A 144,179-nucleotide genomic window follows, 5' to 3' on the forward strand; every position below is an offset into this window, starting at 1 on the left:
CGATGAAAGGGTAGCCTCCCTCTGCCTTCAGGTGGGGGTACGGGTCTTGACTGTTGTTTGTGCTTATGCACCAAACAGCAGTTCAGAGTACCCACCTTTTTTTGGAGTCCTTGGAGGGGGTGTTGGAGAGCACTCCTTCCGGGGACTCCCTTGTTCTGCTGGGGGACTTCAATGCTCACATGGGCAATGACAGCGAGACCTGGAGGGGCGTGATTGGGAGGAACGGCCCCCCTGATCTGAATCCGAGTGGTGTTTTGTTGCTGGACGTCTGTGCTTGTCATGGACTGTCCATAATGAACACCTTGTTCAGACATAAGAGTGCCCACATGTGCACTTGGCACCAGGACACTCTAGGCCGCAGTTCAATGATCGACTTTGTAGTCGTATCGTCGGCCACATGTTCGGGACACTTGGGTGAAGAGAGGGGCAGAGCTGTCAACTGATCAACTGATGGATGAGGTCTGCCCAGAGTTCATTAAGGCTCTGGATGCTATAGGGCTGTCTTGGCTGACATGCCTCTGCAGCATTCGTGTGGACTTTCGGGGACAGTTCCCCTAGACTGGCAGACTGGGGCGTTGGTCCCTCTCTTCAAAAAGGGGGACCGGAGGTTGTGCTCAAACTACAGGGGGATCACACTCCTCAGCCTCCCCGGTAAGGTCTATTCAGGGGTGCTGGAGATGAGGGTCCGTCGGATAGTCGAACCTCAGATTGAGGAGGAGCAGTGTGGTTTTTGTCCCGGTCGTGGAACAGTGGACCAGCTCTACACCCTCTTCAGGGTCTTTGAGGGGGTATGAGAGTTTGCTCAACTAGTCTACATGTGCTTTGTGGACTTGGAGAAGGCATTCGACCGTGTCCCCTGGGGACTCCTGTGGGGGGTACTCCGGGAGTATGGAGTGCCGGACCCACTTGTATGAGCATTTCAGTCCCTGTACGACCGGTGTCAGAGCTTGGTCCGCATTGCCGGCAGTAAATCAGAATCGTTTCCAGTGCGGGTTGGACTCCACCAAGGCTGCCCTTTGTCACAGATTCTGTTAATAACTTTTATGGGCAGAATTTCTAGGTGCAGCCAAGGTGTTTAGGGGATCCGGTTTGGTGACCTCAGGATTGGGTCGCTGATCTTTGCGGATGATGTGGTTCTGTTGGCTTCATCGGGCCGTGATCTTCAGCTCTCACTGGAGCGATTCACAGCCGAGTGTGAAGCTGTTGGGATGAGAATCAACACCTCCAAGTCCAAGATCATGGTCCTCAGCCGGAAAAGGGTGGAGTGCTCTCTCCGGGTCTGCAATTGGGTCCTGTCCCAAGTGGAGGAGTTCACGCATCTGAAAAATCAGTAATAAACTCCCTGTGAACAGGTTTATAACACGTACTACGATAAGTATTAGAAGAATCCTTACCAATCTGTGTATTTTACTGGTTTTCTTAAAGAGGAAAAATAAAGTTCTGTTCTTGCTAATCTCCATCTTCCTGAGCCGCTGATTACTGCATTAAATTCTTTTTTTCCTCAAAAGGTGTGACATGTTATTGGGAGACCATAAATAGACTGAACTAGTAGCATGCAAGATGTAAAAGTCTGTTACAGTATGATATATTTAATAGCAGATATAGTTTATAGCAGTATTAGCTCATCCTCCTGATTTCAGTTCTTCATGTTTCATTTTGAGGATATTACTCACGAGTGTGTTTGGCCTCTGAAGGTTTAGTACTGAATCCTCTGCTGTACACAGCTTTACTGAACTCTTATAACTCAGAGAGGACATTCAGTCCTCTGGGGATTTCTCAGCAAACTTTCAGTCCGTGGAACATTTAGTTCACCACAACCACAGATCCATGAATCAGTGTTCAAACACCTGCCGTCCGCTGACAGACAGAGGCCGTCCAGATTCACGTGCATTCCTCACGACCCTCACTCTACCTTTAGTTTTTTTGTTTGTTTTTCTTTTTTTTCCCTCTTTTTTCTGTCTGTTCCCACAGTGCAGACCAGCGCTGATGTGAAGAACAGCTGGGAGGGAGGGGTAAAAGCTGCAATGCAACGTGGCATTTTCCATCCCGTCTGGAAGTTTAGCTGATGATGAGGAGAAAAGAAGGAGGAGGTGTTGTTATTACATGAGACTCCGTCCTTCCGTCTCCCTCATCATTTGTACTCTACAGTTTCACCACTCGTTCTTTTATTTTCCCTCTCTCCTCTCACACCCTGTTCCCTCTCCCTACCTCAGCCTCTCACTGTAAACGTGGCAGCTCTCTGTTTGACTTAAGATTTTTGCAAAGAGCTGCAAATATGTAATTATGCTTTTTTGCTGCTAAATTATCCATCTGCATTTATGCATGTTTAAGCTTGTTCAGACTATAATATTGCTGCACAGTGAAATGGCCACAAGCTTATAGAGCAAGTGCAGAAAACATTAAGTGCCATTACAAGCACCTCTGTGCCACGTCACGGAGTTTAAAAAGAAAAGAATTTGTTGAAAAGGAAAACCATATGAAGCCCTGCTCATATGTACAGTACAGCTGCTAGAGATTTTTAGTGTTTTAACGTATAGATCCACATGATAAGTAGCAGATGGCAGCTCTGATACCGCTCCATCTATATAACTCAACGAGTGGGGATAGTTTGACTTCTGGAGATAATGACTTCTTGGATAATGAACTGGTTTATTGGGTTTGACCAGAAATGATCTGTTTGACAACGCAGGCTTGAAGGTTGTCAGGTGAGGACATTTTTGTGAGCCACATGATGCTCTGCTTGTGACAAATTATGTTATTATAGTCCCAACCGTGTATTCTTGAACATAAGCAAGTACGTAAAACTTTATTTATATAGTACATTTCAAACAAATGGACATAAACACATCAGCTGTGTTAGAAATAAAAAAATGTTCTGACGGCTCTCTCCATAACCCTGGCCACTGTGTCCACTGCAGTATGTATAACATTCAATATGCTACTGATGATTTAACATTCAGTGGCCAAAAACATGGCAGCGATTGATATGACTTCTTTTTAAAGCCACGGCAGCCCTATTACTGTGTTGTAGCCTACATTTCAACTTAGCATGATAGCCTAATTGTTTTTCTTAACAACTTACATTTTTAGAGTATTAATTTCTGAAGTCCTGTTTTTCCAAAAGAAAAAGAAATTATTCATGGTTAAAAAGTCTGAGTATTATTATTTTGCTCACCAGTCAAATGGCTTAAAAAATCACAATACTGAGCTGTGAATGTTAGCGTTGGCTAACGCTAGCGGGCATTAGTGTGTTCTGCCATCCATAGTTGCAGGGTCACAGAGTGTGATGTTCTAGTTTTACTTATATACCACCGACTATAGGTTCTGTACATTACTTTTGTAAGATGTAATGTGTTTGTAAAGCAACATCTAGTGAATAAAGTTTAAAACAAAATGTCTGACGCATGATATGGTGGACCAGATTACTCGAACACAGCCATTTTTGGACCTTTGTGAAGAAGCAAGGGATGTAAACGATGGCCAAATAATGCATATATTTGAATATATTCTGATATGTAAATTTGTATCATTAACTGTCATTTCAGCGCTTACTCTCATCCCCTGGTCTTCACACCTAATGCTCATTCCCTTCTAATTAGCCACACAGGTTGTTAATTGCCTCTTAGCTCTCTTTTTAGCTGATTTGTCTGCACTGACTGAAAATTCTGAAAGGAGGTCCTCAGAGTAATCTGTGTTATTTTAAATCTAAAGTTTCCTGGTGTTATTTGCCGATCTGTGTGGAATGACAGAGGTCCTTTTGAGAAAAATTGGCCAAAGACAAAACTTTGACACCAGTGAGGACGTACCCGCCAGGATGTTAATGTAGAACATAAAATAAACTGACTAAAATATTTTGCTTGGGTGTGTATGTGTAGGGAGTTTAGGACCATGAAAATTAATTTGAGGGTGTAAAGAGAACACTGACTTCCTCAAATCAGATTTCCAAGGAATTTAGATACTTTTCTGTGTAAGAAATCTAAGCAGAAATGTATTTATAATTTTAGACAAAGATTACCATGTAGAAAATTCAGAAAAATTATCAGGTTATTCTGATTAGATTTACAATTAAGCAGAAAATAAGTTAATAAATTTAATTTACACCAGTTTAATAATAATTAAACTAAATTTATTTAATTATGCGTCTTGTTTAAAACAAACACAAGTTTCAATGAGGCTGAAGTGAGTCAAAAACTATTTGAAACTAACAACAAACATAGAAGCTGCTTCTATTTCCTCTAGAAAGTCACATTGGCTCTTAGAGCAATTGTTCCTGAATGCCAACAGACAGGAGACCTTTTCATTTTAATAGATGTTTTGCCTTTGGTCACTCTGCCTCCTTTTTCTTGTCCTCCTCCTGCTCCTGCAGAAGAAAACACACACCCACATGAAATTATAGGTCTTTCTTATAGGGGTGTTTTTTGCTCCATAGGCACATACTTTAAGGTGTAAATAGCATGTTTTTTGCATCTCATATTGCTTCAAGTGAAATATAGAAATTGTATTAGAAATAGAAACTTCACAGCAACCTCAAGAATGAAGCTGCAAAACATAAACTTTTACTGGCAGTTTTTAACCTCTAAAGAAGTAGCAGGAGTCTTTTAGACTACTTTTAGACAAACTCTGAGACTGAAACTGTATTTTATTATCTTAAAAATTGAGTAAATCTAACCATAATTTTTTGTTCTTCATCTGGATGAATGCGTACGATGCAACAGAACGATGGAGGTCTGTGATTTAATCTTTCCTCAAAACAGTCTGGCCATGCTGTCATGCAAACACAAAGAAACCTGATGGAGGGTTTGAGGCTGTAATTACACCATCACAGTGGACAGCAGATGAGCTCACTCCTCGGACTACACTCCAGGTTTGTAAGGATTTGTAAAGGACACGCTGTCACCCACATAATGAATCCAAACTCAGGCCCAGTGGACACAAACAAAGTTGTCCAAAGAGAAAAATATCGAGACAGGTTTGTAGAAGTGATGACAAAACATATTTAAGATAAATGCGGGTGCACTTTATCCACAAAATGCAATTAGATGACAGAAACCTGTGGTTACTAACTGGTGACCATATGGCTTAAAGTCTTTATAGGTCAACTGAAAATGTGCTGAGAGTAAATAAAAAGTCAAATAAGAACATCACAATGTGGGATTTCTTATTTTTCTCACAATAAATGAGGCAGCTAGTTTCACGTTAAACAATGATTAGGTAGAAACATTCAGATCTTCTGAGAAAAATAATTCAATGCAACCAAAAGTAACTTTAAAAATGTTACTTAACACATGTGAGTATAAGTTTTTAATTAATTTTAAATTAAAGTACTCAATGCCAAGAAAGTTTCCAAACTGGTCCATTCCCAGTAGTTCTTGGCCTTGCTAGAGAACTGGTGATCCTAGCTGTGGATATTGTCCTATTGTGGATATAGTGGATATCTCCTGAATCTGGCCACTATAATGTCCACTGAGGCAGCATTCTGAAAACTCAGGGGAAGATGTGTCCATCTTAGTTTATGTAAGCTTCCTAGTGGCAGGGTGCCCTCAGAAAGTTCCCTCAGCGGGTTAACGTAGTTACTGTCCTGTCTACATGTTTGTGGACTTGGAGATGGTTAATGAGAGGGTTCTGTGGAGTGTGCTCTGGGGCTTTTTATTGTCTTCCTTCTGTAACTTTGTTAAGTTTCTCTTTGGGAGGAGGTTGTAATGAAGGTAATGTTCAGCTACTAGAAGCTTCCACCACTGTTGCTTTTCCCTAAATAATAGTCATCTCTATGGCTGTCTATGAAACCACCTACTACATTGTGTGCATACTAAGTAGTACGCCGTATGCTGGCACATACTCCGTACTACATTTTTTGTAGCTTAGAAGCAGTTCATTTTTCAGTTCAAGCGACATTTTTAGCTACTTTCAAGTTTAAAAACGCTGAAGTAAATATAAATACAGCTGTTTTTAAGAATGAGCATCTGTATGATAACATTGTTAAAGAGTAACCAGTCAATTAAAAAACAATCATAAGAAATTATTATTATTTTTTTTTATAGCAAGTGTATCCCAGTTTTGCATTATTTGGCTTTTCATTTACATTTCAGGATCCCAGGGAGGCTCACTTTCAAAACCATATAAAACAATATATCCTAAGTCAAAAACAAAATAAAATAGCTACTTAGTAGACCATACCTAGTGTATCTGATCAATTTTCATCTGTGTAGTTCTGTGGAGTAGTTCACGTCTGTCCTGGTAACAGATTTTCTCTGAGCTATTTTATTAATGAAACATGTCTGAGAAACACAGTTTTTAGTTTTATTAATGGACAGGATTCAGCCAGAATGTATCATTTGCAGTAGGAAGCTATATAATAAAAGCATAAAGTAAAGCATGATTTCAGCACCGGGGTCATGGCTTCTTGGTAGTTGCATTAAGAAATTTTTCATGGAGAATAGGTTGGGAACCACTGAGTTATGGGATACTGTAAGCAACGTAGACTGGTTTGATGCATAGTGGAGAATTTTTCCAAATTAGGACACCATCTGGGTACTTTTAATACTGTGTAACACAATTTGTCAACATCAGTACCTCCCTAAAGTATAGTATGGGGTTTTAAAAACACTTTGTTAGCCTGCAGCTTGTTTATGTCCAGCGCCTAATGACTGCATCTTCTTCTTCTGTTGGCTCCAGGGCCGGGGTGCCCAAGTCCGGTCCTTGAGAGCTACTATCAACTACTGCAACTTTTAGAATCATTCTTTCTCCAGCACACCTCAATCAAATGGCTGAATTGCCTCGTCCACATGTTATTCAGCTCTGTAGAGACCTAGTAATGAGCCATACATTTGATTCAGGTGTGTTGGAGAAGGTATAAATCTAAAAGTTGCAGGATAGTAGCTCCCAAGGACTGGACTTGGGCACCCCTGCACTATGGTTACTCATGTCTTTTCTAGTGGTGCAAAACAATATTGCAGAAAATTACTGCCCATGTTTAAGGTATTTTGGAATGTGTAATAGTTTTGTAATATCACTTTTCTGATCGTTTCAGGTAGTACAAAGCAAAAGGAGAAAATTAAATGTGTAAAGTGCAGTTGTGGAGAAAGTCCAAACTAAAATCATACCACATTCTCCAAACAATCTCCACTTTTGATGTGTAAAAACAGCTTTGGTGTAAAGACACTCAAAGTAAAGTCAACACAAAACATACATGGAAAAGATAAGTTACTTTTATTATGGGTTGGAGGCTGAAACCCTGGGTGCTGAATCAACACAGCAGATGTCAGCAGCTGCAGACAGTTTGGTGACGTGTAAAACAGAGCTAAACCCTAGCTTGGACACGATGTACTGAAATAGGACACACACACACACACACACCGTTTTTTTTATTTTCTTTTACTAAATCTGGCTCTCATTTTGCCATTTTGGCATCACAGACTCTCTCTGCATGGACACATCAGAGGCTGGGGCTCGAGGCAGTCCAATGAAAAGTCACTTTATCAACACATAAAAACACAAAATTAGTTTTTATGATGAATGTGGATTGACACAGGGCAGGATTTATATTTGTGCATTGTTTCATTTCCTGAACACACATTACCTTCCTGCCAGGCACGATGTAATTTCAAACTAACCCTGTTTTTAAAACAAAATCTCTAAATTAGAAAATTATCTTAAATTTAGCTAAACTTATTATTAATCTAAAGGGACGAAGCAAAAGAAAATAACATTTTAAAATGTAAAATAACATTTTCTACATGATCACATAAGATCTCAAAACCAAATGCTCCAAAGAAAGCTGAAAAAACAAAAAACAAAAAAAAAACAGTGGCCATAACCACTAAAAAACAACATCCTACCAGTGAAAAACAAATCAAATGCATCCTATCTTTTCATCTACCTCTGCTCCACTACATTTTTATAGGTCATGCACAACACTCCAGCTTAAAGCATAAACATGGTTCATAAAGAAATTAGAAAGTTCAGCGGGAACACTGTAAACAAGGCAAATAAGTGATCACCTGCAGCATGGAAATGTACAGAATAAACACTGCAGTTGCATCCCTTGGATTCACAAACACATTGAATTAAATACTTGTCATAGATTTAATTCACAAACATGATTTTTATTGCTGTTGTTGCTTTTGTCAGCCTTGTTGCATAATCAAAGAGTTCAAATGAACAAGCAGGTCCTCAGGAAACTTGCAATTTATTCAATTTTAAATGCTGCTGATTTCTCTCTTGTCCTAAAATATCCAGTCTGGTTAAACCCACAGCAAGCATTTTTTTTTTCTATTGTAAATGCAGCTTTAGAAAGAAAAGGCAAGTACATGGGAGTCTTGGTTTTTGATAGAAAATTATTTGAGTTTTAGGTTAAGGAACTAGTCTGATACGTTCATGTGTTTTAAGCCCTGTTTACACGGCATTTCTATGTGAAACCCCAAATTTTTCCCTTTGCGTATTTGAAAAAAGTTGGATTTACACAACAGTGGAGTGAAAACTACCTCCATGCAGACTGAAAATGCAAATAGGACTGGAAACGATGCAGTGTGCATGCCAGGCCTGTAACAGGTGATAAACATTGCAACAACACACCCAGCACATGCACAACATCCTCATCAGACCTAAAGACATAACAACAAAACAGTCCGTGACAGACAAGGCATGAAGCATTAAGAGTCAGAAGAATTTTCTCAAATTGACAGAAATCTTGCTGTTGACTCTGTTGTACAAAAGAAAAAGACAACCCAGGGTTCGTCTCTATTTTACAAACAAGGAAACAGCCTAGTATCATCATTTGATGGCCGACCTCAAGGCTGATCCAGATAAATCCAGGACCTACGTTTGAACAAATTCACCCTGGCGCCACACGGCTGACTTTTTATTTACATCTCTATAACCCTTCATAAAGTATTGTAAAGTATGGGAAACTCAGACACACCTAAAATGATTTGTGCCTCCATGTTAAAAGTGTTTGCAGACTGCACTGTCTAGCCTGCTCTCAGCTCATTGGTCAGTCAATGAAACCCCTCGCTGGTTGGCTGTAGTGCCATGCAACAGTGAGAAAACTTTAACATTTTTCTGTTTTCTTGTGTCGCGTCGCTAGCCCCCATGTGTATGTCTACGTGAACGAGCACAACATTTTCTTCACTTGGCTGGAGGACAGCAGCACAAGTTCCATAGGAAATGAATGGAGAAAGAGTGACATCGCCTTCCTTGTGTTGAGCCCATTATTTATGAAGTCTGGAACAGAACTCTGGCTTAAATGGGCCAGACTTATCAAGATATGCCTGACTTTCCCTTAATCTAGCTTCATGGAATACCCCTCTGTTTTATTCTATAATAGAACCTCATATCTCAGGTCCTTTTCTTCTTTCTTTGAAACGAGGAATGAGATGTCTTTCAGTAATCCTTCTTTTTACCAGCCTTGCTGCCTCATACATGGGTGTTCAACAAGAACTGTTAATATCTGTCTGATTTTATTTCAGCAGCTCGAGCGATGTTGCTAAATGCCAACAGGCTGCTAAATGTCACAATATTTAAGTCCTGTGTTGACAGAGGTGAGATGAACTTTAACTTCCATGAAAATAGAATCACATTCGCACCACTGAGCACAGTCAGAGTTCTTGACACAGTCTTCATTATTCACAACTGAGCAACATCCCCCCCAAAGCAAAAGCTGACATTATTGTCTCCTCAGATGACATATTAGTGTAATTAACCATTACAGAAGTGCTGTAATGGCTTGGCTACTGTAACACTGGGTGCATATTACAAGCATCTTCATTGTTGATATGCATAATTTTGCAGATTACAACCAGAAACAAGGTCATGTTAAAAGAAGGAATTCCAGATAACTCATGTCACATTCTGGTCTGTGTTCCTGTCCTTGTAACATGGAGGGTTATCTGATCTAGATTAGGCGTGCACTTTCAAATATGGAACGCTTGCTTTTGACTGAACCGATACCATAACATGCCGACCCAGAAAGAATACTTGACAAGACCTTGGAGGCGGGAAAAAGTTTTCATTGCTCAGACAATAGAAGCAAAAAGATAAAAGTCCTCACGGGAGTTCAAAAAAAGCAAACAGCGGCCCTGGGGGGGGTTCCACAAACACATTTCAGCTGCATCTACTTGAGGTTAATTCAAGCAAGGCTTACATAGCCTGGCTATGTGGGAGGTCCCGAGGAATAAGAAGCCCTGACTGGTGGATGGTGGAAAAGAGAGCAAGCCGAGAGCTGTAATTTTCTCAGGAACTGAACAAAGAATGCTGATGGAGATCAGTGACGTGTGGTGGGGTTCATGGCTGGTGAGGCACTGAATCCTCTGGAGTCAGATTTACATTGTAAGAACCGAAAAGAGCATCTTATGTCACTATTCATCCAAGAGCATGCAACTATGCCCTCTAAATAAGGTATTAATTATTTTTAATGAATACGTGTTCTGTTTCATTTAATTTCATGTTCAGTACGTGTATAGTTGCGTTTCTTTAGTTACATTGGCACTGACAGATTTACTCATTATTCAAGACCAAGTAGGACATGATAAGTGTTTTTTTGTTGTTGTTTTTTTGTTTTTGTATTTTGCTTGTTTTTTTTACTTTTATAATTATAATCTGGATCTGAGAAATGCAAGACAATCTTTCTTTTCTGACATCACTGCTAAGAACAATAATAATACTCGTGCCTTGATCGTTACTGGCCATTAATGAACCTCCCCTTTCTTGGGCCAGACTGCTGAGGAAGAGAGTTGGGCTAAATCTGAAGAGCTGAAACTGATGCATTTGAAGCAGCAGACGAATGTTGTCTATATTTTTAGGCTAAAAGTGTGTGGGCACTGAAACACATTACAACCATATAAATCTTTTTCAACACATTCACAAACTTGAACTTCTCAGGCAGATTTTTTTATAGGACAAAACTTGATTTACAAATACAAACTGATATTATATGCAAACATTCATTTACAGCTGCAAAATCTTTATATCTGAGGGACATGAGGGGTGTCCAACCCATACCCCGGGTTACAACAGGAAGATGAATTTCCACCAAACAGTGAAGAAATATACGACAGAAACTCGCAGGCAGACGTGAAGCCGCAGGGTCAACTGAATATTTGCTCTCGTCAGTCAAACAGCACATTTGCCTGTCTGACTGCAGCTTTCTGATGATGGGTATGTTGTTTTTGGCGTGTTAGACAGGATGTGATAGTACTTCATGTAACACATTCCACTTCGCCCCAACCCATGGGACACAAACATACAGAATTTTTTATATTATTTTACTAGTCAGCTGAGGACAGAATGTTTTTCTGTGTATGCATGTTAACATCCATGCATATTGTTTGTCTATGCATGTTTTCTTTTTTTAATATTAAGATTTTTTTTAAGAATGATTCTGCGTAAATAGGTCAGGAGTGAAGCTGTTCGCCTCCAACCTGTTTTATTTTCTGAATAGACACTCTGTTCCCTCAGACAAGACAAGAGACCAAAACAACACGATAAGTGGAAACCTTGAGCTAAAACTACCTCAGCCCCCTTCTGAAGACCATGAGATACAGGAAGCCCCAAAAGCTGCCAGCGAGGCTCAGCCCCTGCATGTTATCATATTCTATCAGGGTTACACTCCTTCCCAGCCTCCCTATCCCCCCTCCTGGACTTCACTGCCCAGATGAAGGTGTTGGTGACTACTGCAACCAAACTGACCCCATGCCCCAGTCCCATCTTTTCCCCCTGAAACATCCCACCTAAACCTCCCCAAAGAACGCTGATACACTTGTCACAGCCCCAGTGCCCCCCTCTTCACCCCCAAGCAGAACAAAATTCGTCATTTGTCTCCACAGCCTGATAACAGCACGGCACATCACAGTCCTAACTGATATGTGCTGGGTCCAGGCTGCAACTATATAGGGACTCGTGGCTCTCTCCAGGATAAACTGATATGCAATAGAGATGTGACGTTCCTGAACGAATCGATCCTTTTGAACGGCTCTTTTAAATGAATGATGCGAACCGAGGTACAGCTGTGCGCCATTTATTTGTGAGCCATTCCTTTTATTTACAAATTTTCCACAATGCCTTCACATTTGTGACATCATAGAGGTCTGATGTCCAACACGCTCTATTCATTTAAATCTTGTATAGTAGATTTTCTATAGGTACATATTTTGATGGTTTGTCATTCTTATATATTGTGAAATTTTGTAAGATACTGTGAGAATGAGCCAGTCTATTGAATGGCTCTTTGAAAGGAACGGCTCCTCAACATCCGGCTCCCTTGAAAGAGCCATAAATCACATTTCTAATATGCAAGTATTTTCTTTTATCTCTTTTTTTTATCCCTGTTTGATTTAGGTAACAAAAAGGGAAAAAAAAGGCTGAAACAAAATTCACCCAATAAATTCTATAAACTTATCAAATCTTGTCTTTATTCCTCATCAGCCTCAGCCTGCCTGTAACAAAAACTGGAGCTAGCTTTACTAAATGTCAGATCTTTGGCTGGAAAAACATTCTTAATCGATTTATTTTATTACAAAACACAAACTTGATTTCTTGTTTTTCTTGTTTTAACAGGAAGAAAGGTCTCATATGAAAGGTGGAGGAGTAGCTGTTTTGTTTAATGACTCCCTCCAATGCAAGCTCATGTCTTATAAAAACTTTGCTTCATTCGAATATGTGATTCTCCAGATGAATTCCCTCTCATTCGGTGTTCCTAGACATATACAGGTCACCTAAATACTATTATTACTATTAATATTATTTATTTATATATTTAAATGGGACAATGCATATTAATGGAGATAAAAATATAAATATGCCAAAATTAGCCAGTGGCTACTTTCCATCGTCCCTGGCAGATCAAGGAAATATAAAAGCAGTTTACAAAAATAATGACAAAACTTATCCAACACAATCCAACACTTGAGACATAAAACATAAGTAAAAGAACAGTCATTGGTGGTCATATGTCTGGTTCCTCTTCAGCTAACATTTGAGTTTTGTTTAAAATAATTTGAATGTGGTACAGTCTCTAATATCAGCTGGGATGCTGTTCCTAACGGATACACCTGTTGACTGAACGCTGTGCGTCTATAAGGTCGCTGCTAATAGAGGCTCTGGTTACTTTACCACTGATACTGGAGTTAAACCTGGTAAATACATTCAATGATGATGCAAAACCTTTTAAATCAAACATGCCAGTTAAATTTTTTTTTTAATTCTCAAAATGTAGAATATTGTATTTTTTGATGATTTTGCTGAACTGCTGTCAATAATCTGTGTTGACTTTGACTGTGTAGTTATTTTTGGTAATGTAAAAACATTCATGCTGATAACCCCCAGGACCAAAGAATCTGTTGTGTCTTTCATAACTATGGTCTAACTCAGCATGTGAAAGAAAAAGTGCACAACCGAAGACAATGGTACATTGGGGAAAATACTCCTGGCCTTCAGTTGACGAGCCTGTGGATCATTTCAGGTAAAATTACAAGTATACCAAGGAGAGCGCCACAGAAAATGTCACACTGGTAAGAACTGAAAAACCAGAGTGTTGAAAAGCTGAACGCAGGTGGCGGAAAACAAAGTTGCTACGAGATTTATAAGGAGAGACTGAGTAATTATAATCTGGATCTGAGAAATGCAAGACAATCTTTCTTTTCTAAAATCACTGCTAAGAACAATAATAATACTCGTGCCTTGATCGTTACTGTTGACAGGCTAACTAATCCTCCAATGTCAATAACCCAAGAATATCTGTCCAACCAGGAATGTTATGAGTTTGCTTCTTACTTTACTAACAAAATTCAGAAAATCAGGCAGTCAGTCAGTGCTTTCATGCCAGTGGTAGGACATAAACCCCATGACACACCCATGAGCAGCTACAGGCCATTAACGAACCTCCCCTTTCTTGGGCCAGACTGCTGAGGAAGAGAGTTGGGCTGAAGAGCTGAAACTGATGCATTTGAAGCAGCAGACAAATGTTGTCTATATTTTTAGGCTAAAAGTGTGTGGGCACTGAAACATATTACCCAGATTTGATCATTTATCATGCTGGCAGCAGCCTTCTCTCTGTTTGTAGAAGCAGGGATTTGCTCCCATTTAAACACCATCTCATGAATGTTTGTAAAACAAAATTAGTAGCATTTAATGGTAAACATATCTGACAGCTCAGCCAATTTATTTCCTGAAATAAATATTCAGTTGAAATTTCCTGCACAACTGAACAGCCTTAAGCAGCTTCACAGTAAATCTGAACATCTTTAAATAAAAGTATGTATCTATCCCCGCTTTCATTCCTTCATATCCTACTGGCTACTTTATTCAGGGAGAGAAGCAACCTCTGCCTTGGTCTGCTGGGAATTTAAATCTAGGCTGGAAGTGCCATTTCCATGCATGTGTGAAGATTATCACTGCTGCTGTTACTAGGAATACAGAATATCTGTGCCTCAATTCGGTGAAAGCCTGCCCTACCCAGCCTGTGATTGGCTCGTATTCTTCCCCTCACCTTGACCTTGATCTAGTTTGTCATGCCTAAATCTAACCAACTTGAACTCATGAAGGCAATGATTACTGGCCAGTCAGTCTCTTTCTCTAAGCTGCGGAGTAGAAAACACAAAACAGTCCCCAGTTTATCCCTGCCAAAGCTAAATAAAACTCACTAATATGTCTGTTCTAGATTTGGGCTCAAATAATTTTTACTTTATTAATTCTAACTGAGTAATTAAGATCTGCATTTTACCCATCTATAGGTTTACTAGAGCGTAGTGGGCTGCCATGTTTCAGCACATAGGGAGCATTTGGGGGGTTATGGGCCTTGTTTATAGGATCACAATGTTTGACTTTATTTTTGGCACACCAGGGACTTAAAACCAGGTTTTCCAGACCCAAACCCACCTCAGTAACTACCAGGCTAAATTATGCTGTAAATGTAATCCTAAAGATTCATAATGCAAGTTTGACCACATAGTTTAATCATCCGTGGAACCATGTTAAATCATATTTCCTTTTTACATGAAATTATTAACATGCTGTTGTTAAAGTATACAATATCACTTGATTATCTCTCCTTGGGATATTATGGTGACGGCTGCTGATTTGAAGGGCCCAGGGCCCCAGACTTCCCAAACTCTAGAATAGTCTCTGGATATGGGTCAATTTCATGTTGTGTCTTTGCCACCTACAGGGCATTACACAGTACTGGTTGAAACATTATTGCTGGTTTGTGTGCTGTTGCATAAATATTTTCATCGTTAGACTAAAACACACCAAAGAGTAGAATGACACTGCATTTCGTCATAAATGTTTTCACAGCATTGCTTTACAACTTTTGGAGTATAGACATTCAAAACCTTGACCGTCGAGCACCTCTAGCTCCTGCCCCAGAAGAGAATTTAAAAACTATCACTGAACAGAGACAGTGTCTGTGTGTGTGGGAAGGTAATATGAGGAACCCTGTTACAACCTTGTTATCTGTGGAGTTTGTGCTCCAGACAATGAGTGGCTGTGTTCACCTCAGTGGTTGGCTTAGACTGAGGCCAGCATGGTCTTCTTCACCCTCCGTAATGTCTGCAAAAAAGCTTCACTATGCTTCTAAACTGGCTGGGAAGCATACGTTGTCCAAGATAAATTGTTTGTGGACAGTTCATGATCTATGAAAATCACACGTCTACGTTTGGATAAATTATACTTCTAGACTGTCTAAGCTAAACTCAAAGGCTACTATCATTTCTAATATTGATTAGCTTTGCAGTTTCTGCTGTCTAATAATGGCTAAATATGGTTGTATTTCAATTATGTGAGTTTTAAAACTCGGGTCTTGGGATGCTAAGAATGATAAATTAAATACAAAATATTTTTAGTGTTTCTAATACTGAACACATCCATTTTAAAAGGGCAGAAAATAAAGTTTTCACACATCCTATCATGCAAATTTCAGACCGCTGCAACAAAAACTCTCAAAACTTGTGATGTTATGCCTAACATATTCATGACATCATTGTGTAGCATTTGGTCTCGTCCTTTAGTGTAAACCTATACTTAACAAGAAGAGGAACGATGCTGTCCTACTCCGGGGTGTGTTCTACTTTGGTGCAAATAAAGGCTCTAAAAACATAAAATGACTCTAATTTCCAGGCTCTGAAATCATTACATACTTAAAAAGATGGCTGAGAGCATTAATGTATGAACTGTCCCACAACAGATCTGAGTTCAAACCCTATCTGACCAACACAAGTTAGGTGTTAAGCTACTTATTTTCTCCTCCGCTTATCCGGGGTCAGGTCACGGGGGCAGCTGCCTAAGCCGGGAGACCAGACTTCCCTCTCTCCAGCTTCTCCTTCAGCTTATCCGGGGTTGGGGGGGATCCCAAGGCTTTCCCAGGCCAGTCATGGGTCTTCCCCAGGATCTCGGCTTGGTGGGATGTGTGCAGAACACCACACCAGGGGGGTGTCTAGGAGGAATCCTAACCAGATGCCTATGAGGCCAGATCAGTCTCAATAAGAATGAACTCACGCCAGGTGTTTCACAAATGCACACGCTCTGGTTTGTATTCGTATTTCAGAATCGGAAATGCACACAATCTGTTTCACAAATGCACACGCTGTGGTTCACAAATATAATTTTGAGGCACACTTGTAAGATTATACGAATTGCTGAACGTGCATTTACGAATTCTCTGCGGTGGATTTTGAGACTCCCCTGACGCCGCAGTGTAACGAATGTCACCATTGGTTGACTAATCTGTCAATCAAATTTCCGAGTGTGATTGACAGATTCATCGGTCAATCAGGTGTGTTTGCATTCAGCCAATCATACTGCTACTTACATTTTCTCCACACTTTTAGACCTGTCGCAGAGCTAATACTGCTATTTGAGCATGGTAGTTAAAGTCCAACTAGCGGGCAGACATGGAGGAGACGCAACAATCACAACCTGTAAGTAACACATTTATCTTACATTCCCTCGTTGTAGATCATGTAATGTTATCGAATTAACTGATTGACTGATGAATCTGTCAATCACACTCGGAAATTTGATTGACAGATTAGTCAACCAATGGTGAGATTCGTTACACTGCGGCGTCAGGGGAGTCTCAAAATCCACCGCAGAGAATTCGTAAATGCACGTTCAGCAATTCGTATAATCTTACAAGTGTGCCTCAAAATTATATTTGTGAACCAGAGCGTGTGCATTTGTGAAACAGATTGTGTGCATTTCCGATTCTGAAATACGAATGCAAACCAGAGCGTGTGCATTTCCGATTCTGAAATACGAATACAAACCAGAGCGTGTGCATTTGTGAAACACCTGGCGTGAGTTCATTCTTATTGAGACTGATCTGGCCTCATAGATGCCTGAGCCATCTCATCTTCATCGCAATGGATGAGGCGATGATGTAGATAAATTCATGTAACTGTCATTTAAAAAAAATTTGTGATAACTTTTTCACACAAGTTTCCTAGAGCAAATGTTTTGCTTGTGGAATCATAATGGACAAAAATCTGCTGTTGGTCTTAGTCTTGATTGGAAAAGGTGCAAAAAGAATTGCGAAGTTAGTCAGGTAAATGTGAAAATCTATTGTGAGGGTTCATGTTTTTAAAGTAAATGCAGCCCATCACGTTCCTCTGGCTGCTTTGTGATATTCTCCTCTCCAACCCCAGCAGCTCTCCATCACAGCACTCCGACTACCTGTTGGTGATAAGAAACTGAACTGTTGCAGGACTTTGGCTGGACCAATGTCTGCTGCACCACCATATGCTTTACCGGTGAGGAGAGATGAATCTGCCTGCAATAAGGAGGCTTTAATATCTTTCAATCTGTTATTCTTTGACTTAATACATACATGAAAACAGTCACACACTCAGGAAATACTTTCACCATATGTTGCTCATTGTAACCTGGCCGAGAAACTCAAAACACCTGTTTTTCAGGGCGAGCCCTGGTGCGATGGACTTCAGCCGAATCTGAGCTAAAAAAGGAGGCATAACTGGAGAAAACCAGGCAGGATGATACCAGTCTGGATACTTCAAACACTGAACGTAGGAAGCTTCCCTTTGTTCCCAAATGGTCCACATATCCAAACATGTGTTGCCTCCTGACAAAATTAACAGTAGAAATTTCTGATTCTTTTTTTTTTTCATCTAATCTATTGTGTTTCTTGGAATAATGAGGATAAAATGATGTACTTTTCTACTGAAAGTGAAAGATCTTGATCAAACAGCCCCTCCTAGTGGTTAAAGTGTTTAAATAAAATTAAATCGGCACATTTTCACCTTGCAGGGGGAAGGTCATGCCGATATTCACATGCAGTTCATCAGCACATAGTGACAGCTAACTGTTTAGTTACAAGACTACACATAGACTGATATTTGGTTACAACACAGTCTTTTACACCAGAATGGTTTCTAGACAGTATCAGACATGTATTTTCTTTTCTTTCTAAGCAGTGAAGAGCACAAAGTGTTTTTGTGTAGACTGTAGGGGCCAGAGAGCATCGCTGTGGTGACATTTCTACATCAGTGGCGTAGTTTGAAGGATATTTGTTACAGCTTTTACCTGTGGATTTCTGCATTTGTTTCTATATTAATTTACTGTTTGTAAGACAAGCATTCCTGAAATTTCTCTGAATATGTAGTAGACACTGGTTACATTGGCTCAACCATAATTTCTTCACACGCTACCCGGAGTCTGGGGAGGATTCATTCCTCCATCAGACCTGTTGCCACTGACTTTCAGTCCAGTTTCTGCATCACCTGGCATACCTCAACCTCTTCTCCCTGCTTCCTTTCTTTTAAAAGGCCTTCTTCACAGCCACCATGAAGACCATTTCTAATGAGGCTTCAGCCAGTAGATGGATCAGCTGAAGGTTGATGCACGTGTCCTGTATCGCTGTGGATATGCTGGTTTAAGAAGGACAAAATGATAAAACCCTAATTAAACTGGATTAAGGGGCTATTTCTCTTCTGCAACGCTTGCATCAAATCCAAAGAACTTCTGCTGAGGTTAAATCATTTTAGTGAAAATACTGAAGAGGAAATGTAATTAAATGTTTTAATTGCAAGTGGGACAAAACATTTTTTATTAGGATTACTTATAAATGCTAATATCTAAATTTGTAAAATGATCTTCCAGTTTTCCTACTGCCACATTCTGTGGTCCATCAGAAGGGCAACATACCGTTAAATAACAGTCAAATATTTGTACTGAATGAGGCCAAACAAAGCAGCAATAAAAGGCTAAAGTGTGAGGCAGAATTGATTTTATTTCCTGTGTGCAGACAACATACCAATACTGATGGTTAATCTGACAAACCCTGGAAAATGTGGTCATCTTTTTACCTCAAAAATAACCAAAATAGAATGTAACACAACAATAAAAACATGATTATCCATTAGAAAATCTGAATAAACACCATAAGAGTGACATGTAGCATTTTGTAGTGTAAACCATAATGAAGAGAAGTCCAGCAGATGGTCCCCTTAGAGCAGATCTACACACTCACTTTGCTCAATAACAGTGAGTCAAGGTTCAGACACATCCAGTAGTTTTCCTGTGTTTAAGAAGAATCCTGGGAATGTGCTTAAATTGAGCTAAAGGAATTTTAACAGGCTTTCTTTTAACTTTAAGGTATTTTACCCCCAAATCAGTAACAAGCATCTTTTTATCCACTTCCAACCTCGAGCCGCTTGTCCTGTGGGTTCTGATTCAGCTTCAGTTCATATTTAAGAACATAAAGCAACCAAACCTGCCTCATCCCCCACCTGTTACGTATCCAAGACATCAGATTAAAACCTGAAGTCTTCTCTCCGATTAAACAAGTATGGAAATCACCAGCGTGGACAGATCATCATTAGAACATGAAGGTGGAGAAATTTAAAAGGCCAGCCAAGTATTTAGGAGGAAGATGTGGTATTTTGTGTGTGTGTGTGTTTTATGGAAAACAATCATGATTGTTTTTCATGATTAAAGATCTGCATCCAAGGGGTGTTTTTTTGTGTGTTTGAGCTGGATGAGACTGGCACCGACAGGGACTCCTTAGGGAAGGTGATTAACTCGAGTTCAGGAACAAATCTTCATTTCTACCAGCAGCAAGGACTTCCTAAAAGAAAACACAATCATACACACAATTATGGAAAATGCCAGCAAGGTGATTTCATTTTGTGAGCAGATCGGTAAGTACAGACCTACAGGCCTAAACACATCCTAAAAGCTGGGGCAGAAAAGCTTTTGCCTCTTTGTAATGTTGCTAGTAAACACGTAAACAACCTCTGGGCACTGAGAATACCAAGACGTTGAGTTTTTTAAGAGTTGTAGTTGTTAATTTCTCCCATTTGTTTTTAAGGTGTGACAGTCTGGTGTTGCACGGATACAACCCCATCCCATCACAGAACCTGGTTTTTAGCCTTTTTACCAATCAGTATGGATTCCCTTTTTGGCTTTTTGCTCTATTTCTTCCTATAAACATCTGGAATACTGATTAATTAGACCACAGTCCACATGTGTACTGTGTGATGGTCCATCTCAGATGCCTCCGAGTCGAGAAACCTTAATGCCACCTCTAAACAAGGTGAAAATGCAACTTCTTTTTTGCACATTAAACTTTAAAACAGCAACACTCTTGTTCATGTGGTTCTGTCGGCTGTGGATGAATAACAGTTCTTGATGTATTGCTGCCTGCAGGATCGGAGATCATGGTGTCCAGTTCAGAGGGAGAAATATGCACATCCTTCCCAACACTTCTTTGAGGATCATTACTTGTAAACTGTTCAATGATTTTCTCATGTATCTGCATTAAAACAACAGTCCTCTGCCCATCTTTGCTTCTCAAAGGCGCTCATGGACACTTCTTTTGTGCCAAATTATGATTATAATCACCTGTTGAATTCACCTCTTTACAATAGCATCATATTTTCTCCCAGATTTCCCTCATCCCAACCTTTTTTTTTTTTTTTTTTTTGGAATGTGTATCTAAAATGAATATTTATTATAAATAACATAAATATCTTAGGCTTATACTAATGTCAAAGAAATAAACTTCCAACTTTTTCTGACTTGAGTTGTATCAAACTCACTGCCCCTAATTTTACCGTTCCCAGTTTCTAAAAGTCAAAGTCGATAAAAGTAATAAACCACAGGATCATAAACGGGAAATTATGAGTTCAACTAGCAAGAAAAAGGACTTTAACACTTCTAACAGAAGCATGTCACCTGTTGTGCATGGAGCTGATTCATTCACTTGGTTCCATTGTATTTGACCTCTTTTCCACACTTTTTTAGCGTCTCCATGAGGACATCCACATCTTTGTCTGACTCGATCCAAACCAGTTTCTTTGGCAGGTCGATCTCAAACTTTACATCTGAGAGCAGAGAAAAAACAGAGGTCCATGGTTTGAGTCCAGAAATCAGCCACACTGTCAGACATGCCAGCGTCTTGAATGACTACACCTGGACAGTTTAAAAACAATCAGTTCTTTGTTTCTGGATCTATTTAGACAAATCGTCTTCCCTTTGTAATATGGGATCTAATTGTTAAAGAGGATCTAAAAATAATGTTTTTAAGGCTACTTTTCCTAATTATAAATATCTTGTAATGTTACAGTCCAGAGTGTGGGACTGGGTAGAGACAGAAAAATAAAAATAAAACTTGGCTACTGAACATTTAAATGATTAACCAAATTAAAAGCAAGGACAGAAAGCACAACAGTGTCAGGTGACTCGCAGACTGACTCGACACCTAGAGCTAAGAAGTCACGAGTTGCGAGCCGCTTTATGATCATTTAAAATCCTCTTCTGCTTCGACTGGACACTCTGAGGCAAGACAAAAGACCCATTAATGAAAGAAATCTTCCAGTGTGAATAATGTACGCTGTCTATGACACTTTTCTTTAGAAATACGCTCAAATTTTGTATAATCAGAATATTCTAAAAAGATTTCTAAAAAATTTTTAAACAGACATCTGAGCGCCTTACTTGTGCTTAGATATGAACTCACATGGCTGAATTAACCAAAGAATGATGGCTAAAGCATCAGATTGATAGGCTGTGTCTAGTTTTAATTAGAAGAGTCCCAAGTTAATGTTGCATCTGTCATTTATTTTTGCTGACAAGATAAGGAAAATATTCACCTGTGCTTATTAGTGTGGCTCTAATACAATATATAATATATATACAATATATATATAACCCAAACTTGACAATAATTAAAACAGTTTCATCATCTAGTATCACAAAATATTTTAAATGCTACAAATTAATTACTTAAGCTCTTCCAAATGTCTGTTTCAACCATTCATAATTTTGAAGTTTCTAGGTTATAAAACTATGGAGCTGCTTTCAGGACGTGGGGATAGCAGAAACCTAAATCAGGAAGGTCTGCATGTACTGGTGTGGAAGCGGCCAGTAAAAATCTTCATGCAAGACATCTTACAAGCTTTGAGCTGAACTAGGACCATCTGTAGTGGTTTCAACTTGTGCCACTTCTAACCCAGACTTTAATCTGGAACAGGACAGAAGTGGCTGGTGTCGGTGTGTTAAATAAGAAGACACGATGAAGATGTGTCAGCTCACCTCCCAGCTTGTTGAGAACTCTGGTGACAGCTCCTGAGCATCCCTCACACGTCATGGCCACCTCAAACTCGTGCTTCTGTTAGAGACAGATGCCATTTGTTTGACTATAATTCAAAATCTAAAATCTAATTCCTCATCAGTGGCGTTTAACTATTTTCAGAGCATGTAGGTGCAGCTTAAAGTGAGATCAGTCTTGATTAGGACGTTGGGAAGTGATACAGGATTGTATTCCACCATTGATCCTACATATTCATCAACTGAACTGAGCTAGCCACATCGGCTAACTTCACGAGCTGCTGGATTTACACTCCTTAATCAAATCAACTGACCAAATAAAATTGCTGACCAAAGTGGCATATTCTTATCCTGTGGCATCAGTGACTCTAAAATAAGCAAGTCAGAATGACTTTAAAATCTAGCTTCCATGCTACAGTGAAAGTAAAAGTAGCTACGCAATAAAGATAAATCTTATAACAAATAAAAGAAAAAAAAAAACATTGAAACAACTTACGGTCATGTTTGCACTAACGTGTCGCAACCTGGTGATCGGAGCAGCTGTGCACTTTTGAGGACTTTGAATGTTATGCAAGTTCTACAAAATGCCTCCTGAAAATCAAGCTACCTGCCTAGTTAATGCTAGCCGACCGCTGCTAAGCTACAATCATTAGAGACACAACAGGACTTCCGGTTTTCAGAGTAAAACCCAATCCCTCTGTGCGCATATAAACCTATTTTATGCCCCAAAGTTGTTTAAATGTGTAAAATATAAAATTCTATTAATACATAAATTAGAAAAAATATAATAATAAAACTGATGACATACATAAGAAAAAAGTAAACCGTGCTACGTTCCGCTTTCTTGAGTTAACATTACATTGGCCAAATTTTACATCCATAAGTGCAAAGTTATCAAAACAAAACCATGCATCTCTTTCATAAAAGAAGTAAAGCTTTATATTTGTACTTTATCTTCCTCCAACAATAGAAAAGAAGAAGAAGAACAAAAAAACATTGTCTCCATGCTCCAAATTCAGTGTCTTTTTATAATTTGTATGCTCAACGATTTAGTTGTGTCGTTCTGTGCACATTGTTCTCAATCGTCTATAATGTGAATTCATTATAATAGACATGTATACAAAATAAACAAATAAAAAGTATATTTTAGTAATTATTAGTTTAATGAAGACACGAGATAGAAGCAAAAGGGCAAACATTTATTTATTTATTCTGTTTCTTGTAGTGTAATCCCTGAAAAAGGTCTCGAAATTGGTTTCTTTGATTTGAATTATTTCAATCCTCTAAAGACGACTTGAAAAGTACTCGCGGTTCATTGACCGTCCCGGTGAGCAAACCAAGTGCTTCCAATTCCTTTTTTCTCCCTTCTTTTGCCCCTCAAAATGAAAGCCTCGCCAACAGTGACATCGAGTGCTTTTCTAAGAACTTGACAATTTAAAGAACACGTCTTTCTTTCAGCACACTTCATTACTATAAAATGCAATAAAACAAAATGGTTGATGTTTATTACGTTTTTAAAATATATATTTTCCATATTTTTTATGAGCTGTGCTTCCGTTTCCTGAACAAGTTTTCTTTCTTTAAATTATTTATTTATTTTACATATTAATGTGATACAGCTGGGTCTTAAAAAATGCATTTAAGTCTGTAACTGTTTTAACATGCTAAGGTTTAATCTGTCTCCATGACAACAGAACGTCGAACGGCACGACCACGTCCCCGGCACGGTCACGTGACCACACCGCTGGGCCGTGACACCGCTGAGAGCAGCAGAGCGGAGTCTTGTTTTGCTCTCAATCTGTGCCGCGCCGCCGCGCTGTATTCAACTTGATATGACAGCGATACGAAAATAAGAGGTCTGCGGCGAGGTCAGCCAGAAAGCCAGCCTCTGACAAAAGGACAGGACAGCAGAGGACGTTGACCACACGGTATTTCCAAGGTAGGCTTGCGCTTTTGTTATGGGCCGAGCTCGTTGGGTGTTTATGAACACAAAGATGGCATCGGAACCTGCTGCTGCTAACGTTGGCTAACCCAGTTTTACGGCACATAACCTTAGCTTCGATGGCTTTAACAACTTAGTCATGCCCATTTTAGATATTTCTCTGTCTTCCTCTTAACATGCTTATTAGGATATCTAATCTAAAGCTGGCAGTTTTTAGCTCAGGACACGCGCCCCTCTTTGCGGCTTCCTCTGAGACTTCACAGCTCTGTTTTAGCAGCTTAATTTTTAGACCAATAACATCAGTCACAGGCAGGGAAATTGCGTGGTTTGTTGCTCAAAAACACCAGTGATAGTTGTCTGTTTCATGTCATTTGAGACGACCGAGACATTGGCACGTCTCCTGGCCAAAGATTACCGGTTGTTTTTATTAATGCGATTACCGCGTTGATCTGATCGGTCTGTAGTGTGTGTGTGTGTGTGTGTGTGTGTGTGTGTGTGTGTGTGTGTGTGTGTGCGTCTGATGCTGTCATGAAAGGTCGACAGGTCTCATTGAAACATACGTTAATAAAATAACAAAACCAACACGTAGTTTACAGTTAATTTACTCTGACCGCGCCCTGGTTTAACAGGCACTTTGCTGATCATCAGCAAACATCAGAGGCTGTATCCTCCTTTATATATTGACGTTTACATATTTTAATGTAAAGGTGAGTGTTTACACTAAAGAGTAAATGAAACCCCTTTGGCTGCTAAGGATCAAACCGAAAGTATAGACTATTGTCTGAAGTGTCTCTTTTGATCTGTGGCATTTGACAAGCAAATAAGCCACAGGAAATAACTCACATGACTTGTAAATAACTATTGTACTTGTCGGGCAAAATGCAGGTAATATGCAGGTTTCAGCCTCTCAAATGTCATAATAGTTGTATTTTTATCTTACAAGTTGATGGCAAATTAGTAGATCATAAGAAAAGAGGTGTAACTCCTTTTTAATGTCTCTAAAATTTTATTTGTGGGCTTTTTCACTTTTCTGCATATATGCTGGGAATAGATTTTTTTTACTGTATTGAATATGTATGTCAATGTTAGGAAGATGCTTTTGAATTTCTGATAGCAGGAAGTGCACACTGATAAGGTTCAGTCCTGCCATGACACGTCCAGAAAATAGCTGAGTGGCTCATAATTTTGACACTTGGGCTGACTCACAGGAACGCTGTTGTTTTTGTGCCAGCCACAGATCATCCAAGCTCTCAGGAGAAATCAAGTTTCACTCCTTTTTGAGACACGAGAATCAGGGTAGTTTTCCGTCAGATGACCTCATTTCGTTTTACATGTCAAAGAAGAAATAGTTGAGAGAGTTGAGGTAGGCATCTTTAAAACAGAGCATGTTTGCAGGGGGTCTTGTTTAGTTAGAAGTCTATGTTGTAATCGCTCTTGATCTCATTAGCTGATAGTGGTGCTGTAACCGGGAAACACTCAGGTTTGGTTCCTTAAAGCGACTTTGTTGTCCCAACTTCTTTATTGTCACATCGCCATTGCAGTAAATTGGCAGGTGGAAGAAAAATACCTCAAATAAATGTGTGAGAACACAGCAGATTATAAACAACTACCAGCCATTAGGCTGCTCTTACATAACACTGTGGCTTAGTGGCCTGCGGAGCCTTCCTGAAAGACCATCTGACATCGGCTGCAGGAAAAGAAAGAGCAGAATGTGCACTAAAGGATCTTTAGCTAAGCGTTTTTCAGTGTTGCATTTTTGTTTGCTTAAGCAGTATTGCTTTTCTCCCAACCGCAGCCTGATTATAATGGATCAGAGGGAGCTTACGATGATAATCATTGCTAGTTAAGATAAGGATTCCTTGAACTGGCGTTAAGCCATTTGTGAAGTTTCACACCTCCAAGAAAAGATAGAAGTTAGTTTTCACAAATTTGGTAAAGTGGTATTAGAATGAAGCTGAGTGAACGTTTGACTTTGATGCAGTAAATGATGATTACTAAAGGAAATGTGCTGTTTTTTTTATTATTATTTCAGCATTTTATCTGTAAAATGATGAGAAATGCTGAGAAATGACTTCATGATCTCCAGAAGTCAGTAAATTTCTTCCAATGTGGTTTGAGCTGTTTTGCTGACTAGGTGTTTGTACACTTAGCTTGTGATCTCAAATTAGCTGAAACAAACAAATTGTATAATACCTTTCATTTTCTGAACCGCTTAGTCCATTAAGGGTCGTGGGTAAGCTGGAGCCTATCCCAGCATTAACAGGTGAGAGGCAGGGTACACCCTGGACAGGTGACCTGTTTCATTTCATACCAATGCAAAGAAATTGTGTGAGCACAACCTGGTAAAACATCCTGACTTTTTTTCTACTTTATGCTGCACATTAGGAGCAAACTTTAGTCCAGATTGAAGGTGCTGATGCTCAGAAGGGTTTGAGGTGTCATTTGAAGTTCAAGCAGCTTTAATCTCCATTATATGGAACATGCTGTGCCCCATCAATCAGCTGTAGTTCAATAGTTTTTCTTCTCTTTTAAGATCCTGACACCCTAAAAGTTCGTATTCAGTCAGTCAGCATGCTTTCATAAAGACATTTGAACTCATAACAAGTTCATCACCTGTTTACGAAGTCACTGATAAGTAGGCTGAGGCTGGTCTCATTGTCCTGGAACAGACTCACAGTGAGACGTGAATGATTTGAGAAGGCTCTGTACCTCGTCTGCTTATCACAGAGTTGTGAACTTTTAGTTAAAAAGTCAAGAATGAAGCACATGATGTCAATACTCAAGTTCAGTTTACATCATGAGTGATGTGGTTCAGATCAGTAAATCGTTTCACTAAACTCAACATTTTAGCCTCTCAGCAGATACTACACAAGTACAAAGCATTTATCTTTTTTTTCTTTTGTTATAAGATGGTTAATTGTTATTATTTCCATGTTTTCCAGTGAGGATGATGAATTTTATACTTTCATGTCTGGTTACAGTCGTACAATTCGTGGTCTCATTTGCCTCCTGACGCCACATCTCACATGGACCTGCTTTTGTCTTTTCCCAGTTAGAAGCTGTCAATGCCGGACTCCTTGACTTCCCTGCATCAGGATCTGTAAGGCTGGGAGAGGCGACGCCCAGCCACCCACCAAAACCACCCGATCCGCCATGATGACATCCAGCGACGTGGACGTCAGAGCTGATGGTATGAAGATCAGGGGGGGGTGTTTTTGTTGATGTGGACATGAGGTGTGGATACAGGTCAAAATGAACTTGGTACATAGTCACAGAAGGATTACATGTAATCCTACTTGGCAGGTAGACACTGAATCATCAAAGCAGCTTTCATTTCATTTGCATATCGCTTCGACGACCCAGTGAGTGTCTTCCCTGGCAGGAGGTCACAGCAGTGAATGAAACAATCATCACTTTCAAATGAAATTATCTGTGATTTTAGCAGGTTTTAGTTTTATATTGCAGAACTGCTCTTGTTTTTCTTTTTAAATGATGCATTTCAATTATAAACCATCTCTTTAGAGGCATAATGAAGTATAAATACACTAAATGATCTTTAAACCTTAATGTCAATATTTATTTTGTAATATTTGTGTGTATCAGGGTCACAGTTTTGTAGCACATCTTATTACCTTTGAAAATGTCCCTCAGTTTAATTTTGTTTTCACACTCTGCCTGTACATTTGTCTTGATGATGTTAGTTCAAGTACCCGGTTATTAGTCAGAGATTAGTTAACATGTTAGCGTATACTTTTTGTCAACATGACAAACAGTTAAAGCAAATAATTTCAGTGAACTCTTTATTGCTTTCAGCTGCTTTACAGAAAAGAATCATCTCTATTAAATTGAAGTCTGGTGACTTTGGGAGTCATGAGATTTTTCTTTTCCTTTTTTTGTTTTTATGGGCCCAGTGCACAGTAGATATCAAACAAATGAGCCAATAAAGCTCAGCTCAGTTCAAACCAGCATCAGTGTCTGTGGTTGTTTATCAGCCTAAAAACCTTCACAGTTCAGGAGATAACAGTGAGCATTTAGCAGCTAAAGAACCACATATTTTTATCTTATTCTGTATTCTATTTGATTATTTTATACATTTATTTTCTGTATTTGGAAAATTTTCTATTTTCAAATAATAATAATAATTAAAAAACAAAGAAACATTTTGCTCAGGCAGAAATTGGTGCTTATTTGCATTTTCATCAGATATGCAGCAACATTAAAATCAGCATCCATCCACCTGATGAACACATCTTTTCTTTGGACTTGTTTTCCGCAGCTTGATAAGTGATGATTTTTAATGTTGCTCCATGTCAGCTGAAAATGTAAACAGGCATCTGTTTGCTTCATATGTATGATGTTGATTTTTCTTTCCCGCTAGTCTGTTATTGGAGGAAAAAGAACCGAAGCTGGGCTAAATCAGAGAGCTGCACTGTAAAATGTCTGCGTCAAGTTTTACCAGGTTATAGATCAACTCTGCTTCAGTTTAGCTGAGCTACACTGAGCTGTGTGTGTTGGTTTTACACCGCGTCAAACATACGTGTTATCATGCAGAAAAGGTCTTTCTTTTCATTACATTCCTCCTTGTTTCAGGTTCTTTGTTCTCTGACCAAAATCCATCAGAAATGGACGCTCTGTGTCCGTCTCCTCCGGGACCATCCCGACCCCAGCGAAACTACGAGAGGATTGGAGAAAGGACAGGAACCTCGTGAGTCTCATAAAACCTATTGAAGTGTTTGTGAAGATGTTAGACTGTAAAATAAAGAGGTTTGTTAATCGTGCAGTTCTTTGTTGTCTCGTCCAGGTTTTGCCAGACTCTGATCCACCTGTTGAAAGGGAACATCGGAACCGGCCTGCTGGGGCTGCCGTTGGCTGTTAAGAATGCAGGGCTGGTGGTAAGCATCAGGAGTAGGGCTGCAAAATCCGGGAATTTTCAAAGTTGGAAACTTTCAATGGGAATTAACGGGAATATTTGGGGATTAAGCAGAAATGTGCTAAATTTAAGGTTTTTTTCACTTAACAGAGAACTTTAATATAGTTGAGGAAAAAAAATTGTTGCATAATCTTGGCTAAAGCAACCAGATTTATAGCAAGCACACACACAGATCTATGCTATTCAGGTGAAGTTCTGGGCAGGCTGGCAAAGTACTGAACCGATGGAATCTGGCAGTCATGCTAGCACATATCTGCAGCCACCTGGTGGAAGGGACTTTGTGGATCTGAGGCCCTTGCACCTGTAGCCTCCATCCTCTAAATCCCACCATCATTAGCTGCCTCAGAGTGCAACTGGTCACTGTTCGGTAACACACACACATAGGTTTGCAAACGGCTCACAAATGTGAGAGTGGAAAAACTGGTGGCCATTTGGGTAAACCTAAGGCTCTTTGAGCCTGACACAGAGCCATCCTCTACAAGGCTGAACGCTGTGGACTGTGACACTGAGTCGGATGTTGAAGAGGTGAACATGGAGGATGTTGATGGGGCCCAGGAAGAGGGTATTAACTGAAAGGGTTTGGCAAAAATATAGAACATGCAGAAACCAGGCTCACATTTTGATTGGGACTTTTTGGGGTCATTTTATCTTTTGATTTTGGGGGGAGGGGGAGCAATACTTTACTCAACAATCATGTTTTTGTTGTTTAGTAAAAGAACTGATTGCTCAGTACAAGAACTAAAGTTTCACAGTTCTGCTCTGAAGTAAATCTGTTGAAATGCCACGTTTGTAATTGTTTTAATTTGCTTGAATTTCTACTTATGACAAAACAAAATCTTGATATTTCTGTTTGATTTGTTGAAATTATCCCCAAATTCCAGTTAATTCCCATGAATTCCCAATAATTCCTATAATTCCTGTGGAAAGTTTCCAATTTGGAATATTTCCAAAATTCCCAAGCTTAACTTCCCATAGAAAGTTTCTGGAAATTTACCAGAAATTTTCCTCCCCTTGGCAACCCTAATCAGGAAACTTTATCATCCTGTCCTCTCAGGTCACATGACATGTCTGGATTCACACAATTAGATTCTGCCCCCGTTCCCATCAGACTTTTCCAACAGAACACAGACGCTGTAGTAAATTTGATTTGGTGTGTGTGCAGCTGTGAGCAGGGACGAACATTAAGGCCAAGCCGTGACTTCACAGAGCCTCGCAGAGAGCTGCTGCCATGGTGTGAAAATATTTACTTATTGCATTAAAGTGATAGATTGTGGTCCAAATATTGAGACATGCCGATTGCGCAACAGTGACAGAGAAAAGTTGTTTCCACTACGTTCTAAACGTAAGACCATCATGTTCGTTGGTAAGACTAACAACGCTTCCAGCTACAGGCTGAGCTGCTAGTCGGTGTCATTTTCTTCAGTAATTTATTTATTTATTTACAACAAATTTCAGTGTTTTTGTTGTTTGTAAACAGGATCCCCAGAAGCTACGTATAGCTTATAGTTAGTGGTTCACATACAAAATACAAAAAATGCTTTTAATGTGCAAACAATCAATATGCAAAGATTTTCCACCCAAAACCCCATTTACATACTTACAACACGACTGTGGCTTATAACTATTTTAAATAAGTGCTATGTACCGTTTGTACACATCCACCTTTTATACAATATTATACAAAAATTACTGATGTACAAATATCAGAAGAAATGAATCATTCAGTCAGACCAGATGAAATCTGTCCATATGTGGTTTCTTCTTATCATAAAGTAATAAAACATCTTTGCTTAAGATGTTTTATAAATATATTTATAGAGGATAGTTCTTTTATAGAGCTGCCAATCTCATTCCATATAGTAATGATTTCATTCTGGTGTTATGGTCATGAGAAGGAGACGACACCGCAATGAGCTGACAGAGTCTAGAATTTCATTTATAAACTACATCATACGTAACACACGAATTTAGAACTATGTTGCCTTCAGTGAGCTTCAGAAGCTTGAACCTGTAAAAACAGAGGATCAGAGGGAGCGTTACAGTTTGCCCACGCTATAACGCGAATAACTTCCTTCTGTAGCGTCTGCAGTTCTTAGAGAGGTTAGTGTTACACTATGACATTGCATTTATTTCAGAATTGAGACCAGTACAGTTAGGAGAGCTTCAAGTGGAAGAAAGTGCCTTAATTTAAGAAATAGATTAACATATTTTTATAAATTATTTATTAGATACCCAATGTGTTGTTTTAAATTTAAGAGTTAATCTCTTTGTATTCCTAATAATATATATAGACAAAGAAAATTTTATTCATTAACCTTCCAAAAGTATGTTTACATGAATAAAAAAAATGTCAGTTTGAATGAAACCAGACTTTAACATACATGCAAAGTAATTAATGGATGTTAATTTGACTGAAGTTCAGCCCACAATAATCCACCCAGGTAAATTATGTGTTACATTATTCCTACGTGGATTTGTTCAGTCAGACTCAAACTGGCCTTGATATTCTGCACCTTAACAGCAACAGAAGAATCAGGTACACAGCAGAAGAAGAAACCAGGAGCACAGCATGTTTGAAAGGCACAGAGCCGTGAAACTGCTCACTTCACCACTCCGCATGTTTGCCAGTTGTTTCACTCTGTGGTACAAGAGATCAACTGGAAACAGTCCAGTCCTAACAAGCTGAAAAGGGGCACATCATCCAGTTGCTGTGGCGGAGTTGGACATACTTAGCTCAATAAATCGATTCCCCTTTTGTGCTTATATCCTGGAACAAGGACAGCGGTCTGCTTTAATGGAGTTGTCAGGCTACAGCCGTCACTCAGCTTAACCATCCATCCATTGTTCTATACCTGCTTAATCCAATTTAGAGGTTGCATTGGGGCTGGAGCCTATCCAGAGAGGTAGGGTACACCCTGGATGGGTTGCCAGTCCATCTTAGTCAACACAAGTCAAATGATCACAAATGAACCTAACATGCATGTTTTTGGGCTGTGGGAGAACCCACGAATGCACATGATGAGCATGTAAACTAAATACAGAGAGGCCCCAGCCTAAGGTCGTACCAGGTTCCTCCTTGCTGTGAGGTGACGCTGCTAACCACCACTGTGGTGTCTTAAAAAAAAAAAAAAACAGTCATGTCAAGTCATCATCACAGCATCCTCTTCAGCTGTGTGAGTAATATTCTTATCAGTTCATTACACCTGACAGCAGACATGATGCTGAAGCTGTGCGGTGCATGCTGGTCTACGTTCTGTCTTGCTGGACTTTGTCTGGCTTCCTGTCTGAAGTCTGCTGGAAAATTTCTGTTTTATAACAGATTTTTATCTCCGTCCACAGCTGCTGCCATCTGTTTTAATCTACATTCAGTTCAAATTTCATTGAACTTTTTTTATTAATATTTATCCAAAAACAAACAAACAAAAAAAACTCTTTAAAGCAGATGCTCTTGAAACTAAAGGCAGCAGTTCATATCAGCAGTTTTTGAGCAATTATGTGTACAACAATGCACACAGAATAAAATTACACATGCATGTATTTGAAAAATCTAAAAGGCTGTTTAATAATATTTACGAGAGGTCAAAAGAGGGACGGCCATAACATGTGCTGCCACTTCTGCTTGCCTTCGATCACTTACATAGATTCTGTTGGTTTTGCAGTTTTTACCAAGAGTAACAAAAAACATTTTTAAATAATTTATTTTCTAAATTGACCAAAGACTTCAGGGATAAACAGAAGGATTAAGTTTTAGCTCAGTTCAGCTGTATCAACCACATGTAAGTGTTAGACGAATGCATGTATGCAGATAAACCAGCACAGACATTATGGTGACAGGAACAAATCTATTGGAGTCATATGTCAGCTGATTAACGATTTATAACAAGAATGAAGATCTGATGGTTCCTCATCAGACTGACTGACCCCCACACCCCATGTCTGTCTCTTTTTTCCAGGTTGGACCAGTCAGTCTTCTGATTATGGGCGTCATTGCAGTCCATTGCATGAGGCTGCTGGTGACATGCTCCCACCACTTCTGTGCCAAGTGAGTAAAAAATAAAAACAACAGAAAACAAACATTTCACTCCAGATTTTGGCCTCATGAGTTATAGTGAGTAAACGGGAGTTAAAGAACGGACCATTTGTCAGCTCTCTCAATCTGAAAACATCCTCACAAAGCAAAGTCTTTATTTTCCAGTTCAGCTCTTCTCTAAGTGACTGTTTGGTTTGTTTCTACGTCATGAAACTAAATAATTAAACATGCTGACATCCCCTCACCATCGCTCACTCCCAAATGTTCTGTCTGACACTTCAGCTGCCTTGGCTGCAGAGTTGTTAGGGACACTTATTACATCTCTTCAAAAATTGGCTTTCTGGGCTGTTTTAGGCTCGTTGCCCATACTTATTTTGATTTGCTCCAAATAATTATTTAGCTCATCTAAACAAGCATTAACTGCATAGTTTGTTTATGATCGGTTACAACCCAGATCCATTACCTGCATTTACCAGGCTTTGTTATACATCATGTTACCAGTTAGCTCTAGTAGCTACATGAAAAAAGTGCAAACACTGAATTGATTTGTCAGAAATTAAGCATAAGTAATCAGTCTTCAACCACTTAAAGTAAAGTTTAACTTAGCTTTTTTAGCTCTACTGCTTGGATTAGTAGGATTATGAATGTCTGGATTCTGTTTACTTGTAGATATTATATTGTAACATCTGACTTATCTCTTTCATAACCTAATTTCTAGTTCCCACCAGCCTCAGACCTTTTTTTACTTGCTTTTACAAAAAGTTGCGGCAGGTGTTCAGACATGAAGGCTGTTGGATCCTCCAGGTCCCTCCGTGTACAACCTAAACATTTGCAACAGCAGTTATATATTAAAATTAATTTACTATGTAAATGAATTTTCAGGCAGTAGGAAGACATTACACAAGGAGCTAAACTTTCACTTCTCCGTCTTGCATGGTTGTACGAGATTCTTTGTGGTAAATAATTGAAACTGTGACATCGAATAACAACATAAAATTTCATGTTATTGTGTCTGAGAGAAGCTTCTTCCCTTGACTGTATTTTTTTAAGCTCAAATCTTGTGTGTTCAGCTGTGAAGTGTGTGTGCAGTGATAAAACCCAACCTACAGCTGAATTTATGTCACTACACTCAGTTTATTTATTTATTTTTTATTGCAGGTGACTGTATTTCTACTAAATAAACACTTTTGAGCACAGCTTTTGCTGTTTGCTGTCACTTGTTTGCTCAGTTGTCTGCTGTGCCAGCCACAATGTATTTGTTGTAGCAGTCTGATGGATTACACTCTATTAGGTCTCTATTTTCTGCTCGGTAATCAGAGGCATGTTGGCAGCTTGGAGTGCCCCCACTGAGACTTCCATCAGCTCCAGCAGGCAAACCAAACAATGTAAATGGGGCCTGTAATCAACTTCCGCTATCAGAGGAAGCACTGGGCTTCAGTGGATATTGTCACCAGTCTAAGTTTAAACCATCTGATTATGCAATAAAAGCATTCTGATCACAAGCTCCAGGTATAATACTTCACTGTTTTACTGCTGTTTGGCGACTCAGGACACGAAAACGGTTGTTATCAGACTGTAATTAGTGCGCACTGCAGCTGCCTCTGCCTCTGGCAGTTAACCCGTCCGTCCACGGTGTCTCCTGCCCTTTGCCCAGTTCACATAGAGATCTCCTGCAGCCCCACCCAGCCATGCTAGAGGATTAAGCTGATCAAGAGCATGAATGAAGAGTTTCTACAACAGGCTATAGCCGGGAATAGCTTCTGTATAACACAGCCATGCATCAGTCAACAGCGAGTGGACAGTCGTGGGAAAATGCAACTCTTCCTGTTTTAAAAGTTGTGCAGTCAGTTATCACTTCCTCTAATAGATATTGAATCTTTTGGTGACAACATACATGTGAGGGAGAAAGCAAGCAGACCATCTAGTGAACCAAAGAGAGGAAGAGACATGCTGGAAAGCTCACCACCTGACCCTCTGCTCATACTGAACAGCTACTAGTAAAATCTGTATTATGTTTGAACATTGAAGTTAAAACAAAACCAACAAGACTGCATGAACTTGGCGTTGCTCCATTGTTTACTTGAATTGAACGAGCAGGCTAAAGAGGAAAGATTTCTGTTTTTGGTCCTGGCCATTCGATGAGCCAAGTTTTCTTCTTCCTCCTACTTTTATTCTTCTTGGTCAGTGGTCATTTCAGGCAATCCCACGAGCAGCTGTTGTGACTACGTGATGTCCAAGCTGTGTGAAACTTCTGTAAAGTTCAGTGTGATGGCAAACCAAACCCAAAAAAAGGTGTGACATTTTTCAGCATTCTCAGCCCAGTTGAACCAAGTCTCCTGGACAATGATGGTGTAAATGCACCCCAGACTTCTCGGGCCTCAATTAGTATGTTAAAGTTCTCGACACTACAATAAAAAACCATTGAAGGATGGCAGGAGAAAGTGTCTTCTCTCTAAAAATGACATGGTAGCTCTACTTAGGTTTGAAAGAGAGCAACTGAACAAACCTCGGGGCGTGTTTGGTCATGAAATACAGCAGCATGAGAACATTAACACACCATATCAGCAAACACTTCATACCAGCTATCACGCACGGTGGTGGAGGAGTGATGATCTGGGCTTGTTTTGCAGGGCCTGGACACCTTGCAGTCACTAAGTGGACCATCTGCAAACTATTAAATCATGGGTTGTACTTTGTTTCCCTACAGACTCCCTCTGTATTGTGGCTTCATTTTTATCTGTAGAATAAAATGTTCCGTGTTTTGTATATCTGAGGTTCTGTTGAGCTGATGCTAATACCTGCTCAGGAACAGATGTTTTTTTTTTAATTATGTTCTGATCTATAAAATTTTAGTGTTTTTTTTTTTCACATCTTCATTTTACTTTTGGATATAAAATATTTGATCAGTAGTTTCCATTTCTAGCTTTTAGCAGCTTTTTCCTAAACAACCTATATCTGCTGTAAAGTTTATTTGCTGTCATCATTGGACGATGTCCCACTCATCCATCCTGACCTCTCTGCCAAGGGGTTTCTTCTAAGATTAATGTGTGGTTTTAAATTTTTTTCAGGATGAACAGGCCATCTATGACGTACGGTGAGGTGATGCAGTATGGGATGGAAAATGTGTCGTGGCTCAGGAGACACTCTCACTGGGGAAGGTAATAGTGTTCATCAGTTCTTGCCATGTATTCATGTCCTTATAAATAGCTCTATACAGTTTTATGTAAATACTTTTACACATTAACATAGTAAAACAAACATGGATAAATTACTTTAAGAAGACATTTCATTCTAAAGATAATCTGTCTCGCTGTTTTAATGTGGAAGCTCATTTTAACAAAAATAGTTAGAATAATCTAATAAAATGAATAAATAATGAGCAGACGTTAACAGTTGTTCAAATGTTTTAATGTATTTCTTTTTAGATAAATTAAAGCTGAACATTGATTATTTAAATAATAAAATATTTGAAAGAAATGACAGACTTGATGTGACCATCTCAGCCAAATCTGAAGGTAGTTGATACGATCGATAGATCTACTTCCAGCAGCAGGTTATCTTAGACTGACACCAAGATTAAAATCAAAGAAACTGATAACCTGCCAGTGTGAAGATAAAAAAGAAAGAAACTTATCCTCATTAAATTAAAAATGTGGAACGCAGCTTTAAGGTTGTTACAGACACAGAAGAAACATACATCATTTAAAGTGGATGCAGCTCTTTTTGTTCATTTTCCACTCAGAGCATGCAGCTGAAATCTTATAGCTTCCTCTCCTCTTGGTGATTCTAAATTGGTTACCGGTAAAAATGTAAGCACACGTTATCTGTGTTGGTGTTTCCCAGTGATGGGCTGATGACATGTCCCAGGGTGTTGCCCAGTATCAGCTGGGACAGCTTCAGCTTCCCATGACCCTGAACTGTGTGAAGCAGGACTAATAAAATAATGGATTGATGGAGTTTAATGGCATTACTGCTCACATGGCATCATGTGCTATAAAACGACTGAGCCGGTTAGCCTTGATGATCTGAGTGTCTCTTAAAAGCACTTTGAACATCAGCTTTGGTGAGAAAGTTTAAATTTTGTGGATATCTTTATATATATTGAATGTAAATAATAATAATAATTCAGCTTTATTACATTCAAATATATATACACTGCTCAAAAAGATAAAGGGAGCACTTAAACAACACAATGTAACTCCAAGTCAATCACACTTGTGTGAAATCAATTTCATTCATTCAGATTAGGATGTTATTTTAGTGTTCCCTTTAATTTTTTGGGAGCAGTGTATTTTAAATTACTTATAGTTATTAATTGTTCATGATGATAATTAATGATATTCATCTAAAATTTCCCTTAATTGTTAATAAAGTTTTTTTTCCCCAGTTTAGTTCATCATATTGGCAACCCAGCCTGTCTGTGTAAAAAAAAAACTAGTTTGACCAGAAATCAACTCACAGAAGTTAAAAGCTGAGCAGGCTGCTGCTACGTGGATGGATAGAAATTTTCAGCCAGATGCAGAAGCAGCAGTAGGTCTGGAGGCCTGTGATGAAGAATCAAAGGGAGCAGAATATGTTTCTGTACAAAACTGAGCTTCTCAAGTTTTTATTGTTTTCATGTCGTACTGTTTCTATGAACACTTTTTTATCTTCCTCTTTCATTTTCCATCTTTCTCCCTCTTGTCTTTTGTGGATCTCAGATGGACAGTGAACTTGTTTCTCATTATCACCCAGTTGGGCTTCTGCTGTGTCTACTTTGTCTTCCTCAGCGACAACGTTAAGCAGGTACTAACACACACACACACACACACACATATTTACATAAGCAACTCAATCTTACAGGCTGAGTTTTGTGTCTTCTGCTGGTCACAGTGGTTTGGCCACAAGTTGAGAATGTTGCAGATTGTTTGCTCTGTCAGTGTGACACTAAGCTCATCGTGTCCTCTGACCTTTCACCTCCACTGCTCTGAAAATCAGAAAGAAATCCATCCTGTAGATAATTTGGTGAATAGATCAATAAAATTCAAATGGGACCATGTACGGCTGTCTGTTCAGTTATCTCTGGTTGTGGACTTGTGGCTTTACATCATGAAGGTTTTTTTTATGGAAGTTTCCACAGTTATGTAAGGGTGGCACTCACTCAAAGGTTTCCGATACTTCGTGAGATAGGAGTGTAAAGGTCAATAGTAGTGGTGGAATTACCAGAAAAATCTCAGCTTTACAGCATTTAGTGGAACTTTTTAACTCCGTAAGAAACCTTGTATTTTTTGCAGGATGCACAGCTGAACACTCAGTGATGTTTGTGAGGCCTGTTTTTGTTTGAGTCACAGTTTTTCTTGCATTTGCTTCTGTTTGTCGCTAAAGAAACCGCTCATGTTTGGAGGGCTCCGGAGGGCCTTCAGGGTTGAGTTTAAATAAAAATCTGATTCTGATCACCTGAATTTGATTAAAATAAGTTTCACTTCTACAGTTTTATCTACTTCCCATCTAAACATGTGATCATACGTGATTGTCGCTAAATCGCAGGAATTTTGGTTGACCCCTCATTGACCGCTGTTTCATTCTCATGGATTTTTTTTTTTTACCCTGGCCCATGTAATTGATTCTTGAAACAGACTACAGCTTATTTCCTCAGTGTGTGTTTGCCTACCCTAATGCCTTCAGTATTGAAATCATTAGCTTTTTCTTTTCTTTTTTTTTTTTGTAGTGCAACTTCTAACCACTAGATGGTAGCATCTGTCTTATTTTCTCTTTTTACTCATGTAGAGTTCAGTGCTGCTCTTTTCACACAATAGTCAAACTCTTCAGCTTCGGTTTTAAGTGTCCAGTCTGCTCTGAATGTGCAGCGTGGAAGATGGAAAAATAAAGACAGAATGAGGAATATTTTATAAGATGGATAGGAGGTAGTGGATTAACAAGGTGAAAAATGAGGCTTTTCATATATATGCATGAGGATATGTATGAAAAGCAAATATTGGATAACAGGCCTGAATAATATGGGGGGGATATTACGATTTTTCTGATCAATGTTGCGATTTGTTCTGCAATTTAATCTTTAATAGTCCAGCTTCTCTTCAGTGTACATGCAGAAATATATTTTTATATGAGATAGAAGATTATCACATGACATCTAAATATAAGCTGCTCTATTTTTTAACAAGGATGCAAAGTTAAGATATGAACGGCTTCACTTACCAACAACAAAGTGCAACCTGTGGCCAAAACACTGCAGCCTGAAGGTTACATTTCCTCTAGAACAGGCTTATACTTTGTCTTTGTATGAAAAACTAAACAGTCTGATGTAATTTATCTTATTTACACCACAGCACCTCATTTCTCTCTGCATGATTTCTGTACTGCACACAGTAGTTTCACCCCGATGCCACACACACACAGTCAAGTGTGTGCAGACAATATGGTGCTTCAACCACCTGAAAATCAGACAGAAATCCTGATTTATTTTTTTTTAACTCTCCCAGGGAGGTGAAGATGCTGAGAACTTTATGTCCACCAGAGAAGCAGCTGAACAAGCTGAATCTAGCGTAATCGTAGGAATTTCTAAGTCATATTGCAGTTTAAAATGAATCCAATATTCTTTGTAGGTTTTTTAACGCGAGCATGTTATCTGAGATCTGAACTTTAGGAACATTTAGAGAAAGACATGAAATATGTCCGCAAGTTTGAAACTTTGCTCAGGTACGGTGCGACATCTAAATTTATGCTGCTCTTTATGATTTGCTCGTTCAGCCCTACTGGAAAACTTGTACAATCTATGTTTTAACTGACTCACTGAAATGTGTGAATGTGCCCTGATTAATCGAAGGATGTGCAATCAGTACAAACATGAGCACATTTTAGCTGTTTAATGTGGAAAGAAACTGCTCCTGTGTTTGCTCACTGAGATTTTTTTTCTTTTTTATGGATTTTAGTCCTCTGCCTGAGGGGAGAAGATCAAAGGGTGGGTGGGTTGAAGATGATCATGTTTGCACGCTGCTCGGCCTTGGTGTAAGTGCTGCTGATCAATGGGAGGCCACTTTTTCACTGCGCCAGTGACAGATTATGTCAGGATGTAATGAAAGTGGTGTAGGGGAGGATCAACACTGCCTGGGGCATTTTGATCTTCTTCAGGTGTCTCAGAAGGAGCGTCCTCCTCTTCATGCGAGTTCATGCTGATGTCACTTGTGAGGATCGTGGTGCCAATGAAGTTGAATGAATCCACATCTGTGGAGACTGAGACTGTGGTCCTCTGTTTTCTGTGGTTTATTGACTCCCTGTCTTGGATCAGACATATGGATATGTCAGTCTTGTTTCCAAAGCATGACCCCTTCTACCTGGGAGTCGCAATCAAGAATGCAGCATAAACATTTCAGATAAGAGACTATTTAAAATATTAATAAAATATAAAATCACAAACAAGATATTATCTGCAGCTAAAAGATGAAAAGGTCTGTAAACTTTCCAGTGTACATACAGTGGGGGCGGCGTGGCTCAGCAAGGTAGAGCGGTCGTCTTGTAACCCAAGGGTTGCGGGTCGATCCTCGGCCAAGTCGAGTTCATGTCGAGGTGTCCTTGGGCAAGACACCGAACCCCTAATTGCTCCTGATGGGTCGTGGTTGAGCACCTTGCATTGCAGCTCCCGCCATCAGTGTGTGAATGGTAAATGTGATGTATAATGTAAAGCGCTTTGGGTATCGTTCCAGGTACAGTAAAGCACTCTATAAATACAGACCATTTACCATTAGTTTAAAACCAAAATATCACCAAATAACAAAGGATCTATTTGACCAGCAGTTTTGTGCCAGTCGACTCTTATGTCCCCCTCCGCCTGGTCCTCGCTGCACAGTAGAAAGTCACTTGATCATATGTTGTGTTAGCTCAGCGTAACACTCTTTGCAGTACACATAAGGGCAGTACAGTTCTCATACCAGGAGGTGATGCTACCAGTTAGGACACACTGCAGCTGAGGAATAGAGGGTCCTCAGAATAGTGCCTATGTTTCTGCTTCTTGCAGTCCACCTCAGGGACAGATATTTGGTCTGACATCACTGTGTTATAATGTCTTTCTGGATCAGATATGTCCGCTCGTTATTTTGAGTGATCTGTCGCATGATCACTGTGTTGGCTGTAAACTTGATGGATGGCGGCAGAGCTCTGAGAGAGCTGGCAGTCATGCGTGTGGATGTTTAACACGATGGGAATCAGGATGTTGAAGGCTAGAAGTTGTATTCCCCACGCATGCCACCTGGTCCAGTTAGTGGGCATGTTTAGGATACAGTTCAGGAGGATGGTGTTAAGTCTGAGTGTCATCATCTTCACTTTTTAAAACAGTTTGCCTCTAATGTTTTTAAAGGATTTTCAGCATGAGCAGTAAAAGATAGCTTTTCATTGAGTTATATTCCTTAATATTTGTAGGAAGTGACTAAAGACCATTTAAATAGTCAAAATAGAAGAATCAGCTGCAGTAAGGCTGGAGTGAAAGTCAGGGTCTGACTTAATTCATAGAAGGTGCTGCTTGCATCATCAGCACATAAATATTTTTAGCATGATCCCATTGACTCACTTATAAAAATCTAAAATAAGCTAGTGGCTCAGAAAGATCCTCTGTGGTTTCAATGTGAAGGTTATCTGTGTAAACTGGAGCAATATCTCATCTTTTTTCAGGTGGTAGAAGCAGCCAACGCCACCACCTTCAGCTGCCAAATAAACTTCACCAACCAGACCCAGGTCCTGGTTCCAAGCTTCGACTCCCGTCTCTATATGCTCTGCTTCCTGCCTTTCATCATCCTGCTGGTCTTCACCCCCAACCTGAAGTACCTGGCTCCCCTCTCTCTGGTGGCAAACCTGGTCATGACTGCTAGTTTGGTTCTTATCTACATCTACTCGCTCACGGTAACAACCACTTTTCTTTATCTCTCACTGATTTACTTAATCAGTACAATGACTCCCCAGCTGTCTTTGTTTACATGCATACGAAGATACCAGCAGACTTGAACCCTCATAAGACCAGAGAGCAGTGCAGTTGTATTGACTCTGTGCCAGCAGGTTTTCAGTACACACCAGGATTTGCATATCTTGGCCTCATTTTCTGCCTCTCTTGTAATATTTAAAGCATCTAAGTCACAATGTTAAGTATCAGATTTGCTGAGGGGATGAATAAGCTCAGCAGCTTCAGAGGTCCAGGTCTGTCAATCTGGATCAGAATACGTTTGGTCCCCTGTAAAATGTAAAATAGTAAATAGTAATCCTAGGGGGGAAAAAGCATATATTATATAAACACAGGAAGACATAACTGGACTAAATAATCATATTCAAACACAAAAACATAAAAATCTACTTATGTCATTGTTTAGCTCACTAATTTAACTTTTAATTTAACAGGTCTTTAGTTCAGTCATATATTGTTTACATCATCTACTCTTCTTCAGAAATATCTACCTAATTTCTTTCTTTTTATTCTTTTTTTTTTTTTTTTTTTGTTAATTTTTTTTGCCGTGCCCTGGGGAAGCATCATGGTCTGGGTGCCCTGTTGTGCCAAACAGATTTGCTTTGCCAAGGGAAGCCTAATGGATATAAAGTAGGGGTGAAACAGTACGCCAATATCACGGTTCTGTACGCACCTTGAATTTAAGGTCACGATTTGGTTTGTTTTTTGGTACAGTAAGGGAACAAATGCGAAACATAAAACTGCCCCCTCTATTTTAATGGAGAGTATCTGCACATACATATTATAAGGAGGGAGAGATGTTTCAATAGAAAAATAAAGATAATTAACTCAGACTTGTGTCCACAGTTCGATGTTTTGTATTTTTTTTTTTTTCCACGTAAAACTTTAATTGCATGTATGCTGTAAAGGATAAAGTAACAACATTAGTTGCAAGGCCACAACATGTTTGGTTAATAAAACTGTTTGAATGAGCACAAATCTTCAGATTAAGTCTAAAAGAAAGTCATTTTTTACAGCTCTAGAAAATTGAAACAATTAAATGACTTAGGAAAAAAAATGCCTTCATGCTTTTCGAAGTCATTTCATGGTTCGAGCACAGTTCGTTCAGAACGAGTTTTCAGCGAGCGCAGGCTTTCATCCACATGTGGAGAGGGCGGCGTTATAAGGAGAGCAGATCTTGACAGAGAAACACAGCTCGACACAAGACCAGCAGACTGCCTTCGTCTTATACACTTGTCTTCGTCCATTTATGTACTTCACTGGGAAGCCCAAGTTCTCCCAAGCAGGAGATTTTAACAATGGAAGACGGTCTTCAAGCTGTAGTTTCTCCTTAAAACTGTTTCTAGCCATAACTTTTGCTACATATAGCTGTAGCTATAGTGCAAGGCAGTTACTCTTCGTGTGGGAACACGCCTCTGTTATGTACCAGATGTTCTGTACCGAAAAATCTGAATACAGATACATGTACCGTCAGCCCCCTAATATAAAGACAAAGTGTTTACAATTTGAGTTTATTCAGCTTTGTTGATGTACGTCTCTTCTTCTTATTGAGCATTGTTCTTTATGCTAATGTTAGACCCGACATGAGGAAACAAGGGAGGGGGGCAGACAACCAGCTGTTGCACATCTTACAACCTCTGTAAGAAAGCAGACAATTCAAATAGTCCTTTTCCCTTTCATAATATTTTAATCTCAAGACCCTTACAATTTAAGTTTATTTAGTAATTAAAGTAAATGAAAAGTACTTAATCAGCCTCAGAGGGAAATTATAAGTGTCATATTTGCTTTCCTTACACCTAAATCAGAGGAATAAGACTTAAATTTTTTTCTGCTATTACAGAGACACTAAAAACATTTGTCAAAAATTTTCTTCTTTCTTTCAAGACCATTGTTTTTTACTGGTAAGATTTACTTGAAAATTGGATCATCCAATGGAGAAGTTCTGCTTCATTGACCTGATGTGAAAGTTTTCACTGCATATGAGGTGTCCTTTGGTTTATTCCTCATCTCTAAGACCAAAAGAGAGATTTTTTTTATTATTTTTTTTATTATTTTTTTTATTACGTATGAATCGGTAAAGTTTTGTGAACCTCGTCATTAACATTCTTATCCATTCACCTTGAACATTAACTATCCATCTCTGTGTGTGTCTCTCAGCTGATTGGACCCTGCTGTTGTTATGGATAACGGGACAACTGGTAGAGACAGAGTCTCCAGATTACCTGTTTTCCAGCTGTAGAGTATTTCATCATCCAGCCTCGGCACTTTACAGATATATAGCAGTCGTGTTTGTTGAGAAATGGCCTCACCTTGAATAGAAGCAATTTCTTGCATCAGAAACCTTACAAAGGTTTCGTACAGAGACGTAGCCTGGAGGGTGTTTGTGGCTGATGAACAATCTCAAAAACAAATTTTGGAAAAACTAGAGCATGTGAAGTACGAGCATTTTAAACAGTGCTGATTATTAGTTTGATCCCCCGCCCCTGTCTGTGTTTTAGCTTTACACCCTAATATATTATAAGATTAATGTGATACTGAACAACTCAGCTCAATTTCATACTTGATGGTTCCACATGATGATTTTAAGGTTTTGTCTCAGTCCAATGACCTTCATTTTGATGGAATAAAATCGCTTCATTCCAGGAAATTATATACAAATCTTCTTTTCTCTTTCTGCAAAATTTGAATGTTGTTTAACAGGAGTACCTTCTTTAATGTGGGATTGTCATTCACTGACTAAAAAGATCAGGTTTAATGGCTTGTGTCATCTTTCATCCTTCCAGTTGGGTTTATTCTGCAAGTAATGGCAGTTCTTCATATATTATCCTGATTATTTCACAGCTACTTACAGAAGGCCATGATTATATTAAATAATTGCTACAAGCTAAGGTAATTTACAAGCTTTGGCCAGTAAATGAGTTCAACAGGCCTGAGGTGAGGTGTCCTTTTTGCACAAGGTCTTATTTAATGTGATTGCCAATTATCCATGGAGAGGACCTCTTGACTGCAGATTTGATTTGGTTAGATATAAAACAGTTGTCTGGTATTTAGTCATAACCATTCACAGATGAGGAATCATAATGCTTTGTGTTATGATATTAAATAAGCTGTTACATCTTTCTCTTTGTTTCCTCGCAGCACATCCCGACCCCTATCAACCTGCCAAAGGTCGGCAGAGCTAAAGACTACCCTCTCTTTTTTGGGACGGCCATCTTTGCCTTTGAAGGGATCGGAGTGGTATGTGTCTGACAAACACTTTGATATCTAAAGTATTATCCACAACCTTTTTATTCTTAGGCTGGGAGGTATGCGTCTTCTGTCACACTTTGGATTAATCTAATCAGGAGAGGTTTACGTTCACACCTGGAATAATAAGCTTTCTCATCATCTGCATTATTAGATTTTATACACAAATGAGGCAGGGAAAGTTTTTTCCTGCACGCTTTTGATGAAGGTAATAAAGGAGGAAGAGGAGGTTACCTCCAAACTTGCTGAGTGAAATTTTATAGAAGCATCAATTCTAAAATTTAGTATCTACATTACAGAAACAGTATTAAAGCACAATAAAGTTTAAAAATTCCAGCTTAAAAGAAACATGCAGATTTGGACTTTTTAAATAAAAACTATTCAAATGCAGCAGAGAACAGGTGGGTCTTTAACCTGGATTTAAATAAAGTATGTTTCAGCTGAACCGAAGCTTTCTGGGAGTTTGTTCCAGACATGCGGAGCATAGAAACTGAATGCAGCTTCTCCATGTCTGGTTCTGCAATTAGTATGGGTATTGATACTTAAATGTCTCTTTGGTGTCTGCTGGTTCATGGAAAAAGGAAGCCACCACTAACCATTTTAAACAGGCACTGCAGCGGGCAGCCCTGCCCGTACAGCTTCTCTATTTGGAGGACTCATTTTTTACAGTGTCGCCAACTTAGCAGTTTGTCTCTATAATTGGCCAATTTTTTTATTCCTCTCTACTGGCACTTAAAAAAAAGAATAGTGCCAAATTTAGCAACTTTTTCTGGTGTTATTAGAGACTTTGGGACAATCCCCATGACGCTGAATTGTAGTAAAACCACAAAAGTATTTTAGCAATCCACCCTTTCATCCCCACAAAACCAGGGATTAGCCTCCATGAAACCGATCATGTCTGAAACCAGTTTCGTGGGGATGTTGAAGCCTTTCTCATAGTTTTCGCCACCATTTTCACACTTAAACTGGCTTCGGTGCCCTGTGGACATAGCCTTTGAGACTGATGTGAAAACACTTGTTTACTCATCCATCCAACCATCCATCCCCCCCCCCCCCCATCAGGGCCACAGGGAAGCTGGAGTCGATCCTACCAATTAGCAGGCGAGAGGCAGGATACACCCTGGACAGGTTCCCAGTCCATCATAGTTTTTTGGTATCCTGACAACCCTAATTCCGCAGAATTTTTGAGGTTTTATTTGCCCCAACTAGTCATAAAAAATAATCAACCAGTCTGTGATTGCTAAATACTTTTGCTAAAAGAAAAACTAGAGTTAGTTTCTCAGCTCCATTGAGCTGGTGTCGGTTAAACCTGCAGGAGAAGTAATATAAGGGAAGTGTTATAGTGCCGTCATCACTTTCCTGCAGCAGGACAGCTCCAGCTCCCACAGCACTGGCATCAACTTCCAGCTTAGGCCCCTGACCTACTAAGTCACACTTGGCTAGATTTAAAGTAGGTCAGATATACACTAGTTTCAGGACTGCCAGATCTTCTTCCCATGAGGAGGTAGAGACAATAAGGTCATCAATGTATGCATTACTGTTAGACATCCCAGAGAAAACACTGTCAACATGGTGCTGCAAAGTGACAGACACATTACACATGTCAAAAACCATGCGCGTATCCTGTAGGAACTGAATCTGGAGTTACGAACATGGATATTTCTAAAGCTTGCTCAGTAAGCGGTACCTGCTAATATCCTTTAAGCCAAACTGCTGTAGTCGCAAGCTGTCCAAAAAACCAACTCAGCTGCAGGAAATGCTTGTCAAATAGATGAGGAGCCACAGGGATTGGTGAAAAGAATGGTAAGCAGACCATCCAGCCAACAACAGACGGGGAACCGCACAGCCAGACTGATGAATAACCTGTCTGTTAATCTGAACACACACACACACACACATATATAAAAAATCATTTTTTAAAAGCCATCATACCTAGGCTTGAGGCTGTAACAATCAACTTGTTATGAAATTTGTCTCTTTCACACAGATGAAGACAAATAGATGAAGGTTTAGTTAATTAAAGCGACTGAACTTTGGCACATTTTCTACACATTGGCGCCCCCTAACAAAGGCTAACACAGCATCCATGTTGCTTCCAGTCTCTTCTCTGAGCCCTTTCAGCTACTAAAAACAAGTCCAAGGTTGACTTTTGTCTCATCTCTTGCTCTATCCCTTTCTCTCTTTCTTTCCCTCCCTTCCTCCAGTAATGTCCCCCTTGAATTTCTTTGCTCAATCAGCCACGGTCTGCATTCAAACCGGCCAGTGAGTTGATATCCAGTTACTGGTGAGTGACACTGCCATAAAGCAAAATGCAGCTGTCATGTGATGCCCCTGGCTGAAAAAAAAGTTATGCAGTTTCTTAGCTTTTGGATCTTGCAGGGCAACAACTTCTGCAGGAATGTGTAAAATGGCTGTCAGTGTGCCACTGAGTCAGTTTTAAGGTCGTAAACTTATGTAGTGTTGCCTTAGATTTTGTTTTCTAGTAAAATTGATCTAACTTAACATTTTGATGTTCAAGCCCAAATGTATTCAGCTGTTTGTGTAAAACAACACACTTTTATGGAGGCCTAAATTGATTTGAGATTACATTCAATTTCTCAAATGTATAAGGAAATAATTAAATAGGGAAGATTTTCAGTTTAGTTGTATTCGTGAATATTTGGTAGTAGGGCTGGCGATATATCAGATATACTTGATGTATCCCGTGAAGTTTTACATGCGATATATAAAATGTCTATATTGTGAACATCGAGTACAAAGCTGACACCGCAGCGTTTAAATGTCAGTTTGTTGAAAGGGAAAAAATCACAATAAAAATAAAATGTGAGCTTTCTTAAATCCTACTGGTGTCTTTTTGTGCATGATAATGTTAAATTCAGCATTTACACAGTGCTGTAGAGGAGATTTCAAAATGTCATTATGATTTTTTTTTTTTTCTTTTTCATTTTGTTTGAAGTAATTTTGTTTCTCTAATATACTCTGCAGCCTTTCATCATGCCATGCAAGGCTTTGAAAAGGCTTTCACACCTTCTTTTTCCAACCTGGGGCATCACGTTGCAGCTGTGCTTTGCTTTACAGCACCATGTCACACATCAATAACTGGATATCAACCATAGCCTGTATATGAAAGATAGACGGAGCCTCTGTGACGTCCCCCGTAAGTTTCTGAAGAGCTGAGTTGAAGCTCATTGGGCGGTTCCCACCGTCGCCATCTTGGCAGTGTCACGCGTGTCGTTGTTCCTGAAAAATTAAAAAATGGGCAAAGAGGTGGAGCTGAGAGGGGGGAAGTGAAGGTGGGGGTGAATAACTGACACCCATCAAACTCTGAGCTGTCTGTAGCCAAGAACTAACCGAGCTAACGGTAGCTAACCAGCTAACAGAGGTAGGGCGGCTAAAGCTAAAGCGCGCCGTTAGCCGGCTGCTGCACTTGTGCTGCACTCTCCCTTTTTGCCGTGGATGTTGGATACCTGTCAATCAAAAGGATACGCCCCTAATTATGCAAAATTTCAAGATTAAATAACGTCAAAATAGATGAGTTAGAAAAAATTCACCCCCCTCACAGTTGTCATGAAGGTAAACTATTAATTATTAATCCTAAAATGAATTTTTGTACCAGGCTTTAAACATGTTTTTTTTTTCTGCTGTGTAGTTGGTCTTATTAACATGGGAGTCTATGGGGATTGACTCTGTTTTGGAGCCAGACCCTAACGGATGAGGGGGAAACTGCAATTTTTTGCACTTACTCATAGACTCAACATTTTACAGGCGGAGGTTGCTGCTTGATATCAACACACTGGCCTTTTTGAATGTGGATCGTGGCTGAATAAGCAAAAGAGAGAATGTTATTGGTGGAAGAGAGGAAAAAAGAGATAAAAGTGAAAGACCAAGAGATAAGAGAAGTGTCATCATCACTTTTACTGGCTGGAGAGAGCTCAGAGAAGAGTAGGGATGCAAGTTGGATGCTGAATTAGTCATCGTTTAGGGTGATAAAATTAGAAAAAATGCCAAAGTTCAGTAGTGCTGCTTTAAGTGCTGGCCCTGATGCTGTGCAGGCTTTCCCCCCCCCCCTCTCTTATATGTAATCCAACTTTTTTTTTTTCTCTCCTCTTATCTACGCTGGGTTCTTTGCTCTGAATCTTTCTGTCCATGATTGCAGAACTGAGACCTCCAAATAAAACCGACTGCCTTTTCTGTTTTTCGCTAATGAGTGTGTCAGGTTCAGTAAATTAGCTCTTCTTCTTTTGCTGTTACTCTTGTCACTGTGGCTGTTTAGTTGTGGAGCTAACACTGTTTATGCAAATAAGTAATTAAGTGGGGTGTCCACATTCATTTATAGCTAAAAAGGGAAAGTGAAAACCAGGCTGATGCACATTTGAATAATTTTGTAATGATTAGGATTCATAAAAAAATAAAAGAACAGTATTATAAATCTGAAGAAGAGATTATGTAAGCACATTTTTGCCTTTGTGATTACATTACATTTCTGCATCTGGCCCTGGTGTCCACACCAACATTTTATTAAGTAGAGAAACTTCCCTGGTAATACAGCATCAAATAACTAACACTGAGTATGTTTTAATGCACTGTGAGCTGGGTTAAAGCTGATAACTACTGCACATTTATCAGTTTGTCCTCTCTGAGTATGGATTTTGAAATGGAGGTTGTAAATTACCTTCAGGTTTTGTTTTGAAGACACGCTGATCACAGGACCTGTGGACAGAAACAATGTCCTCATTGGTATTCATTTGATACCATCTGGTGTGATGGAGTGAACACAACACTTCTCAGTATGTTGAGCGCACACAAACAGAGCTGTGTTCTTTGCTAAAATGTTAGTGCAAATTTGGGTTTTACTTTAAAATTCAGAAGACATTGAATGAAGACATTGCAGTTGGGGAAGATGAGGCAGACTGACGGAGACTAAGATATTAATCCACGGATGCATTCTTAAATATGAATTCAAAAAGGTTTTTTTTTTTTTTTTACCTACTTTTAAAACTTTAAAAAACCCTCTTAAGAAAATATAGTTTTTTAGCTATTAGCAGTAGCTACCTTAACAATAAAAAAGTGTAGGAGGCTACTGCAAGTCTCAGAGGATGCCTCCAAGCTAACAGGCTGTGGGGCATTAAGAACAGTGTCTATGGTATTGAATAACACATGTGGGTTATGACGATTAGATTCAATGAGATTTGCCAGATATGACTCGACTTGCACAGGTGGCGTCCTATCACAGTACCACGCTGGAATTCACCAAGCAGCCCATTCCTTCACAAATGTTTGTAGAAACAATCTGCATGCCTCAGTGTTTAATTTTTATATACCTGTGGCCATGGAATCAGAATCAGAATCAGAATCAGAATCAGAAAGGTTTTTTATTGCCATATGAGTGAACAGGTTCACATCATTAGGAAAATGCTGCGGTACTTGGTGCAGACATAAAAACAATATAAGTTATAAGTTTAAGCATGCAATAAATATAAAATAAAAATTTTAAAACAAAATAAAGTCTCTACACTTTAACACAAAATTACAAAATATACAGGATGGGTATGGAATTAGAGCATAATCCAGAAAGTATGCTAAAGTGACAGTAAAGTAGCTTTGGTATGTTTGTCTCTTTTTGCATGAAGCACAGGTCCTGTGACTGAGACAGAGCGTTTATGGCCTAGAGTTCTTGTTCATGAGTCCAACAGCAGAGGGGTAGAAACTCTTCTTGTGGCGAGAGGTTCTGGTCCGGATGGACCGTAGCCTCCTGCCTGAGGGGAGTGGCTCAAAAAGTCCATGACCAGGATGAGAAGGGTCGGCTGCGATCCGGCCCGCACGGCCCAGTGTCCTGGAGGCGTACAGGTTCTGGAGAGATGGAAGAGTACAGCCGATCACCTTCTCAGCAGAGCGCACGATACGCTGTAGCCTCTGTGATTGGCTACACAGTGATTGGAACACCTGATTTCAGTTATTTGGATGGGCAAGTGAATACTTTTGACAATATAGCATAGTTGTCAGACTCTCTAGGCCTCAGTTAACATGTTAAATGTTAAAGTTTACAATGGTACAATTAGAAAAAGACTAAACAACTATGACTAAGTGATACAGGAGAAAATCGCTTCAAAAAGAACATGGCAGTGCAGCTTATGTTTTCAAAGTTACATCTAAAAAAAAAAGCCACAAGACTTCTGGATTAGTGTCCATGGACAGAACAGACCAAAGTAGAGATGTTTGGTCAAAATGCGCAGCACACATTTGAAGAAAAACAAACGCCTCATACCAACTGTGAAACACGGTGGTGGAGGGCTGATTATTTGGGTTTTTTGCTGTCATTGAGTGGACCATAAATATGAAGTTCTTATGATCACCTGGTCTTTTCATGTATCCACTGTCCTCTAAATGTCTTTAAATATTTTTTTGAAAATTTATATAAAAAAAAATAAAAAAAAAATCAAACATAGAGCTTCTTCTGACTCTTTGCTCATACCACAACTTTGTTACCTGAGAGGTCATGCAAGCTTTTGATTAATATTAATGAGGTGCGCGCTGATTGGCCGCAGGGAGGCCAGAGTTGGAAGGGGGGGGGCTGGCCCAGTGCATGCACAGTGTGTCCGACTCCAAAACATCAACAGTGATAGCAAGCGAACGTGACCGAACAGCAGCTTACGGAATGCAGCCATTTTTGTTTGAACCAGACTCCGAGCCTGGGAATGAAGATATCGAGATGGAAGAAGCACGTTTAAAACAAAATGTTTACAAAAATTTACGTGGCAGAGCACTTCACCCCGCTTATAAAAAAAACAACAACACGGGGCTCATTTGTACAATGCAGGGGGTTAAACTTTTAGGCTCGTCCCTTAGCTTTAGCTGCGTCAGCAGAAAGCATGACTTTATATCAATTATATCATTCCATGCCTAAATCATGACTTTAGGCTTGGAAGAGGGGCTGGATTATTCAAATAGCCTCCTGTGATGATGAAATCCCAGCAGCAAATTAAAATCACGCATTTACGAGAGTTTACCTTTGTTGGCGGTTCTGCTGTGAACAAAGGGCCCAGACGGAAAAATTTGACCATCTTCAAAATACAGACTTTCAGGGGATTTAACGCTTTAGTCCAACACCAATACACCTGTTTTAACTTGAAAAGTGCAATTTCCGGGTGATGACTCCTTTAAGCTAAACATAAGACCATCTGTCTGAAAGCTAAAGCTTGGTAGAAATGAGCTCGTATAACAGGGAAACGATCACAAACACTGTAGCAAATTTGCAACAGAATAGCTAAAAGAATCAAGTCAGAGATATTTATAGAAACCAGTGCTGAAAACCTGAATGAACTGAAGCAACGCTGGAAGCAAGTAGACCAAAATTCTTCTAATACCATATGAGAGACTGACAATGGCATAATGAAAATCATTATGTCAAGTTATTACTGCTAAAGGAGCTCCTACAAGCTACTGGATCACGGGATGGATTAATTAAAATGACTTGTTGCTGTTATAATGCCTTTAAATTATTTTTCTCAACTGTCTGGTTAACATTCTGTTTGTATATGTGTGTGTTTGTAGGTTCTTCCCTTGGAAAATGAAATGCAGAGGCCTCATAGTTTCACCCTGGTTCTTTTTTTGGGAATGGGCATCGTCACCTTCCTCTACATCAGCCTCGGTACCATAGGATACTTGTGCTTTGGAGAGCATATAGGTGGGAGCATTACCCTCAACCTGCCAAACTGCTGGTAAGATAACATTAAACTCTTGAGTACAAGTGCATGTTAAAACCCAATTCATTTTCATTAATTCATCTGAAAAAGCTGTAGAGAAATGAAAATCCAGGAAGCACCAACTTTGCCTTTATACTGTGTATGAACCACATTATAAAACATAAAAAACAAACACGCAAAGGAAAAAAAAACATCTTTTTGGAAGAAAAGGGAAATTAGGAATGTCTCAGCAGTGGCTCCTTGTAAGAAGAACTAGACTCTCCTCATCAAAACAAGCGTGGTACCACAAAATCATGTTGGACTATAATTAAAACATGTTTTTAAAGCTCATATATATTTTAGACTCCTGGTACTCTGCAGTGGATGATGTCGAGGAAAGATTTATCATATTCAGCTGCCTTAATTATCTGACATCAACCTTTCTAATCCAGCTGCCTTCATTGTTTTGGCTGCAGCTCTTCTTCAGAGATGCAGATCTTAAAAAAGATCATGCAACGCTAAAAATTTTGTTTTGTCCCAGAAAGGATCAAACCTTTTGAATTAGCTGGTGTTAAATCTGATGTCCAGACAGCACACACACTTGGTTGTATTAGAGCTCAGAAACACCTAAAGGAGTATGACTAATAGTATGACTAATGGGGAGTATCATCACACTCAGCTCCAGCCATGGAGGAAGTAAAAGTTCCTCTAGGTGGAAAGATTTTCAGTGCCCACAGTAACTCCTCCATCCCTCTTTTGTGCAGACTGGCTTTGATGTCTGTGTAAATGTCAAATCCAACACTTCCTCCAAACCAGAGGAGTTTTTTTTTCTTTTCAGCATAGCACAGTTAAAGGTTGAGTGAAATAACTTTTTGAGCCAACACCAAGACTGAATTTAAGATGCATTTTACACCCCTCACTTTTTATTACTGTTTAACCTTAATTTGCCATTTTGTTGGGCTTTTTATTTATTTATTTATTTATTTATTTATTTATTTATTACAAAATGACACATTACCTGTGTTTAGCTGAGACAGAAATGTGCTCACCAATGTAGGAAAATTTGTTAGAGGATCTATCTTGTCTGTGTTGTCAGCACGACTGTCTCTTTAAAAAGAGCAGAGTAGGAATTTGACTGCTTTCCCAAATGTCAGCATGTTTGCACAGAAGCGGCTCCATGACAACCTGATGGGCATGCAGTGTTCTGGTTTCATTCTCTGTTGCCCACAGAGGTGAACTTCAGATGTTTAAAATTTCCTGAGTTCCTAAAAAATGTCTGTGACATGCTTTTGGTCAAGATGCCAAACAGATACAGTATCGATTATTTTCACCTCTACTGATGTCAGACTGTTTAGAAGATATGACCCACTCACCCGCCTGTGCCCGTCTCTCCTGCAGGATGATCCAAGCTCAAACTAATACCCAGTAAACTGACTGAGAATTTTTTACCTTCTAAAACACCTTCACTTTCCTCATCTGCAGATTGACTGGACATCTCGTATTTATCTACTTTAGGCACAATCTTCTTGTGGGTCAGTCAGGTTGTTAAAACGCTATACCACAGATTAAGTAACAGCCAGATGGGAGGGTTATAAACAAAAAGTAAAAGGAAAATAATGCTCTTCTTCCTCTGTCACATTTAGTCTGGCCTTCACAGTTGTTCCAGTCGTCTGTGTTGTGTTTAGGTTTTGAAAAGGGGGGGCAGTAACTTGCAATTTGGTATAGTCTTGTTTTTTTATTTTTTTTATAGAGATGACTTAAATGAATCTTGCATGTTATCATATGATAGTATTGGTTTAGTTCAAACATTTTCTCTCCTCCAAAGAGCTTAGAAATCTGCAGAAATTATATCTAAAGTTAGGAAGATAATCTCCATTTCACAGAGCCAACTGTCTGCACGGACTGATACTTCCATCACAAGGTTGTCTCTGAAAACACTCGTGCTGTAAAGTTAGTTGCGCCGAATCCTCAGACTGCATTTGTTTGTTCGTTGCTTGTTGTTATCATCACAGCTGCAGGAGGGAGGCGTCCATTGAAATGCCTGCTGTGACTGGACTGATGGTGCTAATTAGTGGCATAGATTAGCTGTTAAATGAGGTTATAAACTCAAAAGCTGTAATTTAGAAGCATTTCTGATTGAAACTTACAGCAGGAAAAAGCCAATGTTGTTTTGTTTTCCACTGGATTATGAACTTTTCAGCTTGTTGCATTTCATAGCAGATTTTACTGATAAAAACGAGAGTCCTTGTGCTTATATCTTTGACTTTGCGTGGCACTTTTGATGCAGTCAGAGTCGCCTGCATTCCTCTCTCAAATTTCCCTGACTCCTTTAGTCTCTCACTCTGCTTACAGGACGTACCAGGCTGTGAAGCTGCTGTACAGTTTCGGTATTTTCATCACCTTCGCCCTGCAGTTCTACGTCCCCGCAGAAATCCTCATCCCGTCCGTTGTGGCCCGCGTGTCGGAGAGGTGGGAGAAGACCGTCGACCTGCTGTTCCGCACGATCCTCGTCATCTTCACATGTAAGAAGCAAAAGTTGTTCGCATCAGTTTCAGGATGTGTTTAACAGCTGGGCGAGCCACCCCATTTCAGGTGGGGAAAGACAAGTGTGTCAAACTATTTAAATTAGAATTGTCATACAGTTTTTATCCTCTTTCCATTCCTTCATCACTCTGCTGAATTAGTTTAGTTACTCTGCAGTAGAGCAGGCCGGTCTGTGATCAGCCTTCCGTATTGGACAGGACTCAGTCCCTGACCTCACTTCTCAGCTCTCATTATATATTCTGATGCAGTCTCATGCAGCAAAGTTCAGTGGAACAACTATTTTTCAGTACATAACAGCAACTGGTCTACAGCTCCTTCCTTCCTTCCTTCCTGCTTTAATGCTTTGAAGGCACTTTTGTTCCTTATTTCTTTTATTGTATTTTTCATGTGTTTCGTTTGAACAGAAAAGGGAACAGACAGCGAGCATGCCAGCTTACACTTTAAAGGAGTACCAGCGGATAAAAGGTGGTGTTTTTCTTTAATGAGTCGGAATATGATGAGAAGCTCAAACTGTAGAAGCAGACAGATTTTTAAGACCCCCCCCCCCCCCCCCCCCCCCCCCCCCCCCCCCACACACACACACACACACACACACTCATAGGTAGTGTGATTTACCAGGGAAAAGAGTCAAGAAAGGAACCGGATGCTTTAGTGTAAGGCTTTCAGTGCTGTATTGGCTGTGAAGTTCAGCTGGAGAGCTCAATGAAAGATGCCTCTCATCCCTCAATAACAAATTTTGTGCTGATTACCCAGATCAGCTAACTGAGTGAGGTAGAGGGCAGTCCTCTCAGAACTATTGAGCAACTTCAGCAAGCCCTTTGCAACTAATTAGCTCCAGGTACTCCCATAGGACCAGAGTATTTAGAACATTTCTGCTCGGGTTTCCAGCTCAGCAGCAGGGATCAGCCAAATTAATCAGAGAACGGAAACAAAGAAAGCAAATAATAATGAATAATGATGCCACTAACGCATTTTAGGGACAGAGCTGTAAAATAAACTTAAGAGGTCAGCTTCTTGCCATTTACACATATGTGGAGTAGATCTTCTAAGAGAATTCTTAGAAAATTGCATTTCTCAGTTGAGATCCAGTGAACTCAGCCACCTTCTCGGCTCTGAACTCATCTATGATGGGGTGAGGTGAGAAACTGTTCTGTGGTTGGAATTTAAATTGATTTCTGAAGTCACGGACACTGCTTCTTCCCAGCTAAACTGGAGTGAGCATTCATCGTGCTATAAGCGCACAGCTCAAAATTCACCTTTTGTAATGCTATGGGGTTACATTACTGCACATGGCATATCTGTGTAGAAACCACATGTATAGGTGTTATGTTATTCCTCCAGATGGCTTCCTTTTTCTGTCCCCATATCCAGCAACAATGGACAAACATTTCATGTTTCACCCCTAAAACTCGATCGTCAGCACCCCTGAGTTCTAACACTTATATTATCAACTATTTCTCAGGAGTGGCAGAGTGTAACTCTGTGGGGTGAATTGTGATGGATAGATTACCCTTTACGTGATCTATGGAAGTTTTCCAGACATTTACATCCTGTCCAGGAGATTTACAGTCCAGCCACAAAATGTTGTGTTTATTTAGAGACTCTATATAGTAATTCTACAATGAGTGATCCATGATAACACCATTATTTATCACATTTTCACCAAGAAAAAAGATCGCTATCACTACTATGTTGTAAACAGTGGTTGTTTTGAATGCACACTGTGGCTGATTCTGTAAAGAAACCCAAGTGGACTTTGTTAGTGGAAGCATGGGGAAAAAAGGAGAAAGAAAGAGGAGGGCTGTGCCCGGATGTCCACCCTACTCCCTAACCCCTCGTTCACTACATAGGGCTGCACTATATAGTGACTCATTCTCTTGGCGATTCGGACACGAAGCTGCCTATTTTTTCCTCGCCACAAACCACGTGACTGCCTCCGTCACCACGACAACCACAACCCACGTCAAGGTGTCATTCCAAATCCAATCCAAAGTTGTGTGCAAATATTTTTATTTTTATTCCTTATGTTGTACTTTATTCTTTTGTTTGTTTGCCTATAGGTAATTTCGCACAGCTCAATTTTTTTTGCCTCCTTGCTCCATGTTGAGCTTCTATATAGGGCGCTATGTAAGGAGTCGGGTGCACATTCAAACACAGCACAAGAGATGGTTAGAGAGCTTAGAAAAGAGACAGGATGCAAGATGGATGCTGAGTTAGCCTTTGTTAGGGGGCGTTTCACTGCGAAAATCTGCCAAAGATCATTAAGGAGGTTTTAATGTTCTAGAAAAAATAAGTAAATAAATAAAGTGGACCAAGAGTAAAGCTTTTTAACTTCAGTGTTCCTATCTGCAATGTAAATCCAACCAAATAAAAAGTCCTTGAATTTGTTGAGGTGCATTTATGACATTTTTTAAGGCACCTCTATAAATAGAGTTTTTGATGGGGTTGTGCCAGTATAAGAATCAGTACAGTAACTATTTGCAGCTCCCAGGAAACAAGGTTGTGATTGTGATGACTTCAAAGGATGGAATTACAATGTGTCCTTCAGACCTTGGACCATAGTTTCTAATAATCCAGACTGAAGTACTATTATTTTATTGGTCAAAACAGCAGCTCTGAGAATGAGCTGCCTACGGTGTTAGTCAGTTCAGTCTCTTCTCCTTTAATCTGTAAGGTGTTTATCAGATTTGAGTCTCCATGTGAGATATTGCAGTAGGCAAACACGTGTTATCTATTAAGAAAAATTGAACTGTGCCCATTTTTTGAGCCCTGAGTGCTGTACGCTTATTGAAACTGTGCCACTATGACTTCTGCAGTACTGAATGGTGCTACAAGAAGCCACAATTGTCTGTGTGTCAGGGAACATGTTTTACCATTTAAACAAAAAAAAAAGAGGTTTTTTAAAATACTTCTTTGGTCTGAAAGCATTTGTAGCTTTTCCAAGAAAAGCAGCACACCAGACTTAAAGAAGTGTCCCCTAGCAACACTTATTTGCTATTATGAGATCCTACCCTGAGCTCTCTCCTGTTTCGTTGAAGAATCGACCATGGTGCACATTCAAAAAGGCCAGTATCTTGGAATCCAGTTGCTTGTGTGGTACACAGTAAAGCAATACTCAGCTGTAAAGGTACGCAGTGTTTTTTTTAGCTTCAGGACGCTGCTGCGCAAAGATGGCTCCAGAAATGTACATAATAAATGTCAGTGTACCATCCAAACCAAACAAACACATTTTTAAGATTTGAAAGTTACACAGTCTGACTTTAAAGCTCCACAGCTAAACTTTGACAGATTTTCTCACTTTGTTGCCCCTAAGGAAGGATAATTAAACTTTTGCCTCACATCTTGTTTTAAATAATGTCCTCTTGGGTTTTCTTTGATGCATCTGCCACAGTGCATGATCAAAACAGATATTGTGTTGATTTCCAGTTAGCGTGTAATGCAGTGCCATAAAATGTTTATGTTTGTTCATGTTTGTTCTTTTTCTTTGTTCTTTTCTGCTTTAGCTGCCCTAACTCACGTTTGTTAGTACATCGATATCTATCTTTCAAAATCTAAATACATGTGATCTCAGTTGACTTTTTTTCCTTACTCCCACTCAGACACTTCCCCATCCTCTGTTCACCTCTTTCAGACAGCAGCTAGTGTTTCGCTGCTTTAACAAGTTAAGTGCAGCTGTAGTCCTACTACTGTCCTTCATAGATTCTAATACTATGTTCATATCAAGTCTGAGATTAGATGTTGGGGCAGGCAGATTGGGCTTCTGCTCTCAAGGAAACAGAAATTGAATGGAAGAAAACATTGCTCTTTGAAATGAACTTTCTGACCACATGAATTGTGTACAAGTATGTCTGTGTCTACTTGTGGCACTGTGGTGGATCATTCTCTTATATTTTATGGGGATGTGTTCATCTGTATGTTTGTATGTAAAACACAAAGCTATTGAGATTACTCTTGTATTTTAAATCCATCTATGTAAAGTCTTGTTGTGTGTTTGCAGTTTTATGAGCGGGCATGTCTGTCCATCAACAGTTTATAGTGCATATGTCTGTGATCTGGTCAAGAGTAAGAGTCGAGACTTGAAGTGTTTCTGCTATTGCAATAACAATTGATTGTCTGTGCCCCTCAGATGATGCTGGTGGGAATTTCAGAAATCACTTTTGTCCAGCTTAAATGGGCATCTGTATGAAATGTGTACTTCAAGGCATCTTTTCGATGGGATAGGTGGCAAGTCGATGGAGATTAACAGGAGTATCCTAGCAGCCATGTGTTCCTAACTCACACTCTGAGACACATTTTTTTTTCTATCTGCTCTCATCTCTGTCCCACTTCCAGGCATGAGCACAGACTTCCCTGTAATGGTCCAGTAATAGCAGCAATAGACCTCCAATTGCTATTGATTCCCATCTAGTCAGGACTGCTGATTCTTGGACTCTGTTGTTGTTTTGTGCCCCTAAAGTCAGATTGGAAGCATTCATTGTGGGGGTGAGGGAAAATGCAATCAGTATAGGACATACTTCTACTAAAATGGCATAAAGAGACTGTATGTTAATACTTGCCGGACAATTTTTCTATGATCTCTTTCTCCTCAGTCTGTAGCTGGAGATGGGCTGAATAATATATTTTCCAATAAAGGCCCAGATCAGAAGAGGTACTGGAAACAATATAATAGAAAACAAAGAGCTGGATACTGGATATAAAGTGCTTGTAAAATTGGCTGCCAAGTAGCTGAATGAAGTTTATGGCCTAAAGTATGTTGAGCTCCGTTTAGTCTTATCACATTCTGTAGCAAAATGTGATTGATGGCTTTGTTTTAGACCTTAAATGGAAGGATTGTCAATAATAAACTGAGATTGTAGCACGTAGTGCCTCATTTAAATGTGAGAGGGTACACTGTTGTTCTTGGTGCTGTTTTAAGGCAGAAAGAGGCCAAATGAGGCCTTCAAAACAGCTTACTCTGTCAGATACAAAGAACTGAACGAGTAATAGAGTTTGCAGCCAGCACTGCAGAATCGATGGCCAATCTTCAAGTAATGAGAGGATGGAAGCCCGGGTCCATGTTTCATTGGGTTTAAATGAATATACTTCAAGGCAAAACATACTCCCCCCTCAATTCTACATGCATGTTTTCAACAAAGTACTGCTGTCCTCACATAACGTAAGTGAATTTGAAATCATAAAGATACCTGCAGACAAAGAGAGTAGCATCAAATTAGATATTCCCATTAAATATTAAAAATGTATCACTATTTCTGGAATGATTTCATTATTAATCTTAATCTCAAGGAGAAACAGTTTTTCAAAGAAATCATTCACTTATATCATGTAACTGGACTGATGTACATCTAACAGTAAAACTCACAACAAACACAGCAACAGAAATATTACCTTATCTGCAAGCTGAAAATTGGTATTCTGGCTCATTCATTTTCATTGCACATATTGATACCAAACATTTTTATTTCTATCACTAATCCATAAAAACTGTTATTCAACTTTTATATAACTACACAGATACATACATTCATACTTTATTGATGCCAGAGGAAATTTGGGTACTCAGCATTATACAAGAACATTACAGAAAATCAACATGAATAATAAAAAAGTGAAAATAAAGTGGAGTGACACAATAAATAACAAATAAATATATATACAATAAATTTAAGCAAGTCAGGATGAAACTGACATCAACACGTGACAAGATAAGTGTTCTGCAGGTCTTTTTATCCTGTCCACACACTATCTGTGGTGCCCCCCTCCCTCCATCCCTCCCCAGTGTGCTATTAAACAGTCTAATGAGACAGGCCTTCCTGGGTAGGAAGGATTTCCCTACACTGTTTGTAGAGCAGCTCACTGACAGCAGCTGCTGAACGAGCTCCTCTGTGCTGTGATGGCGGCATGCAGAGGAAGTCTGACATCATCAAAGATGGTCGGCAGCTTTTCCAGTGTCTTCCTTTCTGCAACAGCCATGATAGACTTCAGCTCCAACCCCACCACAGATCCAGCACATCTGAACAGTCTTAGTGTCCCTCTTCCTGGTGCTTTTGCACCGGCAGACCACACCATAGAACAGAGCGCTGGCAACCACAGACTGGTAAAAAATTTGTAGGCGTTTTCTGCAGTGTCTAAAGGCTGCCAGCCTCCTCAGGAAATACATCCTGGTTTACCCCCTCTTGTAACGATGATCACAATTTATTGACCAGTGCAGTTTTTTGTCCAGCTGCAGACTAAGATACTTGTAGGACGACACCATCTTCACCCCTTCTATAAGGACAGGCTGTGTTGGTGGTTTCATCCTAATGAAGTCCAGTCCCATTTTCCTGGTCTTTGAGGTGTTGATCTGCAGCTGGTTCCGGAGACTCCGCAGCACAAAGTCCTCTACTAGCTTCCTGTATTCCCCCTTCTTCTCCTCTTTGATGCAGTGTCATCCGAGAACTTCTGGACATGACACAGCTCAGAGTTTTACTGAAAGTCAGCTGAGTCCGATGTGCCATCCCTTAGCCTGAAAAACTGTAGTCTGTCAGTGAGGTAGTCCGTAATCCAGCGCATGCAGTGTGTGTCGACCTGCATCCTGATCAGCGGAGTTGTGGTTGTGGCTGGAGCTGAAGTTTAAAGCTGTAAAAAGCTAACATTTAAAGCTTTCTTTAGTAGGAAACGTGGTCAAGTTAACAGCAGCATCAGTTAACCTAGTGCATGGGTGTCAAACTCCGGTCCTTGAGGGCCGGTATCCTGCAGGTTTTCATTGTTTCTCTGATCTAACACACCTGACTGTTGGAGCAAGGAAATAACTAAAACCTGCAGGATAGCGGCACTTGAGGACCAGAGTTTGACACCCCTTACCTGGTGCAACCATGTAGATATTTAACCACTACACAATAAGACAATGAGACACAGTGAGATTTAGCATGATTGGTGTCTTGTGCAACTCTGGAGGTGTTAGGTGATTTACATAAAACTCTCCATTGAATGATGAATTAAGAACGTTAAAAATGTGATTTAAATCATCTCAGCTTGTGGGGAAATCCAGAGCATTTATAATGTTACAGATAGATATTGAGGTGCTGGTTCCAGGTCTTTATATTGTGCATTTTTCATTGAATGGCATCGTAATCGAGGAACGCTAACTCTGAAGATAGATGTGAAAGTATTTCCCTTCAAGAAATATCCCCCTCTCAGTTCATCGCCACTCATTCCTCACAGCATGTCATTTATCTTCATTTCCTTTAGTAGCTGTGATTGGGGTCTGTGGAGAATTATGTAGATAGCATTTGCTACGCTGCACAGGTTTTTGCACAAGCTAATAAAGGGAGGGGGTGCATATGTGTGCCACTTTATGTCTGCTGGGCCTTTGCAATGCATGCTGTAGTTTTTTCTGTGTTGATAGGGTGGATGTGGTGCTGCAGCAAGATAAAAGACTGCCTTCCACTGGGATGCCGCTGATGCACGCTTGAATGAAAAAGGCAGTGGTTTGGGGGGGGTAGGGGGTTGGATTGCTTCTGCATGCATGAAACTCTCAAAATGTCAACTGTTGTGTGCATGTGAGCAATGTTTCCCTCTAGTTTGAATGCCTTGGGGTGGTGGCGTTGTAGTGCTGATGATGCACTTTAGTTGAGTTTAGCTTCAGTTTGATGTGTTTGCTTTAAATGGTTTTGTTGTTTTGCTAAAGACAGAAGAAGAGAAAAAAAAGAAATCTCCTGAGCAGCTCTACACAAAGAAAATCCTTTACATCTACCTCTAAATGTAAGAAAGAAATGAAAACCAGAGTATACATCTTAGAATTGATACAAAGCTGCATCTGCTTGAAACAAGAACTCTGAACAGTAACACACAGGAGGACCTCCGAGTGTTTCAGATGAGTAGCACTAACATTTACCAGAAGGAGAAAAGTTATTGCACTCAATAATAGAACAGATTTATCAGGAAATAAATCATTCTGATTTAAATGTCTCAATCTGAATTTGAAGGATGGATTTGTTTCCACTTTGTCTCATTAACTTAGAAAATGTTAAACAACAAACTCCTGCATTCAAAAAAAGCCTTAATTTCATATGTGATTAGTCAGCCTGAAGTTATTCGTTGTGGCAGTATGAGATGTGAAAACAGCTTTCGGAAGATGGAAAATGTCATGAGAAGTGGAGCACTGACTGATGTCCCCAATTTATTCTTCTCTACGAGATCTACCGCGACTCTACTTAAAAAGTCTTTTAATGGACAAAGCTGTAAAACTAACCTTGATGTTACTAGTTGCCACAACAACAAAGCCTTCTCCTCCACTGCCATTTGTTTCAGTTTGAGCTCAAATAGATAAGAAGTAGTGGAGAGGACTGCCTTGAACAAACGCTTCCCTTCTCCACTGAGCTCTGCTTTGACTTGTACTTCCACTCAAAAGGTCAGTTCATTTCAATGCACCGAGATTTCTTTTGAAGTGAGTGCTCTATTCTAATTTACTGGAGATAGGCTGAAGGGTAGAGGAGCTTACTGTGGATGTTGATGCCGTTTTGAATCGGAGAGCCCCTGAGTGGCAGCAAGGGGGGATTGCTGTATCGCTTTGCCTCAGCTCCTGATGCACCATGATGCTGTTACGTTACAGGGATTGACAAAGACTACCCAAAGGCCTTCAGTTGTCTGGAGGCCAATTTCTCACTGAAGCGCCATACAAAGTTGCATCAGGTGAAGGCTGAGCAGTAACGACAAATCGCAGATTTCTGAAACAGCCTCACAAGAACAACATTCAACACAAGCTTTTCAAGTTGGGATTGATAACGTATATCTGCCAGTTGTTGTGTGGCTGTATTAATCAGGTTTGACTACTGAGTTGGAGGGGGCTCTACAGCTTAAACATGCATACTTACCATACATTCACTGGCCACTTTATTAGGTCTTCTTTGTTAGTACCAGGTTGGACCTCCTTTCACCTTCGAAATGGCCTTAATTCTTGATGTCATAGATTTAACAAGGTTTTCAGAGATTTTGCTCCATGTTGACATGGAACTGGCATCACATAGTTAATGCAGATTCATTGGCTGCTCATCCATGATGAGAACCTGTTGGTGTAAGATAGGTTTGATGCATGCTTTCATGTTGTTTCCACTAAATTCTGACCCTATCATCAGACCGGGCAACAATTTTCCATCTTCTATTGTCTAACTTTGCTTTGGTTTGGTTTCTGAACCTAAAAATGTGGCCAGTGAGCGTATTTCCCGTTGTTTTTGTGCCCTTGTGACATCCTTAAGTGCGGCATTCATTGTCGATCTGGTCCTGTTTTGATCTTCACCACTTCCTGATTAATTTCTATCTGTGGTTTTGTTTTCATTGCAAACATTTTGTTTATCCATTTGCTACTGCCTAAGGTCACAATGATAAGATTGTTGGAAGTGGTCAAAACAACTTACTTGCTTAGATAAAATCACAACTATGAGCCGGAATAACGTGAAACACTGAGAGCTGAGTTCAGATCTCAGATAGCATGTTGACATAAATTAAAACCAACAAATATGAAGTGAAGTGCAGTTCCTGATGCACTGCAATTCAATCTAATTCATGGTGGTGCTGTTATAATTCAATTAAAACAAATACATTATATGATATATTTTAGTCAAATTTATAGTAACTGAGTAAATAATAATCCAGGATACGGAAATATTAGATTCAGTTTCGGAGTCTCAGTATGTACCATTTGAACATCTCTCACATTGTAGCTTCAGGGTTCATTTACGCCAGGATAGTCCGCTGGACGTGGTCCGATTGAGGACTCTGTTCAGTTTGGGTGCAACATTCATCGGTTGCGAGATTGCATTCACGCTGCACTTCTAAAATAAATCGGATCTTTTAAATAACGTGTTCCCCTGTCCGCCAGAGGCGGCACTGCACCCAGAATTAGAAGGAGAAAAAAAAGACACACAATAAAGAAGAAAACTCGTTCATCTATTAGTTAGCGACTCTACTCTGAGCCCCTCCCGGATCACCAAACTTCTCACTCTATCTCTAAGGGAGAGCCCGGCTACCCTGCAAAGACAACTCATTTTGGCTGCTTGTATTCGCAATCCTGTTCTTTCGGTCACTACCCACAGCTCGTGGCCATAGGTGGGGGTAGGAACGTAGATCGACTTGTAAGTCAAGAGCTTTGCCTTTTGGCTCAGCTCCTTCTTCACCACGACAGACTGATGCAGAATCCGTATCACTGCAGATACCGCACCGATCCGCCTGTTGATCTCCCGCTCTATCCTTCCCTCACTCATGAACAAGACGGAGATACTCATGCCCGACCCGGAGAAAACACTTCACCCTTTTCCGTCTGAGGACCATGGTGTCAGAGTTGGAGGTGCTGATTCTCATCCCAGCCGCTTCACACTTGACTGCGAGAGCTGGAGATCAAGGCCCGGTGGCCAAATTACTCTGATTTACTGCCGGCAATTCGGACCAAGCTCTGGTCGTGGTCATACAGGGACTGGACAGCTCGTACAAGGGGGTCTGGCACTCCATACTCCCAGAGGCCCCCCCCCACAGGACTCAGCGGGGAACACGGTTGAATGCCTACTCCAAGTTCACAAAGCACATGTAGATTGGTTGAGCAAACTCCCATGTCCTCTCCAAGACCCTGAAGAGGGTGTAGAGCTGGTCCACTGTTCTACAACCAAAACAAAAACCACACTGGTCCCCCCCTTAATCTGAGGTTTGACTATCCGATGAACCCTCCTCTCCAAAACCCCCGAATAGACCTATTCTATAGTCTATGGGGTTTCTAGTACATACCAGCTAAATATGGAGCTGCATCAGATCCTAGCGATCTGTAGTTGATCAGATTTCTGTTAAAACTTACTGAATTCTTCCACGTCTGACCGCGAGCCATTTCTCCCAGAGCCGCCTATTGTCCCATATGAGCATATGTTGTGGTTGTGTTTAACCACGATGCTGTGTGCTGAACCCACAATGCACTTTCTTCCGCTTCCTGTGTTAGTAGGCGGAACAAGCCCTCTTTTTTTAATTCAAACTTAAAATTTGTCTGTGCATTCACAATTCCCCAAATGAAGGGGACTTTCCAAGCAAACAGACGAGAATTCGAATAAAAATTATTTTAAAAAAAGCTGGAGTGAATGTGCCCTAAGTCTCAACCCACATCTTTATCCTTCAGATCAGATTGATGTTAAACAGCAAACAAATTCTTCCAGTAAGAGCACCTTATGTGTGCTTTCATTAATAACACCTTGTTACAGCAACTTGAAACGTGCCATTGTCCTCCACACATGAGTGTCGTGTTCCTGCCTGAGCAGCAGCTCTACTTCTGGCTCTGGTCATTTCATTTTCGCTTTGAAAGTGCCTCCTTTGTCTAGTCACTTTGCCACAGGCTTGAGCTGAGCAGCTTGCATGTGTTGTTCAACTGTTGATGTGAACAAGAGAGGACATGAGGATGTCGCGTGAGCCTCCTCTTTTAATTTTTTGTATTCATCCTGATGTGCTGTGGCAGAAAGGTGACGTTCCATCAGGAATGTACGTTGCGTGTTGTTGGGCTGTACTGCTGTCATATGTTTTTTTTTTACCCTTTCAGAAATGTGACATATGCAGTACACATTCACCTTTACATCTTGCGGAGCAGATTAACTTCTGCCGTTTGGCCTTTGCTTTATGTTCCTGTCTGAATTACTTTGTTCTTGGAAAGACAGAGTCAGAGATCACATGTGGGGTGACATGATGGACCTATAGAAAGTATGAAGGTTTTTTTTTTTTTTTTTTTTTTTTTTTTTGGAAAACTCTTTCCAGAATGGCACTAAAACAAAATGAGTGGAAATAAAGTAGTAAATAGATTAAGTATAAATACTTATTTATTTTAGTACTAGGAAATGTTGAAAACTTTTAATCGCAAGAAATTTTTGCAACTAAAGACTCACTCCAATGCTTATTTAAAGCATTTACCAGCATTTACCTATTTAAAATGTTATCAGTGGTCTTTAAATTGTGATTGTGAAGTTTTTGGCAAAAGTCACAAAACCTGTGCCCTTTTCCAGGACTCTGCAAAGGACCAGTAGCTCGTTAGCAGTTAGCCTCTGAGTTGTGGGTGGAGTCAGCGCTGTTCAGTGCAACATAATTAGGGCTGAGCATCTTCACTGGTCTCATGATTCGATTCAATTACAATTATCTTGACATCAGTTTGATTTGATTCCTATTCTAGTCAATCTGTAAATGAACACATTGTTGAGGTAAACATTTGTTAAAACACAAAGTTGTTTTAAACCCTTTATTCTGCTCGCGCATGCTAACCGCTAGCTTGTCAGTGTTGTTTTCTGTAGATGTTAGCCTTAAGCTAACTTATCGGTTCTCATACATTTTCATGACTAATGTTACTTGATTTCACTGAGACAATGAATATATTTCCAGTGAGATACTGAAGTATTTACTGTATGCTCACTTAGTTTTACAGTTTTCCTATGTAAAGGTTTCATGAGTTTGTGGATGTGCAACCAGACGCAACAGTTCCACCTGAAATTGTGGGGGCAGTGTTATGCATTATAGCTCACGTGATCAGCCAAGGAAGCGACGAAGAATAAGCTACAATGTATTTAATGGCCTAACAGATCACAGCTGTCAGCTGCAGTGCCTCTTTTTAGGTCTCTTTCTGAGTACGCACATTATCGTCATCTCCTCCCCCGTCGCCATGTCTGCTGCTGACACTACATCACAAGTGAACTCTGACCTCAGCTGTGCCCTCTAGTGGATGCATTGGTTAACAATGCCAACCTAAAGCATGCGTGGGAAGTATATGGCCGGTGATGTTTGACACAAATGTAGTGATTTACATACACAAAAAGAGCATAATTGTGCCTTCCAATATGGTTGAACAAAGGTTTTGCTGCAGACCCCGATTAGTGTTGGTGGAAAATTTCTTTACAATTATTCGAGTAAACATCTTAGTGCATCATGACTGTTACTGTACTGGCATTGTGCTGAGTTAATAGATTTAGTACATGTTTCATGTACCTTTTTCCTTCTCAGGAAGTATTGTATTAAACATTTAATGTATTTAATTCCACGTGCACAAAGCTGTGAGAGAAGGCCTAGCTTTGTTTTAATAAGTCACAAAAATTAAACTAACTTTTGACCTAAATATTCTGTCCAAATAAAGAATTTCACATCCCTGAAGGTATGGTATTAAATGGAATCAGTGTATTCAGATTCCAGTGAAGGTAGCCATCTTTTTTCATCTTATTGTCTACTTCACATCCTGTCACTCAGAGCCGCCATGCTGTAAATAATGTCTCATAGCCATCTTTATTATGACAGCAGCTTTTGTAAGATATCTCCCCTGATCCAACAACAATCAGCCCTAAAGGTCATTTCTGTGATATGCATCAACACAGCATCGCATCTTGAAATTTTGAATGACAACTCCTGTCCACGAAGATTCAAACCATTGGCTCGTTTATGGAGAAACAGCTGGCAGACAGGTCAGCGCCAGGATTTCTGTCTTCATCATGGACTTCCTACTTCATAAAAGACCTTCAGAAAGCCTGGATATCTTCTGCTCAATGCCACTTTAAATGGTAATGAAAACTCTGGCTGTTTGGATGCAGAATAAAAAAAAAATCAAGATTTCTGCACAGTTCTGTAACAGGACAAGAAAGTTGTTCCCACAGCCGGACAATACAGGCTGTGCTGTGGTAATTAAAGCATGTCACATTTTCAGAGGCCCTCCAAAACCAAAAGTGGTACCCAAGGACTCTTCAGCACAGACAGGTTAGAGTGACGACAAGCCAGGAAAGGACAACAGTCTCTGATCCTTTTATTAATTTATTCTCTGCCTTGTTTGGTAAAAAGATAAAGTCAAGTGTCCTCTGGGAGCATGTTTGCCTGCAGTGCTGAGCTCTTTTTGTCTTCATGGTCTTTGTAGTTTTCTCAGAGGGGCTTACAGCTTAATATGTTTGTTGTTCAAAGGAAGAACCAGTTTAGCTTTTTGTTCTTCTTTGTAGAAGAACAGGAAAGGTCTTTTGACAATGCGTCCACTTTGTTTGCACAAGCTTTCTTTATCTAAAAAGACTAGAGGCATAAATGGCTTCTCTTGGTGTGAGGAAAAAATATTTTATTGATATAAACATGAATTAATACGGTTGCGTTTTAGGGTATGCCTTAAACTCAAAGAAAAAATAAAATGTCATAGTTTTTAGATGAGGCTAAAAGATGAAGATAACAGTCAAGGTAACAGTTACATGGAAAAAATATAATAGCTGTTTCAAGTTTTCCATTGAAAACCACTTTTAAGCATCATTTTCTCATCAAAAATAAAGGGTTGTTGTCTTCGGGGCTTAAGCACAAACATTTGTGGTGTCTATAGAGGAGGAAAATGTTTTACGCTGGATTTAATTACTGACCAACCTAATGGGTGGATAAAATTAATTATTTTCCAGAGGATGGACCCTTTTTAAACTTTTTGTAGTTTGTAAGGTTTTGTTGTAACAGGCTGACAATATTCTTGTGGTTTTTAAAGTTTTTTCAGCAATGTACCCCCTGTGGAATCATTTTTCAGCTATCTACCCCTTAACCACAACAAAGCATGGTGAATGGTTTGATGGGGCTCAGTCACAAGCATAAAAGATTTCCAGGTCTTTTGATAACACGGTTGAAGGTCCCATATTATACATTAAACAATTTGATATGGGTGTCAGAGGTCCAACAACATTGTTTTCAAAGTGTGTTATCCCAAATTCAGCCTTGGTCCTTAATTTCTGCCATTCCAAAAGTAGCTTTAGTGAGCTTTAATGAGTGTGAGTGTTTTTTTTCCCTTCGTGAGGTCACAAAAGGAAAGATCTCAGACTCACTTGTTTGAGCACAAGGTTGCTAAAAAGTGGAGCAAGCAAGTGAGGGAGGAGACAGAATTTTCTCATTTTTGGGCCTCATACACAGGCTACGAAGACACACATGACTGTTAGAAAACCTTTAGAAAGTAAATTTTGCATAATATGGGACCTTTAAGGCTTCTTATATCATGTATTGTGATTAGCTGAATTCAACAAGTTTTTTCTTAAAAACCTGAAGTGGCTTATTAACAAGCGTATTTGTATGCGCTGGCTTCATGCTGCAGTTAGCTAGTTTCTCCCCACATGAGAGCCATTATACCTCAGGTGGGTTAGTTTTCATGGACATAAATCCCAGTTATCTCTTCTTCAACCATGAATCAATCCACTGTTTCACGTTTTCACTGTGATAAGAAAACAAACTTGATATGGAAGTTATGTGGGTGTTAGAATAAAATACACTTAATGCTAAATAGAAATGTTAGTTTAAAAGCTCTCATTTATAGTTTATTGAAATATTTATTAGACAATTACATTTTACATGAACTGCTGAATCTGTTTCAGCTGCCACATTTAGATGGCAGGATCAGAATCTGGTGGAAACGACATGGAAGCGTTGATCCATGTATCAACAGTTCAGGCTGCTGGTGGTGCTGTAGTGTTATGAGGGCCCCTTTAGTACTATCTGAGTATTGTTTAACACCACAGCCTACCTGAGTATTGTTGCTGACCTTGTCCATCCCTTTATGACCACAGTGTAGCATCTTCTGATGGCTGCTTGACCAAAAAACTTTTCTCCGAGTCCAAAAAGTGAAAGATAATTGACTTGGTCTCTTCAACACTAATTAGTTTTCCACTTCTCTCAAGCATAAAATCATAAATTCCTCTGTATTATAATTGATTTCAAGCCTCCCAATGATTTTTAAATGAAAATCTCAACCCCTAGACAGAGATTTAATGAGTGTTTCCTGTTCCTCGTCCTCCTTTGTTAGATTCAGGGAGGCACCTGTGAACAGTGCATTTTCAGGGTGACTCTCCCGTGTTTCTGGTGCTGTAATTGGTATTTGACTGACTCCAGCACATCCTTTCAGTGTTTGTTTCATTTTTTGGCATATTTCAGGTATCATACAATGAAATGCTCCATTTCCAGCAAATTACATGGCAGGCTAGAAAGGTCTGTTGATGACATTTTCATGTTGCACAATGCGCTGCCAAAAAAGGAAGAGGAGGCACCAGTAAAAAGAAAAACCCAAACAATGGCAGATTGTCATGCTCCAGCACCAAAATATGTGGTTTTGTTTTATTTATTTTTTTTATTTTGATCAAAGTTGCCTTTTTATGAACACTGTAATTTTTTTTCTTGACAGACAGAACTGTCTTTTATTCAGGTTCCTTCTGCATTAATCATGTGCTGGATGTCAGACAAACTAGCAAAGGAGTAATTTTGTGTGACTTCATTCCTCCTACATTTTGGGGTGGACTAAAAGCCTTTTTTTCAGCATACTTTGCAAGATGAATGGCAGAGAGACATGAGAACCTTTTCATTTCTTAAGCCGAGATTTCAGCTGCTATCTCTGTTCCGCCGCTGCCCGCTCATAGATGTGACCATTTTGTACTCATAATCTGATATGACCTTTTCCATCTTACTCTGGAAACATGATTGCTCGTGCCATGGCCTGCCTTTTTATTTTTCTAAAGATGCACATCGGTTATTTTAAAATCATAGTTTCACAACAGGCTGATATGTATTTATTCATGAAAACCAAGCTCCAGACAAGCAGCAGGCATCAATATTTATCATACTCTTCTACAGCGGTACAATTTCGTGCAATCATTTTCTGCAATTGCTGTCTTTGGTTCAGAAGGTAAACATTATTCCTGCATTTGTTGTTAACTTCACCCTCAGGGCAATGTAGTGCCTTTTTTTTTTTTAAGCTAACACACATGCATGTCATCAAGACAGACATCACTCTGTTAGTGCTTACTACTATGCTCAGGTGGTTTTTCAAGATTTAATAGCACTTTAGATGCTTTTCAGAAGAAGCATTTCCTTGTTTTTACACCATATTTGTTGACATTGTTTTTTTCATTTGGTATTTTTTACTTAAAATGACCGTAAAGGTAAAATATCCAAACACCAATCATTTATTGTGTGTCTACATATATGACTGTGTTCATCACTTGAAGTAAAATCTGGTTAGAGAACCTCTCCTCTCTTAAAATGTCAGACAATACATCTGTAATAACAGTCCTTATTATTGATTTCTATTCATTTCTTGGCTGCTCTACATTTCACCCAATACATTAACCAAAAAAATGTCATGGTTAATAGTTGAAGTACATTAGACACCATTGTTATACAGACACATGTCTTTCCACTATTTGTGTTGCAATAATACACGTAGCTTCTGGCAGTTTCATTTATTTTATCACCTTATTGTTGAAGAAAAGTTTTTTTTTCTCCATGACTTCGTTCTTCTGAAATCTGTTGTGATACTGAACCTTGGAAAGATAATTTTGTAATTTCCCTTAGGGATTAATAAAGTATCTTTCATTAAATTTTATTATTTTAATCACAGGAGCAGGATTTTTCTCACAAATGTTTAACCAAACTTTGCTCAGTTTCCGGAGTGACTAATCTCAGTCTATATCTCTTATCCTCGGGTTGACTGTGGCCCTTCACTTATCAACTCTTTCCCCTCTTCTCCTCCAGAATTGCTAACACGCCACGTATTTGTCCAAAGACTGCAAAATAATTACGAGTCTTATAAGTCATGCCTCTGAAACGATCAGTGGCATAAGATCAGGGTCGTACGTCTGTTACCTGATGATGAAATTTAAAACTGTAGAGAAGTAGAGAAGGCTGACCAACAAACAAGGAGTTTCAGAAAGATGAGTGTCTTCTGTGGGAATCTTTAACTTTGGGCTTTAAAGACCTTTCCTGAGCTCCAAACGCTTTTTTATATACATAAACACACAGCACAGTTTATAATAATGGTCAGTTTAAGTGAATCCATGAAATATGTCATTTTACTCCAATGATTTTTGTCAGGCTGGGGCAGAAATTTGGGAAATATGACCACCTGAGCTTGTACCCATCACATCATCTGCTGCTCACCACTTCTGTTGCTGCTACCAACGGCTTTCAGAACTGCTCATAAGCGTATACTACTCAGTATGTCATAGTTTGTTTTGTTAATCTCTTTTTTAATTTGTAATGTTGCCCTGAAGATATTTAGTATCTTATTGAGGCTTTCCTAGTTAAAGTTTAAATAAAATTAGTAGAAGTCGCCATCGCAGCCAGAATGGATTCCTGCAGTAGACTGTCGCCTCCTGATTAAATGAATCCTTGCATACCCTCAAAGGGAAGTCGCAATGACAACTTCTGTTACCTTGTATTTTTGTCATTTTAAACAACCATGAGCCACGATAAATTGAATTGGCAGACTTGAATTGATAACTGGGATTGTACGTCCTGTTTCCCAGGCTAGTGGTTTTGATTGCTTTCACAGCATATCCCAAGGGCTGAAGTGTTCCATTTAATTCCCTCAAAAATCCAAACCATTTTCTGCCTAATCTAGAAGAAGTTTAGTTAGCACACAGCCACCTCCTTCAACAATGTTTGTAATTACATTGCAAGAAAATGTTTGCACTTTTCTGCAGGCGATTGATATATATGCCTCCTTGCTTTGATATATAATGTTTCTTCCTCAAATTAAATTTCTTTTCATTTCGTGCCGGTGCCGCGATGACTTGCATTGGCTGGAGGGGTATATATAAATGTCTGATGTGAGAATTTAAGGCTCACTCCACAACTCATCACTTCACTCTGTAACAGAAAACTAAATCTCCTGCTTACCATTACAGAATATTTGAGATAGGTTTTAGATTTCATCTTGTAATATTTGTGAATTGTTGTTTATTAAAGACCAAACCTCGTTTTATGAATACATTATATTATGATGTTTTCTTTTTGATTTTATGAACTTGATTTATGAATATGAGCAGTTTAGCTTGGGACACACTCGTGATGCTCGGGACATTTGTACCAAACAAACCAGTCAGTTATGTTTAGTTTGTTTTGTTAACAACAGGGATTTTAAACTCAAAGGCCACTGTCCTGCAGGTTTTAGATGTTGGTGGTGGTTAGCGCCTTGTATGGCAGCTTCCGCCATAAGTGTGTGGATGTGTGTGTGAATGGGTGAGTGTAATGTATACTGTAAAGCGGTTTGGATAAAAGCGCTATATAAATACAGACCATTTACTATTTAGGTGCTGCTTTCTGTAATTATATCGATAGCTTAAATTGAGTTTTGGATGTTCTCAACCTTTTTTTCTCTTTTTTTTAAGCAACACTACATAACATTTGACCTTAGAACTGTTTCTGACTCGTTTTGATAATACAGACATTTTTTATGTCTATTCCTCAAGCTTTATTATTGTCATTGTCCTGCAGCATCCAGACGAAGGCGAAAGGCCACTTTGTTTTGCCTTACCAGCACCACGTCGCATGTCAGCAATTGAATATCATCACACTGGCCATTTTAAATACACGATAGTTGATTTAGCAAGTTAACGCAGCAAAAAAATTTCAGAGAAAGAGAGGAAAAGAAAGAGAGAAAGTGACAGCAACATCCTGAAATAGCCATTATTAGGCAGCACCAAAGTGTAAAAATCTACCAAGGAACACCTAACACCCTAAATATAATGTTCAGGTCAGTAGAGATGGCCAATCGGAGCAAAGTGTTTTTTTCATAAAAAGCATTCTTCATATTTTCAGTCTCCTGGCTACTTGATGCAAAATGATGTTTGTTTGTTTTTTCTATTTTCAGAGGTATGTTGTGACCTTATAATTACTACCTGACTCAAATGAAATGGATCCAACAGCCCATGAAGTTCTGCACAATGACTCATTAATCGGTTGTGTTGGAGCAGGGACACATTGAAAACTTGCAGGGCTGCAACACTTGTAGGACCGAACTGAGTAGCCCTGCTTTAGACTATTTCATTTCAGTATTACATCTTTATTCCTTGTCACATGGGTCAGTGCTACTGTAATGATGCTCCTTAAAGCAACATTGCAAAGCTGTTAATCCAGTGTGCCATATGAGAGACGTTTTGCCAGCTCTGCCAGCTCATCAGGATGAAGACAAACTTTGATTGCTGAGTCAACGCAGTGATGAAGTGGCAGAGAAAAGGGAGGTGAGCCAGAGGTCATGTTTGTACAGAAATGTAGGACAAAAAGGAGGTGTGAGAAAGTATTCAAATGAGGCTGCAGAGGAGGTGAATTAAATGTCAAGGTAATGATTATAAGAGATCACACTGTTTAGTTCAGTGATGTACTCTACAGAAGCTAATGTGACTGAAAAGAAAATGCTTATTAGCATATTTAAGAGTTGTCAGTAAGACTTCTTTAAAGTTTGTAGATTAGTCACTGACAAGTTGGGCTTCCCTCATGGTTCCAATGATCGTCACTGAGGATCTATGAACATGAAGCATCTTTGCTGTGTTATAAATGTTATGAATATATATATATATATATATATATATATATATATATATATATTAGGGCTGGGCGATTAATCGATAAAATCGATAAATCGAATTTTCCATTTCTGGAGATTAATTTTTTTGAAAATCGGGATTTTTTTCCATAGTTAGTTAGCAGCAGACAAAGCCCTCCCTCCACACCAGAACGGTGTTTGTCTGACAGATTTTCAGTAAAGTGACCCTTCACTCACGCCTGGGATTTAGCTGTACGTATAACTGCAGTGAGAAATGCTGCAAACCCTTGTTAAGAGACGACCTTCATCAGGGGAATTATTCCTGCAGTGGATCCTGTATGATAAGGATCCAGATGGAAAGAGATCACGGCTGCATTGTGTCGCATATTTCAATGTAAGATATGAAGTCGTTTATATGGTGGAAGAGCTATGACATTATATGCTTTATTTTTGCTAACATTCATCTATATAAACAAATGAATGTTTTAATAAGTTTATTTATGTTTTGTAAAAGAAAAGGAAAAAAAAATCGATTAAAATCGGAAATCGGATTTGGTTATAAAAAATCTGAGATTTTATTTTTAGGCCATATCGCCCAGCCCTAATATATATATATATATATAAAAATTAATATATAAAATTAATTAATTGCGTTAAAATTTTTAACATGGCATGACAAGCCCCATACATCCCACCGTCATTTCTCTGTTATGACTGTGGGACATGGACAAGCACGGTGGAAGAAATCATTCAGGTATATGGATGGATTTGAGAATAAACAGTATTAGTGGAGCAACCCATGGACGTTGCCTCCATGGAGAATGATGGTGTTTTAACACACACTTTTCTCCTGGTGAGAGGGTTCCACACCAGCACTTTCTCTGCATTCTTTTTTAAACTTGCGACACCCAGCTGCATTTTGCACCAACATGTCTGCACTGGTGACTTTCTGGTCGTCTCAGTTTGTGCAGCGACTGCTGTCGGTGACACGCTGATCGTTTTTAAGTCTCTTGTTGTGATTATCGTTCAGCCAAGAAGGAGAAAACCTTCTCTAACACAAAAGTTGACGAAAGGATGTAGCTGTAGAAAGAATTTATACTTCAGATATGCAGGGGCGGGTCTAGAAAAGTTCTGATTGGGGGCCAAGCAGGAGCACTGACCAGGAAAAGGGGGCCCAAATGAGACCTCTTTTTAGGTCTAGATTTTATTAAATATTAAACAAGCAGCCAATGATCTATTTTATCAACAGTTGTTCATGTTGGGTGATGCTGATGTAGGAATTGTATCAAATTTTAAAGAGATGATTTAGAACAACATATAGAAATACATTACATGCTGCATTTACTGACCCTTGGACATCTGACGTTTACCCAAGGGAAGGTCAGTTAACAGTAAATATTTGTAGCATCGGCTCTTTCTGTTGATACAATACAGTAAAAATGGGCAGATTCCAGGTATAGGCCTTTACAGCCTTTCTGAGTCGTTATCTCGAGAAAACGGCCTTTTCTTGAGATAATAAGAAAAACCGACTTGTTAAACTAAAACAATAAATGTAAAAATGTAAAATAAATGTAATCAAGCCAAATCTAATATAACAAGAGGATGATTTAAATTAAAAAAACTAAAGATTATTAGAAACTATTAGAAAACAAACAGGACAGACTCTAATATAAAGGCCTCTTTTTTTGCTTGTTATACTCAGTGGACTGTAAATATAAAGCATATTTCTGACTTGTTGGCCGGTCATAGAGGCTGAGTACACCAGCTGAGTGTGATGTTCAGTATCTTGCTCACTTCTACATGTAGACTGTAGAAGCCAACGACCGAATCACTGACCTTCTTTTCAGCCTTACGTCCTGAGCCACAGCTCCCCTGACAGCTGTACAGGCCTGCAGCTTCTTAATGTTACTGGAGGGGCCAACACCCCAGAGAGTTCATTTCAGCGAACAGATATGCCACCACTGCTGCATCATAGGTAGTTCCTGTCTTCTTTCATAGCTTTGATGTTATAGGCCAAACCCAGGTTGAAATTTAGAGATTTCTAAAAGGTTTGCAAAGTTCTAGATCTCCTGGAACAATTAAGACAAAGTACTCCCATCCTTGGCTGAGGAGTATTTTAGCTTTTGCTTCAATAAGGTACTGTCTGTTCTCACATTTGCTAAATGTGATCCTTTGTCTGTGGAGTTTAGGGATGCTGCTGCTGATGCTGATGGTGGTTCTGTGCTAAGCAGCGCCATCATGAGTTAACTAATATTAGCCTATGTATATCCCAACAGCTGACATAAAACAACCTTTGAGCCTGCTGGGCAAACTGAGCCCAACTCCATCTTGAAACTCCATTTGAAAATGGCGGCGGCGCACAGTAGAGCAGCGGCTTCTAGAGCTCCCGGGACTAAGGCTGTTTTTCACAACTTAGAGACCACTTTTAGCACTACTTCTGTGCAAAATCTGCGTGTGAAGTACAGCACAACCGAACTCGCACTCATCCACATGCAAACTGGGCTCTTTAGTGTTTACTGTTATTTTTATTTAAAAAATTTTGCTGTTTATATTCTATTGTATTTAGCTTATATTCTATTTATATTTAGCCTATATTTCTATTTTTCTTCATGTCTTATTTTATTTCACTTATTGCCCTCCTTCTTATGGCTCAAACCGGGACCTCAGTTCTAATTTCGTACCATAAACATGTAAATGTGAGCTGGTATGACAATAAAGTTCCTTGAATCCTTGAATCCTTGAATCTTTAATGAGCTACAGTCCACAAGGCAGAAGATCATCCAGCTCCAGGAGGGCCTGATTAAAGTCTGCTCTGGCCTCCCTGAGCTGGAGGCAGCCAGGTCCTGTAGCTCCTTCCTGGGTAGGGTTAGCTGGTGGGAAGGTGAAAAAAAAATAAGAGTTAGACAGCCTTTCGTACATTCTGGTTAACTACAGAGAAAAGAAAGCTCAGGGCCTCACTATCCATCCTTAATTCAGCCTCAGAGCACCCCAACTAATGGCTCTGGCTTTGTAGCTCTGGAGAAAATTGACTTTGTCTGGATAAAGAGCTGTCTCTCTCAGCGGATTTAAAAAGCTGTGGGCTTGGTTGAGAAACTGCCGGCTGCTGACAGTTAAAAGCTGCCAGATCCCCACTTCTTTCCTTAGCTCTTCGTGCACCCTTTATTTCCTTCTTCTGGGTGCCTTTTTTTTTTTAAACATCTCCAAATCTCTCTGTTGATGCTGACGGGCGTGAAAAAAAAAGGCCAGTCTTTCTAGTTGAATAACATCACTAAATGTTATTGTTGAAAGCATTAAAAATAGTCACCTACTTTCTCAGTGCAATTCTCAGCTCTGATTTTCATACCTTATCCATGTCCAAACACATTGCACTTAACAAACAACATTCATTCTCATTTGGTTGTAACCCAGAGACCCAAACTAAAACTTTGTTGGCCTTTGTGTTGACGGCTGGCTAATCCCCAAGTATTGTGGATTAGGGTTGTCACGATACTAAAATTTCAAACTCAATACCGATACTAATGATAGCGCATGATACCCAATACTATTTACAATAGTATAGAGGGGTGGGGGGCTTCTTTTTTTCTTTAATCAAAGTCCGAACATCACAAAAATAACAACCAAAATTTAAGAAATGACATTAACATTGTAAAATAAATGCATCATTTTAAAGCCCTAATAAACTGTGTCAAGATGTTGGCTCACTGTAGTTAAAAAAATACAAAAAAAAAACAAAAAACTTCAGCCAGTAGTTTGTGTACTTTTTCACATAAGTGTTCTTTTCCTCAATGAATGAACGAAATGAGAGAGTCAGTAAAGTCATTCTGAAGCAAGTTTTTAAATGTTTTTAATTCAGTATTTTTTCTCATTTTTTATGTTTTTGTAAATAAGGAAACATGTGCAGCAGTTTATTGAAACATGTCCCAAGATAAATGGAAATGCAGAATTAGAGATGTAGAAAAACTTTTTTCTTTAAGTATTCAGGAGTGGTTCGCTAGACTTTCCAAAGGTTTTCTTTGGATGTTTCTGTCTTTTGTTCTGTTCTCTGTCAAGATGATCCCATGCTGCATTAAGGTTGAGGACTGGACTCTGGGGAGGGTTCATCACGCCATCAAACCTGTTGCCACTGATTTTCAGCCATCTGTGTCACATGGCATACCTCAACCTTTTCTCCCTGTTTCCCTTCCTTAAGAATGGACAGCCACCCTTCCATGGAGACCATTTTTAAAGGTTTGGCCAACAGTAGATGGATCAACTGAAGGTCCAGGTCGGGTTCTATCTCAGGTCTATGCTGGATTTGTTCTACTTTCACGATTTCAGTTATTGTAAGATAGTTTTTTTGTTTGTTTTTTTTTTTTTTTTTTAGTTCTGACAGTTATTATTTTGTCCTCCATATGTCCAGTTTCCTCAAATGTTTTAAGAATATATTTCCAAGTTTTCAGGAAATAACTCACTGAAATAGCGCCTGTTTGTTAAATTGTGTTGCTATGGGAACAAATTATGTCTTTGGGCACATTCGCAACAGCCCCTTTTACTCAAATCCTAGTCTCTGCTCCCAAAGTCTGCTTCTTAGTAGAAATATGATCAATCGAATGCGGCTAAGATCTAATGCAGCTCCATGTTTTGCTCGTATTTGGTGGAAATAGAAGTTTCTAATGTCCAACCAAAGAAATCTTTTACAAGACCTTTAGAAAGCCTGAAAAACTGTTGCTCAGACCACTTATACTTAAAAGATTACAGGAAAGTCAAGCTGCTGGGAAGAAAAATGTAAAGAAATGAGCTGTTCTGAGTTTTTCTGTAGAAAATATGAATTGGACACATTTTCATTACTTGGAAGAAGTAATCTTGCTTGTGAAGTTTTGTCAGGAGTTCTGCACAAACACTTACAATGGGAAGGTGATGGCTGTTAACTGGAATCAAAAACTGAAGGAAGAAACACAAAAACATAATAATAATAATAAAAACTGTAGGCCACATATATTAGAGATAAATGGAGCGAAGAGCTCCAAAATGCTCAAAGATCTTTAAAGTCAGATAGTGAAGAGACTTTCTGTGATAATAAAGGCTTCACCCTTGGATAGAATTGATGACTGATGCTCAGATATGCTTCATTTGTGTTACGAGTCCGAGATCAAGTGACTTATGTAAATCAGATACCTGGTGCTTGATGGAAGAGATTTTAAAGTTTGCCGTTTTAATGGTGTTTTTTCTCTGCTATTAATCTCCGATTGTTTAAACCCCTGCACCTTTTAAATTTAACTCTGACCATTGTAGATTACTTTCCTTGACTTAACTTTACCCACCCCCGGCATCCTCACCCCCCTGTGGTTGTCTTTGTCATTCACATTGAGCAGAACACTCTTTGGCATACCAAAGCTTCAGTAAGTGGAAAGAAAATTGAGTATTTTTGCTTTGTTTCTGTAAGATCGGAGGCCAAATTAGCGTGCTGGGAGCGTACAACTCCCAGCCCTTTGAAGCTGCCTGATGATCTCATTCTGCTTCTCTCTCAGGGGATGGCAGCAAGCCTTTTAGCTACCGCCTTGTGGTTTATTTGCTATGAAGGCTCAGCATATTCTTTAAGTTGGCCGTGCGTTTTCTCCCCCCTCTCCCATCTCCGACTCCCCTCAGTCCTTCCTCACAGCCCCGCCTGCCTTGTTTGATGGCTTGGAAAGCTTCAAAAGCAGTTTGAAGAGCACCCTTCAACAGCCCATCCCCAGAAGTGGCAGGTTTACTCTCTGGGAGCACGTGGCAGCAGGGTGCTTTCGGCGCACTCATCACATGAAAGCTCGACCTTGCTGTTGTCCCGTAGGTTAATTTGACAGACTTGAACATGCAGTGGCAAGTGATTGATTATGGTTCAAAGAGTCTTTTATCAGCTGATGGTAATGTGTGACCGACGCACAGAGAGAACAAGAACACCTGACTTGTCCTCTCAGCTCACAACAGAGGAGATGGCAATGGACACAGATGAAGAGTGTGTGTATGTATGTGTATTTGTCTCAGATGTATCCATGTGCAGACATTTCAGGCCATTAAACAGGGGTGGACACGCACCCTTCAGTTTGGACAAAATGAAGCTGCACATCAGAGCAGACGCTTGTTTTTACATGGCGGGTCATTGCTGTTTATGTTTGTCTCCATAGCAACCAGTCAAGGTGACTCTGCTCTGGTCCCCTATGATTTTAGCAGCATGATCTCGGCTCAAACTGCCACATGAGAAACAATCCTGTCAACCATAGTTTTGTCTCAAACCAGTGGGAATCCCTTTCGTCTCCTTAATTTCTTTCGTCATCTTTTCGATCCCATCCATATTTTTTTACTCCTCCTCTCTTTGCCTTCCTTCATCCTGGAACATGCTTTACCTCATTTATCCATCCCTTCTGTCCCTTAAACCTTTTCTTTTCCCTGGTTCTGACTCTCCTGCATTTTTGTCTCACCTTTAAATAAAATACATTGTTTAGATTTAGAATACATTGTTTAGTTTGTCTTCTACACAGAATTGTGTATGTGAAAAAAGACGCTCTGTCCCGGGGGGATTGTATGACGGTATTCTGTGATCACAAATTAAATCAATCATTTTTCGCCGCTTTTTATTCTCTGATATTGGGAGCTTCAGAATGATTGCGAGACCCATGTTGTGATGCCATGAGAGCATATTTATGCATGAGTGGAATTGCTTTAAGCTCACATCAAAAATGACTCCACCGATTATGAAGCTTTTTATCTTGAGAGGCCGTTGTCAGCGTGACACAAAATTTGAAACCACTCTGAAATCCTATCTGATAAACAAAGCAAAAGGTGATTTTTAATGTGGACCGATGTGACATCTTCACTCTAAAATCATAGCACAGAGTTGACATTTGAACACAACCTGCCTCGTGTAGGTGGTGCTTTGATATTTTTTAGCATTTTCTTCCATTTTGAAAAAATAGTGAGCCCCATTTGCAAAGCCAAGTAATCCAGCATGAGTGGATCCGTGGGAGATCTGCTAACATCACACTCATTTCGGAGCACAGATGCAGCCTGGCTCATTTTAATAATGACCAAAACAATTCATGAAGAGCAACCCAAATTAGTGTGAAGTTACAAAACAAGCAGACCTGTTGATTATCATGAGAAGGTGATTAATAGACTCCACTTCTTGTTGTCAACAAATGCTACACCTGCTACCTCCATTTAGCTGTAAAAATATTTGATTAGAGAAAAAGAAAGCTTTTCATCTGCCAACCTCATTAAAGAAACTCATCAGATTTGGAAAAGAAATCATTTTTTTCAATTGAACAGTTTTTGGGAAGTTTTGCATTTAACATTACCAAATATTTGTACTGTTCAGGACCACGGACAGCGCACAGAAGTAAAGCAATCATAATTTTATTAAAGCCTAACCTGTTGTAATAACTAAACTATAGAAGATTATATAAATTCGCTGATATTCAGATAAACTGCTGCTATTTAACCTATCATTTTCTGTAAAAAACAAAAACCCGCTGAAACCTCCTCATTACCTTTAGAGAGCTCCCAGATAGCAGACACATTTGGGCTAAATCTGGGCTACTTTTGGCACTTCTGGCTCAGTTATGGCACTGGCTATTGTGTTACGGAGCACATGTGGTCCAAATGTCATCAGCCGGCCTGGAAGAGCATATTGTTCTTTATTGAGAATCTTATTGCTGATTTATATAAAACTTTATGCCTCAATAATTCCAAGAGGGTGATTCCCTTTTTTTCTTTATGATATTTTTTCTTTTTTTCTACAATGAATCAGCCTAGGGGACATATTCTTAGTGAAAAACAACAACAAAAAAAAACTGAATACAAAACCACCAAAGCAAATACAAAAGAAAAAAATATGTATTGACTTAAAGTCAACAATCATTTTTTAATGAGAGGGAAACATCTTGCTTTTATATACGTTCCCCCTCATTCTTTTGAACTTTGCTTCCTAAAGTCTCAAAATAAAAGTTATTTTCTCTCCATCTAAAAAAATTTGTATATCATTTTATACCACTCTTCTATATAGGGCTGCTCAATTATAGGAAAAATCGTAATCACGATTATTTTGATTGAAATTGAGATCTTTATTTAAAACAATTGGCAGCGGTGGCAAAACATTGGACTGTAGCCACATCCTTCACAACACCCTCACCACACTCATCATCCAGGACAGGGAGACACTCCACTAACATGGAGACGAGATGGCCGAGATGCCGTTTTTCCAACGGGTTGATGAGTTTCTTAAATCCCGGGTTGTTTACTGCCTCATCGTGCAAATTTGATAGAAAATGAAGGAAGAAGGAGCGACGTCGCCTCCCGTGTGTCCAGTCCATAACTGGCGAGGTGTTTGCAACTCGCGCTGAATAAAACTAAAGCAGACAGGGCTGTGGGAGGAGTCTGCAGCTGTGGGAGGAGTCTGCAGCTGTGGGAGGAGTCTGCAGCAGAGCGCTGCAATGCCTGCTGCACTCGATTTGCAACTGAAAACAGCACAAGTGAAAACTGCGAAGGACAAAAATAATCGGATCCTTTCATTTTTATGATTGTTGAAAACCCAGATCGTAATTGCGATTAAAATTCGCTTAATCGCCCAGCCCTACTTTTATAGTCAGGGCTTCTGGTTTTAGCCTTTCCTTGCTGCCTTGCTCAACAACCCAAACAAAAGTTTTTTTTTATTTTTTGCAGAGGTTGAGTGTAGAAACTCTAAAAACAGTTCCTCCCAGTGAAACATCGTTTTTTATAGCAAATATATTAGGTAATTCTGCAGTCCAAAAGTCCAAAATACATGAAAATTATTTGCTTTCTGTGAGCCACAATTTCTTCAGCAACTTGAAGAACCTGAAACATACTATTTTTGAACTGGAGTAATGAAAAATCTATATAGAGTCCAAATCCAAATGCTCTCCAAGAGTTTAAATTTGTAATTTTCCATTGGGAATTCACAGGACTTTGTCCACAAATGATATTATGTGTATATATGTGTGTGTGTGTGTGTGTGTGCGTGCGTGTCTATATATAGCTGTTACATTCTCTTTCCCATTTCTGCCTTATATGGGATGAATTTACACTTTTAGTTTCTTGAAGATCTTTGTTCAATCTTGAAAAAGGATGTCATGATTAGAGATTTTCTTGGTACGATTATTGTCAAAGGAATAATCCGGATTTTACGATGATCACGATTTTTCTGTGTTAATTAGAAATTTGTAAAACCATGAGCACTCCTTATAGGTCTTTACCAGCAAAACACTGTAAACAGTTTTATTGGTTATACAGTATTAAACATGTTTAATGGTTGAACCTGTCTCGACTGGTTCTGGTTCAACATTAAATGAAATGAAATGAAATGAAAAATACTTTATTAATCCCTTTGCAGGGAAATTCATGTTTTCAGTACAACCCATCCAAGACTAGACAAAACAACATATGATGACACAAACAGAACAGGCATACTGATGGAGCAGCCATTTCTACAGCGCTCCTTGTCTTAGATATAGGTGAAAGGTAACATTAGGGGGAGTAAGATGTAGCTGGAGAGGATAAAAAAGGCATCTCCACACTGGGCCTAAGGGCCCATTATTGAGATACAAAAACACTCCTCAGTACATACAGACATAACTCAGACAATCACAACATCAGAAACACGTGGCGGGGAGGGGAGGGGGGGGTCTCCCATCGCAGCAAGTGCAGACGCAGCTACATTCTCAGAGCGCGTCTAATGAACCCACTGCCCGGGAGTGGAGGGAGGTGGAAGGACAGCAAGGCAGTGAATAACGGGGAGGTGTATCTGTAGTGGTGTACTTGAGTGTGGTGCGTGTGTGTGCGTAGAAGAGAGCATATGAACTTTGCCCCAGTTCTCCCTTACAGTCTCTGCCACCTGATGATAGTGGGGCATCCTTGAGGGCTGATCCAGGTTGAAGTCCATCGCCCGTGAAGAGGGTGAGGGGAGGGTGGGGGACTGAGCGTCCATCAACAAAACATTCCAGGGAGCTTTCAGCCAGCCATTCAAGGCAGAAAGGAAGAAATAGATAAACCTTCACATGTAGAAATATAAGCTGAAATTCACACGGTTTTACACATGAAGTAAAATGTGCTCAATAAATTTCCACAGAAATAAAAAAATATTTGAAAGTTGTTGAAATGACGCATGTCTCCTTTTCTGAGATGAAACTTAAAGTTAGAAGATGAAGTCATTTTACTATTTTGGATGGTAAGGAGAAGTTTAAAATATATTTTTATCTGACAGCACCGCTTACTGACACATTTTATTCTGGTGCAACAGTCTTAAATAGTAAATAAAACCTTTCTTGGCTTAAAGATTCCCAGGATCCTGCAAAATCCTACATTTTCTTGAGGTAGGTGGCTCAGAATGATGAAATCCCTTTGTAATTCCCGTTAGAATTGGTGTTCATCAGTCCTCTGGATGGCATTGACTGCTGTCTAGAATTTCCTCTCTAGTTCTTCATATTATCCAAAACAATTTCCAAGCCTCTGGATGTTTGCCTTTCACACATGGCAGGTCACTGTCTGCTTTTCTGTGTATTGTAACTAAAATATCCTCAAACAAAGGACATGCTGAGCTTGCAGACTGTTGAGGATGTAGCAAACAGGCTGTAACTCCAGCAGGAGGTTTTCCAGCCTGTGTGTATAAACAAATGTGTCAAAGTTGGACTAGCATGTATAATAGATTATATGTACATTATTCAGTCTTATTTCTGAGTCATGAAAGACTTTGCTTTCTGTCCTTCTGCCTCATCCAGGTGCCCTCGCCATCCTGATACCAGAGCTGGACCTCGTCATTTCCTTGGTTGGCTCGGTCAGCAGCAGTTTCCTGGCTCTCATCTTTCCACCCATCCTACAGCTTTTAGCTTTCCACACGGAGGGCCTGTCGCCGCTGGTGACCATCAAGAACCTAATCATAAGCATGGTGGGGCTGATTGGCTTCCTCACGGGAACCTACATCGCCATCGAGGAAATTATCGCCCGGAACGGACTCAAACACGAAGAGACGTTCTCCACCTACTGAAGGGACTGTTGGCTCAGGATGTTTTTAACCATTTTAGGGCACATTTTTTATCTTTATTGTAATTTACTGCTGTTGGACATGGATGTTAATTTAATTACGTCACTTGTGTTATACGGTACTGTCATGTCCGACAGTCACGTTTAATTAAGTCCCTTATTTAGTGCAATCCAATGGTAAATATCACAGACACAATTCCTTCATGTAGGAGACAACTTGAACAGATTTTAGAAGATTAGAAGGATTTTAGAGGTAATTTATTATATTTACAGACTGAATATATTCATGTATTGAATGTTTCAGTCAGAAAATCAAACTACCTCAATAACTGTTAAAAGTTTTAACATCCAAATTCGGCGCCATTGCAGACGTGGAGTTTTGACCCTCGTCCCAAACAGCTTCTCATTTACAGCTTCTAGTAGTTTAGCCACCCGCTAACTCCTGTAAAAAAAAAAAAAGACGAAAGACAAAAATATTGCACTTTGATTTATGCCTTACTGAGTGAAGCGGTAACCCATTTCACAAACTTTAGATTAACTTGTTTAATAATCACGGTTATAAAAAAAGAGAAATATATGAGTTGAGGACTCATGTTGAGTGAAAATTGTGCTTTTCAGTTTCGCTCGTCTGTCTGGTTACATTTTTATCCCTAACTACTTCTCTGATTTATAGATTTAACCTAAGAAATATAAGATTATTTATTTTTTTGTTTGAGCTTTCATAGCAGATTGGGCGCATTTGTCAACATTCAGCATCGGTTTGCATCCTGTCTCTTCTCTGAGATCTCTCCAGCCAGTAAAAGTCAGACTGATGTTAAATCTAATCACTTCCTCTGTCTTTCTCTCTTTTCTTCTCTTCCTCTGATAATGTCTTCTTGTGTTTCTTTTCTGAATAATCCATGGTGCACATCAAAAACAGCCAGTATGTTGATGTCCACTTGCTGCCATGTCAACATGTGCTTGAAAAAGCAAAATGCAGCTGTAATGTGACGCTCCAGGCTGGAAAAAAGTTGTGAAGTGCAGTTGATTTTAGCTTAGGGCAGCCCCAGGAATGTGCACAACGAATGTCGGTGTGCCATCAAAATTAGTTTTAAAGTCAGAAAGTAGTTTTGCTTTAAAATGTAAAATCTGTTAATGAGCAGCACCCAGCTGTCATTGCTGCACTGGGCGTTGCTGCCATTCATAGGTGCAAATTTAGCTTTCTCTTCTTTCAAATGCTCTGATACAAAGTTTTGTCCTGGTTTCTGTTCTGGCAGCTTCACCTGCTTTTGACATTTCTCGTTGACCAGTATCTTCAGAAGCTACCTACATCCTGGTGATGCACCTATTCTCAGCTATGAGTCTTTGGGTATGATGTATTAAATGGTAGTGGATAATACCTGTCAACAAAAAGTACAAAAATAAATAAATTTCAGTAAATTTAAAAGAAAAAAGCCCTTCTACTTTGACTAGATTTGTCAGTTTTTAATAGTATTTATGTAAAACTACAAAAACAAGAGCCCAGGATCTAATAAGAAGCCAAACTGAAAAGCACAAAAAAAAATTAATCATATAGAAATAAAACTGCATCTGACTTTAGAAGCTTGTTAATGTTGGCGCTCCTCTAAGTAACACTTTGTCTTTAAACATGTTATTCTTTGGATTATGTTTATTTTTAATGTGTTTTCATGTTTTAAGGTATTTGCTAAATTAATACGTGGGTATTTTTTTAATAGATTTTTTTTTTTTTTTGAACATGCATTTTTAAAACCTGCAACTAAAATCAACCATTGTGTTTAACTGCAGAGAGCCTCTGCGGGTAAAATAATGTAACTTGTTTGTAAGATAACACACTTCCAGGTTTTTCTCACCAGCTGTAAATGTTTCATGAGTAAATCCGTCTGCACTGTCGGGTACTGAATAACGCTTCTATGCTGTTGTATGTCTTCAGTGTTTATGTGGCAGTATCAGATGAGCAGTTTTTACCTTTTTGAGGAAATGCAGGAAATTAGTTATAAATAAAAAATCCATGAGCCTTATCTGTAAAGCGTTTCAAGTTATTTTGTGTGTGAATATACATATAAATATACAATCTGTTGCACATGTAAATGTTTGCAGACTTATAGAGAAAATCTTTTAAAATAAAACTACCCATTATTCTACATTAACAGATTTTTGTGCTATACTGAGAACAATGTTGACAATGTCCAGCTTCCCAAAGAGCTTTTGTTTGCTCGCTTTCATGTAGTGCTTCAAATAATGTTATTAATTAATCTGTTACTTAGTCCAGCAGAAAATAAGAATGATTGTTATTAAAAATAATTATAGAGGTTAAATACCACAGATTAACACACTGGAAAGGCTTGAACATTAAAATGTTCTTTTGTTTGCTAAAGGACTTAAAACAGATTGATATTTTTATTTTAGCACCCTGGTGTTTCTTCATTCCTTTTCTCAGAATAAATAATATCGAAACTACAAATGTGCTTGTTTTTTGTTTGTTTTTCAGGTAACCTCTTGTTTATTGACTGTTTGGTCCTTTCTGTTTTCTATTTTGTATGGAGCTTCTGCTATACAACAGCAACAAGTAGTCAGCTGTTTCCTTTTAATAACCCTTTAAAGCCAAATCATGTGTGTGTAGATAGACACATCAACAGATAGCTATCCTGCAGCAACAACAGAGTGTACTATTTATTTAAACACCATGACACAGTTTAATCCAATTAACAGTAAAGATCTTACATCAGCTGAACTCCTCCTCTTGCTGTTTGGACATTCACACAGGTTTTTTTTTTTCAAAAAGGTCTTAAAGACTCTGGAGCCAGATCTGTTGCAGATTGTGAACTTGTCTTTAAATCTGGGCATCTTCCCAGAGCTTCTAAAAACAGCTGTAATCAAGCCTCTGCTAAAAAAGGACAGTATAGACAAGACACAAATGAGCAACTACAGGCCGATCTCAAATCTTCCTTTTCTAAGTAACATCATCGAAAAAGTCATTTTTCATCAGCTAACAATTTTTTAACACAAAACAACTGTTACGATGTCTTCCAGTCAGGTTTTAGACAGCACCACAGCACTGAGACTGTTCTGACCAAAGTCATCAATGACATATGTTTGAATACAGATGATGGAAAAATGTTACTGGACCTCAGTGCTGCATTTGATACAGCTGACCACAATATATTACTTAAATGACTGGAAAACTGGGTGGGCCTCTCTGGCACTGTGCTACACTGGTTTAAATCTTATTTAGAGAATAGAACGTACTTTGTATCAAACACATGAGAAGGCAAGAATTAAATATGGAGTTCCACAAGGTTCCATCCTGGGGCCTCTTCTGTTTAACATCTACATGCTCCCGCTGGCACATGTCATAAAGAAAAACAAAATTAGTTACCATAGCTATGCAGATGACACAGATATATATTTCAATGTCACCAGGAGATCGAAGCCCTGTACAGGCTCTTGGTAAATGCATTGAAGAGATTAATGACTGGATGTGTCTAAACTTTCTTCAGTTAAACAAAAAGAAAACTGAGGTGATTGTCTTTGAAACCAAAGTGAAAGGATTAAACGTCACCACAGAGTCTATACACCTAAAAACCACCAACCAGGCCAGAAATCTGGGTGTATTGATGGACTCAGACCTTAACTTTGAAAAATATATTCAGGGAATCACACAGCCTACTAACAACTTAAGAACATATCAAGGGTGAAAGATCTGATGTCTCAGCAGGATCTGAAAAACTAGTCAATGCTTTCATCTTTAGTCGGCTTGATTATTCTAACAGTATTTTTACAGGTTCTACCTAAAAAATCAGACACCTGCAGCTTATTCAGAACTCTGCTGCTTGAGTCCTCACTAAGTGGATCACATCAGTCCAGCTCTGAGGTCTTTACACTGGCTGCCTGTTCGTCAGAGAATAGACTTTAAGGTTCTGCTGCTGGTCTATAAAGCTCTGAATGGTTTAGAACCAAAATACATCAGTGACCTCTTGACCAAGTATGAACCTACCAGAACCCTCAGGTCATCTGGTTCCAGTTTCTTGTCAGTTCCCAGAGTCAGAACCAGACATGGAGAAGCTGCATTTAGCTTCTATGCTCCACATGTCTGGAACAAACTCCCAGAAATCCTCAGATCAGCTGAAACACTCAATATATATAAATCAAGGTTGAAGACCCACCTGTTCTCTGCTGCATTTCACTAGTTTTTATTTAGAGGTCCAGATCTGCATCTGTTTCTTTTAAGCTGGAATGTTTAAACTTGATTATGTTTCAGTACTGTCTTTCCCCACACTGGAACTTTATTTCTTGCATTTTATGTATTTTATTTTAGCCTTTTCTGTTCTTATTTAATTAATTTAATTTATTTTAATCTTTTTTTTATTGCACTTGTATTGCTTTCTGCACCCTGCTGTAATGTTTTATGTAAAGCACTTTAAATGGTCTTGTACATAAAATATGCTATACAAATAAATTTGCCTTGTCTTGCATATTGCACAACTTAAACGTACAGTGTGTGAGAATCACCATAGTGAAAATGGTGACACAAATATGGCAGGTGTCATGTATGTGTCTTAGTCTTAGAGAGAATAATCTAATTATGTTAGTAAAGTTGTTACATACTAGTAGAAACTGTTTTAAATGTTCAAGGTAGCCGTGGGACTCAATAAACAAAATTAATTAATTAGAGGCTTTGTAATGAATTAATCTTGATAAAATGCATTTTAATTGCGTAACAATATTTGCCCGAAAAAGCAGCATTTTTTTTTGCAAATGTATTTTAGTGGACAACTGAATCAAATAATAGACACAGTTATATTCTAGTAATGTCTGGGAAAATGCATTTAAGTGCATTTCAATTCAAAACAGTAGAAAAAGAAAATGAAAAATATCCCTGGCCGTAAATTAACAGACCTCAAGTTAAAGTGTCATTTTAAGTACTTTAACTAACAGGTCCAGCTGTTCTCTGATTAAGATTCTACAACATGTTACAGTAGTTTTAACTTTTTTAAATGTTTCGTCCACACTCTTCATTAATAGGCATTAATACCTGACAGTAAGCCAGAGTGGGATCAGCCAGCAGCAGCTTTGCACGTTTTATTTTCAGTCCAGTCGTGTAGCAGAGGTGATCGTCTCCTGCTCTGGAACAAGCGGCAACCTACGGCGGTAAAATGTAAAGTCTATGCGGAAGTGCAAAAGATTGCAGTTCCCCTTCTCATACGCTAGGGGCTGCAGCAGGCAACAGCAGGCGTGACACTGCCAAGATCCCGATGGTAGGAACCACCCAACAAGTTTTACTTTTGCTCCTTAGGAACCTACGGGCGCCGTCCATCTTTTATATACAGTCTTTGCTCTGGGACTGGGAGCTGGGACTGCACGAGGGAGGGGCCTGAGTCAGCACAGTTGCTCTTTGAGAAGAGTAAACTTTGCGTGCTTTCATGTTCGTCTCCAAAAGTCTCCAATATCACCAAAGAAAGTTTCTAAATTTGTTGCTACTCACTTTTATATATTGTCCTCCTTTGTCCCCCGAGCCATCAAACTGTACAACTCTGCATTAGGCAGGAGGGGGAGAAGGAGGGGGGAGAGGGAGGTGTGCAGTCCGCCTGATACAACACATGCACAATAACCCATACAAACAGTTGCAATAACTTATACATGCAATAGTGAACTGGGAATCTGTACCACCTCTACTGTGTGCAATGCTTGTTTATATTGTTTTATTTAACTTATCTTATTGTTATTATTGTTCTATTTATTGCATTCTATTTGCCTCTATTTTGCTTTGTACCTGTATATATTGTGTCTTGTGCTTGTCCTGCTTGCTGTTGGTGTTGTATTGCTGCTGGTACCCAAATTTCCCTGAGGGCTCTCCGAAGGGATTAATAAAGTATTTCTATTCTATTCTATTCTATTCTATTCTATTCTATTCTATTCTATATATATATATATATATATATTATTGTTAAAGGGGTCTGAAAAAAGCACCCAAGCTCTAATGTGTCTGCTGCTGTTATCAGTGTACCAGAAACTTCACTGACAAATGTTCCGCTTTGTTTCAAATGCAAACTATGATTAAATGCAATCATTTTTAACGCTTTTTTTCCCTTTTTTTTGTAATTACTTAATCGTAATTAACAGGTTACAGTCCCACCCCTTGTTTGTTCTCAGGAAAAACATGTAACACCTTGCCTTTATCTTAGATCCAGTGATTGAACTACTCAACATTATATACAAAAGGAAACAGCTGCAGTAAGATGCCCCCTAACACAACAGGACCAGTTGTGTAGGGTTGTACCATGGGATCTCCAGGGCCTCCCATTGTGAAGAAGGCAAAAACAGAGCACCAAGTCATTGGACCAGAAATGTGGACAACAGCTGGGACAATCAGGTTAAGTGGAAACCAAGCCACAGAAACAAAATTGAAACAAAAGCAATAAATAAATAAATAATAATAATTAAAAAAAAAAAGAAAGAAATCCAGTTGCAAACTCTTATTCAAACGCTTAGGATTACCATCCCCTGGATGACAGAGAATCAACACCAACATACTCACACTCTTCATCACAGTTTTCTCAGAAGAAGTGTTGTGAGAAGTGATGGTGTAATTACAAAGTGTTAAAGCTTTACAATCCCACCTTGTTTTGGAAAGAGTTTCTGCCTGGATGCACTAATTGATGAAAATAAACAAGAGAAATTACACTAATGAGAAAAAACAAACATACAATATCTTAATATTCTAAGACAAGGTAAATGTAGGAATTACCATATTATAGCTTAATTTTCATTTTCCATCCAGTCCTAACTTTGTTATATTCACTTCAGTGGTCACTTTTTACATTTACCCATTAGAGTGTTAATTATAAACAAAGAGACTCATGTTTTATTCATTATGTGTGTAGGCGAGCATTACTTTCAATAATTTATGCATCACCTAAACAGAAGAAAAACAAATTATTTCAGACCTGCTCTGATACAGACAGGTGTGTGTGTCGGTGTATGTATGTATGTATGTATGTCAGGACGAGTGGGGGTGGGCGAGGATTAGGTGTGTATGTATTAGGGGGGAGGGGGGTCATGCATTTTTCAGGACAACCTGGGTGTGCCATGGGTCTGGGCTCTCCTACTGTCGTCCTCCCCCTCCTCTCCTTCCCCCCTGGCCATGTGGTGGGTAGGTGAGTTCTAGGGTTGGCGTCGGCACATTGGCTCCGGTAACTGTGTGCCCTGGTCATGTCCTGGCCTGTCCTTCCCTGGGGGCCTCCCGTGGAATGGGGGTGCCTACTGCCTCCAGCGGCTCACCTGCTGGAGGGAAGTTCGCTTTCCTCTGGACTTACATCCCTAGACCCCTCTCCTTCCCCGCTCTTTCACACACGGATCAAAACAAATCATTTTCAGGTAAATGCAGTGACAAAGAATTTATGGAAGACACACTTGAGAGGATTGTTATCAACCCTAACCAAAGCGGCAGCCAGGAAATTAAAGGAAGAATTCTCCATCAAGCCAGAGATGGAGCGATTCTAGGTTTCTGCTATTGTTGTTGCATCCAATTCAGAACTAAAAATGTCGGAGTCTGAGACCTCTACATCTTTTATTCCTTGCTCAGGGAATGTTGCGTTTGCAAACTGTTGTCTCCAGGTCTTTGCAGCTCAACACTGATTATTGTCAAGATTATTGACCACAATATGGTAGGCGGGTGTGGATAAATTCTGAATTCCATGCACTTCCCTCAGAAAACGGCAGTGCAAATTTAACAACACAATCAATGTGAAGATAGATATTTTTCTCTCTTGTACAAAAGAAAAAAGAATTTCACAAGAAATTGACTGCAAGTTTTATCAGCAAAAAATGTATCAGCTGCAATGGCGGAGGAGTGGGGTGGCTGTGACCTATTGGCCAACCCAAGCAGCCAACACTACTTTTTCTTCCTTCATTCAGAACCACTCCTGCGCTGCGACACAGCTTCCAGACCCTTTAGCTGCACACACACCCCGTCTATAGTTGATTGGCACGGTTAGAGATTCACCTCTGACCCCCAATTAACACTGGGTGCGTGTGCGCCTTTTTAGTCAATGGTTTGGTTCACACCAGGCACGCCGTGGTGGGTGTCAGAAGCATCCCAGAAGCATCCCAGAAGCGCCTTAGCGCGGCTCTCTGCTAAACATACTCCTACGGACTGCACTTGCAGGTGCTCTGCACCTGACACGCTCCCGGTGTGGATTGATGCACCGCGGAAGTCAAACAAAACCACGGTGCACACGCAACCCTTGGAAATGAGGGCAGTTGTCAGATGTGACCAAACAACAAATAATCAGAGGCACCACTTGCGAACAGGCACGCCAGGCAAATCCTTGGGCCGCCAGGTGCCGGCCAACTTTGACTACCACAGACTGTGAGTCAATCCCAATTCAGGGTCAGGACACTTTCAAGTGCGGATTCGTCTGCCACATACGTCATCGCGGTGCGCAAACTACTGTCCCAATTCAGAGAATTTGAAGGACCCTCCAAATCCACACTTCGTTTGGCCCCAAACAAAGGCTGCTGGTGATGCATCTTTTGTGGCCTCTGTTCTCACAGCATTCATTGCACACAAGACGGTGGCGAATCAGCGACCGAGCTCAGAAGAGTACATTTTATGTTTCAGTTTTGTTAAAAAAAAAAAAAGTATGTTTTTTTTGTTTGTTTTTAAACTACACTTTAGTAGAAACGTTACAAAACCAAGTACTTTAAAGGCATGTTTGTTAAATGGTGACAATAAAATACGGTAATATTTGATATTCATGGTTTTTTAAAGAGTTAATGAAGGGTGTACCGGCTACAAACAGCCTCAGCAGACCGTGTTTTTTTTTTTTTTTGTTTGTTTGTTTTTTTACTGTCTGTGTTACCGGTCGGTTTTAACATCCACTAAAGTGTCCTATGAGTGATTCAGAGGTTTAATTGAATCAACATCCTCTTTTGTTGCTATGTGAAATTCTTGTTGACTAGGTAGGCTGTCCTATTTCACCAATGTTAAGTGGACTGCGAAATGTGTAGACTAGGGAGGACACTCCGGAGTGTGCAGACCCTGAATTTGGACACACCTTGTATATAAAAGATAGACAGAGCCTCCGTGACATCACCCGTAGATTTCTAAAGAGCAAAAGTGAAGCTCGTTGGGCGTTCCCACCGTCATCATCTTGGTAGTCCCGGAAAATCCAAAAATGGGAAAAGAGGTATGAGAGGGGGACTGTAAAGGTGGGGGTGGATGATTGACAACCATCAAACGCCAAGCTGCCTGTAGCTAAGAGCTAACTGAGTTAACCCCGAGCTGCGGTAGCTAACCAGCTAACGGAGGTAGACGGGCTAAAGCTAAGGCACGCTGTTAGCCAGCTAAAAACCGTGTTTGTGCTACACTCTCCCTTCTTGCCGCAGATATTGGATAATTTTTTATTTTTTTTTACCAACTTTAAATATGTTTATTTCTGCTGTGAAGGTGGCCTTTTTAACATGGGAGTCTATGGGGATTTGCTCTGCTTTGGAGCCAGCCCCTAGTGGATGAGAGGTGAACTGCAAGTTTTTTGCTCTTCAGCATAGGCTTCACATTTTACAGGCGGAGGTTGCGGCTTGCTCACTACAGAGCATTGACAATGTGAAATATTTGCAATGACAGCAGTGGACCGGCGCAGAACCCCATAAATGGTACCTGCCTCTATCTCTCAGTTTTTCTACAAGTCGTGATGTATTTTATGTAAACAAACAGGAGAGAGAGCAGCTCAGTCTGTTATGTTGGGTTCCTGGCTGTTGTGAAGCTGAAAAAAAAAAAAAAAAAAAAACACATCTTGGACAATACTCTTTATTTAGTTATTAAATTAAAGCTGTGTGCAGTTAAACTGTCAAGATAATAACATTAAGTTAGAATTTGTTGACAAGAGATTTAAATAATGCACTTCTAAAGTTTATAAAAGTAAGTTGTGTGTTGTCAGCAGGTGGTGTTTATATGTGTGCCAGTCAGAAAATATGTCCACCCTCACAGAACTGGAGAATTTAAAGAAAAATATTGAAGCACAAACTGCCACCATACTCAAACTAAACTGTTAACAGCAAAGCAGGAGGTAATACTGCAAATGAGCTTGAATGGTAAGTTGCTGCAAATAGAGTACAATTCCATTCTACCCATCTGCAGGTCCTGCAGTCTTCCACCTACACGTATGTCTCCAAGTCACCTGAAAATGTCAGAACAGAAGTGTTTTTTGAAACTCACAAGACAGCAGTGCAACTACATGCAGGTTAGCCAAGTCAGGGTAATCCCACAGCTCAACGAAAAATACCACAAAACCTAAACCAGAGATGTAACAATCGGGTGGAACGTACTTTGGGAAACAATCACCCTACAGTATTTCTGGAACATGCTTAAAGTAAGAAAATCCATCCTTAGAAATTGTTTGGTTCAGATTATATTTTTTCACAAATTGCAGAACCAGAATGTAAACAAGACCCAGAATTACTGGAGGATCACAACATCGAATTCGAAATCAGAACGTCCAGCATCACCTCAGGTACCCTGTTTCCTTTTTAAAGTGTCCCAATAGATGACTTAGAGGAGCTTTCTGAACAAATGGAGATTCCTGGTGAGAAAATATATTTTGCTGAAGACTTTGCTTAACAATAAAAGATCAGAGAAGCTTTCCATCCCAAAAGATCTACCACCCCTAAACATCAACACCAATACAAAGATGATAAAAACAGACAGACAAGGCAGACAAAAACATCAGAGGGAAAATATAAACACTCTTTTCTACCAGACGATCTAAAACACAGCAGGCAGACCATCATTCTGCTTTTTATGATGCTGGACTTATTTTTCTCAGGGGAAAGCTGAACATGACCTTGCTAAGAAGATAACGCACTTTTAACACTTGGGCTGAACAATTGTATCTTCAGTTCACATTTGGCTCTCGTTTGGTTCACAGCTGGCAGTACTCGGTTCACAGCTTGTTGTCTCTGTCTTTGTACTAAACTGAACTCCTTGCCTGTAAATTAAACTCTACCAAGATTCCGTTGGTCGGTCCTTCCTGATTCCTGATATATATGTATACATATATATATATATATATATAGAATAGAATAGAAATACTTAATTAATCCCTTTGGAGAGTCCTCAGGGAAATTTGGGTACCAGCAGCAATACAACACCAACAGTAAAGCAGGACAAGCACAAGGTACAATATATACAGGTACAAAGCAAAATAGAGGCAACAAGGTGCAAGAAAAGCACAAATAGAATGCAATAAATAACAATAAGATAATGTAAATAAAACAATATAAACAAGCATTGCACACAGTAGAGGTGTTACAGATTCCCAGTTCACTATTGCACGTATAAGTTATTGCAACTGTTTGTATGGGTTATTGTGCATGTGTTGTATCAGGCGGATTGCACACCTCCCTCTCCCCCCTCCTTCTCCCCCTCCTGCCTAATGCAGAGTTTTACAGTTTGATGGCTCGGGGGACAAAGAGTCTCTGAGCCGGTTGGTCCTACTCTTGGGGAGGAGCAGCCTGTTACTGGTCAGGCTTCTCTGTGCACTGATGACAGTGTGCAGAGGGTGACTGGCATCATTCACAATAACCAGTAGTTTTTTTTAGTGTTCTCCTCTGTCACCAGGGAGTCCAGCTTCATGCCAACCACAGAGCCCGCCCGCCTGATGAGTTTTTCCAGCCTGTTAGCACACCTTTTTGTCATGTTACCCCCCCAGCAGACAACAGCATAAAAAAGCGTACTAGACACCACAGACTGATAGAACATCCACAGGAGTTTCCTGCAGATGTTAAAAGATCCCAGTCTTCGCAGGAAGTACAGACGGCTTTGGCCCTTCTTGTACAGGTGATCTGTACAGCATGTCCAGTCGAGCTTGTTATCCAGCCACAACCTGAGGTACCTGTAGCTAGGGATGTTATGCTCGAGCGGTCTGCTCGATCACGTGTCGAGCATGTGACACGGAAGTGTTGCGAGCATTGTCTCTGAGCATTGATTCAGCATGCCAAAAGTCACGTGATAGACCAAACGAGGCCTCGTTACGTCATCGGCGCGTATCGAGCAGCAAGCGGGATCTTTGAAGGGACCGCCGACCGGGCTTGTCAATCTCTTAGATTCCAAACGCTGAGGAGATCGTGGGTTTTTGAGAGGAGATTCTGTAGCGATTGTGCGACATTGCATTTTGAAAACAAATTTAGGAAAAGCATCACATCAGCATGAGCTTATATTGAATCACATTTAGCTTTTATTTGGGGAAACAAACGTCTGCGCGAGACGCCGTTGCCATGGTAACTGCTGAAGGAGCTCGGAGTATGAGAGAAGGACGGAGCAGGTGGTGCCTTTAACATCACAGGTAAGTTAAATTCCCCTTTCTTTATATAGATGTTTTTAAATAGCCTTGTAAAGAGCAGACTTTAAAGTTAATCATAAACTTCAACCAGAAGCATCAGAGGAAACGTCTCAGTCTACAGCTGCAGAGAAAAACCACAACCTGCAGGACCTTAGACACCAAGCTGGTTTCTGATCACCATAAACAGAGAATTTAATGATTTTAAACTTGGTTAATTACAATTTTGTTCTTGTGTTTCTCTCAGGTGCAACCTCTCCAAAGCTGGGGAGGTGGTGTGCCAGAAGAGGAGCAGACTGAAGCCTAACAGAAAATACGTTTTTAAATAAAAATCTATGACACATCACAAAGTTTCCAAAGTTTTTTTCTCATAATACATTTCAAGATTCAAAGTGTCTTTGTCATTTGCACAGTAAGGAAACAAGTTTCCCTGAACAATGAAAATCTTACTTTGCCGTCCAACCTGAATGCCATGAAACATTATAAAATAAAAATAAACAATTTGAAAAAAAAAACTGAGTAAATAATCTATGTAGATAAATGTGCAGTGTGCTATAAACTGTTGTTCCACATTTAACAACGATCAACTATACAAAAGAAAACTCATGAGGTAGACGAAAACACGCATTTGCAATTTCTATTATAAATAATAAGACACATAAAACAGTAAACAATTTTATTACAACTGTATAAAATAACTAACACAGTCACTATACCCGTTGCACAAACACTCCTTCCCTCATGCCTTCCCACTGAGTAACTACTATCATTACAGATTGGTTTACTTAATTTACACAGTTCTGTTACCTAAACAAATGTTACCTAATACCCCTCCTTGTTATTTATATGAACAACAGAAAATAAATATTCACTTGGATGGTAGATTACGTATCGTTTATTGAACACGTATTCAAAGTTCAGATAGGAATGACAGATATGAGGTGTCAACGCTGTCCTTCTGATACATCAGACACCCACAGCCAGCAGATGGAGCTCTTTGGTTTGGTCAAATGATTCAGAACTCTAAGCCATTTTCAAGCATTTGGTTCAAAGTTGGCTCGATGATTCATGAGGCCTCGCTTTCACCATCCCTACCTGTAGCTGTCTACAATCTCCACCTTGTCGTACCTGATTGTCACTGGACGTGGTTGTGGGCTGGACTTCCTGAAGTCAATAACCAGCTCCTTAGTCTTTGAGGTGTTAAGCTGGAGATGGTTCATCTGACTCCAGGTGACAAAGTCATTGAGCGGATTCCTGTACTCGTCCTCTCCATCATCCCTGATACACCCCACGATGGCTGTGTCATCTGCAAACTTCTGGTTGTGACACAGCTCTGAGTTGTAACAGAAGTCTGAGGTGTACAGTGTGAAGAGGAGGGGGGCCAGCACCGTCCCCTGGGGTGCTCCTGTGCTGCTCACAACAGTGTCGTGTTTCAGATGAGTGGACTCAAAAGATACTCAGTTTCCCAGGGATAGGTATAAGATCTTTATTGTACAGAGTGGAATAATGTGATTGTGCAATCCGGTCTTTCTCCGCTCAGAGGTCTGTGGACACACAAGAAGGAAGTTAGGAGGCAGGCAGCTGATGAGTACTCTGAGAGGGATTGAGAGTCCACGTACCAGCAGTGGGAATCCAACGGGGCGCAGGGTGTTGAATCCAGTGACTGGAGAAGGGCCGCCGGGAGGAAGACTGCGGGAGGAGAGCTGCTGAACAGAGGAGAGGTTAATGGAGGGATACAGGTTGCTGGCAGGAGCGCCTGAATGAGGGGGCCGCAGAAGCAGGATTAGAATGATCCTTGAAGGGGCAGATAAATAAGTCCGTGACCCGAAATCCAATCCTGTTAGACAAGCCAGGGGTCAGAAAGCCAAGTAATCCAAATAAACAACCAAAGCAGAGCACCAGACGGGGAGCAGGCAGAATCAGAATCCAGGTCCAAAAGTCAGATCAGCGCCAGGCGGGCAGGCAGGCAGGATAATACAGGCGGGATACGTGCAGGGAAGAACCAAGACGATCTGGCACTGGAGGAATGTTGCAGGGCTGTATAAATAGTGCTTGGGACAGGTGAAGCGCATCAGCCCTAATCAAGAGCTGGTGGAGCTGAGGCGTTCAGGGTGGCTGGAAAAACTGAGCCTCACACCACAGATCATGACAAACAGTGTCAGATGTTGTGTCCTTTAGCCTGACGTACTGCTGTCTCTCTGTGAGGTAGTTACCAATCCAGGACACCAAGCAGGGGTCCACCTGCATCTCCCTCAGTGTAAATGCCAGCTAACTTTGTTATGGCATTGGATGTTGTTTTAATATATATTGTATTCATTTTGTGATTTTATTCTGAAGAGTACACTTCCGTTTCTATTACTTCCGGTTATTGTTATAGCTTCCGGGTTTCTGCTAACGTAAGACACACGCTGCTCGCCGAGCTACGGCTCTCGTTACTTCGAAGTTGGTAAATATATAAACAATTGTTCATTTGTTATACTTGTGTAAAGCTTGTGAAAGGTTACTTGATGATGGTTCGTTTCTGAATTTTGTATCGTTTCAATGTCACATGCAAAGACTACTACCGAAAGATATGAGCAAGGGAGAAAAGAGGACTAGCTTGTAAGGCTCAAATTTAGCGCCCTTGGAAGCGGAAGGAGGTATGAGAATATGTGTTTGATATATTGATTGTAAAGGAGTTTTTTTTTGTTTCAAATATCAGAAAATTATTTTGTTTATTAAGAGCAGCAACTTATAACAGTTTAGTACTTTGAATGTATTTAGGATTTTGTTGTTTAAATCACTGAGTGATTTACTTTAAGTAAATGTAAACAGGATTTATGTATATTGTCTGTAAAAAATGTGGCACTATATTTTGTATTTGTTTATTTGTAGTTTTCACGGTGCCACACGGTTGAGGTGTGATATAAAGAGGAGAGAACCAAACGAGCACCAGTCGAAGCTCTCTGCATTCTGTGTGTGTTAATCCAAGCGGCAGCTACACTCAGTTTGTCCAGAAGCATCAGGGGCTGGATTGTGTTGAAGGCACTTGAAAAATCCAAGAAGAGGATCCTCACTGTGCCCCTCCCCTTATCCAGATGTACTTGGACACGGTGTAGGAGGTAGAGAATAGCATCCTCCACACCCACACCTGCGCAATAGGCAAACTGTAGGGGGTCCTGGGCCTGTTGCACTTGGGGCTTGAGGAGATTGAGGATGAGCCGCTCCATCGTCTTCATCAGCTGGGATGTAAGTGCCACCGGTCTGTAATCGTTCAGCTCACCAGGGCGGTTTTTCTTTGGAACTGGAACAATACAGGATGTTTTCCACAGCTGTAGACTGTAGTTGAAGACATGCTGGAGTGGTTCCCCCAGTTCAGCAGCGCAGGTCCTAAGCAGACGAGGAGGCACTCCGTCAGGGCCTGCTGCTTTCCATGGGTGGAGCTTCCTCAGTTCTCCCCTCACCTGTTCTGCTGTTATGTGTGGAGGGTGTTGAGATGGGGGGAGGGGTAAAGGTTGGCAGGGGGGGCTGCCCAGGGGATGAAGTCAGGGAGGTTGTGTACTGCAGTGGGGGAGGGGGAAAGTGGGCTGATCAAAGCGGTTAAAGAAGATGTTCAGCCTGTTTGCTTCTTCCACTGTCCCCCCCGCTGTTATGGCCTTTGATCTGAAGCCTGTGATGGTGTTGACACCACCCCAGACCTCCTTCATAAGGCTCTCACTCAGTTTATCCTCCACCTTCCTTCTGTAGGTGTCCCTCGCCACCTTCAGGCATTGTTTCACCTCCCGCTGTGCTAATTGCATTGCCTCCCTGTCATGGTTCATGAAAGCCACCTTCTTCCTGTTGAGGGCAGCTTTGACATCTTGTGTTATCCAAGGTTTGTTATTTGGATAACAACGGACAGTCTTATTGGGGGAGACTACGTCCAGTGAGAAGTTGATGTAGTCCGTCAGACAATGAGTCTGCTCCTCTATGTCCTCACCATGTTGTCTCAGCAGTACATCCCAGTCAGTGATGTCAAAGCAGTCTCTCAGAGCATCCTCTGCCTCAGGTGACCACTTCCTGATTGAGCGTGTGGTTTTAGACATCCTTTTGACGAGGGGGGTGTACTGTGGCTGTAGGTGAACCAGGTTGTGGTCAGACTTTCCAAGTAGGGGGAGGGGGGTGGCTGTGTAGGCATCCTTCACATTGGAGCACAGCAGGTCTATTGTTCTGTTGTTCCTTGTGGGACAGTCTACAGCCTGGTAGAAGGAGGCCAAGGTAGAGTCCAGGGAAGCATGATTAAAATCCCCAGATATGACCATAAACGCCTCGGGGTGCTTTGTCTGCACCCTTGCTGTTACTGTGTGTATCTTCTCACAGGCAGCTGATGCTTCCGCGCTGGGCGGGATGTAAACACAGAGCACGATCACGTGACTAAGCTCCCTTGGCAAGTAATATGGCCGCAGACTAACGGCTAACAGTTCCAAGTCCTGGCAACACAGTTCCTTTTTCACTGAGACATGTCCTGGGCAACACCAACATTTGTTCACATAGATGATGACCCCCCCAGCTCTGCTCTTACCACAGGCGTTCATGTCTCTGTCAGCTCTCACAAACCCAGTAGATCCACGTTAGCATCTGGTATCGCATCAGTGAGCCATGTCTCTGTGAAGATGTATAAGCTGCACTCACGATAACTCCGTTGATTGTTCAGTGCCAACAGCTCGTCCATCTTGTTAGGTAGTGAGTTGACGTTCCCCATTAGTACAGAGGGGATCACTGGCTTGGGGGATCACGGGTGCGTAAGAGACACTGGTAAGGCAGCTGTCTCCTACAGCGCCGTTAAAAAAAAATCTATATATATGTATATATATATACATATATACATATATATATATATATATACATATGCACAAGCATTTTTATTAAGAGACTTAAGAAAAAAAACTTTTATGTTTTCTATTTCAAAACAAAAACTACTACAGCTAGACTGCAGGCATTTTATTAGTGTTGGCTGGATTCTTACTTATAGAGGTAAATCCTCAGTTCTTCCATGACCCATGAACTGCGATCCCAGGTACCTAGACTGGACTCGATCCTCTTTCCAGTAACGAACATGTAAGTCCAGTTGCTTTGTTTTAGTCATTTGGTTGAGGGCAGGGGCGTTGCTAGGCATAAAGTTCTACTGGGGCACAGGCCCCCTACCACAGATCCCTCATCTCCCACACACACACACACACACTGCTCTGTGCCACTGTCACATTCCTATAGAAATACTAATATTTAAATACTACGATATTAATGAGTGTAAGAACATATTTAACAAACATGAACACTTTCAACATGGCAGCAAAAGCAAAAATGCCAAAACAAACAATGGCAGGTCAGAACTCACTTCATACACATTCCACAGTAATTGTTATTACCTGGTTTTCAGGGTGATAGTTCAACTCATTCTTAATTTGTTTAATTTTTGAGTATTAAAGTACTGTCTATTTTTTAATTCCACAGAGCGGTCAGTCACTTGACTGTGACTCAGCTTTAAGAAAATCAGGAAGAGTTGTGTCTTGTTTGGATGGTCATCTGCTTCAATTCAGCTTTGGTTTGAAGTGCCTGGGTTACTTGGTTGAGAAACTATTGGATTTTTTTTTCTCTCCTAAGAAATTATTAAAATCTCAGTTAAATTTGAAGCAATTCAAAATACCTTGTATGAAAACCAAAAGTGTTATTTCTCTCTGTTTACGTCAAAAGTCCGTTTTTCTTTAGTATGAAAATATTTTTATATTTTATGTCCTTTATGAGAATTTCCTTTTCACAGAAAGCCTGTCATTTGTTGATGGTCTATAAAGGAGCAGGAGGAGGTTTGCTCCAGTTTAAATGTTGAATATCTAACCTAAAACTGATTACACTGCAGCCTTAAATCTCTCTCTTTCTCATCTCATTTGGTTTCATTTTAAAAAATTATATATAATTTACTGTTTTTGTGACACGAGACCTCAAACTGCACTATGCGTTCACGGCTCTCTCGACACACAGAGAGCTGCGTGACGTGTTCGGTTCACTTGCTGCTCATGCACGGTGACATGCAGGGACAGTTAACACTCTTGCTTTGCGTTTGAGTTGATATATATCTTTTACTGTCTGAATTATCTGAATTAATGTATGATAAATATTTATTGTCGAAAATTAATTGTAGCATTTATACTGGAGCACAGCTCATTTATACTGGAGCATGTGCCCCAGTAAATGGGGTCTTGGGACGCCGATGGTTGAGGGTGTCATCAAATATCAAAGTAAAACTGCCTCTGTTGACATCGGCCACGAGCAGTTTAATGATATAGGGAGGCAACCCAAATTTCGTTATGTAGGCTGTTTTGTAAAGTTTTTAGCAATTCCAGAGTCGGGAAACAGCCTGGAAAAAATCTCCAACTCCTTCATTAGTGCTGTGGGACTGGTGTTTTGTCACGCTGTGCGGACACCACAGTACCTCTGCCTGAAGGGTAGCAGTGGACCCAAAGACCATCCTGAGGTCTGTCTCTGATGCTGCGGTCATGGCTGGGATCGGAGGTGGAGCTCAAGTCTGAGGAACTGATGGAACAGAGCAGAACTGAGAAATGACGGGCATCTGTTTGCGGGTTTTGGCAGCAACTTTGTGCTTCTCGCTGTGCATTCAACTCCACAGTTTTAACTCCTATTGAGCTGAGTTTAAAAATCTTCTTGAACAGCGTGCAGCGAGCCTCGTAGCTGTTGCCTGGTACCGTTTCTAACCATGTCCTAAATGTTGGATCATCGCCCCCCCAGCTTAAGTATGATCTGCTTTTACAGATAAAACCAGTTGCTTTGGACAAAGCCATAAAGACAGGAGCAAAAGAAATGTATTGATAATTGTTTTTCTCCTCTGGTAAAGAATGTCAATAAATTTCAAAAAGATCTCTAGATATTGTCTTCTTTTAAAATAAAGGGAAGAATTTGTCTTATCTAAAGCTTAATGGTGTTGTTAATGTTTTAAAACATTTCCCAGTTATGTAACCATGAGCCAAAAGAAACAATTGACTGATTCCTAATTTCACCCATTTAAAGTGAATAAAATCTGGGTTGAATTCAGGAATAATTGGACCACGACACAAGGCTGCAGCTATTTATGGCACTGTGTTTAAAATAAAAATATTATGGGCCAGTTATTTACACTAATATTTGTAAGTGATAACCTATTTATATTAATAGTGCTTACATGCTTAAAATGACAAAAATAAACAAGCAAGATTCATGAAAGTGGTTTTCTTCAGTTAAGTTTCATTCACATGTAGATGCACTATGTTTTGTATGTGTTAAGCATGTATGTTCACATCCCATATTTCTCCTTTACAAACACAAGTGAAATGTGAGGGCTTGGGTGTGTCCCAAACCGCACACTTCTATACTTCGGACCCTACATTTAAGTGCTTAGTGCGCTGACACAGAAATTTCAGTAAAAACTCAGTGCACTGAAAGTACCCGGATGCTGCCCTAAACTCGGCCAAAAATCTAGTACTAAACGATGGACACTACACGCACTAAACGGACGCCATCTTGCTGACGTAGCGGAAGGGGAGGGACTTTCAACCAGTTTTTCAGAGCTGGCAGCCACCGACTCAGCGGTACCGATGCAGGCGGAGGGTATTTTCAACTGATGTAAGTATGAAGATATTTGATCAAAATTCTAATATAAACTGCAGCATGCTTCTTATCTCTTCTATCCCTGATGACAGTTATGGATCTGATCATTTGCTGGAGGCTGCAGTAGAGTTAGGACATAAATGTTAGCCCTTTTATAGCTGATTTTGCGGATCTAGATGGGCTATAAGTGTCAAAAATGATTAATACTATAGGTTCCGTATGTTTATTCATGATTGTTGAACCTCCAGATTAAGCACTGCGGGGTCTCTGGCGTAAACGAAATGGTCCTTGATCTGAAAACTGATTAGGAAACATCGCTGGTTTAGAGACCCGGCCTGTTTCCATGGTACCGCTGACAAAGTCGTAGCTGATTGTACATCACTTTAGATAAGCGTCTGCAAAGTACCCATAAAGTATATAATAATGTTTGCTTTTATATAACCTGCCATTCTGTGTTCACCGTAGGTCACTGTGGCATCAAACTACAGAGCCAGCAGTGGCACTGAGGCATTTACCACCTGCGGGCTAGGACGCTGCATGTTTTAATAAAAAGTTTAAATAAAATGTTTTCTGCATCCCTGTTTTAGCGTCTTCGTTACTGCATTTCATATTTTAAATGATGATTTCTAGTATAATCGGTTTCCTGTTGCCAGACGTGAACAGTATCAGTGTAAACCCCAATAAAACAGACGTATAATGTAAAATACTTTAATTCAGTAAAGATATCTTTGCTTATTTAAACGCTGTTTTTTAGTGTTTTAAATTGCACTTTATACTAACAAGTATGGGGGAGACATGCAAAGACACATGAACGTGTGCTGATGGTTTCTATTGTTATCAACTGAGATAGATACAGTGGAGGCCACGGTTCTTCATTTCACTAATGAGGCCTTTTAAAAGGCATTTAATAGCATAAAGTATGATGACATGCAAACATGTATGTTAACGTGATTTTGGATTTTGGAAGAAAAAAAAAGTATATTAACGGAGCGGCGCTGCTAAGCTGGTACGTCACTACCGGTAAGTGCAAAACGTTAGTGCTCAGTTTGGATCAGGACTTACCCATGATAGTGTGCACTACAGAAGGCAGTGCTTAGTGCGCACTACGCACTACCTTACAGTGAACTCATGTAAGTGCGCGGTTTGAGACACGGTCCTTGTCTTTTGTCTGCTTGCATTGTTTTGTTTTTTTTTACACCTGGCTCAGGCCATTTGGAATAAATTTGCTCTGTTCAAGCATAGACACCAGAATTATGTAAACAGAGTAATGAGAAGCATAATCTTATTACCTTGATAAATGCTGAGTAAGTCTTCTTGAAATTCAGTAAATCATAAAAAGGACACGTCTAGTGACTGCCACAGTAGAGGATATGGCCAACAATGCAAATGAACAGGAAGTGCATGCTTAAAACCCTCTCTTGCTTATTGAGAGCAATACGTGGATGATCAGTAGGCAATGTATGTTTTTCTCTTTTAAAATAAGTATTAAAGATCACCATCAAGGCAGATTTTCTTAGAGCTGCCTCTGGTAAAGTGATATTTATAAAGTGGATTGTTCCCTTGTGGATTTCTCATCTGTGGTTTGCATGTATATGTGTTTCAGTACAGGAAAACAGTACTGCAAAGACATAAGTGCTTAACAGCACTACTTCGTTGCTTCAGAATCTGCATTGTGAGAGTAAAAGCAGCAGCTTAGTGTCACAGTGTCATCTTGGGTGGATGGCAACAACTAAAAAACAGGTCAATTCAGCAGAAATAGGGTAGGTGAGCTGGAAATACAACTGCAGACTTATACAAATGACATGCACTGCAGTAAGAATTCAACTCTATATTCACTTACATTCTAAAGGCCATTTTCTCCAAAGTAAGGCTAAATGCATGCATGCACACCATCTATATCAAGAAGCTCATCTACCATGCACTGTGCCGTTGTCTGAATACATCGGTCTACATTAGTGGCTCCCCTGCTCCCACTCGGGTTAATGAAATTCCATTTCTGGCTGACCGTAAGTGCAACGTGGATCCTTACGCAGGAAAATTAACCCCAACGGACCTAATCTTTCCCTCCTCAATCCAACTGGCCTTCCTCTCATTTGTATCAATTAGGCAGTGAGGATTACTTGGGTTGTTTGCATGGTGAATTCTGAGAAGCATTAATACTTGAGGGACACAGAGCAAAAAGAATATGGAACAAGCAGTAAAGCTCTGAAATGCAGCACCAAGGTCAATAATTTGGTCTAGATTTACATTCTGCATAGCACTGACATAGACTTCTATCCTAAACTCATGACGGCAGCAGGTGATTGAAGTTTTCCCTTTTTTATTTGCTGATGTAGATGGAATAAGCAGTAGAGAAAATGAACGAATGAATGAATATTTACATTAACATCATTCAGCACATACATGCAGTCTTGACTATAGCATATATACCATACAGTAGAAATAGCATGTTTTATGAATTGCATGAGGGCAACAAGCTTACATGAATCTTCTTCAACATGATTTGGACTTCTTAACACTATCACAAATCAGCTTATATATAAATATATATATATATATATATATATATATATATATATATATATATATATATATATATATAAGTGCTGGGAAACAATTAAAATTTTGAATCGCAATTACTTGCATGACATGTTGCAATTAAACAGGGAAAAAAGCTGTGTTTTTTAGACTGTTCAGCTGTTTTTCATCAGCTTTTTGCTCAGGCTTTTTAAGGCAGCTCGAAATTAATGAATCCATAATGGTTATACTTACTTAAAATACTAATTATTTAGGTAGCTTTCTCTGTTGTTTTTATTCGTTTGTTTTACCCAAGTTTTTATCAACTAACTTTTTACCTGTTGATCTTATTTTTCCTATTGTTTTTAGCTTTATTTGATCATTGTTTTTACTTTTTAACTTCGGTGTTCTCACTATCGGGATCCTGCGCAATGGGAGCTATGCCTCTTGGGTTGTTGCCATGGTGATTGCCCTTGTCTGGGTTGTTGGTGCGCCCTGCACTTAAGCCCTATGGTTGCAACTTACTGTAGGATTAGCAACTTGTGGTTAACTGTTCACCTTAGGACTAGCAACTACAGTGGCTACCAAACTTTTCACCATAAGATTAGCAACTTCCTAGCTAACTGTTCGCCATAGGATTAGCAGCTAGCTAATAGTTATGAAAACATATGGAATAGCAGTATTTATTTCACAAATAATGTATTTAATAAATGTCATTTTCTGAATAAGAAAGGTAAAAAATCAGTTTTTCACAAATATATTTAGCATGTGCACATATTTAATGTGTGCATTCTTGTACCTTCCGTTATAAATGTATACAGGATATTATGCACCCATGGAAGTCAAATTTGGTAAGTGTCCCTTGAGTTGGTTTGTAAACAGTTTAATATAAACTGCTGCAGAGTTACAGTAAAGCAGCACAGGAAGTGCTGAAAAATTTATTTCATTTTTATTTTAGATCATATTTTATTGAATTATTTAGAATAGAATAGAATAGAATAGAATGAATAGAATGCCTTTTATTGTCATTATACACATGTACAACGAGATTAAGCCATCCCCAGTGTCAGTGCAGAGAGAGCAGTATAGAAATAAATAATAAATAAAAGATCTAAGGTATAAAATATTTACAGAAATAAAACAGATGTGCACACTCTAGTTATTTGCAGATATAAGTATGATGTCTATGTCTGAAATTTAATAGGTTAAGTTAACCTTTTTTTGCATCAAAGGCTGAATTTGCTTTGGTCTTAATTTCTGAAGAAATTGGCAGTATAACTTATACAATTTTCTTTACATTGAATTTCAAAAACTGTTTCATCCATGTTTGAGAAGTGTTAAGAGACATAAATTATCATACCTCAAAGCACCTATAGAAAACCTCAAGTCTTCACTCCAGCTCCACAGGCTTTTAGTTTACTGTACAAGGTCAAGGGTGGACTCTGCTGGTACTACAAATACCTCTAAAAGTGTTGTTTTGGATGGGGCTGCAACATTTTGAAGTTTCAGTAGCCCTGGTAGGAGCATGGAGCTGCAAAAGCTTTAAATGAGAACAGGGAGATTAGGAGTTTCCCTGTGGACACTCAGCTTAAAAGACTTTTGGATTTTGTTCCCCCTCATCTTTAGAACAGGAATTTTCATTTTGAATCTATAAAAACTGGGATGAGCAGAGAGTAATGTGCATTTTATGCTTAAGAGGATAATAATTTTCTTCAATAAATGGTGGGTGGCCTGATTAGAGCAGAGGTCCAATCTTCCTCTAATTAAAATGTATCAACAACACAGAAAATTTCAGACAAGTTGAAAAATGTTGAAATGCATCTGTAAATTGTCCTCTCTCGGTTTTAAAGGGTCTGGGACCTGATCAGTTTTTCCATATAAGTATAAATATGTCTGTAGCTGTGTTTTCAAATAGTTTTTCACAAAATAAAAGTGATATTTCTAAAATTTTGACAAAGTGCAATTGCGATTTGCAAGTGTGTCCATTGAACAGTGTTAAGTGCATTAGCCAATTTCGAATTCTTTGTAAAACTCTTCATTTCGCTGTTGTTTGCTATCAAGGATGGCAGTTATATATATATATATATATATATATATATATATATATATATATTCTTTATTTGCATCTACTCATACTGCGCCATCTTTACTTGAAATAAAGTGGTCACGCGACCCCCCTTCGTCATGGGGACATGTAAATGCGAAAAGTGTTTTCATTACACTTTTGCGATATACTTTTATATTGACACATCTGAAAAACCATCTCATTAGAGTGTAAAAACTTTTTAGCAATGTTTGAGATGTTTTTTTAAATTTAGGTGTTTCCATTACCAGTTTTTTTTTTTTTTAAATATTCAGGTTTTTCATAATTCTTGGGGCAATGGAAACGCACCTTAAAACACAAAACACTAATTGCTCTGTAATGACACTGAATGCAACATACTTTTTTTTCCTTGATACTAGAACTATGCCATACCGCAAGACTTGATCTGATATAAAGTAAATAAAGGGCCAGTATTGTCATACAACATTATGTAATGATTATGGTAGATGCATAATCAAATAGCCAAATCTGATTTTTTTTTTTTATGACCTTTGAGTGATTTGTGAAATATTTTTGGATTATTAATTAGTCCAACTACAGAATTTGGGCAAATGTTTTACACAACAGTAACAACATTTTAACATTTTTTCCACAGTTAGTGCAAAACAGTTTTTCAAATCAAATCTAAGCCATACTATAATCAGGATAAATATTTCAATTCTAATAAATCTTTAAATTTAAATAACACACTTTAATGGGATATATGGGTTTTATGAATGTCTTAGCATTATTTATGCTTTTGATTTAGCTAACGTAACAAATGTTCAGCTTTACTTTAAAAATAAACATTAACTAATGCCTAAGATCAACAAAATGTTACTTTCACCACTATTAACTACCAAAATATTATCTGTCATACTCTGGGTACAGGTCTATTGGGGCCAGGGGGTGGGAGATTTCTCTCCTGCAGTGTATACTACATACTTGAGAGAAACTGAAACTAAAGTTTTGATCGTACACTGGTTTTGATTAAATAATATCTGTATAAAGTTTATCGATATTTGTATCAATACACCCACCAATACTCTATATCTACGGGTGCAAAGTCATCAGAGACATACTGCAAATATTACGATTTTCAAGATCAGAACTCCCAGTTGGTCTTTCATTTCACTGATGTAGGAAAAATATGTAAAAGTGTTTATTATTAACCACTAAATAATATGGTAGTGACATAGAAATATAGCTACAAGACTTGAAAATTGTCCTGAACATTGCTTCTGTATCAATATTCTAATTAGCCAACAAAATAAGCTAAAACATTAGCTAACAAAAACATTCTGATGCAAAATGTTGGTTTGTTCACCTATGTCCCAATACAGGGTTTACACTTCGGAGTGTGCAAACTATGTAGGCTACAGAGTGTCCTCTGTAGTGTACACACTTCGAAGTCTGCTTAACATTCGTGAAATGGCACGGCCTACCTAGCCTAGCCAACAACAATTTCCATAGCAACAACATAGGATGTTGAATCAATTAAACCTCTAAAATTACTGTTTGCATCATAGGACACTTAGCGAACGTTAACATTGACCGGGTAATAATGTAAAAAACAAAAACAAAACAACAAGTTTGTTTTCCAGCCATTACACACTTCATTAATCCACGAATGTCAAATATTACAGAATTTTAATGTCACCATTTAACAACATGTTTTTAATGTACTTGGTTTTGTAACGTTTCTACTAAAGTTTAGTTAAAAAAAAAAAAAATTGTAACTGGTAATTGTAACCTGGTTGCTAATCTCAGATATAATAATACTTTCTATTCCTGCTTATTTCTGTAATCACAAGTTTATCTCAAATGTAATGATAGATATTGAGTACAATATGTTATCAATTTCCTGGCAATTATTTTAACTGACTAATAATCATCAAGCACCCTCAGTCATGACAGGACAGTCTGGCTGACTGTAGTGTGCCTTTACCAACGGCATCTTCCAGCACTGTTCTGGAGATTTTTCATCATCTCACCAGTGTTGTCTTGTCTACTTTGACATACCAATCTGCTTTAATAACTACCGCCCATTCATTGTTTACACTTGTTTTATCCACTTTAAGGTCACAGAGTAGTAACTGATTATGTGAGGTATTATCCAGAAGTTTATTTTCAGGCAGTTATGGATGGACCCCTCGGAGACAAAGGTAAGTTAACACCACTTTATTTATAATAAACCAGATGTGTCATCTTGCAATTGCAGGCAGACTTGCTGAAGGTCCAAGGGGGGACAACAGGAGAGGAGCAGGGTCCATACAGGAATGAACGTCAAGGTCCGGTAGGAAATGACTGTGGAACTGGGATAGATAAAGGCTGGTAAAACAAGGAGTGGCAGGTATGACTGGTTGTCCTAATTGTAATGACTGGATCAGACACAGGTGTGGAGGATCAGGGAACTGCAAGTGGCAAAGTGGCAGGACAGGTTGTGACACAGGCATTCTTACATTATCATAATTTGGATTCATGTACTAACTTGTTTGCTTTACTTTTTATGCATTAGAGGGAGACAGCCAGTAGAGGCTTCTGTATGTTTCCCTCATGTTAATCCATGGTGTTACCGCAGGGCTCCAGTAAGGAGAGTTGAGCTATTTTCCTCTAACTTTCGGATGAACATGAAAACTACTTGTTCGTTTTTCATTCATAGACGTTTCCCAGTATCACCCGTTTTAAGGTAATTGCCTCAAAATACATTGTGAAAAACAGCTAACATGTTATTTGTAGCTTTGTCCCCTTTGCATAATTCACTGCATGTTCCTGGAAACTGTGTGTTTATATTTTTGTGTTGTTAATTTGTGCTTGCTAACCTGATCAGTGCACAAGCTAGCTGCCGGAGTCATAGTCCGCTGTAGGGTCTGGCAGTTTGGTACCTTAGTAATCATACCATAAAGTTTATGTTATGTTAGGAATATATTATGGTGCATGTATTCACTGTGTAGTTTTTAAAATTTATTCACCACCTGTAAATAAAACATCAGAAGGAAGAGTGTTCAAAAATCCACTTTTTAAAAGAAGGCAAAAACACTAGAGATTGAGTAGAATTGACAATTCTTTGTTTAGCCAGAAAAAGAAAGCAATACATATCTCTTAAGAGGAGGTCCGTTAGCCTTAGCTTCTGGTCCACTAATACACAGAGTGTCGGGACCCTTGGTTCAGCCAAAAGACCAGCCTACCTAAGTTATCCTCCTCATTTATACTGATACAATGCATTGTGGCTATGTGCGTGCATGTTGTGCGCATTCATGTGAATGTGTATTTTGCAAAGGTGTCATCCCTCCTCCTTCCGGGAATTTGATTCCTCCAGGTCCTCCTTCTGGGGTGCGTCAGAGCTGAGGGGAAAAGAAACACTTATCCCTGTCCTGTTATCTGTCTGTCTCTGTGCTGACTCCCTTCTACCTGTTCCCACAGGTTTTACACAAAGGCTTTTCTTTAATAATTTTTTCTGGGTTACTGGGAAATTCTGCTCTGCTTGGAGTGAGTAGACAAGTAAGGGAATATAACAATATTCACAACAACTAAATGAGTAAATGAATAAGAATGTTTATAAAAATATTTGCAACAACTGTTAAAACAGTTTTGTGTAAAAACACATTAATTACTTTAAGATCTAAAAAGATCCTTTAAAGCACTAAGCATTGAATGCATTGATTTTTTATTGTTGTGCATTGTTTAAAGCAAAAGAAATTATTACAGACAAATGAACGGGAAAACTGCGTGTCTGTTTTTCATTCAGATACTCTTCCCATTATTACCCTTTTTAAGGGTACAACACTTATTTAAATTCCCGAGGAGATGATAATGATGCTTCGGGTTTAGCGACGCCAGGCACCGGAGGATATAGTGGACCTGGAACAAGCAGCATGCAGGCAGGTCATGGAAACCAAAGTTACCTGTGAACGTTTGCTGAACATTTGGAGAACTTTTTTATTTTGACATTGCAGCAAGGAGGGCATTTCCAACGGGTCCATGTATGGCTGCGCTGCGGCTTCCAAAGCTAAATGTGTCTGTTTTAGACAATGGTCTGGCTCTCGTGTCCACACCTCTTGATTTGAACATAAGAACCCGAAATAAAAAGAGCAAAATAAAATGGGCCTGTAAAGTAAAAGTTTCACATTAAATGAAATACCATTATAAAATAAAAGTGATAAATAAATAAAGTATCTATAAAGTATAAATAAATAAACATGGATAAATAAAAGGTTAAACAAAAATAAGTGAATAAATAAAATACATTATAATTAATGAGTGTCATTAAATAAATAATTGAAAATTTATCAATTTATTTTGTATTTATTTCATGGAATTTTTTTATTTTCCGTATTTATTATTTTATTTAAATATTAATAAAATGGCTTTCCATATCAAAGGGGAAATATTTGTTTTATCCCCTCCAACTCACATGTAATAAAACTTACTTACTTATAAATGCAACCAAGCAAAATTAAAATGCCAGACATTTCAACAGTATAACATTAGAAAAAATTAATGATGTACAATATTGTTGAGCAAATTTAACATTATTTTCTTCAAAATGAAGCCTGTTGACAAATAAAAAATAACTGTCAATGCCTTAATCAATCAATAAATCAGTAATTCAGATTTTCTCATCATGTGCCAAAAAGAGTCAACTGAAATGATGAATTGTGATTTATGAGTCAGTAAAGTGATTCTTAAGTACTGAATGATTGAGCAGAAGAAGCAAGAAATAATGTAGCAGAAAGAAACAAAACTGACGTATGATGATTTTACATTGATTGCACATTTTTGCCATTGGTGGCACTAGAGGGAGTTTCTGATACTGCATTAAAAATACAAATAGAATAAAATCAATTTTGACCGCCAACACAGACCTATCCCTCTAATATTTATCATAAGGAAAATAATAGACTTTTTATTCATTATTTTTTTTCAAATGAATGAGGCAGTAATTCAGATTCTGAAACTGACATTTAAATGGTTAAAATCCTAAAAATGATTGAATGTTTCTTATTTTTGAGGAAGACGGAAATTCCTTGAAGGATTTATGAAAAAAGCAAAAAAAATATATTAATGTAGGATGGTTAACATTTTAAATCAGTTTTGTACTTGGATACTTTTGGCTACAAGGGTCACCAGGAGGTGTGAAAATCTTTAACTGAATATAAAAGATGATAGAAAAAGACAATGGATTTAAAAAATTTTGTCAAAAAAGAAGAGTTACTGAAAAAATTCTTGGCAACACGGCTGAAAGTTCAGAAAATGCGATTTTTTTTTTTGTTTGTTTTAGGCTCAGATTGGTATCTGAGAAATTTGCTTCTTTGTCAGTGGCACATATTAGAGTGATAACAGTTTTTGTTGTTTTTTTTTTATTATAATTTATTTATTTAATCACATGATTGTTGACTATCACCTTGTGGTTCAGAGAACCACATTTAAGCAAGGATTTGTCCCTTTTTCCTTACCTCCTTATATCCCCTTGCGGTGGCTTGACTTCTCATATCTTTTTAAAACAGAAACTGGGATTAGTTCCTCCTTGCTTGGCCAACCAGAGTTGTACTGTCTCAGTGTATTATTTTGATCAAAACAAACTGGTCAAAACTGGGACACTCCATGTCAACACACTGCCATACGCTGCCGTGATTAAAGGAGTGTTAGATCAGTAAAAGCACTAATTGATTCTTAATAGCAGTCCGTTTTATTTTTCTTTCTCTACTCACCTCTTTTTTTCTCTTTTGTTTTCACAGTTAGGTGGTTCAGGGGATAATACATTTTATAAATAAAAGTGAACTGAAGTAAGACTATTAGTACTACAACACATACGTTTTAGCTGCTTAAACTTTCCTCAAGTTAAATAGATGGCAGATAAATCCCATGTCTGCAAGTCAATAACATATAGCCAGCATTGCATTAAGTTGTGAGGACTTATTAAAATCCAGTCAATATTCAGCTTGAAACTGGCTCAATTATTCAAATTAAACTATGATCCTTGAAATATGAGGAAATTATTTTCGGTGTCTTCACTGACCATGTTTGTGTTTAGAAATACAAACACTGGGATTTGATGCCAGCATGTTTAAAGCTGTCAGACCACAAATATTTGTCCTTTAGCCAAAATTAGAATCAAAGTTTGATTTTCATCCAGTCATGAAATATGAGAAAATTGTCAGCAACTGCAGAGGAAGTGACCATATTGATTAATTTGCTGTCGATTCAATTTAGATATGCAATTACTATGTTTTGGAACTAGACTGCTGATGCATCTCTCTGTGATGAGGGGATGTATATAAATTATATGCCTTGTTGCACTTACAGTTCATCAGCCTGTCTCTTCAAAAGTAACTGGACACGAAGGACAAAGTGCTGTGACCACATAAATCAGATTTAGCAAAAGAAAATGGAAAAGATTGACCAAAAGACAGGAAAAATCACTTTTTTCTTCTCATTTCTGCATTGCATTCATAGTTAGCTTAAATTTGTAGGACATTTTGTACAGTTTATAATGATGCTTTAAATCCCAATGCTAACTAGCCCAACTAAACTCGTCACAGATGGGGGAAGGACACTGTTTCAGAGCAGGGCAGAAGAGCAAAGAGCATCTCTTGTCATTTCCAGAAGTCAGCAATCAGCACCTGAGACAACAAGGTACATCTGTTGAGGTTGAGAGGTGCAGCAAACCATCAAGCTGAACATTAAAGACACATTATTGGCTGTCACTCCTCGTTTGGCTGAATTTACAGCACAGCTGTATACCGCATCAAAATTCACCTGAAGAACAAAACTAAAGCAGTGTCCAAAATAGCCAGCATGCTGGTTTTTTATATCTACAGTGGATTTCATGAGGTTTAGCTATGCATAAGTCTCAAACAAGTCCAGTTTGACTTCCATGTAAACTAATATTGTGTTGTGTTAGACAGTAAACACATAAATGTATGAACACATGGTGCCATCCTCATATTGATAGATGTTATAAAAAGTACTTTATTCATCCCAGAGGGAAATTTTAATATACACAATATTGTTACAATATTTTACAAGTAGTTTTCTTATTGAAAAACTTGTTGCATTTTGTTGATCATGTGTTCCTAACTTTCTTTCTGAATTTATCATTTGAGTCGGAGTTAAAAACGGTGAGATAAATATAAACTGTTGGTTCATTGAAAAGCTCTGGAAAACAGACAAGCGTCACCAAAGGAAGAAAAAAGTTTGTTTAACATAAATATTGCATTTAGAGCTATTTTTGTTGGCTTGAAGGGTTAAAAAAAAGACTCCACAAATAAAATGCTTGTGTTGCCTCTGCAGCAGCTTCAAGGATCACACTGCAGGACAGTGTAAATCCCTGCAGGCTTTCCAGCATCATTTGATGCAATGCTGCGCAGATCAATGCTGCAGCCAGTGGTGTGAGATGAAACACACAGCAGTCATTAAAACAGAGAGGAGGAGGAGGGAAGAGGAGCACAGAGGAGACGAGTCCAATGCAGCTCCAACTGAAATAAGAGTTAAGGATATTGTACATGATTGAAAAGGAAAAAAAAAGATGGAGTGGGTCACAGAAAGTCGTGTGAAGAGAGAAGCAGACAAGAAAGGAGGACATGGAAAAATGAGCGGGAAAAATTAAAGGACAAAAATGATGAATGTTTGCACGTTTCCTTAGAAAAAATGATCCTTCACCTAACAAACTGAACATAAAGTATACTTTGACAATATTAAGTGTTAAATCATTTTTAAAATGTGCATTTGTTCCTTCACTAACAGTGTTGTATATTATCTTGCCAGCATTTATAAATTGGCCCCTGTAGGACTCCATTTCAGACATTCTCTGGCGGCGTTTTGCTGTAGAAAAAATTATTTCCAGTTATTCCACAGAAATAACTTGAATCTGACAAAAGTAATAATAAATAAAAATTTTATGAAATTTAACCAATGAAAGTCAGACATTGCTTTTCAACCATGCTTCAACAGAATTATTTAAAAAATAAACTCATGAAACAGGCCTGGACAAAAATGATGGTACCCCTAGAAAAGAGTGAAAATAATGCGACCAAAGGGACGTGTTAATCCAAGGTGTGTCCACTAATTAGCATCACAGGTGTCTACAATCTTGTACTCAGTCAGTGGCCCTTTATATAGGGCTACAGGTAGTCACTGTGCTGTTTGGTGATGTTTTCTTCATTTTTTTTTAAATTTAGATGATTACTTTATTTGTAATAATCAGTTCAATATTTCATAAAATCTAGACCTAAATAAAAGGTCTCATTTGGCCCCATCTCATTTTAAATGGCTGACCAAGGGATGGACAGTCCTGATACTGAAAGATCCCTGGAAGGGAACAGCCCCATCCAACTACTGACCAATAACTAAGGAGGAGCTGCAGCTCGAAAGTGTGTCGGGGACTTTTGGAGCCCGGTAGAGTCATGCTGCCATGCTGGAACGAAGAAAAGACACTTCCTCATTCCCTTGGCCGTGAAGATGCGATCATGCCCTTGGACAGAACGGTGTTGGAGTGAGTAAACCCACCTGTTTTGGCCACATTTCTCCTTGCTGCTCTACCTGTGGGCCTACTCTCCCCTGCAACGCTCAGGCCTGCTATGGTGACTATTATATGTGCCAGCTTTTTCTTTTAATTTTTCACTTTATAAGTGATTAAAAATTGGGCCAGTTACATTTCTGTGTATTCTGCCAAGTTAACTTTAGTTATGATGTTGCTTCCAAACCTGTTACCTAAAGCTGCAGCATCTTGTTAGACGTCGTAGTAGTTCTGCCATTTTCTTTACGAGTCACACAGCCAAACATTTTTTACTATCTGGGATTGAACAGTTGAAATCTTGTGTTCCACAAGACTAGACTGTAAAACTGTGACTTTTAGTTCCTAAACCATTAAAAAATGTCTCATTAAAAGGAAGCTGATAGAAGAAAATAACAAACATAACTTTGATCTTTTATTTCAAATGCATTTAAATATTTATTCTTTGTTTAATTTTATAAATGCTGTTAAGTTTGTCAATATGTGTTATTGTGTCTGATAAAGGTTAATGTGATTTAGTAAATTATAGACCTCATAGCAAGTTGCATCATTTTAATATGAATCAAAATTTGATTAATATTTTTACATTTCTCTTCCATTTTAGATATATTCAGATCTATTTTGATAACGGAGGTTTGCTTAAAAGTAACGGATTACTAGTGACATTGAGTTTTTCTTTAGTTTGGTTTCAAGAAATTCACATGCATTTAAACATTTTGGGAAGCAATTCTGAAACATGATCAAGTTGTAGCATCACAAATGAGGCATTAACACATGGATTAGTGGGACAAATTCAACTTTATACAGCATTTCACTTGAGATTATTTAAATGAAAGACATGCTTTTTCATCAGGTTTGGACACCAGTGTACTGAACGAAATGAACAACTAAATAAAGGTAACAGTAATTGTAGGAAAAATTATTAGCATATCCTTTAAAGCAAATTTAAAAAGTATGATATTATTTGCTATTTGCTTTAGGCTGTGTACAAGTGTAAAGTGTAAACTGCAAAATCAAGGAAAAAACAAAAGTAGAAATCAAACTAAATAGCTGAATTTATGCTCTTCCACTTACAGTTAAACATTCATTATAAGACATGAAAAACTCACTATAAAAGGATAAATGTTTTGATTTCATCTCCTTCTTTTCTCATTCTTGAACCTGTTTACTTCCTTATTTTGATGCCAATAAATCACGAGTGTCCTGAGTTAACTTGCAATTAATGGCAGACTTTGTATGTTTCTAAATGTAGCATAACATCACATTCATCACATTTTTACTTCTTCTGTAAGCGGTTATGTACCTGTTAAAGATCAAGACACTTTAGTTTGTTGTAATGTGAATGACTTTGAATGACTTTCTACACACATACATGCATGAACACACACAAATAACCCCTTTATACACACACTCTCTCTCATTCAGACAGCCTCACTTTAATTTAGAAGCAAACATGCTATAAACAGGAGTAAATTGCCTACAGTGTTCAAGCACCGTTTCCAACTTCTTGGATGTTGACTCTTATCTCATGCTCTATCCACCCACCCCACCCTCTCATTTTCTCCAGTATTGTCCTCTTGGGTTTCTTTGCTGAATAAGCCATGGTTCACATCCAAAACAGCCAGTGTGTTGATATTCACTTGCTGGCATGTGACCCTGTGCCTGAAAAAGCAAAATGCAGCCGTAACTTGATGCTTCAGGCTAGAACACAAGGCTGTGAAGTGCGGTTTCTCAGTCTTGGGACGCTGCAGGGCAACAAATCCAGGAATGTTCTTAATAAATATCACTGTGACAATCGAAACATGTTGCTGTCTATGGGATGCCAGCACTTTGTGTTTATAGTTCACGTATATTAACATAAAGTTGACAGTGTAGTAAGGTTATATAGTAAGAAATGAACTCAAACATTTTTTTCAAAAGCACTGATGCACAAATTTAATAAAAACGTAAACTAAACTAAAATTTTAAGAAGTTTTTTTTTTTCTTCCTCAGTAACAAAACATGGTAACGTTCACCATCCTGCTACACACACTCAAAGATTGTCAAACCACATGATTAACTACTACAAGTGCATAACTGGATGGGAATTATAAAAGATCTTCCCGAGATAAAGTGGCTGCCGGACAATTATAATTTCAAGTAGGCTCAATCTCATTAAATCAACCAAATTTTTAAGTATATGGAGACAGGTTAGAAATGATCAAAATACATACCCCTCATTTCCACCGGGTGGGTGTTACGGCGCCACAGATTTGTTCCATCCTCTGTGGTGTGGCAATCTACACCGGAAGCGAATTGGAGAATCGTATGATTTAATAAAGTAATAAAGCAAAATGGAGTGAAGACGTCAGCTGCATTATTATCTTTCATTTAGCTCTAAAGTCACTACGTACATCTCCCAAACTGACGGAGGACGCGACATGTATACATGCTAATTTGCGTTCTTTATTATCACCTTCATGATGTGACTGATGTCTAAAAGCATAAATAATCATGGGTACGTGATGAATGGACATTTTGAGGCAAATATTCAATTTAATAAATGCTGCAAAAAAACCCTTGAGCAGCTAAATTCATGCGAGTAAAGTGAGGTAAATTTTGACTTCACTGTGTGGACACTAGACACACTTTTCCCATTTTCACCATGTCATCTGTGGATGATTTAAATGAGTTTTATTGCCTTTTTAGCCTAAAACAATGCTGTGTGCTATGTTTGAGAGAAAAAAAAAGCTGGAATCCAGAATGTGGCAAACTACTGTGTAATCACAATAATAGTAAGTAATGACAAATTTCAGTTTCACAAAGGAGGCTGTGCAGTCAGTTGTAAAACAGGACTTTCAGTGTTACCTATAGCCCATGAATGTTTTGATGAATGAATCCGTAAGCTAATTTGCTGTTTTGCCAGTTTGACCTGCAGACTGTAAGATAATCACAACATGATGCTCGTCAGCTGAGCTTCAGCTGCCAACGTCTTAGTTAATGACTTCTAATGACTTTTTCATCTGCACCGAAGCATATTTTTTTACTTCTTTTCCAAAGATGCATTTATAAGGACGCTATTATTTCCTGTCACATCCTCGGATTTCTCATCCAACTGCTGTCTGTTGCCCTTCTTTTCCTCCTTTCTCTCCACTCTTCCCTTCAATTTCTTTCCCTCCCCCTCAACTCCTGGTGGAGTCAGTGTGGCTGACCGGCAGTGTTGCTCCCGGCGACAGCTTCCTTGTCAGATCCTCCTCTCACCACAGCAACCACCATCAGACTAGAGAGGACAGTGCAGGGATGTATCTTGTGCAGGTATTAATGTTTAACTGAAGAAAAACCAGACAGCTGTCATGTTTCCACTGACAAGAATCACATAAAAACACAAAAAACCTGAAGTGATTTCCATTATTCAAAGGGGTTTTCTCTTACTTTCCTTTGTATCTCAAAGCCCTCTTTGGGTAGTACAATTTAATTTTGGCCAACCAATGCATTTAGAAGGTCTTCTAATTTCTAGTTTCTTGAAAACAAGCAGAAGTTCTGAAAAAATATCTTTTTGTGCTGGATAAGTTTTGTTGTATTACCTAGAGATGAATATATGTTTACAAATAAATAAAAACGTGAAGTGTGGGATGCTTAAGGTACACAGTGCTGCAGAGCTGCAAAACAGATAAAATAAAGCAACAAAGAAAGCATTTCACAGTGAATGTTCTTTTATTAAGACATGTTTTTCAGGGCTCGAGGGTTTCTTTTGTCTCACATATTACAGACATTCAGAGGAAACATTCTCCACGGCGATGTGCAAAACAGCGTATGAAAGGAAAATGGCTACTACATTCTCATACTGTATACTGCTAGCTTCCATTGCAGCTGTCAGGCCTTCAGCCACACACATTGATGCTTTATTATATTTAGGCCTGAGCACCAAAGGCGATGCAAAGACTTACTGAAATGCAAGCGTTTAATTTTATTCTTCCAGATTCCTCTGGATTCTTATGCCAAATGAATTGGGGGCCTGAACATGCCCCAAAACTCACCACAATTAGGGTAGCCCCCCAAAGGAATGTTAGGGGGCTACAACATTGTAATTTTGACAGTATGATCATTCAGGACTGAACTGAATATGTGCGGGCATATTCAGGAGAAATCGACTCCACAGAGCCTCTCGTGCGTTCCATGAGGTGCTAATGACCCTCACACAAAATGGGCTGCTGCACCGAATGTGACAGAAGTCATGAGCATGTTATGCTGAACATCCCTGCAAGACCACAGATGGTGCTGCAGTTAAGGGCTGAAATATACTTGCTGTAAACGACAGAATCACAGCGCAGCAAAAACGCTCAATACTGGAGGTCACCGCTAGGGGGCGTGCACAGCACTTGGATTTTGAAATAGTGAAAAGGTCAATCAACTGGTCACATTGTATTTACGGGGCATCAACCCCCAAAATGCTTCCAACTATTAAGGCAGAGTGTTTATCACTGTACAACAGGGAGAAAATATACAGATGCTGGTAGTTGCGGACAAAGTCTGAGAAACGGTCTTCAAAACTATCTGCCATTGTGTTTACTTTGGACCTGCCATGTTCATGCTCTTACGAACACCTCTAGACGCCACATGACACATTAATATGCGTCAACGTGAGCAGCCTACATGCTAAACAAACATTAGGAATGCGTGGCAGCCATGATATGTATGAGGACACGTCGTTCACAGCAAGTATATCCCATCCCAAGGGTGAGAGCACCGTGGCAGGGAGGTCGCCAGGGGCCACGGTGACTGCATAGGCCGAAGCGGCACCAGAGGTGCGAGGGCCTTCACCAGTGCTTGCAGCTTTATTTTTTTTTTTTTTCACACAAAAAGCTTAGATCATTGCATTGATTTTCAACGCTAAAAATGGAACAAAAGAACCTCCATGTGCTTAACAACAGGTAAAAGGCTGATTCAGTTTTTTTTTCTTTAGCCTCAGTGGACCAATTATAATTGCTCCTGTCCTTATCAGGATGCTATAACCATGGTATACTTATTCGTTGCCGCATCCATGAATGTAAATTAAAATCTATGTGCACTGGGAGGGTGAACCTCTGTCAGCTCGTTCTCTTTATCTGATTAACCAAAAAAGGCAAAGATCAAAACCAATTAAACCTTTATGAACTGCCATTTTTCAACTTTGCTGCTTTTGTTCATGTAGTGTTTAGGCACTAAACTACCTAGTTAGATGAAGTCTTTGGAGCAAGAACAGGCTGGAAGTTCACTGATCTCACTAAGACATGTTCTCTCATAAAAACAAGTTGAATTTAACCCTTTTGGGGCAATAAAAAAAGACATCTGGTAATATCAGAATGTTAATTTGTGAGCCTTTCACAGAGCCAAGCTTATGCTTTCTTTCAGGCTTTCATTTTTCCTGTTGATCAAAGCTAATCACCTCCACCTCAAGCTTCATCTCAAATAATTCTCATTTAAAAAGCAAATACACTCATTTTCAAACATGTAGAACTAATTTTATAAGTAAAAGAAATGATAAACCTGATTGATCATGTCAATTTAGACACCATTTAAAAGGCCAGCTTGATTATTTTACTAAGATAAATGAGAATACAGCTAACAATTGGTTGATTAGCTTCGTACAAAGACTGTGTTGAAGTCAGTCTGACTCTGCCCAAAAGGTGTACACTCCATCAACCAGCACCTCTATGGATGTCTTATTAATTCTTTGTATTTGTTGAGTTCTGTTTGTTTGTCTAGATGCAATTTAAACTGTAAATTACAGCCTTGGAGCTTTTGCTGTAAAATTGTTCATAAAAACTTGACAGGGATTTGAGGCTGCAATATTTTGGCACAAATAAAACACACTCTCCTTCCAACTGCAGCCCCTCTTGCCAATTTAAGTGTCCTTATAGGAACTTTGAATTGAGGAAGAACTAATCCCAGAGCAGCTAAATCCACACGCACACACACACACACACACACACACACACACACACACACACACACACACACACACATGTACACACATATTGCACACACATATGCACAGTGAGCTCATTAAAATGGGACTGAAGCAGGCAGATTATCACAGTAGCAACACTCCTCATATTCATACATATGCAACATTCATCTTTCTTTTTCCAGGAGTGTGAAACACAGTGATGTGGTCAGAATACTGTACAGAACAAATGTAGTTTAATTATTTATTTTCATGTTTCTGCTTTTTTTTCTTTCTAATTAATATTCAGATTGAATTGTAAAGGAAATGTTTGTGCTGCTGGGAGGTTTGATGTAGAAACTGAGAACAGTGGATGAACACTGATGACTGTCTTCTGTAAACAAACTTTAGACAAAAGTCCTCAGACAATTTTTATTGTCTGAGGACCAGCTGAAATGAAAAGGCCTTCAAACAGTATTGCTTAAAATTGGGACTTCATGGCCCTGTACACACAAACATGGGTTTTATTCTGTGTATTTGCACCCATCATCTGCATGAAAACACAGTTTTGGGTGCTGACATCAAACATTTTATAAAATACTTTCCAGGCTGACTCTTAACGTTTGTGCCTGTGGCCTGACCCCCCACCCCTAAAAAAATTTATTGATGTGTACTAATGTTGCTGTGTACTTTTTAAAAAATTTTTAAAAATACTACGGTGCATCAGGTGAGCCTAAGCAGCAACAGTTGAAGGTGTGGTGACGAAGTTTGAAAAACGATTGGATGTCGATACTTTCTGCCATTGTTACCAAAAGGTCTACCATGTGAAAACAGTGTTTTTTTTACTGTAGTTGGCAGCATGTGAGAGAGTGCCAATTTTTTACATTTTAGTTGTATCAAACCCCTCTGTCAACATGTTTGTATCCAGATAAATCCACAGGTAAAGTGATGTTATTAAGGTTTGCGATGCTTAGTTATCTGAGTCAGGCTAGCAGCTGTGCTGGACAGTTTGGTGGAATCTGCCGTCCCTTCATGTCTCTGGTAAAAAGTCACTGATGACACTGATAACATGTCTGGTTTACTGGGGCATGGGAACCTTTTTCACATTGTACATCAATGTAGTAATCCACAGAAGTGAAGTTCACAGTAAACACTACCTCTTACCAGTATTAGCTACCTTCAGCTGAGTTCAGACTAAACAATATTCACTGTTGTTGGTTTAGTTTACACTATGTAACCTACTTGTCTTGTAATCGGGACCTTTGAGGTTGTAATGCATTTACTGGTGAATGACAAGATATTTTTGCCAAACGTAGTCCCCGAATTATTTGAATAGTCTTCAAACTATGTATTTTCATATAAATACACCAAAGAAGTAATAGAAACTATGCAAAATGGTGTTTTTGCAATGGATGCTCAGTAGAAAAAGCTCCTTTTATGTTTTCATGTTGCTTTCTGAGTTTTCTGAATCAGAGCAGACTATAATCTCCTCACTCTGTTTCTTGTGCTCTTATTGTGGTAGCTGCTGTACAACTTTTCCCTTACCAACTTCACCAAAATATGTAGCATGTAGATATTTGATCAGCGCGCATGCCAGAGTGTGTGTCAGTATGCTCTCAGCATTATGAAGCGTTTACAGATGGCATTTGATGACTACTCGCTGAACACAGATTGGCCAAATTATTATTTTTTTTTTTTCTGTTTCTTTCTTATTTTTTTTAAAGTAAAGTACATATAAAGTACAAATACACTCCAAAAAGTCAACTAAGGCACCTGTTTGATTTGCTAATTAGAAATTTGTTCATTTAACTTGTACATATAGTGTATGTTTTCAAATCATTATTTCTGTTTGATTTTACGTAAAACGGTGAAAAATTCGATTAACCAGATTAACCTTCTTCAGTCTAGTGAATGATAATTACTTCAAATCAACAACTCTTGTGTAGTGATCTTGATGGGCCAAGGCTGAGGTGTGTGTGGTGAGTAGCGCGAGTGGTGTTTAGCTCAGATGGCTGAGCAGCAGCGGCATGAGGCTTCAGCTCCTCTATGCAGCTGTCCCAGGGTTGAATCCTGGCCTGGGGCCCGTTGCTGTATGTCATTTCCTGCTTTCTCTGACACCAGTTTCCTGTTAAGCTACTGTGAAAGAAAGGCCACTAGAGCCCAAAACTCCCATAAATAAAAAGTGTGTAAAGTAATTCATGTTTGTGTGATTTCATGGATTGATTCAGTTCAACTTTTAACTGGTGTTGGATGGATTCAAACAAATTTAACTCTATTTAGTTAAAACATTTGGCTTCAATTGAAAGAGAATAATCTGATCTGATGTAATCTGATTAAATTTAACCAAAAATGTGTTCCTTTAATTTAATAAAGAATGGGTTTTATTTATTTTATTTTATTTAATTGTGTGGAAAATGTGTCACGAACAAATTGTGTTCATCCAAGAAATTATTAGTCTCTTTACCTAGAAGTCAACCTCAGAAATTTTAGTGATTGGTGTGAGTTGCTGTTTACCTTTGTAAATATATATATATATATTTTTTTTTTATCTAAAGAAAGTCATTGTATGTTGCTTCATGTCTTTGCATGCTAAGAATTATTTTAGCAAAGACTGAAAAGATGGTAGACGCTTGTGCTTTTTTAGACCCAGATTAACAGCAGCAAATGTCTGATTAACGATGTAATTTGCTTAAGTGCAGTGGAATTGTTTTATGCTTGACTTGTGCTCTTCGGGTGGCCTGAATAGCTGTTAGCTAATTATCAGATTTCCTCCCTTATTATCCAGATTGAGAATGTGCTGAATCCTGTTTAGTGCATGCAAGACAGCGAATGTTATTACGTATTTCAGACAACTCTACATTAAAAAGTAAATCTAACAGAAACGTTAAAAGATATGCGTGAACTTTATTTTACTGACATACAGTTGCCAGTCTTTTAAATCTAAATTAAGCAATGAGTTCCAGATTTACCACCAGCAGACACGGCGCAGAACCCAGATTTAAAAACAGAGAGAGTACTGATATGTTTAGGGATTTTTTACTTGTTTTATTTTGAGGAAGAGTTGATGCTTTTCAAACGTCTGTCGGAAGAAAATGGTGTTTCTCAGGCTGTTGCTGTAGCACCTGTGCATTAGCTTGAGCTGTAGCTTTTACTATTTAAGATCAGCTTTACAAATGCACCACAATTACCAGATAGCTTATGACACAACGCATGGGTCAGTCAGTCGGTGGTGCAGTTGGTTTTCTAACAAATCACCAGTATGACAGAAAGATGTGTGCAGATTTTAAAGGTAAACCATAAAGCCACCAATCATATAGTCGGTGTGGGAAAATCTTCAGTTTTTGTTTTGTTATTTATATTTTAAACTGATGTTTTGTTTTTACAGACTGAATATGGTGTGAAATTTCCTTCACTCAATAAAGGGAAAGATTTTAAACTGTTTAAATTTCTTAGATCACTCTTGATTTCAAATTGGGATGCTTTTAGAAGGGGGAATGTTAAATCATTTCAAGTGAATATTTTCTTTTATCTTTCCCTGTTCTCCTCAAAATCTTATTCCTAAAGAAGAATATTAATATAAACTTTAAAAGAGATAATGCTCTTACATAAACACGACCCATGGCTTGAGGCTGTAAGAGTTCAGTATTGATGTTTGACAATGTGCATGTAGCATCTTTAATCAATGTGGACCCGTAATCCTCCCAGAAGCATCTTTTTTGTTATTTTCATCATTGTTTTCATTTTGCGATCTGTGCACATTCAGAAAAGTAAATCACATTATTTGAAAGTTCTGCAAGGTGTTCTGCAACAAAATGAATAAGATAGAAGATTATCACGTCATGTTAATGTCTCAACATCAAAATGAAGTAACAAGCTTTGAAAAAAAAAAACAGAAGCAACCATGTTTTCTTCTTTTGACAGTAATTTCATGACTCTCTTACCAGAGATAGTCATGTAGAAATATATTACTAAGTCAAGAGCTACTTTCAAACTCTGATCTCTGCCTTGCTCTCTACATTTTTAAAGTCTCTTAGTTTCCCTGAAGGCATCACTGATAACTTTGTGTGGCATCATTTATTTTACCTCATCTCAACCCTCCTCTTCACCTCCTCCAGCTATTAAAGTTCCACCATTTTTCTTTTTCATTCTAAGAGTTTGTGCTTCTTTGTTCCACAGTACCTTTATTTGTTTTCTTTCCCCTTCATTAGTCCTGCCTTCTCCTTTTCCTGTCAAGTTTTCCTTCATTTGCTCATGGCTTTTTAATAGTGTTTTCTTGTCATTAAAGTTAAAAATAACCCTTATTCATTGTGTCTTTGCTCAGTGTTTTATCTCAGCAGTGGAACTTGAAGATAATCAGGACAATCCTCTTGTACTCCTTCCTGAAATTGTGGTTCAGCACACCGTAGACGACAGCATTGAGACAGCTGTTGAAGTAGGCCATGAAATAGCTGGCCGTGAACAGCCATTCTGGTATGGCCCGGCTCAGCCTGGAGTCCAGCGCCACTGCCAGGCCGATCAGGTTTAGCGGGGCCCAGCAGACAGCGAAGAGCACAAACACCACAAACATGGTGAGGAAGTTGCGGAGGTCGTGTGGCTTGATTTTGGGCCGCGAGTCCGGCTTGACCCTTCGCCTCACCTGGATTACTAAGATCCAGATGCGGAGGTAACAGTAGGTGACGATGCCAATTGGCAGGATGAAGTGCACCACCACCACTGTGATGGTGTACAGCGAGCTGACCGACTGTGCAAAGGTGCAGGAGTAAACCCGCGGGTCGTACTGCAGCGACTCCACGAACCAGTTGGGCACAATGGCGAGGATGGTAAGTGTCCAGACGAGCACAACGTAGCACATGGTGTTACTGCTGGAGAAGAGTTTGTCATATTTTAGGTTGTGGCAGATGTAGCAGTAGCGGTTGATGGCAATACCAGTGATGTTAAAGATGGATCCGATGACACTGAGGCCCATGAGGAAGCCGCTGATCTGACAGTGGATGTAGCCTGCTATCCAGCCATCATTGAAAATGGCGGTCAGGACCAGTGGGTATGGATAGATGGCAACCACCAAGTCAGCAAATGCTAGACTCACCACAAAGGCATTTCCTGCAGATAAAGAGAGGGAAACAATGTGAGCATGACACATTTCTGCATATCATAATCCTAGATCATTCCAAATATCTTTAAGCAAGAACAACATCTGGAGAGTTTAGGTCAACGACATGACCAGGCCAACACTGTAATGTGTTGCCTGGCAAAATAAAGGTTAAATAAAAGAAATAAATAAGGAAGTAAACACACAAACTAAATGCATGCATTTCCTATTTAGAATTAGAGTAAATGTTTATTATTTGTGTGAAATATTTGACGTGAGCATGTTATATCCATCTGTCCATCGATCCGTCCATTATTCCATCCATCTATCGATCCGTCCATTATTCCATCGATCCGTCCATTATTCCATCCATCCATCCGTCCATCCATCCATCCATCCATCCATCCATCCATCCATCCATCCATCCATCCATACATACATACATCCATACATACATACATATGCATGCATGCATATTCCAGTACAGGGTCCTTAGGGCCTTGAGCCTTTGAGAAATCAAACATTTAAGACCCCTTTTGAGTCGTGATTCCAAACTATGAACTTTTTCTGTGAGGAAGAACGACTTTGAGGATTCTTTTCTGAAACAACCAACTTTAGGTTACTCAATAACAGAAAACAGCAGTGATTCTAAAATTTAGTTTATATTTGATTGTCAAACATATCTAACATGATTAGAATCTGCTTCCTCTTTTCACACTGAATAAAATTAGATGAAAACAATGAGTTCTTTTTAAGTTTTTATTTTTGTCAAACAGAAAAACACATCTGAAGATGCCCCTGTGATATTCCAGAGATCTACACTAATTTTAAAAAAGTACTTAGATTAGTTTATGTCGAATGAAAGCATCAGTTGCAGTTCTATATGCCTGCTTGTTTTTCCCTGTGCATTTTCTGACAACACACACAAAGCTGCCATCACGGTTTGACATGGCAGATGAGCTTTAGTTTCTGTACAAAGCAGCAACAAAAAATTGTTTCCTCTTGGAAAATCATTTCCCATAAGAAGGATTTTAAAAGTGAAAAGACTGAAAGAACTAAAAGCTGCTTGAAATCAATCTAAATGACTTCCTTTAAAATTACTGTATAAATAATATCGCCATCATACATAGTTGTGAAGCCATTTTAATAATTCTTTGATGACTAGTTATCATGCAAAAACACCAAATATACAACTTTCTCAGATTTCCAGTATGAAACTGTAAATGTAAATTAAATCAATATAAGTTTTTTATTATTATTTGTGGGACAGAAGCAATTACATTACAGATAATGGAACTATGATGATTATAATTACACAGGGACTTAAATCACTACTACTAAGAGCCATGTCCCTGTTTCAAGGGATTGTAGGAAGTGGACCAAACCACTATACTTTGCATTCACATTTAATGGTTTACGCTTTAAACAATTATATAATTATATTATATAAAAAAATATACTGAAAATTCTGAGAATATGGTCCCACCATAAACCTATCAGAACAAACAACCAAAACTTGAAGATGAGACAACAAGTAATTATTTCTCTTTGAAGGCTAGTTTTTATTTTTAACATATCTGCCTCTAATAGTGCATTGTAAGAAGGTCATTTTTCATGTTCAGCACTCAGGAAAAGACTTGAACCATCCCTTAATTTCTTTCAGTTTTGTTTTCAACCAGCCAGACTTTCTTGTAGTACTTATAAACAGGTCACCATTCTGAAGGACGTACCACCCATTCATGCACCTGAACAACAAATGGACGGCTTGATCAGCCTGTGGGCCTACCTCAGCAGTGGGTGTATTGTGATAAAGAGCCAAAACATGTTGTGATGCTGATGTACACAAATGGCGATGTGTCCTGTCGGTGAAGCCTTATAGCAGCCGTCCGGCAAAAATGGTGCAGACGCTAGGGATGTTAACATCTAGCCCTTTCAACAAACGTAATTCTCCAGGTTTGTGGATTTTCTGTCTAGTCCTTGTACCTGAACATTTTCAAAAGAATGTATTCTTTTGTAAAGTCTCTTAATGCTGACCTACTGCATTAGGTCAGTGTTCATCCTATGTTATGTATACACATAAAATACAACTATGCCAAGAATCCATTTTGTCCGCATGTATTTTTAAGCACTTCGTTACTAGCAGCTTGCTACAAAGATTTAAATACACCTTTTTATTTACTTGCATCTAAGAAAAAACATCCAAAAGCAGTTTGAAAGCATTAAATAGATTTTCACCTAAATTCACTAATTGCAGCTGTTGAACAGGATCAGAAAGCGATGTCCTATATAAATAGGAACAAATCCAGCAAAGACCTGACAGGACTTGAACCATAGGCTGATCCATCTCTTGTTCTCTGAAGCCTAATCAGAAATGGTCTCCATGAAGGGTGGCTGTAACGAAGCTATTCTTGGGGGAAAAAAAAACAAGTGTACAAAAAGAAGGGCTGAGTTGTTTTAAGTGATCATGAAAATGCAACCCAGCTCTTTCCAAGGATCAGAAGCAGACCGGGAGGGCACCAAGCACCAGGCAACCAGCAGCCACCACAGTGCACAGAACCAGGCATCCCACCATAGAGACAGCCACTAAGAAGGAGGCAGAGGAAGGCCACAGCCAGAAACCCCACCACCACGAAACAGGCCCCAGGGGACCAGATCAGGGGCAGTGGCCCTCCAGCCCTGCCAGGTACCAGCTCCCTGAGCATTAGTCTGGGGTAGGACCCTGGGTCCTGTGAGCCTGAGAGCCACCCCCGCACAGGGAAGGCAGGGCCAGCCAAAACAGCCACTCACTGCAGGTCGGTGCCCTCCCCAGTGCCAACCGTCAAGCACCCCGGAGACCACAATTCCACTAACTCATTTCGCTAAAACTTACACTCCAGACCCAACCCACGTCTCCAAGCCCATATCGGAACCCTCCAACCTGGCCCTCCCTCTCCCACCAAGTAGAGATGACCAAGGTCCTGATTTACTAAGATCCCTAATGAAGAGTGTAAAATTGTGTGCAAATAGATTACACATGTTATTTGTTCGCTCCTTTATTTTCTTTTCTGCTGACTTGTATGCTGCTTTAAAATTACTCCTCACTATTGTGCATATGTACAAATACAAGCAGGATTGGCATAAACATAAGGAGCTTCATCTGCTTTTCTCAACATGCTCCAAAGTAAACATGGTGATTTTAACAGTCTTCATTTCTGTATCACATCCTGTTTCCTGTGCACTACAGTCAGAGGATCCCTGCACCCTCCCTCACATCGCCACCAGAAAGTCTCCTGCTGACAACCACTTGTGAACAGCATCTGCATGCACCATTAGGGGAATTATTTTCACCTGAAAATAATTATAAATAAATCTCCAGAAATAATGTGTGAAAATAGCCTCTGTTGTAAACTGCAAGTTTTGTCCTGTCCAGCATTGCAGCAAGCATGTTACAACCCCTACAGGGTCCAGAGAAAGAAAGGATGGAAACACAAGCTATTGGAGACAGATACGTACAGTAAGAGCAAATTTATTTACAAATATATGTATACACAAAAAGGAATCACTCCATTCACTAAGTAAACAAAAAGTATCAGAATATCCTGTTACTAAATAACTTGACATAATCACCAAAAAATACCAATAGTCAACACAAATCATGCTGTGACAGGAGCAAAAAGCCCACAATGGCAGGTAGCAACCACTAAAGGAAACAGACAAAGAACTGGAACTCTACAGCAACCAAAGCTGTATGGCAGCAAAACTCTGTCTTCGGCGACAACCTGAGTTGTATTCAAACTTAGTTCCTGAGCACAATGGCAAACTGTGCCCCAATCTAACACCAGCTGTCCAGAATGAAGGTGATCAGGAGCTTATGTAACAAGGAGGCTTCATGAATAGCCAATCACAATGGAGACAGAACTGCCAGCAACCAATCCTGGAGACTGAGGGTGGAGCCGCAGGCACAGGATGAGTGGCCAACCACCTGCAAGCATTGGCACAGTGAATTTACATAAAAGCCCAACAGGCTGACAGGGCTGTCACAAAGTGGAATGATGGTCTGGCTGCTGTGGTTGCTTTGCAAAGGGGAGCTTTATGGGTATCTAGGTAAGACTCCTCTTGACAATCTGATATTTTATTAGGGTCCGAGCCATACAAAGTATGGCGAGACCCTATTGTAGTTGTAATGTTTTTTATTTTTCTCCTCCTTCTTCTAAGTGCTTCGACCCCAAATTTGACCCCCTAAACACCCATGAAAAGTTGTGAAACTTGGCACACAAGTCAAGCCCGGCGAAAATCGCAATATTCTACAGTCCGCATAGACTTCAATACAAAATTGGCTCAACAGCGCCACCTAGACACCAAAAAAATCACACAATGAATGGGGTCCCAAAAGTCTACTTCGACGTAGGAACACGAAACTCGGCACACACATGTAACACCCCGAGTCGAGCAGAAAAGTCAATGAAACACCTGTTGCCATGGCAACGGGGCACCCGCCATCTTGGCATGTGCGGCCATTTTTTTGCCATTTTTTCCACTTTACACACATCGGATTTGAACGAACTAGTCTGAGGGGATTCGTGTGATTGACTCCAAACTTGGTGGGAAGCTTCCTGACAAGTTGGGGACCAAACAATATTCAAAACTTTCTAATAGCAGAAAGCGTGTTACCGTGGCAACCGACGGAAAATGACCTTCTCGCCATGAAACACGGTTTGCTCATATCTCCACAGAAATACATGGGATCTCCACCAAACTTGACAGTATTCATATGTGTGACACCCCAAGTCCAGCAAAGAAGTCAATCGAACACCTGTTGCCATGGCAACGGGGTGGCCGCCATCTTGGATTTCATTGCCATTTGAATGAACTAGTCTGAGGGGATTCGTGCGACTGACTCCAAACTTGGTGGGAAGCTTCCTGACAAGTTGGGGACCAAACGCTCCTCAAATCTTTCTAATAGGAAAAACCGTGTTACCGTGGCAACCGACGGAAAAACCCTTCTCGCCATGAAACACGGTTGCTCATATCTCCATAGGAATACATGGGAACTGCACCGAACTTGACAGGATTCATACTTGTTGGGTCCTTAACGCGTTACACCACCTGTTGTCATGGCAACATCGGGTGGCGGGGTCCAGGCCGCTCGGACCCGATGGATGCCGCTTGCGGCTTTAATTGAAATTATTGTTTATTTAATTTGAATTACAAAATTTAATAATACTGCTGAACCTGACCAGAGGGGATAGAAAACAAAGGAGAATCATGAACAGAAATGAGTGTATAGAAAAGAAAGAGGAGACAGGGAGACAACAGAAAGGACAAAAGAACGTCTTTTACAGGAAAACAATGAGACGAGCAAGCTAAAAAAAACAAAAACAAACATGTATTACAGCAAACACCAGAGTACCAGAAACACACACAAAAAAGTCTAAATTAAAGTAGCTCTTAGCGTATAAACCCAGAGGACAACTCAGCGACTGTGTCAACATGCAGAATATGAAAACTCAAAAATGAGTGTGATCGTGCAAATGCAACCACACCTCCACAAAAGGCTAGGGGCAGGGCGGCCCAGAGACCCAGGCAATCAGTAGCAATACCGGAGCACAAATCCCAGCCACCCCACCACCAAGACGACCCTGGAACCATCCAGAAGGTGGCAGAGGAAGGCCTAGCCAGAGCCCACCGTGGTCACTGGGCACTGGCCATTCAGGGTGGGCAGAGAACTCATCATGCAACCCCCTAGGTCACGTCCAGAAAAAACTTTTTAGATATTTGAGAGGTTTTTTTAGAAATTTAGGAGTTTCCATTACCGGTTTTTTAAATTGAAATATTTAGGTTTTGCGCAATTTTGGGAGTAATGTTAAATATCCAAATGTAGTTAATTTTGTAGTTATCATAGTTTGTTTTGTTTTTTTTAGAGCATTTGGCTTCAGTAAGTTGGTTGAATTGACAAGAACATACACAAAACAAAGAAAAAAGCCCAAAGAATGGAGCAACTATTACTGGAGAAAAGGAGACTAAAATAAATAAAAGATAAGTCTCCCATAAACAGACCCACTAACAACAGATAAAAACCTTCAGGCTAAACACTTAGTCTGACTGCGCACTCTTCCAACTCTAACAGCTGGATCATTAAACTTTCCATATTTAATCAGTGATGCTTTAAAGCTTTCATCATCATTACAGGATAATGAATAAAACTGTCAAAAGCATCTCCTGTACACATTCACTCCAACAGTGTGCACTGTAACCACTTCAGAGGGTTCGAGCACCTCATTCAAACTTAATAATAAGATTGTTGTTACTCCCCAGGGGAGGCGCACACACTGGTTACTCGTCACAGTTGCAGGTGGAGTTGATTGTATTCCAATTTTCAACCCTTTGTTCGGGGAAATACAGTATTCTTTGACAGTAAAAAAGCTCTCACCCTGCTGTTGTGCTGTAAAGGTCTCTTTCCTACATGGAATAATTGAGTTTAAGGGTCAGATTTAGGAGCCTAACATTTACCTGCTACCACCTAGTAAACCCTGCTGCATTTCAATTGTTTTTTTTCCTCCACTGTTATAGCCATCATAAACCTCCCTGCATTAAACTGTCTTAATATGATTAGTGCTGCAGGTCGTATTCGGTGTCCAATATACAGTATTTCTCTGCAAACATAATGAAGCTAATTCAGTCTGCAACTCATGCACCTTTGATTAAAGCTGCTAGTTCTCCATTTCTCTTGGACTGATTATTACCTCTGCCAAGGTGGTTGGTTTGTCTGTCTGTTAGCAACATACTCTTTAAGTTATGGACAGATTTTGACTAAATTTTCAGACAATCTCAGAAATTGAATAAGGGACAAGTAATCAATAAAGTGATTTAATATTGGGTATAAGCCAGATCACCACCTGGATCCAGAAATTTTGTAAATGATTCTTTACTATGGGGAAAACAGTGGTAATTTTGCCATGAGGGCTTCTAACACAAAAAAAGTAATGTGCACAATCACTGGAAAAAAATTAATAATAATAATACAATGGCTTGGTAGAGGGCTACACTCTCTGAGTGCTTCTAGTTTTAATTTCTGTTATCCCATCTTACTGTGTCCAAAAAATGAATGTGGTTTCCAGAGTAGTGTGACATGAAAGCTAGGACTGAAAACCTAAAAGAGGCCATGTTGGGTAGCAGCCTCATCACTGGACCCTTTCCATAGTAAAGCGTTTACTGCTTGTACATCCAGTTATTGCTGTAAAGTGGCATGATTTCACATGGAATTATGTTTAATTTCTTTAAAAACTTGTATTTTGGGGCTTTCATTCTTCCTCGGCTGAGCGAGGGAATCGAGCACAAGTGAAGTCAAGCATCTATTGCAGTAAATCTGCTGAACGACACTGTATTCAGAATTATGCCACATATTTCTGTGAGAATAAGTTGTTTGCTCTGCGCACATTGCATCTTTACTTTCTGAGGTCAGGTGGTGGTAAATAGACTCTGACTCAGTGGTTGTCTCAGCACTTGACCTTTACTTTAACTATGATCTGCTCTCATGAAAACTGTACCTTAAGGAGAGCTCAGATCAGGACTACAATGACTAATTGTGCAGAGTAAAATGTCAAAGAAAGATGTTGCCGGGTTGAAACCTTCTTTGCCTCAGAGGTGTGTCTCACCTTTTTATAATTGCCTTTTTTCTCTTTATCAAAGTACAAACAAAGGGAGTGTGGTCATTAACCTTGGTAGCCTCAATAACACCTTGTTAAACCTGCATTCAGTATTTATCACCCCATGACTCCATCTTCATTATGAGGAGGCATCATTGTTAATATTCTGGGTGATGCACTTTGTCTGCTGTACATCAGACGTTTCAAGGGAAGCGCTGGTATCAGAAAACAGACAGGGGACTTGTTAACCACCAGTCAGTTTGTATTAGTAGGTGGTTCTGTCTTTATTACTGTGTTTGCCTTTGGCTGCAACATCCCTGCTCTGATGTTAAGTGGAGATTTATGTTAATGAACCAAGAAAAAAAATGAAGCTGTGGTTAGAGGTTCAATTCCCTGAGTATTTGAGTGACTCATTAGTGCTCTTCATGCAATAAACCTGAAGATGCCTTTAATGAAATTTCAGGGTTTACAGCAATGCAGTTTGATGAAGGGGAAAAATGGAATTAAAAGTATCTAAAATACAGGATATATACAGTATATATGCAGTGTATACACACACACACACACACACACATATATATAGCTGTGGCCGCAGCGTTTAGCTAAACCTAGCATAGCAGGACCACTTGTCTGTATCTCAGCCTTTGTTTCTTCAGTGTTGATCTTTTTTTTTAATCTTTACCTTCTATATGTCTTTCAAGTGTAACACTACACAGCTGGAGTACTGTGGTTACACTTCTTACAACCACAGTTTTCCAGCAAGAGTCGCCTAAGCCTTCTAATGATAAATGGAACAGCCTGCTGTGCTAATTAACCCGATCATTAAGACAAATGATAACTTTATTTGGAAAGATCTCTATCAGTGCAGTGTGATCTTTGCCTCTGAAAGGCACCAAGAAGTTATAGTAGTTTCAAAGTTATTGGTTTTTACACATTGAAATGCAAATTTATTCACCAAGTGGTGCCAAAATCTAATCAGATCATCTTCTCTGCAGAGAGAAGAGCGCCATGAACTTTTTTTTTCTCCTTTAGTGCTCCTGAGTTTATCTGTTTGTTGCAGCATCTCTCACACACAGGCAGATGCCAGCATGAGGGAGCTTCTGGTAACCAGAGAGTCTGTTTTGAAATGGGATTCTTGCTGCACTCTGAGAGTTTCAGTGGCTTTTCCCTGCAGTGAGAATGTGGCTCCATCGGCGTCTCTGATCCTGTCGGCAGCTCTGACTGCTGCTGCTGGTACCTTGTTGAAGTTCAACAGTAAACACTGCTGTCAGCCTCAGACAAATATCAGGCTTCAGTTTGTGGGTAAAAATAGCCACTTTTTTATCAGCTGACATTTTTAGATATGGAATATTGCTCTGACACATGAGATGGATGTTATAAAACTGAGGTTGGGAGCATGGAAAGAGTCCTAAATAGGTCTGAGGCAGATTTAAGAAATATTTTAGTCATTAGTCCACAGAAAAAATGCACAGCATGCATAAAATATTTTAAAATGTAAAGACAACATGCATGCCAGTGAAAACCGTACATTTTTCCAGTGTCGCTTTTAATCCATGAAAATTACAATTTGGGATTGAGAATGTTTGTCTTCCTGCTTACAACTTAGTGAAGATTTAGTTAAATGTAATGTAAAAGGTCCAGAATCACTGCTTTAAAATAAGTGTGTGCAAATGTTTAACCACACAAGCAGCACACAGATCTGTCAAGATGCATTTACATTAACTTTGTTCATTTTAATGAGACCTGTCAAATGATGTAATCAAGAGAGCGTCTTTTGCTGCAATGCAATGCAATGCAACACCTTATAGCAAAAAGCTGCAATGGCCAATCAAATGCATGAGATTGAATTTATCAGTTAAAATAGTTGCCACAGTCACAATCAGGGCAAAAAAACAAAAATTACTAATCCCAATTCCAGTTATAAATATGACCCAGACTTCTGGGATCAAACCCAGAAGCAACATATTTACAACACTGAGCCTTCTCCAGAACTGCAGCATCTTCCATTTCCACTGCCATGGAAATTATTGCAGAATATTAATTTAAACATCCTTTTTTAAAGGAAATTGGAGATGAGAAATATTTTGACACTTGACACACTTTGAATTCATGTTGATGCATATCTCAACAGAACTTCAGATCATAGGAACTGATGCTAACCATCTGGGCGTGTTGCATCACCAAAGCAGATGGTGTGAGCCAGTAGCCACTAAAGCTTTATAACCTTTGATCAATGGGAGGCTTTGATAATTAGAGACATGATTTTTAGAGTTTGGATGGCTTTAGAGAAGCTAATAAAAAACCCATAATTGTTTTACTTTTGTGCGTTTACTCAACCATAAACAGCAACAAATAGTGACATTTTTTGATCAAATGCCAGTTTGCTAGAAGAATTGCAGCTTTTATTAACATGAGATGTTGGAAGTCCTCTGTTGAAAGACCCATGTTTGGGTTGCTCCATAAAAGGACCCATTTTGTTTTAGTTTTTAAAAAAGAAGAAATGCACATGACAAGATAAAGAGGTAAAAAAAAAACAAATAAACAAAAAAAACTGCAAGGATAAATAATAAAGTCGCGATTCAGGACTGATTCAAAGTCAAAAGATCCCTTTTTTGTATCCCTTGGGAAAAATTAGTCTTGGACAAAAAGACTTGCTGCACAACACCCGTCAACATAGGAGACAATCAATATACAAGTCACCAGAAAAATTACACAAAGTCAAATAGGTAAAAAAAAACCCATCTTGTTCCCATACCTATTAGTCCTCTGCAAATATACAGTAAACTCATATCCAAAGACATACCCCTTCCCAACTTCCCACCACTCACTTACCCTCACACACCGCATTCACATTTGATCATTTAAAAGTTTAACTGATAAAGTAATCAAGGAGCTCTTACATCTATTGCGCTTACACAGAGGGACTCTGTACCTCCTCCCTGAATTCATCTTTGTATATTCATCGTGCAAAACATGTTTGTCATCTGATAAGTCGTTCCTTGCCAGTCTGCATGTGGCCTGCTCAAAAAGGTCTTGAGGACAGAGGGGAGCCTATGATTTTGCTTGCTGTCTTAAGATTAAAAATCTGTATTCTTGATTTTATGGTGAGATTACCAAAGTAGCTTGTGATACCATATCTAAGGACTGATTCAATAGTTGCCCTGTAAAAGATTCACGTTGGCCTGGGTGAGTTTACTGAGAAGAAGGTGCGGCTGTATTAGGTTAAAAGCAGAACTAAAATCAATAAAAAGTAGGCTAGCATATGCAGCTGGACATTCCTGGTGCTTTAAGAGCCTCTCAAATGATTTAAAAGCATTCGAGGTGAGTGATGCTGGACTATAATCATTCTCCGTCTGTGGAAATGTTTTTTAATGATAATGATTGAGATTTTTCTGTATGAGTGTTAATAGACAGCTGAAATAATCTTTAGCATACAGGCAGACATATTATCTGGACCTGTGGCTTTGTTTGTATGTATTGTTTTAAAACCCTTGGTAACCTCCTGTTCAATAAAAATCCTCACATTTTCTAGAACTGCATTCATGCTTGAATTAAATAAAGTTTTTTCGTGACTAAACTTCCCATGGTCTAAAAATATTATACAAATATTATTATACATTTAGATTTGAACACAAATCTAAAATGCTTCTGTGATTATGCTAATATGGCCCCACCCACATCTCCGCCCACTAGCAGACAACACCGCCTACCCTCTCTTTGTTATGCAGAGATCTGTACATGTTTAAACCAAGCGGCAACCTCCGCCTGTAAAATGTCTTTTAAAATCCGCCTATGAGGAAGTGCAAAAAAATTGCAGTTCACCCCTCATCCTCTAGGGGCTGACTCCAAAAAAGAGCCCACATTAAAAAGACCAACTTCCCAGCAGAAATAAACATGTTTAAAGCCTGGTACAAAAAAAAAACATTTTGGGATTAATAGGTCAAGTCATGACAACTGTGAGGGGGGTGGATTTTTTTTCTAAGTCATCCATTTGGATGTTATTTAGTCTTCAAATTCGGCATAATTAGGGGCATGTCCTTTTGATTGACAGGTATCCCATAACCATGGAAAAAAGTGAAAGTGAAGCACAACCGCAGTTTTTAGTCGGCTAACAACGTGCCTTAGCTTTAGCCCACCTACCTTCATTAGCTGGTTAATTACCGTTGCTCGGGGTTAGCTCGGTTAGCTCTTAGCTACAGGCAGCTCAGAGTTTGATGGTTGTTAATCATCTACTCCCACCTTCACAGTCCCCCTCCCAGCTCGACTTCTTTGCCCATTTTTGAAATTTTCCAGCACTAATGACACGCGTGACGCTACCAAAATGGCAACGGTGGGCACGCCCAACGAGCTTCACTTTTGCTCTTCAAAAACCTATGGGTGACGTCACAGAGGCTCCGTTCGTCCCTACAGTCTGTGGTTTGAACCAGAGAGAGATTCTGCAGAAGAAGAGCTAAATTTGACATCACCTGCAGGGGAAAATATCATAATGTTAATTTGCTCACTTTCAACATTAGAAGAAAAGCACCACTCACCAACCAAGTGCTGAGACAAACAAGTTTTTTATTCCTGCAGCGAGCCAAGCGAGTTCTCGGGTAAATGAGCTAGCTCTCTGCTGGGAGAGGTTGTGGCTCACTGTGCTGAGAACTCCAGAGCTTCTGGGCTGATAGGCCAGTCTTTAGCTCTGCTAGCTTCTCTACGCTCGAATTCTGCAGTTCACAAACTCCAGGTTCATTTGCACTGAGGCTCCTTTAATGTGCTTTTACTGTCTTCAACACCTGGCTAACTTCTCATAGCATCCAATTACTTCTCATTAAATCAGATTCATGCAGCACATGCCAATTAGTTGTAAAGCCTCGCCCCACAAGTAGTCAGCACTTGTTATTTCAGTAGTTTACAACACATTAAAAAAAGTTAGGTGTATTTATAATAGTAATGGATTAGATTTATATAGCACTTTACATTGTGTATCCATTGTTCATTCACACACACATTCACACACTGATGGCAGAAGCTGCCATGCAAGGCTCTTAACCACGACCCATCAGAAACAATTAGGGGTTAGGTGTCTCGCTCAGGGACACCTCGACATCAGCTCTCCGGCTGGGGATCGAACCACCAACCCTTGGGCTGCAGGACGACTGCTCTACCAGGTTAAAAGTTCATGCTACACTGATATAAAATAATGAATATAGGACATTTCAAAAGAAATCACTGAAGAAGAATCATGTAATAGAAATTTCTAGAGACAAAACCTTCCAGCAGTGGAGGGTAAATCTAAACAAAAAATGTCAGGGTGTCAATAACTTCTCATGTGTTTGCTGTAGTTTTGA

The 144,179-nt window shown here is 39.3% G+C and overlaps 3 protein-coding genes and 1 long non-coding RNA gene across 4 annotated transcripts in view; 2 read left to right on the plus strand and 2 right to left on the minus strand.

Moving 5' to 3' along the window:
• The first annotated feature begins 16,857 nt into the window (after positions 1-16,857).
• On the plus strand, positions 16,858-18,004 carry LOC121642906. The gene is made up of 3 exons (XR_006011009.1): positions 16,858-16,907; positions 17,634-17,738; positions 17,904-18,004. It is a non-coding gene; the product is annotated as an uncharacterized LOC121642906 (long non-coding RNA).
• Positions 18,005-19,214: 1,210 nt separating this feature from the next.
• atox1 (antioxidant 1 copper chaperone) lies at positions 19,215-23,208 on the minus strand. The gene is made up of 4 exons (XM_041989969.1): positions 23,051-23,208; positions 22,540-22,615; positions 21,181-21,329; positions 19,215-20,071 (listed from the first exon to the last, which is right to left on the minus strand). Exons 1-3 carry the CDS (start codon positions 23,054-23,056, stop codon positions 21,205-21,207), a joined length of 207 nt encoding a protein of 68 aa, XP_041845903.1. The 5' UTR covers positions 23,057-23,208; the 3' UTR covers positions 19,215-20,071; positions 21,181-21,204.
• Positions 23,209-24,292: 1,084 nt separating this feature from the next.
• slc36a1 (solute carrier family 36 member 1) lies at positions 24,293-89,277 on the plus strand. The gene is made up of 12 exons (XM_041989960.1): positions 24,293-24,493; positions 27,549-27,686; positions 29,087-29,201; positions 29,298-29,388; positions 33,380-33,468; positions 36,525-36,614; positions 38,157-38,241; positions 42,118-42,345; positions 45,539-45,637; positions 53,198-53,364; positions 55,681-55,850; positions 86,905-89,277. The coding sequence occupies exons 2-12, from the start codon at positions 27,650-27,652 to the stop codon at positions 87,168-87,170; spliced, it is 1,437 nt and encodes a 478-aa protein (XP_041845894.1). The 5' UTR covers positions 24,293-24,493; positions 27,549-27,649; the 3' UTR covers positions 87,171-89,277.
• Positions 89,278-130,132: 40,855 nt separating this feature from the next.
• Positions 130,133-144,179, minus strand: part of mtnr1al (melatonin receptor type 1A like) — a 28,021-nt gene continuing 13,974 nt past the window's right edge. Inside the window, exon 2 of the mRNA XM_041989967.1 lies at positions 130,133-131,235. Within this exon, the coding sequence (XP_041845901.1) occupies positions 130,466-131,235 (770 nt within the window). The 3' untranslated portion in view covers positions 130,133-130,465. The remainder of the gene's footprint in view (positions 131,236-144,179) is intronic.

This window comes from Melanotaenia boesemani, chromosome 7 (assembly GCF_017639745.1).
Source record: "Melanotaenia boesemani isolate fMelBoe1 chromosome 7, fMelBoe1.pri, whole genome shotgun sequence".
Taxonomy (NCBI): Eukaryota; Metazoa; Chordata; class Actinopteri; order Atheriniformes; family Melanotaeniidae; genus Melanotaenia; species Melanotaenia boesemani.

Bases quoted from the DNA above. Each gene is read 5' to 3' on its own strand.
- atox1 (XM_041989969.1), bottom strand. The intron at 21,330-22,539 runs GTGAGCTGACAC...CTCTGCTCTCAG, and splicing joins AGTTCTCAACAAGCTGGGAG to ATGTAAAGTTTGAGATCGAC.
- slc36a1 (XM_041989960.1), top strand. From the start codon at position 27,650: ATGATGACATCCAGCGACGTGGACGTCAGAGCTGATG. The intron at 36,615-38,156 runs GTAATAGTGTTC...TGTGGATCTCAG, and splicing joins AGACACTCTCACTGGGGAAG to ATGGACAGTGAACTTGTTTC. The intron at 45,638-53,197 runs GTATGTGTCTGA...GTGTGTTTGTAG, and splicing joins CCTTTGAAGGGATCGGAGTG to GTTCTTCCCTTGGAAAATGA.